Source organism: Mytilus californianus, unplaced genomic scaffold (genome assembly GCF_021869535.1).
Source record: "Mytilus californianus isolate M0D057914Y unplaced genomic scaffold, xbMytCali1.0.p SCAF_2, whole genome shotgun sequence".
Classification (NCBI taxonomy): Eukaryota; Metazoa; Mollusca; class Bivalvia; order Mytilida; family Mytilidae; genus Mytilus; species Mytilus californianus.
This window is the reverse complement of record NW_026262668.1, coordinates 35,850,893-35,995,071: the sequence shown is the minus strand read 5'-3', so window position 1 is coordinate 35,995,071 and position 144,179 is coordinate 35,850,893. Positions and strand designations below refer to the sequence as shown.

At 32.2% G+C, this 144,179-nt stretch overlaps 2 protein-coding genes and 1 long non-coding RNA gene across 4 annotated transcripts; all 3 read left to right on the top strand.

The window, feature by feature from the left end:
- Positions 1-63,913: 63,913 nt before the first annotated feature.
- LOC127729796 (uncharacterized) lies at positions 63,914-66,376 on the top strand. 2 transcript variants are annotated; one of them, XR_007994834.1, is made up of 3 exons: positions 63,914-64,158; positions 65,400-65,519; positions 66,309-66,376. It is a non-coding gene; the product is annotated as an uncharacterized LOC127729796 (long non-coding RNA). The 2 variants fall into 2 exon arrangements; XR_007994835.1 differs by having other exon boundaries at positions 65,400-65,552.
- Positions 66,377-76,126: 9,750 nt separating this feature from the next.
- Positions 76,127-111,024, top strand: LOC127729787 (glutamic acid-rich protein-like). The gene is made up of 7 exons (XM_052237685.1): positions 76,127-76,356; positions 85,176-85,296; positions 86,565-86,714; positions 88,229-88,306; positions 89,311-89,478; positions 90,640-90,774; positions 109,788-111,024. The coding sequence occupies exons 1-7, from the start codon at positions 76,163-76,165 to the stop codon at positions 109,845-109,847; spliced, it is 906 nt and encodes a 301-aa protein (XP_052093645.1). The 5' UTR covers positions 76,127-76,162; the 3' UTR covers positions 109,848-111,024.
- Positions 111,025-123,557: 12,533 nt separating this feature from the next.
- On the top strand, positions 123,558-138,833 carry LOC127729790 (uncharacterized). Its single transcript, XM_052237688.1, has 4 exons — positions 123,558-123,742; positions 131,774-131,898; positions 134,479-134,553; positions 137,407-138,833. Exons 1-4 carry the CDS (start codon positions 123,652-123,654, stop codon positions 137,533-137,535), a joined length of 420 nt encoding a protein of 139 aa, XP_052093648.1. The 5' UTR covers positions 123,558-123,651; the 3' UTR covers positions 137,536-138,833.
- Positions 138,834-144,179: the final 5,346 nt, after the last annotated feature.

The following is a 144,179-nucleotide window of genomic DNA, read 5'->3' as shown; positions in this document are numbered from 1 at the left end:
GTAATATGAAACTTAGATATACATGAGCAAAGTTAAAAAAAACTGCAGAAGCAGTAGAACGTAGCCATGGTAGCACATAAATTTGTCTCATTTCACCGAGAACAGATTGTATCGGTCATATTACCAGTATTTTACAGTCGTTTTGGCCATAATGCTAGTTCTTCATACTTTGTATAAAGATATATACTACATGTTGTATTAATGAAGCACCAGAGTCCAAGGGAAATGTTGTTAATTACATGTACTAATAATCTATCTCAAAACAAATATACATGCATATAAGAATAAGAAGATGTCGTACATGTACAAGACTTGAAGTATAATTGCCAACTCAACTATCCAGCAGACAACAAATGACAAAGTTTACAACTATAGGTCACCATCTGACCTTCAACAATGAGCGAAATCATACATCATAGTCAGCTTTACATGGCCCAGAAACGTGCGGGAAACTTAATTTTTAGATTAGATTGTTATTTGTGTTAAACAATGAAAAAATAAAAAAAAAAATATGAAAAAGTGCAGTCTAAATGACCTTGTTGGATGGCCAAACAGGTAAATTGGCAGAAACATCTCAAAATCGAGAAAATATGCCATGCATTCATTGAAATCTCAGCTATATTCATTTCTGTATTGGACTTTACAACAATAAGAATTATTTCATTGGATTTCAATCTTTAATCAAACGCAGTGAAATGGAGAAAGGGTATTTGTACAGTACTAGTGTACATTTAAATTATAGAAGTTATCATAGAAATATGTCTTTTTGGAGACTGCCCACCTACATTTTTTTTTGCATTTTAGGATCATCTCCCCCAGAGTGACGATCGAATCAAAGAGGGGTTGATATATGTCATTTTTGCATCTCCAGAAACATTGGTTGGTGATCCCTATTGGAGAACTTGTTTAAAGAAGTTTAACATTAAGTTGATTGTAATTGATGAGTTTCATACAATAGCAATTTGGTAAGTGGATACAATGTTTATTCCCCATGTTCATTTCTATTCGCACATTTACAGGACGTATTATGGTATACCGTTGTCTATATAAAAACGAATAGTGGTAGGATTGCCAATGAGACAACTCTCCACAAGAGACCAAATGACACAGAAATAAACAACTATAGGTCACCGTACGGCCTTCAATAATGAGCAAAGTCCATACCGCATAGTCAGCTATCAAAGGCCCCGAAATGACAATGTAAAACAATTCAAACCAGAAAACAAACGGCCTAATTTATGCACAAAAAATGAACGAAAAACAAATATGTCATGTATGTAACACATAAACAAATGACAACTACTGAATTACAGGCTCCTGACTTGGGACAGGCACTATACAGAATGTGGCAGGGTTAAACATGTTAGAGGGATCCCAACCCTCCCCTAACCTGTGACTGTCTGTCAACATGTCAGAAAGTAACTCAAAAACTTTTCAACGAATTTGCATGAAACTTTGATGAATTGTTTCTATATATTGATGTGTACTCCCTTCTTATTTTTATGAATTTTAGATTTTCAAAAATATAGAAGTAAAAAATTAAGACCACTGGTACAGAACTGTACAGCTTTCAAGAACGAGATAACCTAATACTAAAAAGTAAGCTCTTTTAAGACCACTACTTGCAAAATGTTGAACCATTACAATGTAATTATAAGAATGTATGAAAAATAAAACCCTAACCAAATGTGCTAGACAGCAACCAACAACAACCACTGAATGATAGGCTGTTACATAACAATATGGACATGCACATACATGTATTTATTTTTGTTTCGCCGTAAGAATTAACAAATTAGGCAAGAGGTGCTGATATTTACCTTTTATAAAAGTTTTTATAGATGTACTTATTTCTATTTTTCTTTCAGGGGCCAAGAAGAAGGAGACAGAAAAGATCCCTCTTTCCTGATGCTACAGTATTGGCTTTAAGTGCAACTTGCACTGTAAGCTTTAGGAAAAAATTGCAGCTAGCGGAGGACACAACAGAAATTAATTTATCACCAAACAAGTCTAATATTAAACTAGTATCTTCCAAAAATAAAAATGAAATTGAAATGGGAATGACATGGTTAGTAGATGCATTAGAGGAAAAAAGACAGGACTTCCCACGTACACTTTTGTATTGTTCATTGATAAATGACACTTCCAAACTTTATAAATACATTGTAACAGAATTGCCACATTGTGCCAAGTATATTGAGATGTTCCATTCTGAAACTCCAGATGTTAACAAAAACATTATAATTAATGCATTGAAGGAGGAAAGTAGTGTTTTGAGACTTATTTTGTCAACCAGTGCCCTGGGAATGGGTTTAGATGTAAAAAAGTGTAGTGGAGTGGTATAATTGGACCTCCAAATAATCTGGTAGATTTGCTGCAAGAAATAGGGCGAGTGGGGAGGGATGGAAATCTATCAGTTGCCATTATCCTATACAATGGATACCACTTGCAGAAGTTGAAACCGGAAGTTAAGGCAATTCTTAAAGCTAAAGATTGTAGGAGAAAGGAAATGTGTGTATTTTCCTCAGAAATTCAGACTTGGATGATTTGATGAAGAAAGAAAGCAGGAAACATTCATGCTGTGACTTGTGTGCTAAGTCTTGTAATTGTGAATCCTGTGATATGTTACCTCTTGAGAAGTTATTTCTGTCAGAACAAGTTGTTGAGGAGCTCGAGGAGCAAGAAGATTCTGCTGTATCAGATAGCGATACTGAATACTACAATTTGTCTGCCTATGAATACTTCGAAGATCTTGATATGGCTTTATTAGAAATACAAGATGATTAAAACAGTTGATATTTATTTATTTAATTTTTCAATATCTGGTTTCTGTAACTTATTCAACTTTAGACTCTTTAAATTTTTTTACTTTTAACCCCCTTACAATTGCTGTATTGCCACTCTAGATCTGGGTTCATGTCATGCCTGCAGCTGTCAATGTGACTAAAAAGAGATGTAGCGTATAAAAACAAATGAGACAGTAACTGAATGACACACATTATAAGATATTTACTAGTTTTCATCTTAAAAATAAAGAGATGCGGTATGGTTGCCAATCAGACAACTGCCCTCCAGACTTTTCAATAACTTGATATAACCAATTGTAGTACAACGAGAAAAACCCATCCCTTTAGTCGGCTACAAAAGGCCCCGACCAGAAAAATATGAAAAAATTTAAAAGAGAAAACCATGTCTGTCATGTCTGTCAGATATGGTTGCAGATTTGCCTAATTTTGACCTCATTTCATGAAACAAGCATATATTCGGGGTCAAGTCTGCATCTAGATTACTATAAACATGATAAACAAACAGAAAAATATATTTGGTGTGGAATTATTGTAAGATGTACATGTTTTATAAAAAAGAAGATGTGGTATGATAGCCAATGATCATGATGAGACAACTCTCCACAAGAGACCAAATGACACAGAAATTAACAACTATAGGTCACTGTACGGCCTTCAACAATGAGCAAAGCCGATACCGCATAGTCAGCTATAAAAGGCCCTGAAATGACAAATGTAAAACAATTCAAACAAGAAAATTAAAGGCCTAATCTATGTACAAAAAATGAACGAAAAACAAATATGTAACACATAAACAAACGACAACCACTGAATTACAGGCTCCTGACTTAGGACAGGCACATACATACAGAATGTGGCGGGGTTAAACATTTTAGCCGGATCCTAACCTGGGACAGTGGTGTAACAGTACAACACAGGAACCAACTATAAAAAATCAGTCTGGTTGGTTTCTGACCTTGACTTTTCATGGTTTATTGATCAACAAGTCAACTATCTTTGGTGTATAGAATTATTGCTATTGATGTATGTCCTTTTGTGCTAAGTTTTGGCATGGTTCATATGACATGTATGACTTTGACCTTTTTGTTCATTGTTCTTGATGATGTTATATTTGTTCTATATAGCAAACTCATTGTATTTAACTTGGTGTAGCCAACAGTATACATAGAGGATGATTATTTTTGCTCAAAATAAACATTGACAGGTTGATTGATTATTGATTTCTTCACTTGGGTTTCAGTGGCAAATATTTCATGCATATTCAAGACAGTAACATGCAGTGGGACTATATCTTACTTACAACTTTGTTCAAGATCAATGTGTTCATCAAGAAAACAGTCAAATATAGACTTAATACCACATCTTTTTTATACGACCACAAAAAAATTTTGCGGTCGTATATTGGTATGACGTTGGCGTCGTCGTTGTCGTCCGAAGACACATTGGTTTTCGCACTCTAACTTTAGTTTAAGTGAATGGATCTCCATGAAATTTTACCATAAGGTTCAATACCACAAAAGGAAGGTGCGGATTTATTTTGGGGGTTGTGGTACCAACAGTTCAGGAATTAGGGGCCAAAAATAAGCATTTTTATAACTTCCAGACATTACTTGTGTGTTAGTGTATGGATCTCTCTGACATTGTACCAAAGGGTTCCATATCACAAAGGGAAGGCTGGGATTGATTTTGGGGGTAATTGCCTCAAAATTTTAGTAATTAGGGGCCAAAAAAGGGGCAAAAAACAAGCATTTTTCTAGTTTCATGACAATAACTTGTGTGTAAGTGTATGAATCTTTCTGAAATTGTACTACAAGGTTCCATATCACAAAGGGAAGGCTGGGATTGAGTTGGGGGTAATTACCCTAGGAATTTTGAACCTAAAAGGGGCTAAAAAACAAGCATTTTTCTAGTTTCCAGTCAATAACTTGTGTTCAAGTGTATGGATCTCTCTGACATTGTACAGCAAGGTACCATACCACAAAAGGAAGGCTGGGAATGAGTTTGGGGGTGATGAATCATAAGGGGGTTCAAAAATTTGGGTGGGGGGGATTTTTTTTTTCATTTTTTTTTCTTTAAAATTTTCCATTTTAAATTTGTTATTTCTGATTTATATATAAAAGCAAATAATAATGACATGGTTTGAATAGGTAAATCAAAAATTTACAAGTTCTTAGACCACATTCATTCTGTGTCAGAAACCTATGCTGTGTCAAATATTTAATCACAATCAAAATTCAGTGCTGTATCAAGCTTGAATGTTGTGTCCATACTTGCCCCAACTGTTCAGGGCTCGACCTCTGCGGTCGTATCAAGCTGGCCCAGCGGAGCATTTTATTATATTAAGTTACTGTGTTTAATTTGACTAAGATAGAAATTGAACCAAATAATGTGCACTAATAACTTCATCACTCAGGAAAGCACATTTAACCAACACCACCTTGTATAAGTTTTATCAACAGCTCTTTACATGTACATATAGGGTAAATATCTGCATGCTGGTCGCCTTGTGAACAAATCTGTAAAAGTTTGGTTTTTATCTCATTGTTGTTTTCTACAAACGTGCTTGATGTTTTCATAAAGTCATCAGTTGGTCCCTTTTGAATATTTCTCATTAGAAATCATGCCACATTTTTATAAACATGTTTTTGTAGGTAGTTTTGCTGCCTTATCAAATTGACCATGATATTCTGAAACTAAACTAAAGTATTTCATTACTTTGTTGTTGGGTTGATGTCTCATTGACTTATGACACACATTTTTTTTAATATCAGCAACAAAATACTAAAAAAAGTACCAGCTAATTAAGGTTATGACTTAAGAGAAAATTAAACCTGCACACTTTATTCACAATAATTTAATTCCAAGCAAATATGTGGGTTTCGAAGGCGATGGAAGGGGACTGTTGGTTGATGTCGATGAATCAATGTACGAAGTCCTATAAATGCACTGTAAAATGGGTTTTTGTCTTTTTTTTTAGCTCCTTGCACTTAATTATTCTTGAAGTTTTATATGTTAGTACATTTTCTTGTAGTAGGTCTTTTGCAGTTTTCTGAACATCAGCTTGGTATGACGGTATATGGCGGAACCCCTTCTTTCCTGTTAAATTGGTAATGTTATCAAAATGGCTTGCAAAATTAACTAGTTGAGGATACTCTTTAGAGTGTTGAAGGATACTTTCCTTTGTCTGATGTCCTGAACATGTTACTTTTGTATCCTTGTTCAACATCTCTAAGTATTCATCTAAGTTTATATTATTGTTTGTTCCACCTTGCAGATTTACAAATCTATTAGCAATTAATCTTTCTGATTGGTCAGGTGGTAAGACACCCGAAGTTAGTCACTTAGTTCTTCTTGCATTTTTAATGCATCTTTCTTCAATTTGATTGACTGTTGGATTTTCTAAAACATTTAATACAGACGCCATTGTCCTTGGCTACTTCGGCGTTTACTTCAAAACCAGTAACAACACTAGAAATTATTGCGATTCTCTCCGAGTTCTGCTGAAGTTTCAGTTTGAACAGGTTTTTTTTCAACACGTTCTCCCGTTGAGGAGATTTCTATCTGGAAGAAAGAATAACCGCATAAAACACAAATGTTTGTTCTTACTGATATTTTCCTTGGGGTGCATACTTCACTTGATGCCATTTTAACCTCGGAAGGCAATAATACAAACTATTATTACAGTTGTATGTTACGAAACGTTTTTCGCATGGGGCTGCCATTTTTGTTTATATACATTCGGAAGACCTCTAGACGCTACTAAGACTCCTATGCCAGTCCAATACCCTAACAGTTTGTAGCACCTTCGCTGATTGGCTACAGCAAATTTGACCCTAGACATGACCCTCAAGCGGCTGTTGTTAGATCTCCCACGCGCGACATATAAACAACGAGGAGCAAGTGCGGAGATTTAATTTTAATTAGATTGGTAGATTTGTTTGTGTTTGTTGCAGAATTATATAATGAATTTCAACAGCAGCTGCAAAATGATATCACTTCAACATTTTTAAAGCGTTGGAATTTTTTCCTAAATGTGCCAGTTAACATTTGTCATGTTACAAACAAACACGTTTGGCACATTTGCGTAAGCAGTTTTTTTAACTGATCGAACAATTCGAATTGCACGGTTTAATTTGTGGATTCTATAGTTGAGAGCACCCCCGGTTTTTTGTCGGGTTCGTGTTGCTCAGTCTTTAGTTTTCTATGTTGTGTTTTATATACTGTTTTTTGTCTGTTTGTCTTTTTCTTTTCTAGCCATGACGTTGTCAGTTTATTTTCGACTTATGAGTTTAAATGTCCCTTTGGTATCTTTCGCCTCTCTTTTTTAAATTTAGCTGAAAAAAGGCCACCGAGGCTTCTCCATTTGGACATTTATAGTTGACCTTCGCTGTAAAACATAATCCCATCTCAATAATATTAGAAAATGTATATGCACTTAACAGTGTATACACACTAAAACATAATATAAAATGGATTTTTTAAAACCATACAAGTATTGAAATATTTTTTAACAATTATTTTCAGTTTTATTATAACTTGTTTAGTTATGAATAGATTTTAACATAAACGTATTTCTTTCTTGATTTTTTAAAATATCTTATGTTGGTTACTGTGGCAACATCAACAGGAACTCATGATTTACTTTGATTTATTTTCATTCGATTGAACCTAATGGCGGAACTTTATCTGACATTGGCTCACAAACATCCAAATAATCAATGAATGTGATTCAATTATGTGCTACTTCTGTTTGTTTTAAAACGATGTCAACGTTGAAACAAGGGTTTCTCCGTTTTGTACTTTTCAGACAATATGATATAATTGCTAGTGTAATCAATCAGTGCGAGTCTGCAATCGCCATATACTATTTAATATCTTAAATTAAGTGTAGAACATTGAATGTTTTGAGAATATAAAATTAATGTTTTTCAAGTAGGTGTGAAGGAATTCTGGCGAAAGTTAAAATTCAAGTAATATGTTCCATACAAACTCCGAAAACCAAATAGGAACGGAAAAAGCAGAGAGGTTGAAAAGTATTTACACAAACATTAAACACTTGTGGTATAGGTTTCACGGCACCAATTCACTCATTCAGATTAAGGACATATGAAAAAGAGTCCTATTCTTACAAAAAATAGTGTTATGTTTACTTAAACTAAGAAACGAATTTAGTTGAATTTACTCGATTGAAACTTTTGCTAACTGCAAAATATATTTTAACCATTTTGAACCCAAATTAAATTGTGCATAAATTTGCATAACTATTAAGGTTTTTGTTAACTTTAACAAGCAAATCAATTTATATGAATTAAACTTTTGTTGAATGAGAAATATATTTTTACTATTTCGAACCAAAAGGAACAGGCATGATTGGGGCACTTTTTTTGCACATAGTGTTCATAAAACAAAAAGACTGTTGAATATCAGATGTTTTTCTTGAATTTTTTCTTGCATATTGGCATTAGGACTTCAAAGGGGCATTCGACGTCAAATACATTTTCACCGATTTGACTCAAATTCTCAAATTTGATTAATAACGTATATCCAAATTTTAAAAAAATCCAACAGAAACAATTCACAATGCATGGACTCGGATAATGAATCATGTGTATCTTAGAAAAGACGCCATCTATTTAACCATCAAGATGACCTCTGAAGAATGCCGATTGTCATACGACTCGATAGAGTATAATGGCAATTTTTTTTTAGGTCTGATTGAATTCAGGTCATTGCTTTAAAAATTATGTAAGTCATCGTTTTACCTGAATAAGAACGATTTTTTGTGTGCAGAATCAGTCAACGAAATTAATCTTCCCCGATGGCTCCCTCGTTTCACAAGTTGACATTCTTTTTTTTTTTTTCAATAATTGAACATACTTTACACATGCGAAATTCATCTCCATCTAAGGGTTAAATTGAAGGTCGGTTGAGGACGTATTCAAATGAGTTGAACTATTGACGTGCAAGTCAATAAAACATTATTGATGTTTTTTTTATCTTATTTTGACAAAATTGGACCAAACTGACTGATAATAGCGAAATATCACGTCACAATTCCCCTCTTATAAAAGTTTGAAGCAAAACAAAAATCGTATCTATTTTTTTTGTCAAAATCGTAGCTAATGCCACTTTAAACTTCTTATATTTGATTTGTAACAGCCAAAACAGCTAATTTAGTCTCATTTTGAGATCTTGTCATTTAAACTTAGACATGAGCAACAACTTTACTCAAATAGGTATTTTGTTGCAAAATGTTAATATGTGTAAAATATCTTTTCGAGTAAAGGTGTTGTTCAAATAAATATTTACTAAAACAAATTGCGTATAATTGCTATTGTAGGTCTAATACGTAAATGTCGACATGTGCATGATGTCATAGTGACATCACAAGCGACTATAAAATTGAGATTGAAAACAGGGAATGTGTCAAAGAGACAACAACCCGACCAAAGAGCAGAAAACAGCCCAAGGCCACCAATGGATGTTCAACACAGCGAAAAAATCCCGCAACCGGAGGCGGACTTTAGCTGGCCCCTAAATAAAAATGTGTAGCGAAAATGGAAGTCACACTAAACTCAGAAACATATAAATGAACCAAAAATAAAAAACATACAAGACTAACAAAGGCCAGGGGTTCCTGACTTGGGACACGCGCAAAACTGCGGCGGGTTTTAACATGTTTTGTGAGATTTCTATACTTTAGTGTCAATATTATATCAAACTAGTCATTTATCAATAAAATTAACATGATTTTGAAAGGATTGAATAAGTTTACTATTTTTGCAATTTAAGGGACCACATAATAATGGCTCTTATCTTACCTCCTGATTGAATATATAGGGATTTTGAACTGGTGGTGTGACACATATTCAAACTATTATCCAAATTGGCTGTGATTTTAGTAAAGTATAAGCTGATTTGCATGGAATACACATTAACAAGTGTTCTTATATTTTTTTAATCAATGACTTGTGAAAATGATCCATCAATTCGTAATGGAATCGTAAAAAAATTGGTCAATCATATCAGTTTAGTCTACATATTCCAAAAGACCAGTTTATGCTCCATTAATTGTTTCTTCTGATTGAATATATAGGGATTTTGAACTGGTAGTGTGACACATATTCAAACTATTATCCAAATTGGCTGTGATTTTAGTAAAGTATAACCTGATTTGCATGGAATACACATTGCCAAGTGTTCTTATATTTTTTTAATCAATGACTTGTGAAAATGATCCATCATTTCGTAATGGAATCGTAAAAATTTTGATCAATCATATCAGTTTAGTCTACATATTCCAAAAGACCAGTTTATGCTCCATTAATTGTTTCTCTCTCATGTTTTCTGGTGTGTACATAACCCCTTTAGAAATGAATCAAGTATTATAAGTGTATTTTGCTTCTTAGAGTCCAAATCATGAGGCATAACGAACTATCTTCCCTATCCGTTCTTCAAAGCGGGAAGTATTTATACTGTTGGGTCATCAACGCATAACGGCTTAGTTTCAAACCTAGATCTTTGGACATGAAAGTATCTGACCAACAGCAACTCTTGCTGTTGGGCGAAGTCAAGCGGACTGTAGGGTGTAATTGATAAACAACTTCAAACTATTGCACACTGTAAATCACCAATAAAAATATAAAAAGTCTGACACTTCTTAATTAGAAAAACAAACTGTTTCGGGTGCAAGGAATAGTTTTCTTTTTTATCTATGGGTCAATGCCACTGCTGATGGACGTTTTGAACCCAAGGATAACACTACGTCAGTAGTCGGCCACGGCGGAGGAAAGGGGAGGGGTAGTGTCTCTTCCTAAAGAAAGGTATACACAGATGTGCCGCAGGTATGGTATTTATTTTTGGAATGTAAAATATATCAATGGGGTGCTATTTCACGGAGGTAATATTACCAATGGGTAGATATTTTTCTGTCAATGGGTCCTAAATGTTCATCTTCTTTTAAGATGTCTGTCAAAACTGTTCTGATCTATTTATCTAATGATATAAATAATACCATGTGGTTAACGTCTAATTAAAATGTCATGATAGCTTTGAAATATATTATTCGGTCGTGATTTTCCTCAGAAATATACGAATGGATAGGGATTTTCGCATTAATCAATATATGAATAAGGGGTGTACCAAACTTTGTATGTTAATAAATTCCCACATGCCCTTCCCACCCACCACCCATATAGTCCGCACTTCTGTAACGACAAGAGGTATAATGGACACTGTACTGTTTACCAAAAAAATGTTTGCAACACTCTGGATGTTATATCTCAATGCATAAATGTCCTAAGCCGTATTTGTCATTTTTTTTTAAGAATTATTGGTTTTCAATACTCTTTAAGTTCCCATTCGATTTTCGCCTTCGATGTATCTTTGATTCAAGCTCCACTGATGAGTTCAGTGTAGACGAAAGTGCATCTGGGGGTACATATTAATAAGCTTGGTATCTTGGATGGTGAGTTTTCATAAAAAAAAAATATAGCGATGACGACACAATTTGAAATTGAACTTGTTGGTATATCTGGTCAAACAATCTGTCATCAACTAACGTAACAAGGTAAATATAATGATTGAATTCTAATGGATATGTTATCAAAAGCGGCATAACTCAATAATCATTGTTTACAAAATGATATACATAACGCTTACGACAATTATTTGTGTAATTATAAAATAATGAAAAGAACATTTCGTAGTATCAAATTTGATAACAATTTTTATCAAAATAAAGAGATGTAGTACGATTGCTAATGAGGCAACTGTTCACCAGTGACCAAAGGACGATGATGTAAACAATTATATGGCACTGTATTGTGTCAGTCAAGAGCAAAACGTGTAATAAGCGATAAAATGGCCATGCGTTTCAGAATTTTCAACAATTCAAAGAAACAAACAACGGCCTGATTTATTTTAAAAAACAAAAAAAAAACAAATAAGACAGACAGTAACCAACGGCAACCTTTGTATTACAGACTCATGACTTTGGGTAGGCTGATAAAGAATGTGGAGGGCTTTAACATTTGAATGATCGTTCTAATCTCTTTTTAAACATCGCTTTAATAGAACAACATAGGAATACACATACAAATCAAATACTAAAGTCATTACTCTTCATCTAGCCTTTTAGCACAGAAAACCAAAAGCACGAGGTATCGATAAAGGAGTACTTACGGTTAACGAAAGCCAGTTCCCAATTTGAACTATTAAATAAACCATGTTTTTCCAGACTAAAATAATGAAATGAAATATTTTTGGAAGGTCTTTGGTTGATTTAAATTAATAACGTGGCTTAGATGGTTTTTCACAGATGACTTTTTGACTCTCTACACTGCACTACAATGCCACACAATCTAATCAAACAGAAGTATATTCTTTTATCAATGGCGATTTGAAAAATTTAATTGCAAATTCACTACTCATATAAAACTTTCTCCTGTAATGAAAAAAATAAATATGCTGGAAACTGTGATGAGATAATTTAAGCTGTTAATTTTTCTCCTTAACAACATAGTTTTTCGCTTCGGCAATACAGTTTATTTATAGGTTGTATGTATTCCCAATGGCAAAAAGTGTTCCTCGATAATACTACACTTGTCTCTCCTTTGTAATGAATCACAGTGTATGGCAAAACTCATTAACGTCTTAATTACATTTGATAGAAAAATCCAATACAATTACTGTTATATTGAAAATATTTTGCTTCAAATACTCAACATTTCTTTGATTCTGAGGAAATTTACCAAAAAGGAACTGACTTGACATACCACTTGCATATATTTAACAAATAAATGTCCATTTCTAGATATGGATATTTTAGTTTCACACGGGATACTACATTATTTTTTTCGTTCCCTATTGTTGATTTTCCTTTTTGCTCGGTTGTGTTCCTTTGACCCCTTCTGACGCTGTGTATATTTCCAAACTCGTTCATTTTGTCTGTGCATGTATTGAAGTTCTAGATTGCAATGCCCGTGGACTTTGTATAACTGGTCAATATTGAGTCAAGGATTTCCTTACCACCTATTATTTGAAACCTTTATTAAATGCTTTCATAAATACTAATACGTGGTTTTGAAGTTAAGCTGCACTTTTAGAAATCTAATTACAAACGGGATATCACATCTTGATGTGTACAGTGATTTTGTGTATAGAGCCCATAATTTGATATACGATCAATGTAAGTTTATTAATCCTTAGAATAAACTTATTCTTATCGGTTATAAACTAAATATCGTAGTAAGATTTTTAAATACTGTGTTCATCGCTTCTAGCATAGATCAAGCACAACTAAATATGTATGCAAAAATTTACGGACATTTTTTGGCTTACATCCTGTCGATACTTATATTTTAGCATTGCACAAAGTGATTTTCTCAAACCGTTCATGACTTCATCACACTAAAATCATTGGATGTGTTCTGGTGGGAATGTAAGTCACGAATACATGGTTAATTTATTAGTTGGAATTAGCGTTGAATGTCACGGTAACTGCGAGTACTCTTAGATCTGCACCTATGTTTTTTCCTTTTGTGAACTAAGTTCCGAACTGATGAGTGAAGGCTTTTTGAACTGATTTCAACATGGTAAATACCATCACATTCTTTATGTGCCTGTGCGTAGACAAATAAATTGAGAATGGAAATGCGGAATGTGTCAAAGAGACAACAGCCCGACCAAAGAGCAGAAAACAGCCCAAATGCCACCAATGGGTAAACCTGTATTTTAGTGCATCAAATACTCAACATTTCTTGTTGGTTGCTGTCAGCTGCCTTCTTTGGTATTTATGTTTGCTGTTTTAGCAGAAATCGAGCTGGTCTTTTTTTTTGTTGACTCATTACCGAATTTGTAGTTTCAATTAGCAACACGAAAGCATGCCACTAGTGTGGCAGGATAAGCTAACCGTTCTTGATCACCTGTGATAAACCACAGTTTTTGATGATGTTCGTGTAACTCATTTGTTAGTTTTCAATTTATTATTTCTTTAATTCATTTGTCTTTAAGATGTCTTTCGTTTTTTGCCATAGCGTTGTCAGTTTATCTCGAAGTACGAAATAGAATGTCCCCTTAGTATCTTCCGCCTCTTTTTGACTGGTATTGTCATTAAAATAAAATATGTGTACGTATTAAGCATAACATTTGGGTCGCTTTGTCATTCAGCACTTTTTATCTATCATACAAAGACTCTAAAAATATTGGAAAGTTCATTTAGCTACATTGCATCGTATTTAATATCCCCTTCCGACCGCAGGTGGTAGTGAACTGACACACACTGCCAAACGGGTTGCCCTCATTATGGGGTTTCAGTGCCAGATGGGAGAAATCCATAGGTCATACCGGAATAAACCCTTGGTGTTATTGACATGACAAATGGTGTTCATCAAGTCAAAAAAGTATCACTATCAATTACAAAATCAGTCATGCATAATATGTTGACCCATTGAAAGGTATTTTTGTAAAAATTTGAAAAATTAATGCTACCTTCCCTTATGTAACAGCCAAGAAATACTAAGGCGGAGTTTATAGAACGAATGATTAAATAATTGAGGGAGTGTGATAACTGTGTGTGAAAATAAATCCTATTTGTCGAACCGTTATGAAGGCGTGGAAAAGTTTCGTAACCATTGAAGAAAGTATAAAGGAAAGAGCGTATCATTCATTGAAACAATCAACTGCAAATCCTCAAAATGGATAAGGTAGGGACACCTATTTTTATATCATTATTGAAGTAGGTTTCATTTGTGTTAAATAATATTTTTACTTTATTCTTTTTTTATTATTATTATTCATTTAAAATCTGTTTTGATTTTAATTACTTTGCTTTTAATATTTTTTTAATGATCTAACATATAAAATGTTAACTTTTTTATCAAGCCTTAATACGCTATTAAGTTAAAGTTTGAAAAAAGTTGTATGTTTGCTATTTTATTCAAAGAATATATAAAAACATAATTGCAATGTTTTTTTATTACAGTGTCAAGAAAAAGAAATGTTGCTGAAAGCCGTAGCACAACGGAAGATTAAACTTGTAAAACTACTTGTTGATGGTGGAGTAGATGTAAATTTTCAAGGTTACGACGGTAAAACGCCGTTGGTAGTAGCTTGTAGTTTTGTTGATTCAGATTCCGATTCCCTTAATATTCTCATCAATCTACTCATAAAGAGTGGTGCTAATACCAATGTTCAAGATATGAAGGGTCGTACTCCACTGATGTATGCTGTAAGGCATTGCCTTTCGATTGATATAATCCAGTTGTTACTAGACAACGATGCAGATCCAACTTTACTTGATAATAATGGAAGAAGTGCGCTTAATTATTTAAAAAAGAATTGTTTGCCTCAATATAGATGTATTTTTAAAACGTATATGCAATTAGAACTCAACTCTCACTCTAATGACATTAAAAGAATATCCAGCCGTCATCTAAACCCGTTAAAGACAATTATATATAGTCCTTCATCAGTTGGCACTGAAGACAACATTTTTCGGCGAGTGTCTGATTCTACTAAAACATGTCGTCAAAATAAACAAAAACTGCTCTCAAAGCGAAAATGCAAATCTTATTCAAGTGAACCCTTTATAGTATGTAACTCAGTTCCTGAAGAAAATATAAGTCCAAAACAAACTCTACGAACCTGTGAAGAATTATCAATTGCCGAAGATGATAACCAACTGATTAAAGATGACCTTCATAGAAATCCTATGAATAATCATGAACTTAAGATGAATAGTGAATCAAAAACGTCCATCTACACCAACGCCACTTCCACGAAAACACACCGGTCCATTAAAATACCAGAGGAAAGAAGAAAAACAGCAATGGACAATTCGAATTGTAAACATTTTATTAAATCATGTTCTCAAACAAGAAGACAATTGTGGCAAGATGTTTCAGATATTGACAAAACAATGTTGCAAACGGAAATAGTAAGGATTCCTGTGAAGTTACCTCCAATTTGCTGATAATGTTCAATACATAGTACAGACATATTTAAGACGATCTTCGAAAATAGTATACAAACATGTTTTAATGTAATTGTAGAAAAATACTTATTAGAATATTAAAATAAATATATAGATCAAATTAATGTATTCTTTAAGAATTTGAGTTCATTCCTGGTTTTAAACACATATGTTTTCACAATAACTAAATCAAATCAAAGTAGTCAAACTTCATAGTTGTGACCGACTAGACAAGTATAATTTTATCTCGTCATCAGTTTTGTCATTTATTTATCAAATCAACAAACAGATCAGATTACAAACTTGAATTCAGTCGTCCTGCGATAACAAAATGGTTCTCACATTATTGAATTTATCGTAAAACATATATCAAACTAATAAATAAAACGATGATGTTTTACACACAACCATTTCTTAGATTTACTGTTTTTAAGATCAAATGCCTGTTCGGAATTGTTTCTTTAATTTTTTTTAGCTGAGAATAGCTACTTTGATGTGATAAGAACGACGTGTCAAAGCTTCACATACTGAGTCTTAACATAGGGTGTTGCTAATCTTTTTTTTCGGAAATAAATATTTAAAAGAATGTCCGTTCTGTTTACGACAAAACTTATTCGGTTGCCTTAAATGTAACATTTATTTCTCAGTACAAATAAATGGTCATTATGTTGGTAGCTGGACTTTATTTGTTTATGTATTTTGCTTTTACGACATATGGTATAAATAAGCAAAAGGAAAAGTGTGTGTTAAAATTAAATTGGTTTAACCCAATTACATTTAGTGCCTGTACAAATACAGATTATGTAGAGAATGTGTTGTTCCTTGTGTCTATTTTTTTTCGGTGGAGCTAGAGGTTGCTTTTTGTGTTTGATGTGATCTTTTGTAATGTCTAATTTTTTGGTAATTTTTGATATTCTTTGCATGTATTATTGCACAGTTTTGTTTTAAACGAAGAAGTGCATCTTAAATGTTGACAATGATATCGGTTTTCGAAATAATATTTAAAATTTTCTACAATGATTTGTTTTAATTATCTATCTAAAATAGAAAGTAAAAATGACAACTAACATTTACTAACTCTTTTCTTGCATAAACACATATTAATTATAACGGTGATGTTGTTCATCAAGCCCCTAAATTTAGATACGATCAGGGTAAACTTATCGATACTTTAAATAAACTTATTTGAAAGGTTATCAATTGAACACTGTAATTACATCTTGGAATATTGTTTTAATCGGTATATATATATATATAGATTTTGTTATGAATAAATAAAAACCCAACTAAATATTATTGCTGTACACTACACCTATGAACATTTAAGGTCCTACATTCTGTCGATATTTATATTTTGGCATTGATAAATATCTTATTTTTCTGACTCTTATTGACGTCATTACACTAAAATCCATTGGATGTTGGATGTGAACTGGTTGATATTTTAATTTTAGATACATCATTTTTTAATTAGTTGTTATTAGCTTTGAACTAGCTTTCAGTAACTGCGACTACTCTCAGAACTGTAATTTGTGTCTTTAGTGTTTTTCTTAGTTGCTTTTGTGCTTTGTATCGATCTGATAAATTAAGCCCTTTTCCACTGATTTATATAGTTTATTCTTATGCTGTGCTGGTACAACACTGTTGAGTTCCCGCAAACTTGATCAACCCCGCACATTTTTATTTTTCGTTTTATGTTTTGTACATAAATCAGGCCGTTAGTTTTCTCGTTTGAATTGTTTTACATTTGTCATTTCGGGACCTTTTGTAGCTTGCTTTGCGGTATGGGTATTGCTCATTCTTAAAGGCCGTACGGGGAATTATATTTGTTTACTTCTACATTTGGTCTTAGGTGGATAGTTGTCTCATTAGCAATCATACCATATTTTTAATTAAAAGTAGCTTATGCTTGTTTTTTTGTAGGAAAACATTATACCACAATATAGACTGTATTTGCTTTACTTTACTCATAGTTTTGAAAAAAAACCCACAGAAGTTCCATTCTTTTAATGAAAATAATTCATATTAAATTTCGTGCGTCCGACGCACTTATCTGGATTAACCGTCACCAGAATGGATATAAAAAGAATAGCCATATTCATACATTTTGTAATTTCTCCATCTATCAATGGAGAACTTTTTAAAGTTTGTTAAATATCATGTAAGTACAGAAGCACTGATGATACCCTCGGGGACTAACTGTGCATCAGTAATTGTCTCGACTTAGTGCTATAAAATGAAAATAACACTTTATAAATGTCTTGTTTCTGAAGCGCTTCTGTGAATTTACCTTCTCACACTCAAACCTAAACATTTGAAATCAAGGGATGAATAAATACGTAGAAACGCTAGGAACTTTATAACAAAAAGGGACGCAAAACGAAAAGCCAAATTTATTAAAGGTCATCTTTTCAGGAAAATTAGAATCTTCTTTTTTAAAAAAAACTTAATTTCTCAACAGGGAGTTTTTCAAAAATGTAAAAATCATCTCAATATTGAAGCGCCGACTGCTGAGCTGATGATATTCTCGTAGTCCACCAGCACTGGTATCGACCCAGTGCTAGAAAATGTAAATAATACTTTATAAATTCCGTGCGTTCGAAAAACTTGTTGGATTGATCTTCATCCGGAATGCTTAATCAAGTTAATGTAGCCCTCCACAATAAGGTCAGTAGTTTTGCATTTTTACCCCGGTGCATTTTAAAATATGATAGATAGTTGAAGATTAGCGTAGTTTATATGGATATCAGAATAGTGATATGCATGTTGTGAGAGCTGATTTTTGTCCACTTTTCATATCCATACCAGACATAGGTTCAGAAATTATTGTAATGTTTATTTCCACCTTTTTGTCACAAGAATTTGTGATGCAAAATGCAAACAACAATTAGGTGAAAGGCTCAAATTCTTATTAGATCATTTGATAGATAATTGTCAGTGGTTTTAGAAAAGGGTATTATTAAAAGTGATTGAAATTCTACTTTCAACTAAACTTTGAGGGAACATATGACATTTGGATGTCCCTTTTTGAAATTATATTTCACAATTTCAACTGTTGAAAGTTCAAACTCTATTAACGATACTTATCACTTACATATGCACATGTATGACACAAACAGTTAGCTTAATTTATAAGAAAGCAAGGAAAAGAGGATGATTAAACATTTTTTAGGTTCATTTTAATTTTATTTTCTAAATATGGAGTGCTCCCTAAACGTTATCATTAAAAAAATAGGAATGTATAGATACAAAGAAACTTTAGGAGATATATAACCAAGCGAGACATTAAAAGAAACTTTACTCAGGGAGTTGGAACCATCGATAACATACTAAAGCGTTGACATAGCTATTTCATAGATATTAGTAAACTAAAATAATTCAAAACGTTCACTTTGGGAATTTGAAGTGGAAAATTCGTGTTATCACAATTTCGATTTGAATGCACTTACAAACTGTCAAAATCTAATTTTTCACCCACAGATACAGGATATTATTAAATGACTTTTATTTATAAAATTTACACCTCAACAGTGTAGACTAAAACATGTTTGGAAAATTCAAAATTATGTTAATTGATATATTTAGAGATATTCTTGGATTTTTGTTTTTGTTTACATAAAAAAAACTGTTAAAGTGTGAATAATATTTACAGTTGACTTTATTTTTGTTTCAACAAAATTCTGATTGATAAATATATAATAAAATATTTTTTCCAAGCAAGACTAAATTCTAGTATTCAAAACCAATTGAAACTAACTTTAAATTTGGAAAAATTGAAAGGTTAATAAACAGATAGAAATATTAAAATGTTTATTCACATTTGTTTCGTGAATTCAATGATATCTACTTGTATATGCTTGTTAAGTTATGTTCTGAATCACCAATCCTGGTGTATATACAATTTCAGAGAAACTTATTGTCCTTATGGATCTTTGATGTTGTTTCTTTTTTTTTTTTTTTTTGTATAATAGTAAAATTTGATTCTTGTGCAGACCGTATGAAATAAGGAGATAGATGTTTGCCAATGTGAAAACTATCAACTGAATTCTAAATGATGTGGATTTAAGCAATGAGCCTTGTAGTCCTCTATAAAAGTCCAAGACATGACAAAATGTTACATTCGTTGGCAAGACAATGTAATTGTTTCTTTATGGATTGTACAGCTGCCTTTAAATTTCAAAAACTAATTTTTCATTGTTTACGCTAAAAATTGAAATAAAATATTACGATCAATATGAAACTCAAATTAAAATTAGCATATGACTATTATTGAATATGATTTTTGAAATCTTTAAATTTTTTTCAAATTAGGAGACGAGGTATAGTTGCAAATGAAACAACAATGAAACAAAGATCATAGCAAGGTGATACAAATACGTACAAGGAAGGAATTTTCTAGACGGAATGAATGTATGAAAATTGACATGGTGTGTGACACTATCGCCTGAAAAATATCGGTCAAAGCATCAACGAAAGGTCATCAAAAATATAGTCTGGGGATTTTTATATGTCATAAAAGTATACTAAAACTTTATTATCTGTTTCCAACCTAACAATGGTAAAATATAAATATAAAACTGAATTGTTCTAATGTTAAGATGGTATTGAAGAATATTGAGAAATAAAATTCTAAAGACGAATTTAGGTAGACTGCGCACATGTACCGGTACTACTTTTGTTTTGGGCTGCTTAAGGTGTAAGGTTACTTTCTCTAGAATTAAGTGCTTTTCATGATCCTGTGCAGCTGCAGGTGGACTGTTATCTCAAATTATTATGGAAACGTATTTATTGCAAGAAAATACGTCAGATTTCGCTTGTTCGTGTCTGTCGTCTGTAGAACTTATATTTCAATCTTAATATATTACAGGCAAATTTCAAGTAATCATTTGATTACATTCAAAACTCAAAACTCAAAACTCCAGGTATAAAATCAAACACATATGTATTGCATTTTATCATTTTTACGTTGTGTTTCAATATTTTCAATTTTGTACGTATGGTCAATTTTTGATTTTTAGAAAAGGTGAATTATATAAATAAAATGATGTGGTATGATTGCCAAATACATCTGAAAATCCATAAAATAAAAATGTATCCAGGATCGTAATAGGTCAGACAAATTATAAAACATCAAATACTATCTTTTTCCCTATACCTTAATTTTTTTTCAATAATCTTATTAAACACTACTCTGGTTTACGGTTTAAGGTTTGGCTAGCCATAAAACCAGGTTCAACCCACAATTTTTCATAAAAAATTCCTGTACCAAGTCAGGAATATGGCAGCTGTTATCAAATAGTCAGTTTCTATGTATGTTGGCGTTTGTTTTTGTTGCAGTTTAGTGTTTCTGTTGTTCCATTGTTTTCAGCTAATAATGGATGTGTTTCCCTCTGTTTTAGTTTGTTACCCGGATTTGTTTTCGCTTAATCGATTTATGACTATTGAACAGCGGTATACTAATGTTGCATTTATTTACGTCTATCCGTTCTATCGTTCCATAAATAAACTCATCAAAGATACCAGGATTAAAATTTTCTACGCCAGGCGCTCAAATAAGATTTGCGTTGCGATTTTGTTTAGGAACTACAGATCAGAGCTTCCGGAAATTTAGCATCAAACTTCATGTGCTAATTTTTAGCTTCATCGCTCATACACTTCTTGTTTCCCGATTATTTTCATATTCTTACACATATAATAGAGATTATCAAAATTTTATACTTTCAATAATCTGGTTTAATTCAATCAAATATTTGTGTGGGTGTGTGGGTGTTGCAGCCTTTATCTCATTGCCATATTTGGCATGGCCATAGATGGCGCTCTCAGGTGGAATCTGAATTTTGGAATTCCCGTATCGGGCACTTGTTAATTTGCTGTCGACAACAAAGCAGGTGCTGCAGAAATTAGTTAAATTATTTATTTAAACGAAAAGATGCCAAACAAAAGAAATGCCAGGGGACCGCCATCAAGGGCCATAGGAAAGAAGAGAAGGACGACAAGCAGGGAAGAAGGACAGGGAGTGCGGAACGAAGAAATCACTCAAAAGAAGGACGGAGTTGGACGAAAAAAAATGGTCAGGAAAACACAGGAGGTGGGACACGTGGAGACACAAGGACCAGAAGAAAATGCTGAAATATCATCAGGTAATGAGTCGGAGGAGGATGCACGGGCATTCCCCTCTTTTAGGCACGACCCGTCACACAAAAATTTTGAAATGGCAAATAATTCCATTGATTTCACTCCGACACAAGAGTCTAGCATTCATGACACAGTAGGGGAACACGTGCCTTTTTAAAATTAAGGAAAAGATTTGGGAGGGAAAGTTTATAGAGCTTCATTATCTTTTGAGAACGCAAAAAGAAATGGAGGAGGTTGACGAGGTCGATTTGAAATTCCAAAGGGGGAAAATTTGCATTGAAAAAAGATCGTCGAGTGTTTATTTGTCATAAATGAATGGACTTCAGCATTCATGGTTTTTATGAGTGTCTACATTGAGAAATACAGGACACGGGCACAGGAATTGTTAAAATATATGCGCGATATAAGATTAGCGGCAACGAGGTTAGAAAACTGGTCCACCTATGACGAGCAATTTAGGCTAAAAATAGAAAAGAATCAAAATTTATCTTGGGGAAACATACACGGTGAATATTGGCTATTACACATCACATCTCCTACAGCACAAAACAATGTGTCAGTGCAATCACAGGGTTATAGAACAAATACACAAAATCAAGGTCATTATAACTCAAATGCAGCTACACTTTCAAACACTAACTCGAGAACACATCAACAATCACAGGTAACTAGTGGAAGTGTAAATATGTCATGTAAATACTATAATAATGGTAATGACTGTCCCTACTTCCCTCGTTGTAGGTTTAAAGATGTATGTGAAATATGCAGTGGCAAACACAGAAAGGCCCAATGTAATAACCGGGCCCAAGGAAGAAGTAACAAAAAATATTAATTTTTATTCATTAGGAAATACTCCTGTGAAAGTATCGGTCTTGGCAAATTATTTAGAATTTTACCCACATAACAATGTAGCACATGAAATTATATCTGGTTTCAAATATGGTTTTTCATTAAAATATTTTGGCTCTAGGGAACCAAGGGAGAGTTCCAATTTAAAAAGTGCATTACAGCTACCCAACATTTAAAAAAAAAAATTAATGAAGGAAGTTAAACTTGGTCGCATTGCTGGTCCTTTCAGATACCCGCCTTTTCCCACACTTCAGGTATTTCCAATGGGGCTAGTGCCAAAAAAGGATGGAGATTTTAGACTTATTCAACATTTATCCTATCTTGAGAATAATTCAATAAATGATTTTATTGATAAAGATCATTGTTCAGTGCAGTACAGTTCAGTAGACGAAGCAGCATGTTTGATTAATAGACACAAAACATTTGCCCGTTTAAGTCAGTGTGATGTAAAAGCGGCTTTTCGCTTGTTACCAATTGCCCCGCAGGATTTTGACTTGTTGTGGGTAAAATTTCAGGGTGAATATTATCTTAATAAAATGATGCCAATGGGGGCCTAAATAAGTTGTGCCCTGTGGAAGAAAGGAGTAGGCCCGGGAAGACCCGTTTTTGGCCCCAAAATATAGCATCTTTACAAATTTGTTGAAATTTAAACTTTTAGCTATTTATTGGAAAGTAGGATACTTATGATCCATAAATATGGGCTGTTTTTGAGAATACAATGCACATGCATCAGGTATTACCATCCTAAATTCATGCAAAAGTACTGAAATCTTCACATTTTTAGCATGTGTGCTAATTTTAAGACTGTTTTTGTCTAAAATGGAAGTGGCCGCATTTGTGTTCAGTCTTTATATTTAAATATATGTTGTATTTGATGATTTTACATAACATATATAAAGGTTGAGACTGAACACGAATGCGGCCCCTTTCATTTTAGACAAAAACAATCTGAAAAGTGACGTTTTCTGCCATATTTGATAGATTTTTCATATTAAAGCTTGAATTTGAGCGTCTTAGATGACCATATCAGTCCAAATAATCTACAGAAACTAATTGAATCGACTGAAGTAGACACTTAAGCGTTTAAAAAATGTCCAAAATCTTTCATCAGATGTACTTCGAATTTTAGGCCAAAACTAGCCCTTACCGGACCTTCTTCTTTACAATAGCTTTGCATTGGATAATACAGCAAAAAAGCGGAAATGATAATATCCTCCATTTATAGATGATTTTCTTTTTGTCGACTGGAGCCAAACATCAAAAGTTGGCAATACTTTTAAGATATTCCAAGAGTTATGCGACAAAATAGGTATTCCTCTTGCTAGTGACAAGACTACTTTGCCTACTACATTACTCATTTTTTTGGGTATATAATTTGATACACAGAATTCAATCATGCGGCTTCCAAATGAAAAACTTGTCAAACTCTCAGAGATACCCTAGACAGTTCTAAAATAACTCTTAAAGATATGCAATCTCTTCTTGGGCTCCTGAATTTTGCTTGTAAGGTGGTTGCTCCAGGCCGCACCTTCTGTCGCAGACTCATAAATTCAACAATGGGGGTAAGAAAATCATATAACAAAATTCGAGTAAACAAGCAGATGAAAGCAGATTTAGAAGTTTGGTTAGACTTTTCAAACAATACAATGGTGTCACTGTAATAATCGACACTGTATGGCTTCAAACGAAAAATTAGAGTTGTTCACGGATAGTGCAGGGGGTCCAAAGGAGGGTATGGGATCTATTTTGCAGGTCAGTGGGCCCAAGGTATATGACCAAAACATTGGGTTGAAACTGGAATCACCAGTGATATGACATTGTTAGAGTTGTTTCCAGTTGTAGCAGCACTTATGTCCTGGGAATCATATTTTGTTAACAAAAAAGTTATTTTTCATGTTGATAATCAGGCGGTTGTTCAAATCATTAATATGAAAACTAGCAAATCAAGTAGAGTTATGACTTTAGTAAGACAAATGGTTTTAATGAACTTAAAAAACAATACGTCAGTTATAGCAATATATATCCCTTCAAAACAAAACCAAATTGCTGATTGTCTTTCTCGTTCTCAGTGGGAGAAGTTCAGAAGCCTAGCTCCAGAAGCAGACCAGTGTCCAACCAAAATTCCAACACAGATCTGGAACATTTAAGTCAGGTGGCGGATTATATTGTCAATCAAGGTGTGTCCAAAAATACACAAAAATCATACAACTTGGCTCTGTCAAAACTTTGTAATTTTAGATCATCTTACAAATTGAAACAGCATTGGCCAGTGCAAGTCAATGATTTGCTAAATTTTATAGTGTTAGTACAAGGTCTTTCTGGGGGTACCATATCATCTTATATATCAGGAGTTTCATACCATCATAAAATACTAGGCATACAGGATATTACAAAATTCTTTATAATTGGCAAGGCATTAGAAGGAATAAAAAGAATTCAAGGAAGAAAACGTAATGACATTAGAGCACCAATTACAGGGCAATTGTTAGCAGATATGATAGGTTGTTTAGATAAAGTATGTAAGAATAAATATGAAGCTGCTTTATTTTCAGCAGTTTTTTCAGTTGCCTTCTTTGGTTTGCTATGGGTAGGGGAAATCACTACTTCAAAAACTAAGTCTGTTATAAATGGCTCCAACTTAACAATTTCTGATATTTAAGTTAAGAAAAAAGTCCTGGAGCTAAGAGTAAGGTGGTCAAAAACTGACCAAAAGGGAAAGTCCGTTACTTTATTGATACCTGAGAACAGAAAGAACTACTGTCCAATACGACTCATTAACGAATACTTAAATTTACGACCTACCTGCAACAAGATTTGTTTATTCATTATAATGGTATGCCTTTAACTAGATACCAATTCAGCAGTATACTGGAAAAGGCTTTACATTTTCTTCATATTAGTAAAGGTCATTTTAGGTCACATAGTTTTAGAATTGGGAAGCCACGGAACTAGCCAGGCAGGGGGTCTCAGAGGAGGTAATTATGAAATTAGGCAGATGGAAATCGCATGCTTATTCTCGCTATATTAGGTTGCAATTTTTCTAGTTTCAAAAGGCTAACAAGCTACAAGTTTTCACCGGTCCCAATATTTTATGGACTGTTGGAAGTTCCCTTGTTCATTGGGCCAATGTAGAGGCGAAGAAATATGGTAGGACCAACTTTGGAGTCCAAAAGTGTTACAACATACTGGATTGGGCAACCTGGTTTACAGATTAAAAATTTGGACTCCCTACTGGATGCAAAAAGAAAATGTTTACCTTCTCCTAATTTTATTATTATTTACTGTGGAGCTAATGATTTGACAGATTTAGAATTGGCAGGGAAGGGTTTAATTGAAAATGTAAAATGTTCTATCCTACGTTACCAGGCTTTATTTAAAAATGTTTTTATAATATGGTCTTCAATGCTACATCGCAGATACTGGCATTTTGCACCCTTGAATGCGGATGCAATAATCAAACAGAAGAGAAAAAGAGTGTATTCAGTGGTCAAAAACTATGTAATAAAAAATGGTGGGAAAGCTATTTTACATGAGAACATTAGGAGGAGTGAAGTGTCTTTATACAGAACAGATGGAACTCATTTATCACAAACTGGAAATCAGGTTTTCTTAAATAATATACAAGGGGGATTGAGTCTTTCCTAAGCACAACAATTTCAATTTTTACAATGCTTCAATAATGAAAATTTTGTGGAGGTGAGAACCCAAGTCAGATTTGGTAGCTGACTTGGGCTCTCATGTGGCGGTCCAGGGAGACTGGTAGTGATTGGGGGATTATTTCACTCGGCCCTTGCTCTGGGCCTGACAAGTTCTACAATTTGCAGGTTTGGAAAATGTGGTTAGTGGTAACGGTGGGGTCTACAGATGGGTAACTCTGGGACCTCCTCTACCTCATCTTATAGAGGGGAGGCCTACACCTGCCAACAGATGGGGCACTTATAACTGGAGCATTGGTAATACGAGTGTTTTCCCCGGTCACTCCCCATGGTAGGTGGTAGTGTAACCGTGTTTAACTACCAGGCGTTTTATGACACTATGTCAACATAGGTCAGCTGATAGCCATTGTGTATAGGTAATCGGTAGTCACCCTGGCGCCTCAACAAAATATTATAGAATACTCTGTAGCCAAAGTAATGCCACAAAGTAAAAATGTATATTCTAGTCATGAAAATGTAAATACAAGTTGGTGTAATAAAATGTATGTGTAATTATAATGATTGTTTTTGTATAAGTTGTAAAAGTTATAAATGAAAAACAGAGGATGGAACCTCTACACAAATGAGTATAATATACAGAAAGTCTGTAGTATTTTAATTTTGGTATTTGTGAATTACTATTAACAACAGACAAAGAGAGACAACTCTAGAACAATTTTTAAACACTTTGTGATTAAAGGAAGGACTTCAACATAGTTTAGAAAATACGTCAACAACTCTTGATTGTTGTTCTTCATCTCATTGTTATTCGTTCAGTATTTATATTAGGTCTTCTTCTATGAGTATTGCAATTAATAGAGATTATCAAAATTTTATATTTTCAATAATCTGGTTTAATTCAATCAAATATTTGTGTGGGTGTGTGGGTGTTGCAGCCTTTAGCTCGTTGCCATATTTGGCATGGCCATAGATGGCGCTCTCAGGTGGAATCTGAATTTTGGATTTCCCGTATACGGCACTTGTTAATTTGCTGTCGACAACAAAGCAGGTGCTGCAGAAATTAGTTAAATTATTTAAAACCCGCCCACCCTCCTAAATAAGAATAGTTGCTGCTGTTTTTTTGTTTTATATTTTCAGGCACTAGTTTGCTGTATTTGGTTGCAATATTATGGTTACCAGTATCCAAGCAGTTCCTCCATGATATTGGACCAATACAGGAAAATGTGGTTAGTGGTAACGGTTGGGTCTACAGATGGGTAACTCTGGGACCTCATCCACCTCACCTTATAGAGGGGAGGCCTACACCTGCCAACAGGTGGGGCACTAATAACTGGAGCATTGGTAATACGAATTTTGGAATTCCCGTATCGGGCACTTGTTAATTTTGGAATTCCCGTATCGGGCACTTGTTAAATTGCTGTCGACAACAAAGTATGTGCTGCAGAAATTAGTTAAATTATTTAAAACCCGCCCACCCTCCCAAATAAGAATAGTTGCTGCTGTTTTTTGTTTTATATTTTCAGGCACTAGTTAGCTGTATTTAATTGTAATATTATGGTTACCAGTATCCAAGCAGTTCCTCCATGATATTGGACCAATACAGGATAGTTTGGAGTAAACTTGCGTTTCTTTGATTTGGACATTTCCGTTATTAAGCACTTTATTTACATATGGACTATTGTGATTTAAGCAACCAGAATTAATTTAAGTTTATATTAATTACCAATTTTATTAATTGGGAAGAAAACAAGACATTTTAAAGAAATTAAATTTCTTCTACTATCCTTAGACGCAAAGTCAATTTTGAAAGGGGGAGGTCCAGGGAGACTGGTAGTGATTGGGGGATTATTTCACTCGGCCCTTGCTCTGGGCCTGTCAAGTTCTACAATTTGCAGATTTGGAAAATGTGGTTAGTGGTAACGGTGGGGTCTACAGATGGGTAACTCTGGGAACCTACTCTACTTCATCTTATAGAGGGGAGGCCTACACCTGCCAACAGGCTGGGCACTAATAACTGGAGCATTGGTAATACGAGTGTTTTCCCCGGTCACTCCCCATGGTAGGTGGTGGTGTAACCGTGTTTAACTACCAGGGGTTTTATGACACTATGTCAACATAGGTCAGCTGATAGCCATTGTGTATAGGTAATCGGTAGTCACCCTGGCGCCTCAACAAAATATTATAGAATACTCTGTAGCCAAAGTAATGCCACAAAGTAAAAATGTATATTCTAGTCATGAAAATGTAAATACAAGTTGGTGTAATAAAATGTATGTGTAATTATAATGATTGTTTTTGTATAAGTTGTAAAAGTTATAAATGAAAAACAGAGGATGGAACCTCTACACAAATGAGTATAATATACAGAAAGTCTGTAGTATTTTAATTTTGGTATTTGTGAATTACTATTAACAACAGAACAATTTTAAATCACTTTGTGATTAAAGGAAGGACTTCAACATAGTTTAGAAAATACGTCAACAACTCTTGATCGTTGTTCTTCATCTCATTGTTATTCGTTCAGTATTAATATAGGGTCTTCTTCTATGAGTATTGCAATTAATGGCCATGTACGAAATTTTCGTCGAATTTTTCTCAGAAACTGCAAAAATTTACAGATTTCTTGAATTTGGTATATTAATGTTTTTTTCTACATGTATGAGTAGTTATGTAAAACGTAAATCGTGCTGAACCCAGAGATCTTGTCTCATTATTGCTTCAACGAAATGCTCACCAAGTCGGCAAATATACCCGGTGAGCAAAGTATGTTCTATGACATATCTGGTTTCAAATATCGTGTAGGTTATCATTGCTTGTCAATTTCTGTTGATATATTTTTATCATTGCAACAACAGATAACTGAAATAGAAAAATATGAAAAATTTAAATATTTTAGATCCGAAATTATTTCAATCTCAGGGTTTATAGCCTCCGTAAGGGACATCATCTGATTTTTTTAAAGTCAAATTGAAAGCAAGTTATTTTATACTTATTAAATGATTGATTTTTTTATTTTTGACAAAAAGATCTTGTATGTGTTAAACTTCACTACTTTGAATTGGTAGTTGTGAGTACACTTTCTCTGAGGACATGACTTTTCTTCATGATATTTTTGCATTGCATACGATTATACATCATATTCTTTAGTTTACCATTTTGGTATTGTTATATAACCATTGTTTGTTATTCTGTATTGGTGTTAACTTTTCGATTTTTTGACAACATCATAGTGCGAAATTAGTGCCATCTATATATGTCGTGGTGCTTTTTCAAAAAGTGTGATTTAAATTTCAATAGCACCTGCAAAATAAGATAAACATCTAAAATCCTTTAACCGTAATCAATCTCTGTCACATGTTTTGGCCATTTTCTCTCAAGTGAAACGTGTTTGTTTGTTACCGAACTTGTCGAATGACATTTACGCAAACTATCATGGTCAGCTTTGAAAACATTTAACCCATATATTTTTACATTCATTACGTGTTTGAATTCCAAACAAATACAGTGGTAAAATTAACTTACAGATGTACCTCATTTTAATAGGTATATGTTAACGAATGATCGTTTGCTGAAGCGTAAAAATTGTTGTAAACGGGTAAAACTTAATTTTGCACCTTATATATTGAATGAAATTATTGAATGACTTAAACCTTTTAAATAATCACAGCTCAACAATTTTATCAATAGGCACTAATCATATACAAATTTGACATATCGAAGTGTTGTAAATTAAATCTGAAGTTGCCACCACTTTTCGAAATTTATTCCATATTTGCAAATTTCTCAACTATGTCTTGATATGCTATTCACATCACAATTGCCTTATAAATAATTTAAGATAGCTTAATATTCAACAATGTTTCCTCTGTTAAGGTTATTTAAAGATTTTAAACAGAAAAAGAAGGGGAAATTTTTTAAATTTACTAACATTAAGGCATAGGCGAGGTTTTACACTTTGAACAAGGTTTTTTTAAATAACTTTTTGTCGCGTTTCAATGTCAACTGTTAACCTTCCTAAACTATTCATTACTAAGCCAATTTTAAAAAAATAAGACATTCACAAAAAATATATTAAAAGTGGAAACAGTACAAAAAGGTGTCATATAAAGGAAGCAGTCCAAAATTATGCCTGTGGTTTTGCATTTCTGCCCCGGTGAATCTTTCAAATATGAAATTTATTGTGCAGTAAAATTGATTTTTAGACAGCTGAAGATGTAGTCTTCAAAATGGGTTTATATGAACATCAACATAATGAAGTGTATATTTTAAGGGCTGTTTTCTGTTTGAGAGTCCACATTTGTATATCGATCCATATCAGACATAGGTCCAAACATTATTATAATATGTATTTCCATCTTTTTTGACACGAACTTTGTGATGCAACTTTACTGAAACATGAGGCGAATTGCTCCCAATTTTTATTTGACCTTTGATATATGAATGTCTTTTGTTTCAGAAAAGAATAGTATCACTCAGTGGGATTGAAATTCTACTTTGAACACATTTTAGTGGTACATGTGCCATTTTCATGCCCCTTTTTAGCAATATCTTATGACAAATAAATGCAGAATGTTCCTATGGATACACAAAAAAGAAATCATATTTCACCATTTTAACTATTGAAAGTTAAAACTATTGAATTATACTGATAAAGTACATATTCACATGTAAAACACAAACAATTCGCTTAATTTATTGAAAAGCAAGGAAAAGAGGATGATTAAACATTTTTTTAGGTTCATTTTAATTTTGTTTCCTAACTGTGGAGTGCTACCTAAACCTAATCATTTGAAAGACAGGGATGTATAAATACCAAGAAACGTTAGGAGGTATATGACTAAAAGGGACATTAAAAGAAAAGACAAATTCATGTAAGGCGAACAATGCCGCAGGCAGTTGGAACCATCGTTAATATATTAAAGCGTTGACATTTTTATTTATAGATGTTATAAAACTAAATATTTCAATACGTCTATTTTGTTATTGTAAGTGGAATATTCGCGTCTTTTGGAATTTCGATTTGACTGAACTTACATAAATATATGAAAAATGATAGTTATACAAGGAATAATTTGCTGACATATAAATAAGGCGGACTTGACATCTTTAAACTGTCAAAATCTAATTTTCACTCACAGTATGTATTATTTAAATGGTTTTAATGTGTAAAATCTATTTACATCTCTTCAGTTTAAGGAAAAATGTGTCGATATTAAACGGTGTGTACGCTACAAACATTTTTAGTTATTTTTTTTTTAAATGTATGTTTATTAAGATATTCAGATATATTCTTGGATTTTTGTTTTTATTTAAAAAAAACTGTTTAGTGTGAAAAGAATTTACAGTTTTCATAATAATAATATTATTCTTGACTGTATTTTTACTGATTGATAAATATATGATAAAAATATTTTTCCAACTTTAGAAAGACTTTAGAAAAACTAAATGAAAATTTCATGTATTGAAATCCAATTGAAACTAACATTTAATTCAGAAAAATTCAAATGTTAATAAACGGATAAAAATATTTAAAATTTTTATTTTTGCTTGATGAATAGACTTTTTTCATATTACCTACTTTTGACTCCGGATTTTATAATTTTTTTTCGACAGGTTAGCTTTTCTGTAGTAGGACATCTTGGTACTCGGTCAAGTAAGAGCAACTTAAAGAAGTAAAATCAAGCTTACATTCGGTACAATTTGGGGGTAAAATTAATTGTTTTATTTTTTTATACACGACAAAATCATTAGAAATAAAGGCAACAGTAGTATACCGGTGTTCAAAAGTCATAAATCGATTGAAAGAAAACAAATCCGGGTTACAAACTAAAACCGAGGCAAACACATCAACTATAAGAGGAAAACAAAGGAACAACAGGAACACTGAAGTGCAACAAAAACAAACGCCAACATACATAGAAACGAACTATTTGATAAAAAAAAAACTGCCATATTCCTGACTTGGTACCGAAAACAGTTAACTTTCCCCCCAAATTGCACCGATTATATGTTTGATTTTATTTCATTTGGTTGCTCTTACTAATATAGAGTAGGTAACCCGTCGAAAAATTATATAATCGGGAGTCAACAGTTGGTAATATGAAAAAAGTCTATTGAATTATATCTACTTTTATATGTGTGTTCAGTTATGTTTTGAATCACCAATCCTGATATATATACAATTTCAAAGTAGCTTATTGTTCCTCTGAATAACTTTGAATCTTTCATGTTGTTTTTTTATTTGTGTGAAATGTGATTCTTGTATAGACTGTATAATATAAGGAGATGTGGTATGTTTGCCAATATACCTTATATAAAAGTAAGAAGATGTGGCATGACTGCCAATGAGACAACTCTCCACAAGAGACCAAATGACATAGAAATTAACAACTTTAGGTCACCGTACGGCCTTTAACAATGCGTTAAACCCATACCGCATAGTCAGTCATAAAAGGACTCCGAAATGACAAATGTAAAACAATTCAAACGAGAAAAACTAATGGCTTGATTTATGTACAAAATAATGAACGAAAAACAATTGTGATGTTACACTATTGTTTCAGAAAAAGGGTGAAGGTTTGGTACCATTAAAACGTTTAAACCCGCTGCATTTGTTTGCACCTGTCCTAAGTCAGGAATCTGATGTTCAGTAGTTGTCGTTTGTTGATGTGGTTCATAAGTGTTTCTCGTTTCTCGTTTTTATATAGATTAGACCGTTGGTTTTCTCGTTTGAATGGTTTTACACTAGTATCTTGGGAGCCCTTTATGGCTTACTGTTTGGTGTGAGCCATGGATCCGTGTTGAAGACCGTACTTTGACCAATAATGGTTTACTTTTATAAATTTTGACTTGGATGGAGAGTTGTCTCATTGGCACTCATACCACATCTTCTTATATCTATGATATACAGCAACAAATGACAATTTAAGAATCTGCGACTCTTGACCCGAGATTTTGAGACACTTGAACTATTGACGACAATCACTTTTCCTTTGTGGCGTCAAACATTTTCTCTTGTGACGTCAAACATTTACGGGAATGTTTGTGATGTCCAGCATTGGCGGACAAATAGCGATAAGGTGTATGACAAAACTATCAATCGAATTCCAAATGACGTGGATTGAAGCAATTAGCATAGTCCATACCTTATAGTCAGCTATAAAAGTACCCGAAATGACAAAATGTTACGTTTGGTGCAAGACAGTATCATTTTCTCTTTATGCATTGTACAGCTACCTTTAAATTCTAAGAACTCATGTTCCATTGTTTACGCGAAGAATTGAAATAACAATATATCGATCAATATGAAACTTAAATGAAAGTTAACTAGTCAGAATGACTACTCATATGATAATTTGAATTTTCGAAAGATTGGGCTCCCTTGTTTTTATTGGCAGCTATTGTCATAAACAAAAAAGCAGCTTTTGAGTCAAAACGTGCCTTGTCAATTTCACTTATTCCATGTAAATTTTTTTTTACAAACTAACACATCAGTACAGATTGTATGCAGAATCATAGCGTACAATACTGAACGATTGGATTTTTTTTTTGTATTTATCAAAACATGCACATTGTATGTATCCTCTTTATATACAGGAGAAGTTTTTTTCTAGAAAAAAAAACCAGGCAGAACAATATAGTATTAATGTTGTCATTCTTTTTTCAAGCATTTTTTTTATAAATAATTCTTTGTCGCATTTCAATGTCAACTGCTAACCTCCATAAAATATTCATTACTTAGCCAATTCATTAAAAAAAATATTCACAGAAAATACAAGTGGAAACAGGGGAAAAAGTGTCATATAAAGGTATGAAGTTATGGCCGTTGTTTTGCATTTCGGCCCAGGTAAATCTTTTAAATAAACTTTTAGGTAGCTGAAGACTTATTTAGTGTGGGTTTATATGAACATCAAGATTATGATATGTATGTTTTAGGGCTGTTTTCTGTTTTAAACTACGCATTTTCATATCCCTACCAGACATAGGTCCAAAAATGAGTGTAATGTTTATTTCCACCTTTTTCACAGGAACTTTCTGATTCAATTTTACTGAAAAATGAGGCGAATTGCTTCCAATATTTATTTGATCAAAAAATGGTATGACTCAATGGGATTTAAATTCTACTTTTAACAAAGATTTTAGTGGGAAATGTGACATTGTCATGCCCCTTTTTGCAATATCTTATGACAAATGAATGTAGAATGTTTCCATGGATACACAAAAAAGAAATTATATTTCAACTATCGAAAGTTTAATCTATTGAAGATACTGATAACGTACATTTGCAAATGTATGACGAAAACAACTAGCTTAATTTATTAGAAAGCAAGAGAAAGAAGATGATTAAACATTTTTGGTTGTTCATTTTAATTTTCATTTCCTAGCTGTGCTGCCTAAACATTTGAAAAAAACTGGCATTTATAAATACCTAGAAACGTTAGGAGGTATATGACACAAAGGGACATAAAAAGAAAGACAAATTAAGCTAAGGTCAACGTTGCCTCAGGGAGTGGAAACCAATGTTAATATATTAAAGCATTGGCATTGTTATTTTGATAGCTGTAACCAAACTAGATGATATTAATGCGTTTATCTGGTTTATGTTAATGGAATATTCGTGTTTTCGGAATTTCGATTTCAAATTTAAACAAGGAATCATATGCTGAAATGTAAATAAGGTGAACTTTACATCTTTAAACTGTCAAAATCGAATTTTTTACCCACAGGTATAGGATATTTTTTAAATGACTTTAATTTGTAAAATTTATTTACACTTCAACAGTTTCAAGAGAAAAAAAAATCGACATTAAACGTTGTTCACGCTAAAAACATGTTTATGTAAATTAAGATATTCAGATATCGTCTTGCATTTTTAAGGGGAAAAACTGTTAAAGTTTGAACAGATTTTACAGTTTTAATAATAATATAATTTCTGTTGAGGCCCAAATACGTTTTTGATAGTTTACTTTTTTTTTGTTTGAAAAAAAATTCTGATTGATAAATATATGATAAAAATATTTTAACAAACTTTAGGAAGACTAAATGAAGATTTGTTGTATATAAAACCAATTGAAACTAATATCTAATTCAGAAAATTTAAAGGTTAATAAAGAGATAAAATTATTAGGTGAATTCAATTATATCTACTTTTAAATGCTTGTTCAGTTTTGTTCTGAATGACCAATCCTGATGTATATACAATTTCAGAGTAGCGTATTAATTGATTTAGTCTTTCAACTATTTTAATTCAAGTGCCACTTACGAGTTTGTGTAGACAAAACACGTATCAGGCGTACACAATAAAAAGCTGTGTATCTTTAATGGTTTTTGTAATTGACCGTATAAAAGAAACAGATGTGGAATGATTGCCAATGAGACAACTATCCATCGAAGACCAAATGTTGTAAATTCAAGCAATAAGCTATGTCCATACCGTAAAGTCAGGTATAGAAGAGTCACATATCTCGTCTCAATATTGCCTTAAAGAAATGCTGACCAAGTCGGCAAATATACCAAGTGAGCAAATTGGGTTCTATGGAATGTCTGGTTTCAAATATCGATTAGGTTATCAATGCTTGTCAATTTCCGTTGCTTATGTTTATCGTTTCAACAACAAATACCCTAAAAGGAAAGATATGATAAAGTTAAACATAGATCCGAAATTATTTCTTTTTATGAAAAAGTCAAATTGAAAGCAGGTTATTTTTCATAGTTGACAAAAAGATCTTGTATGTGTGACAATCTACTACTTTGAATTGGCAGTTGTGAGTTCACTCGCTCGGCGGGCCTGACTTTATTCATAATTTTTTTTTTGCCTTGTGTACAACAATACACTATATTCTGTAGTTTACCATTATGGTATTGTTGTATAAGCATTGTATGATATTGTGTCTTGGTATTAACATTTCGAATCTTTGATTACATCATAGTGCGAAATTAGTGCCTTCTTTATATTTCTGTGTGCTTTTTGAAAAAAATGTGATTTGAATTTCAGTAGCAGCTGCAAAATAAGATAAACAAAACGTCAATAGTGTTTGTGTGTAACCGAAAGTGTCGAATGATCTTTACGCCAACTAGATATCATGGTCAGCTTTGAACACATTTAACCCATATGTTTTAACATTCAACTCGTGTACCAAACAAATACACTTGGTAATAACTTTGCTCACTGATGAACCTCACTTTAATAAGTATATTTGAATGAAGGTTCATTTGCTGAAGTGTAAAAATGGTTAAAAACTGTTAAAAAATAATTTTGCATCTCAACAGTTAAAATAAATTATTGAATGACTTAACATGTAAAACAGCTCAACAGTTTTAATAAACGAATAGATACTTAACAGTCTATACACGATAAAACATATAAAAATTTGACATATCTTGGGTTTGTTAAATGATATAAATATTGAGATATTTTATAACAGTTATAGGCGAAATACATAATTAATAATAGACCAAATAGCAACTAAAAAGAAAAAAAAATGAGTTTGATTAGTATTGAACTTAAAAACTCTAATCCAAATCGAGTGTGTCAGGTGCTCTAAGTTAAGAATATCCAGCTTTGCACTAAAAAAACATCGCATTGCCTACTGGTCAGCCTTAAAAGACTTAATTTCAAAATCGTGTAAAAGAGAAATGAAAAACTTATGGAAATATGTTTTTGTCAATTGACATGAGAAAACAATTAATCAATTCGAGTCGTATTGCCGACCTTAAAATTGTGACCTATCATATCAGCTTAGTGTACATACCTAAACAGAGCAGTTTATGTGACAGTGGTTCTCTCTCCTTTTTTTAGTGAACATAAGATTTTGTGAAGCGAATCAATTATTATCGTCCTTCCCTCCGCCTATATCACCCTGCTCAGTCGCTCCATAATTCTCGTATCACGGCTTTGAGATGTAAGCAGACATTATCAGCGATGTTACAATGTGTGAGGAGACGTTATCAAGTAAACTTTCGGCAAGCGTAAAACTGTATAAGGGAGGGGGAAAAGACCAGTAGAAGAACAATATCAGATTATTGGGTTTTCTAAGTATAGATATCGTAAAATTTCAGCCGCTCGACACAATGTGAAGTTTTTTCGCTACGCTCTCTCAAGGTCAATGTGTAGAAAATTCGATAATCTATACTTATACGCTGAACAGGTATATTTCTCATTAGAGTCCAATTAATGAGTACCAACTGTCCTCCCGTTTGTCAAAGCGGTATGCACAAATACCAAGTTGTCTCGTCAACTCAAAGCCTATTAACATTCCTTGTTCTCTGGACAAGTAGTATCTGAACATTAACTATTGATGGGCAAGTCCGTATCGCTCTGAAGGATGTGCAGTTATACAGTCATGTAAGTAATAAATAACTCACTAGCGTGCCGATTCCAACTTTTTTACATTGCAAGTCACTAATTAAAACATGCTTGTATGACCCTACCTTATTAAGGAAACCTTACAGTTACGTTTGCAAGGACTAGGTTTCTCTTTTATTCAGCAAATAAATCTACAAATTGTAATGCTGACTGACCACACCAGCTCGAAATTAAACTTATTAGTATCCCTGGACCAACAATGAAATACTAACCAAGTCGGTCCCGACCATCATATTGATGTGATCATAAAGAAATGAAAAGTTCAAATCGTTGTTTTAAATTTGATTATTTGATAACAGGTTTTATAAAAGTTAGAAGATGTAATATGATTTTAAATGAGACATCTATTCAGCAGAGACAAAAGAACGAAGATGAAAGCTACAATAGGGCATTGAATGACCTTCAACGAAAAGGAAACCCATAACGTGTAATAAGCTATAATTAAAAAAAAACAAACAAATACGACTTACAGCAACAAACGACTACATTACATGCTCTAAAGTGGGATTGGAACATAAAGAATGTAGCGGTATTAAACAAGATTACAAACACTCTACCTTCCCCTAATTAAAAATTATTAAAACCAGAAAAAAAACTTTACTCTTTAGCTCGACACTAAGCACACAAAAAGCTAACAAAAAGACGAAAATACATGGTACAGATTTAAGAGTACTCGCAGTTGCTGACAACTAATATAAAGCCCATTTTGACTGATGAATAAACCATTTTTTACCAGACTTAAATTTCAATCGGTGCATATCCAATGGATTTTGTGTAAAGACGTCATCTACAATCTGACAAAAGCATGACCTTGTGCAAAGCCATAATAAAAGTACCTACAGGATGTAGGACTTAAAAACGTCATAACTGTATAGCCATACATATCTAGTCAATTTATTAAAGACATTATGAGTTTACTTTCATATGGTGGTATTTTAATTTATTAAAGACATTATGAGTTTACTTAACTTACGAAAAAATGTATCGAAAAAGTGAAATTTAAACATCTTCATTTAATTTAAGTCATACGGCATATGAAAGGAATGTAATAAATATTTTTGGCGCGTAAAATTAAGACTCCCTATACTTCATATTGCTATCTCCAATCAGGCACTGAAACCAATGCTAAACATGGGAGTACGTTTGGTTTTAGTAGGGTATGTATCTATAAACACAGCAATGTCCGGTCAGATAGGAGAGTTCTTGTTTGTTGAACGTCCAGTAGCAAATATTTTTTACACATAGTCCATGTGCACACAGCCAGTCCGACTCCACTCTATAGCATGGGTTTCAGTGCTTGGTCAGAGAAATATTAATTATATTTTATAGTATATTTCTATACTCAAATGAACCCTTGGTGTTATTGACATGGTAAATCGTGTTAATGGCGTCAAGATAAAAATGAGAGATTAATAAAAATTAAATATACATTAATATTATTAATAATGTTTAAACCCATCTTAAGATTATTCGGTAAAACTGTGAAAAATGCTACCGTTCCTAATAGTACAGTGAAATATTATTAAGGAGGAGTTGACTGTACAATTAGATGAAATACTATAGGCGGTGCGTTAACTTGAGATGACAGTAACTTCTATTTGCTGAAACGTTTTGAAGGCGTGGAAACAAGATTTGGTGTATAAAGGATGGAATGTAGCATTCGTTGATAATATAATTTGAAAATTGTCATAATGGATAATGTAAGTAAAAGGCTTTTCATATCGTAACATTTAAGTTTCATTTAATTTTTTAACATTATTTTTGCTAGGGTTTTTTTTATTGATATACTATCTGTTTTGTTTTTTAATTACTTTACTTTTTTTGTTTTTTAATGATCTACCACCATATGAAGTACTTGTTTTTGATCATGTCTTCAATTAATAGATTAACAAATATTGACACCATATGCCCTGCATGACTTCGCAACTTTCCTGCGATTGAATATTTTACGCAACTAGTCCTATTTACAAAAAATACCAAAGTAAGTTCTTTCTTTGTATGTTTTTTTCGGTAAACACTATACATCTGAGAGAATACAATTTTAAACAGGCAACAATGTTAAAGTCTACAAAAACGTAGAATTCATTCTCTTTTATTCAAGGAATATATAAATTAAACATTCTTATGTATTTTAATTATAGCACCAGGAAAAAGAAATGTTGCTGAAAGCCGTAGCACAACGGAAGATTAAACTTGTAAAACTACTTATGGATGGTGGAGTGGACGTGAATTTTCAAGGTTACGATGGTAAAACGCCGTTGATAGTAGCTTGTAGTTTTGTAGCAGAAAAAAAAAATTCCGATTCCGAATCCCTCATGATTCTCATCAATCTACTTATAAAAGGTGGTGCTAATACCAATGCGTATGATATGAAGGGTCGTACTCCACTGATGTATGCTGTACGACATTTCCTTTCAACTGATATCATCGAGTTGTTATTAGTCAACGGTGCAGATCCAACTATACTTGATAATAATAGAAGAAATACGCTTCATTATATTAAAAGGAAATGTTTGCCTTACTATAGATGTATTTTCACAAGATATCTGCGCTCAGAATTCAACTCTCACTCTCATGACGTGCAAATATTAAACGGCCCTCCCTCAAACTCGTCAAATACAATTGTGTGTAGTCAATCGACTGTTGACATAGAAGACAATATTTTTCGGCGAGTGTCTGACTCTGCTACAACATATCGTCAAAATAAATGCACACTGCTTCCAAAGAGAAAATGTAAATCTTATCCAAGTAAATCCTTCGTAATTAATAATACAATACCTGAAGAAAATGAATGTGAAAAACATACTCTACGACCATGTGAAAGATTCTCTTCCGCTGAAGGTGATAAACAGCTGATCAAAGATAACATTCATACAATTCCTATGAATGAATATAAACTGAAGAAGAATAAAGAATCTGACACCTTATATAGCAACGCTGCTTCCGTTGAAATGGAAAACAAAAAAGGAAAAACAACATTTGACAATTTGACATGTAAACGTGTTTTAAAGTCAAGTTCCCGGAGTAGAGGAAATTTATGGCAAGGTATTTCAAAATTTGACAACAAGATGATGCAGACAAGCATACCAGATGTTCCTGTGAAGTTACCTCCAATTTTCTAACACTTTTAATCATATAATAGACATGTTTAAGACAGTCTTTGAATAAAATATTGAAACATGTTTTATTGTCATTGTAGAAATATAATAATTCGATCATTCCATTAAGCAAAATACATTGATACAATTTACAGTTAGGGTTCAAGTGCATGATCCTTATATAACTGGGTTTATGTCTGGTAGTGGTTTCTCTGGAAAGAATCACACAAATTTGTGTTAACAGTAAGCTAAAAAAAAAATCAAATTAACCATAAGTCACATTTATTAAACCCTCTTACGTGTTACAAACCAGCCTATCATTATTCTCTATTGTAATCACAGTATACATCTTAGATTACATCAATACATAAATCACAATACAAACTAGACTTTTTTCGTCCTCCGGATAATGAAATGGTTCTCACAATAGCGAGATAATTTTGACCAAAAAAAAACAACCAAACAAACAAACAAACAAACAAAAAACTGCCAAACTCGCATATCTGATTGAAAAAAAAAGACTTGATTATGTTTCGTTGTTTGATACTTTTCTATGCTTTCAAACAAAGCCACTTACAATTTCATAGATTGACTCTATTAGCACTGGGTCAATGCAGCTGTTGGTTGACTGTAAGTCCCCGATGGTAGCATCAGCTCAGTAGTCAGTGTTTCAGTACTGACATGATTTACCCGATGGTAGCATCAGCTCAGTAGTCAGTGTTTCAGTACTGACATAGTCCCCGATGGTAGCATCAGCTCAGTAGTCAGTGTTTCAGTACTGACAAAGTCCCCGATCGTAGCATCAGCTCAGTAGTCAGTGCTTCGGTACTGACATAGTCCCCGATGGTAGCATCAGCTCAGTAGTCAGTGTTTCGGTACTGACATAGTCCCCGATGGTAGCATCAGCTCAGTAGTCAGTGTTTCGGTACTGACATAGTCCCCGATGGTAGCATCAGCTCAGTACTCAGTGTTTCGGTACTGACATAGTCCCCGATGGTAGCATCAGCTCAGTAGTCAGTGTTTCAGTACTGACATAGTCCCCGATGGTAGCATCAGCTCAGTAGTCAGTGTTTCAGTACTGACACAGTCCCCGATGGTAGCATCAGCTCAGTATTCAGTGTTTCGGTACTGACATAGTCCCCGATGGTAGCGATGGTAGCATCAACTCAGTAGTCAGTGTTTCGGTACTTACATAGTACCCGATGGTAGCATCAGCTCAGTAGTCAGTGTTTCGGTACTGACATAGTCCCCGATGGTAGCATCAGCTCAGTAGTCAGTGTTTCGGTACTGACATAGTCCCCGATGGTAGCATCAGCTCAGTAGTCAGTGTTTCGGTACTGACATAGTCCCCGATGGTAGCATCAGCTCAGTAGTCAGTGTTTCGGTACTGACATAGTCCCCGATGGTAGCATCAGCTTAGTAGTCAGTGTTTCGGTACTGACATAGTCCCCGATGGTAGCATCAGCTCAGTAGTCAGTGTTTCGGTACTGACATAGTCCCCGATGGTAGCATCAGCTCAGTAGTCAGTGTTTCGGTACTGACATAGTCCCCGATGGTAGCATCAGCTCAGTACTCAGTGTTTCGGTACTGACATAGTCCCCGATGGTAGCATCAGCTCAGTAGTCAGTGTTTCAGTACTGACATAGTCCCCGATGGTAGCATCAGCTCAGTAGTCAGTGTTTCAGTACTGACACAGTCCCCGATGGTAGCATCAGCTCAGTATTCAGTGTTTCGGTACTGACATAGTCCCCGATGGTAGCGATGGTAGCATCAACTCAGTAGTCAGTGTTTCGGTACTTACATAGTACCCGATGGTAGCATCAGCTCAGTAGTCAGTGTTTCGGTACTGACATAGTCCCCGATGGTAGCATCAGCTCAGTAGTCAGTGTTTCGGTACTGACATAGTCCCCGATGGTAGCATCAGCTCAGTAGTCAGTGTTTCGGTACTGACATAGTCCCCGATGGTAGCATCAGCTCAGTAGTCAGTGTTTCGGTACTGACATAGTCCCCGATGGTAGCATCAGCTTAGTAGTCAGTGTTTCGGTACTGACATAGTCCCCGATGGTAGCATCAGCTCAGTAGTCAGTGTTTCGGTACTGACATAGTCCCCGATGGTAGCATCAGCTCAGTAGTCAGTGTTTCAGTACTGACATAGTCCCCGATGGTAGCATCTGCTCAGTAGTCAGTGTTTCGGTACTGACATAGTCTCCAATGGTAGCATCAGCTCAGTAGTTAGTGTTTCAGTACTGACATGATTTACAATATTTACTTATTTAGAATTGTATGTTTATAAATTTATGAATTATTAAGAAATTAACATTTAAACATCCTAAAGCAAATAAACTCATTATAGATATCAAGCTTAAATTTGTGTACGCCAGACGCGCGTTGAGTCTACAAAAGACTCATCAGTGACGCTCGAATCAAAAAATTTAAAAAGATCAAATAAAGAGCGAAGTTGAAGATGATGAAATTGGCTATTCTTTTAAAGTATATTTTGGTCATCATAGCTTTTACGTTGCAGCTTATTAACGCATTTCTGGCTTTCCAATGATTCTGTTTGACCGTTTCTGATTAAGGTTAATCAAAAAAGCACTTCGGACGCAAACCAAATGATTAATGTGTTTATTTCATTTTAGGTAGCACACTACACAGATATTTTTCAACCCCAATCAGACAACTTTTAACTGATGTAATTACTTTCATGCACCTCTTAAATTCTCAAATGAGGAACCGATAGAAAGAAAAAAAAATTAATCGATCAAATTGTTATACTATTATTATTATGTAACTATTTGCTAGATTGTGATGTCCAAATTAGCTTTTTTGTTACTGCGATTCATTGCGTCCAAAATGTATTGATAGATTTCTTGACACATTTTGACCTCCAAAACCTTGTCGCAGATTTTTCCTATTGAATTTTATTCTTTCATAAATCTTCAATAAGTTGCAACCTTAATACATAAAAATCACTAAATTTAATAAGGTAATTTGTTGTAATCTATTGATATTATCAATTGTATTTACTTATTTATCGTCTTCGTCCGATTTACTTGTATGTTATGTTTGTTTGGTTTTTTAAAGTCAGTTGTCTCCCTTTGTAAACGCGAATCTTCCAGACCAAATTCTCTTAAGGAAGTTAAACTAAGTTTGAAATTTATTGTTGATATGCTTTGAAGTGTCACAAAAGCAATCAAAATATTAAGAAAACATCATTCAGGATAAAGTATAGTTTAAATACAGATAATGACAGCTGGTTTTTTTTCACAACATGTTTGTTATGTTTGGGAACGTGTTTTACAACACACAATTGGCATTCTGATGAAAACAACTGTGCTCCTCTTCTTGCTGACTTTTTCCTCCATTTTTGTGATCTTCATATAGGAGATTTTTTGGCATTAACATTTAACTTCATCTTCCGCTAAATGAGTTATATCTTTTTATCATATACTTGTATAAAATATTACTTAAATTTTACAGTTCAATAACATTTAAAAATATTAAAAGGCTATGAAAGGATTATTATGTTTATTGACCAGTTCCTAAGAATTTCCTCGGCGGGCTGATAAACGAACCTTTATTGACTGCTTCCGGAATGCTATCACATGCCTTTCCGTTAATGTCCGTGACGTTTATCACATGCAACTTCGTGCATTTCCGGAAATTTGTTTGAAAACGACAACACAGCGCGGAAAACCGCAAATGATTTAAGACTTTTCACAAAATGGTTGAGGAGGAAAAATGAATTAAGATTAAACATGTTTTGAAAGACATAAATGAGATGCCAGAAATTGTCCATGACAATTTAAAGGAAAAACTATGCACATGTTTTCGGGGGCAACCATCACAGGAAAGGGGCAATACTTTTTTTCAAACTAAGAACATGATAGTTGTGACAAGATAAATAAAATGCTTTTAATGTCAATTAAAACAATTAAAGTTAGGAAATTTGTATTTGGTTGTCTGTAAATTATTATCTAAAAGTTCAAAGAAAGACACAATTTTAATAGTTTTCGTCTGTATTTCTTCTGCTGCCTGCGGCTCTTGGGCTGATATTACGACCTAGGGCCGATAAAGGGTCTGATATGAAAAAATGCCATGTAATAATCTATACTTATTGCAAGGCTCGCATTTCCTTTCATGAGTTCTTTAATAGAGGGATACTGCAAAAAAAACAGAAGCTAATAGACTTCTGGTTCCAAGTCGTAAAGTTGAAGTTATCCCTTCACAGGCCTTTCGTACGCTATTACTATTTGGTTGACGTAATTGAATATTTGTCTCAGATGAACAAGAATGTTCCACTTGTCGTTGTAACAATCCGTCCTCTTGTCCAGTAATGTGAAATCACCTAATGGATGTTCACACTGAAATTCTACATGAAACGAGTAACACTACGGGTACCAGAAAGACACAACGCATAACACAAGTGGAACAGCAACTACCGACCTTTCCTAATCACTCTCGACTTTTTTCTATTTTTTTTTTCTTGTGGTGTTTATAGTATTGTCTATTTTTTAATAATTGTTTTAAGTTTTTTGGAGTGAGAAAAGGGGCATTTTCCCTTGCCAGAACCATTTTCAGCCGGGTTTCAACACAGTGTTTAGTAAAAGTTGACAAATGGTTACTTACTTTAGGGTTTTTTTATTTCTTCAACCAAAATTAAAAACGAATAATATGATTTCCATGAGCACACCACGTGTTTTGAAATAACCTTCATCCTTAATCATAAACAAAAACTGCTACCAAAGAAAAATGTCAAACATTGTACCTTGTGCACTCTTTTTAACATTTTTGCACCTACTTAATTAGCATCTACATACTTGACACATAATACATTGTGTGCAATATCAAATATAACAAGTGGTGCCCGATTAACAAGTTCATTTACGTCAAATGGCTTCACAGCTCTTAATTTGCTAAAGTAAATAATGATTTCAACAAGTTGAGCAAACTGATAGTCAAGTGATAAAACAACTTTGATTTTGACCGAATATATATTTCTTATGACTTATAAATGCTGTTGATAAACATGTCTCAAGGTATTTTAATAACGGATGATTAATTGCCTACATACTTAAATATAATATACATTTAGTAATTAACACTGTTCATATATATTTGTTTGAGTGTGCTCATAAGTAGCATACATTTTCCATTATAGTTATATTATTTTGAATACAGCTGTTGATATATGACTGAGTGTGGATTCGCATGGTGGGTGATGCATGCTTAGCAGGAGACGCTTACTCTGTCGACGCACCCAGTCTCTCTCATTTTAGAGTTCACATGTTTTTGTCAATTTTAGTCTGTTATCCTGATTTGTCTCTTTCGAATCGATTTACGACCATTGAACATCGGTAAAAAGTAAAATAACAAAAATACCGAGTTACAAGGAAAATTCAAAACGGAAAGTCCCTTATCAAATGGCAAAATCAAAAGCTCAAACACATCAAACGATTGGAAAACAACTGTCATATTCTTGACTTGGTACAGCCATTTCTTTATGTAGAAAATTTGTGTTATTTTTTATATTTTGCCATTAAATTGGATTTTTTTTTTGTTATTTAAACTATAATTGGCTATTTCACGTATTTCAAAATAAAATGATCATATTCAATTTGTCCGATTTTTTTTTTTAATGTATATTAGTTAATTTAATCTGTTGAAATATATTTCTTTACAAATGAATATTCGCAAATTACTAAGAGTGTTAATCGTGATGTGGCTCAAATATGTTTCTTCCTACAAATTCAATAGGAAATAAGGAGAATAGGGAAACACTTAAAGCATAGTTTTGAATATGAACGATTTGTGATTTACGGATAATATTCAAATTCATTTTCATTCAATGGAAATTCTGCACAATTTTCTGAAAAATAGAAATTTAACAAAGACTAATAGGGGAATAAAATGGTGGTATTATCCCTATTTAGAGAATATGCACATGCATTTTGACCCTGTATACACTTGTTGATTGGGTCTCAAAAACACATTGGAGGGACTATTGACTTGTAAATAGGGCTCTAGCAGGGATAATTGTCATATAAGTAGGCAGAGCAATCCATTTTCGGTGTTTTTGGGAGTTTTTCTCATTCTTTCTCCCTATTTCCTATATTGCATTGTAAAAGAAAACTTGTTATAAAGTAAATCTTTAAAAAAATATATAATTATAAGTAAATGTAAATATTTTTTAAGGCACTAACAACAAAAAGGGAACCATTATGTGTCTGTCTCTGTAACTTGACGTAAACTTAAGTGGTAACCTGCATGTAGTCAGTTAACTTTTATAGGGATGGTTCACTCAGCCTGAACACTTCAATAACTCACGTATTTTCACATTTCTTACATATATATGTGAAAGTTGCCCCCAACTTGAGATTTATTACCATAAAATTTAAAATTTTGAGGGAAGAAGAGGTATGATTGGACCAAATAGGACCTTATAATGAAGACAAAGAGATGCATTAGAGATGTTTATCATCTTAAAGTCATCTTTTGAATCATATTCAAATACTTTTACGCAGATGAGATGAATATTTGATCATTTATTGATTAACATTGATATTATATCCTAATGTGGCGTGATTTGGATTTTTCGGAGAAACACTACACACATCTCTGTATGAAGTCGTCTTACATTATACAAATTGTCACTAAAACCATTAAACTGGTTATGACAAAACTGGACAGTAATGTTTGAAATAACCAGTATTTCAAAGGAAAACAATCACATTCAGTTTATTAAACATTAATTTCTTCTTTGTGTGTAATTCATAGTACGTCACATCCGGTTTCATGTTAAAAAGGGTAAAAAGAAATTTCCTTTGAATTTGACAGTTGTAGTAAATTAACCCTGCAGTTCGTTATAGAAAACTTTTTCTGAGTCATAAACATATACGTGTGTCAAGTGTTTCAAAGCTCCATTTTTTTTTATTTGGTGTTAAATATTTTGGAAACTTGGGGTGACATGGTTACTAAAGCTTGTAAAGAAGAACCTCTTAAGCACAGCCAGAACCAGACAAGGAATCAGAACTTTTCACAAGGGTGATATATTTCTTGATTTAAACTGATTTAGAAAACTTTATAACAGTAAATTTCAGTCAAATAATATCCGTATTTTCGTGCTAGTACCTCGGGGACTAACAGTCCACCAGCCGAGGTATCGACACAATGGTAGTAACAAAATTAACGGTACCAATTTATACTTCTATAATTAATGTTGTTTCCTGTGCACCATTCTAGATGATAGGTGGATTATTGACCTCGCTAATAATAGGGTGTAATTAATTAAAGAATTATAATTTTGAAAAGAGGTCACAACTATTAGCAGTTTAAATAAAACATGTAAAAGACACATTGGACAAGCGTCGGGTCGTCAAAAGAAACTTTTTTGCCCTCAGGGCTCATGGTATTTTTTTATCGAAACAACGTGTATCCATTTTATCTCCTTTATGTCAAATAGCTCCTCTTATACATTTTTGCCTTTCAAACGTTTTGGTTTAGTGTTCGTTATGACGCTTAATTCAGAAAAGCGCTTCGGTTGCATGAAATTATAAAATGTAATTTTCATTTACAAGCACTGGGTCGATACCACAGCTGGTGGACTGCAGTTCCCAGAGTGTAGCATGAACTCATCCGTCAGTGCTTCGGTACATAACTTTCTTAAATTCTCCATTCATGAATTTAGAAATTGTTTAGAAACTAAGGTCCCAACTCCCTCAGGCAAAGTTGACCTTAGATAAATATGGCTTTCCTTTTTATGTCCCTTTTGGTCATATCGCTCCCTAAGTATTTAGGTATTTGTACACCCTAGCCTTTTAAAAAATTCGAAATTGCTGTACTTTTGTAGATTTGATCTCCATCCATCAGATGCAACATGAAAGATTTTATGCCAGCTACTTACGTTCTTAATATAGATGTATTCGGTCAACTGATACCCAGGGCTCACACATAATTATGTCATCCAGATAAAAGTCTGCATATAAAAATACAGTGAATATTTGTAAATTTTGCGATAGGAAAAATAAACATATATTTTCAAATAGAAGCCTATTTGTGGTCATTTGTTTATAAACTTACATGTATATGTTACAGGCATTTTCTAAATTTAGGCATTTTCTAAAATGCCTGTACAATTCAGGCATTTTATAAATTGACTATTTTTTTCAGGCAATCTATAAAATGCCTGAAAAAATTGTAATTCATTTTACTAAATGCCTGAAAGTATAAAACAGAATGAATTGTACACAAAAATAGAATGACTGGAAATATCAAACAGACCAGTTTATTTTACTATTGAATAGCATGCAATTTTTAACAGTTAAAGCTACTTAAATTGAATTACTTACAGTTAACACAAGCACTGAAGTTGACAATTATTTACAGTTAACACAAGCACTGAAGTTGACAATTATTTACAGTTAACACAAGCACTGAAGTTGACAATTATTTACAGTTAACACAAGCACTGAAGTTGACAATTATTTACAGTTAACACAAGCACTGAAGTTGACAATTATTTACAGTTAACACAAGCACTGAAGTTGACAATTATTTACAGTTAACACAAGCACTGTAGTTGACAATTATTTGTTACTACATGCAATGTTTGGATGACAATGACTGTTACACATTTGTCCAGATTTTCCAGATTAAGGGACTTAAAAATAATAATCAGAAGAAAAAACCGGAGCAAAAACAATAAATCTCAATGCATCGTCGATTGATTTTTGCACAGTAACGTCCAGTGGCAGGTATTGAATGCATATTCAGTACGGTCTTTGCATGGACATAATAATAAGAGATTCGTTATACAAGATCTTAGAGAAGTCGTCAACTAACTCATTATATGTGATATTGTTCTTATTTGACTTGACCTTTTATAAAAAATATTCCTTGAGTGCATCAGATTTTTGTTTTGCATATTTTTCCAGGTGAACGATTCAGGCTCCTAGGAGCCTCTATTTTTTTATTTACTAATATTTGTTATGAAATTTGTAAAACAACATTATAGCTTGACAGCATAAATGCACATACCTTTACATATATGTCAATAATCCAAAGGCTGTTCTATTAATCCAATCTTGATTTTGTTCAAAATAGTTTCATATTTTTCTCTGTTCCATATTACACATTTCTGATTAGAATCAACATTTTCAATTAATTGGTTTTTAAATCTTTGTTTTGTTGTAAGAACAATGTGCCCTTCTGTCATTGTAAATCGAAGGTCATTAAATGACCCTCTGGAATACAGAGCAAGGTAGTTTTTCGATACGGAGTTCTAGTTATAGACATTAAAACTATCAAACCTCAAAATTTACCTGCAGGCTACATTTTTTTAAAGAATAATCTTTATTTTACTCAACATTTCTTTGCTTTACAAGAGATTTTTATCCTCCATTTCTTGTATTTCATATTTATACAATTTGCCTGAAACTGAACAGGCAGTTTGTTGAATTTTCATTAGAAATTTCAGGCATTTTAGAAAATGGCTAGGTATTTTTAGGCATTTTAGAAAATGCCTAAAAATTCAGTCATTTTACAAAATGCTTAAATTTAGAAAATGCCTGTAACATATATACAATATGTGTGCATTGTCAGATATTATCAAAGATGTAGGACCAATTTGTCCTTATTTTCTTCATATTGCGCCTGGTTTTTTTTTAAAATATTTTATTCTATGGAAGAAAGTATTAACAAAAATACCGAACGCTAAGCTAAATTAAAAAAGGGGAAGTCCATAAAACATCATAAAATTAAACGCTCGACTATATCAATTAACGGAACGAATGGAAAATAAATGTCATTTTCCTGACTTGGTACAGGTATTTTCAGAAGAAAACGGTGGGTTAAACCTGTTTTGTAGTTATCTATACCTCCAACTTGTATGATAATTGTTCATAGTTCAGTTATATTGACAAAATTGGATGAGCAACCCAAACAGACGTAATAGGATATTGTGACTATAATAGGGATTCAGCAGCCAAAACTATGTAAACATATATCACAGACATAAACACAATAATTATTACCCTAAAAATTCATCAAAAATTCAAATAAATCTGACAATGACACCAACAAAAAATGTTTTTGTAGTTGATAGTACATATAACATAATAAATAATGACATATAAATTTTCCTGGAAATGTACAAATTAAGTTAGATATACATGATATAAATACAAGGGTAAACAAAATGAAAACAACATTATTAAAACCTAATGCGTACGAATCGCATTTCTGGACCCACCCGCATCAAGAACGCACAAAGCCACAAACTCGAAAACTGGGTGCACAAACACTGAGTCAATTCAAATGGCATACGATCAAAGGAACATTATAGTACAAAGACAAATAACGGAAAACTGTAAGTAATATATACTCAATACGCGAGGGAACTTAGAATATTGCTGCTAAGGTGAGGTAAATCTATAATTTCAAAATTGAAATCGCCTCGTTTGTCTTTGATTCTGGTACTGAGGTCCCAACTGTAGTCAAATTCGAGATGTCTGTCTAAAAATGAGGCGGCGGAAACAGTACCTGTGGTTTCTTTAATCTCTAGTTCAGGAGGATATATTAATGGGAACCAATCAGCAAAGTTCGGATTTTTAATGGAAAGAACATTATCAATATACCTGTATGTGAAATTAAACTATCTAGTTTCTTTGATCTTCTTGTTTTACAAGTGTCAAAATAACTCCGACTCATATAAAAATAAGAAAATGTCGTCAAGGAGCTCGAGGGAAACAGAGTTGGTTCCAATAGGAATAGAGACAACCTGCTGCTGGATAATTCTACCATCAAATTCAACAAATATGTTCTCAATGAGAAAACCAGCGTACTGATCACATGTTCTTCGGTGTAGCATGTTTTTCCTCGGGTTTTTTGTAACAAAATGCATACTGATTACATGTTCTTCGGTGTAGCATGTTTTTCCTCGGGTTCACTTGTAACAAAATATGCCGAATTGTATCCCGAAACAATAAATTTGTGGCATGTGGTACCCTTTTAATGGGGAAAAGCATTGTTAATTATTACATTTAGACGGGTTTTCAATTTTTTACGTGGTATGATTGTGTAAAGGGAAGAAAAGTCGAAGGTTTTGATAGAATTTATTTCAGGGAAAATCCGAGTTTTAAAATGTTCCAGAAGTTCTTTTGAGTTCATAAGAATGAATCGACATCATTTTTTATGGTTAATGCCATTACATGTGTTAACAGTATCACAGTCCTTCTTTCACTGCGGACAAAATTTTGGTCAATCTTATATAAAGCAAAAGATTGTAGGTGACGAATACTTATTGAATTGCTGTAGCTTGATAACTTAGTTGTAGACTATTTTAGATGTTTGACGAGGGTCTTCCTGGTTTTGTTGCATCATTTTGTGTTAATGTTTTTGTTTTATGTGCAACTGATTCATGGCTTGTGCTTCTGGTAATGAATTGCTTTATTACGGGTTGCTGCTTACATGGAAGCTATTTAATATCAAGGGTTTCCTTATGGTATTTAAATAAATAATTTTGAAAGTTTACCGGACATCATCAGGATTCGGTTGACCGTTTAAGAATATTCATGTCACAGTTGACCATGGATATATTCCACTAGTCGAAGGCATGACCCCCTTACTCCATTCTTCGTTCACTACATCACCAAATGTGATATTCGTCCTTTTTTGCCATGGTGTTATCTGTCTTTCTTCGACTTCTGTTTTTTTATTGTCCCATTGCTATCTTCTTACTTTATTTATTGAGTTACCTTTCAACATGCCAATACTTTGGCTGCAGTGCAGATTTTACCTACATGATACCGATCCAGTTGCAATCATGCAGATTTTACCTACGTGATGCCGATCCAGTTGCAATCATGCAGATTTTACCTACGTGATGCCGATCCAGTTGCAATCATGCAGATTTTACCTACGTGATGCCGATCCAGTTGCAATCATGACCTAGTTTTAAAAGTGAATTATGTGATAATGTTTGAATGGAAAAACTAGTGCAATAAAATTATCGCTCTCTTTAATGTTTATCACTTTTTCAGCAAGGTTACGACAAGGTGTAAAATTGTTTAAAAACATTGTTAACAAACATTGATAACTTCTACGTCATTTGGTCTCTGGTGGAGAGTTGTCTCATTGGTAATCATACAACATCTTCTTATTTTTATATTAATAACGGATCCAGTTGTTGAAATATTATAGAATTGGATGCTGGTTTTTTTTAATATATATAAAATGTAAGCAAGTGACCTTCACATTTCGCATGAAGCGCGGGCGAGATTCTTGCTAAAATTGTGATCGTCGCCTGCTTCATTTCGTAGGAGTTGTTAAAGTTAACACGACATTTCGTGATAAGGGTAAGTTGGAATACGATTTAAAATTATCACTTTATTCAATGGCTATCATTTTTACATCAAGGATAGCGTGTGAAAATGATATAACATATTGTTTGACAAAAATATTCACGTTAATATGTTTTTGGCTTTCCAAACTTTTCAACAGAAGCGCAACTGGTACATTAACTGCGCTTTCTATCGTCGTTTCTTTTTTATTTTTGGTTGCTGCTTACATGTTAGCTAATGGATCCATGGTCACTAATTAATATCATCGAAAGTTAAAATAATATCTTCGAAAGTTATAATGATACCATCGTAAGTTATAATAATATCATCGGAAGTTATAATAATATCGTCGGAAGTTATAATAATATAATTTAATTTTGGATGTAACACGTCTTCTGATTGGCTGAAAGTGTTTTGTCTATCAGCTCGTACACATAATTTTGTCATGTGACTGTGACGTCACCAACGTTTTTTTTTCAAAATTTACTCCTTAAAAATGGAATTTAGAATTAAATTATAAGGAATGACTGTAATATTTTTTCTGTCTATTCGAAATAACCTTTAAAATGTGGTGCACACTTTTAAATAACACGCTACGCGGGTTATTCAGTGTGCACCACATTTTTGATGTTATTTCTTCATAGATAGAAAAAAATATTACAGTCATTCCTTAAATCATCGAAATTATATCTTTAAGAAAATGAGTACGCAACGGTTAGGAGTAAAAGCAAAGACTGAAACTGGTCAACTCGGAGTCAGAATAATATGTCTGAGTAGGTTGATATGTCTTCCTTGGCACTGTCTTTTAAACTAGTACTGTGAAAATATCATAAGGACCTGACTTTAGAAGAACGTTTTTAATATTTTTTAAAGATAGAAACTCCATTTCCAGTTTTAGAAATTTGATTTAAAAATACCTGTTAGTCCTGCTCCAAGAGGAACAACTAAACGGGGTTATGCCTGACTATTATTACTATGTATATTAATTGATATGATATATCATTCAAAATACAGTGAATGTCTTAATGTAACAGAAAGGAAAGGATATGGGGTATTCATCCTTGACATAAAATTAGTACATGCAAAGCAAAAAAACACAAAAAGCAAAGGAACAGAGCTTTCATTGCTGTTTTTTCATCTCAAAGTCACAGTGATGGATTCAACACGTAGCAAAGACTCTCACCTCACTGCAAGTTTAAGAAGGCCCCATGACCATGACTCTAGCTAATCCAAAAATGGATTTCCACACTGATCTGTGTTAACACTTGTAGTGTTTGATATAAAAAAGGGGTACAAAAATGTCTTAATTATTCAGAAAATCAAAGTTGTGTGCCTGTCCCAAGTCAGGAGTCTGTAATTCAGTGGTTGTCGTTTGTTGCTGTATATTATATTTGTATTTCGTTCATTATTTTTTACATAAATCAGGCCGTTAGTTTACTCGTTTGAATTGTTTTACATTTGTCATTTCGGGGTCTTTTATAGCTGACTATGTGGTATGGGTTTTGCTGATTGTTGAAGGCCGTACGGTGACCTATAGTTGTTAATTTCTATGTCATTTGGTCTCTGGTTGAGAGTTGTCTCATTGGCAATTATACCACATCTTTTTTATTTTCATATCAGCAGCTTGAAGCTTAAAATTGTGTCGGGAAAATAACAAATTATAGCTGTAAATGGAGTAATATTACAATCTTATCAAAATTAATATATGTGTTTACTCACTTACTCTTCGAAATGTTTTAAGCATATCGAAATTACAGATGTTATTTTAATTAAATTGGCTTAATTGAAAAAGTACTCCTTAACAAGTAGTTCGTTCATAGTTATTCAATTTTAATACAAGTAAGTGTAATAAGATTCGTGTTGGACAACATGATCTCTGATCTTGTAATTTTATCCGACATGATGTAATTCTGTAAATCATTACACAAACATACATATACGGGTAGTATTTTTTTCAAAGTTGACACACAAATAGCTAGGTAAGTTTTCATTTTCTCCGTTTTTAAGAACTCGTAGCATAAAGTAAAAAAATTCCATACCGACCGGAATCTTATATTCTTTGTTTTCATTAATTTTAAGATGTATATGAATATATCAGAGATACGTTCTGTAGAGGGAAAAACGTTTAATCGGGGTTTTTTTCAGTCATAAAATATTCAAAATGATATTATTATTGTTTCCTCAGTTGAAAACCATCTAAGAGAAATCGAAATTAAACAGCAAGAGGATTTTCACGATCTGACAACGGAAATCAATAAAAATGTTTTAACCGTATAATCTAAATTGTCGTATAATAAAACAACTAATGACTTTTAATTCGATGGAAACAATTTTATCGATCAAAGAAAAACGTTGGACCGGCCTGCCACGAACAAAAAACAACGAATCGTTGAACTCAAAAGTTAATCATCAGTTAAACAGTGTTTCTGTTGATGTATCATTTACACTCACCATATATGAATTCTACGGAAGCCGGTACGTGTCATGGGAATTTTTTTTTTTTAAATTCTAATTCGTTATAACTAAGAGTTAGCTAAGTACATGTAGTAATAAAGAGCTAAAATTAAAAAAAGAAAACAATTCCCCATGACACGTACCGGCTTCCGTAGAATTCTTTTCTGAAGTAGGTTAAATTTTATCTAGAAAAAAAACGTAAAAATACAAAATTGCAGGCATAATTATTCCATTGGTTCGATTCTTAATTCAATGGTTTTTGGGAAACATATCGATTAATTGTTGTAATGACGGAAGCCCTTTTAGGACCCTACAAACATATAATGAGAATTCGAAATCCCGAATTTATAAAAATCGGGATCACAGATTTCAACTGTAATCACGAATTTTATGATTCGTTGTCACGTTTTAAATTCGTGATAACAAATATGAGGAATTAGTTATCACAGATTTTTGTAATTCTTGATCACAAATTTAATTCGTCATCACATATTGTTAAAATATTAATTTTTCGTGTTCTGCCAATTATCTCGAAAACTATAAGATTGGTAAAAAGAAGAAAATGTAAACAGCACAAATGATCAGCCCTACTAGATAAAAAAAATGCAAATATGACCAAATCATCTGACGACTCGTTAAGGAGTTATTGTCCTTAAATGATGACTTGTATCGGGTACTTTTAGCGTTTTGGTCAAAATATATAGTAGATAGAAAGAAACTGTAAACAACAAAAATAATCAGTAATACAAGATCAACAAATAAAATAGTTTGATCATGAATAATATGCTAGTTTATTATGTTGGAGAATGGCCATTGTTGAAGATCCACATAAATACAGGTGAGCGACAAAGACTCTTGTGTTAAAGCTTCTCCTTTTTTGTCCATGGTGTTATCTGTTTTCCTCCGACTTATTTTCGTTTATTATCCCATTGCTATCTTCTTTTGTGTTGTTCCCATATCAGCCTGTAAGTTAGTATAATCCTTCAATCCGTTTCGGGACTTTTGGGCTAAAAAACTCGGTCTCGGGCTGATACTAGGGCCGATATGGAAAATGCCATGTAATAATCTATAAATATTAACATCTGCTGGCTGTATAATGCACTCTTAAGTATCATATATTTACCATGCTAGACTACAGTAGACAATTTCGAGAGAAAAAAATAGCAACAAAATTGAATGATATTTAGTTAAGTATAACTTTTGAATTTATGTCAGTCATTATTGCAAATTCAAGCGAACCTTATTCGGAAATGAACATGATATGTATGTAACTAAATCGATAAGACACCACATACAATAATCAAGACGACCTGAATTTATAATTATTCAAATATAGTAAAATCTTTTTTAAAGAATGATGTTTTATATGAGTGTAACATGCTTCTAATGTAGTTTCTCGATAAATTCGATTAAGACAATATGCACGTGCATGTACATTTCAGATATCATAGTTTGACACATAATTTTAAACAAAACTGTGTAATTGTTGCTTACTAAAAAACATTAATCAGTGTGATTTACGAAGATAACAAACTCTTGACCTTCTAACCTAGATAGATTAAAGAGTAAGATTTTTTTGTTTGCGACTCGCCAATTTTTCCAGTAATGTAGTACCTCTAGTAGTACTGCCTTTCCAGTGTTCGCACTTTGATTTAAACATACTGTTAGTCCTACTCCAACGTGGAGCAACTGTATGGGAGTATATCTCTCGAAAATTGCTACTTATTTCGTGCCAACTTATACAGTGAAAGTCCTCATGTAACCATGATTAAAACATAAAAACCTGTGTCCAAACTTGAAATAATTGAAAAAAGGGCAAGGCAAGAATTCCTAACTGTGCAGAAATAGAGTAAAACCTGTGCAGACTAAAGCGAAAAAGTTGTCATCAACATAGCAAATTATAGTTCCAATAGGATTCAGTGACATGAATAGCAAAATTACTATCAGATTATAATTCATATTTTTTTTTTATCGCAGTTATTTAGGCATAGCAAAATCACAGATCTTTTTTTTACGTTATTAGATTGGCAAAATTACAAAGTATGGTACCTAGTTATTTTGTCAGGTGTAAGATTATTGCTAAGAATCAAATTGTCCGTTTGGCTTTATCGAATTTGTAAATACGCACGCGTAAAGTCTGCTTATTTGAGATGCTAAATCCAAAAGTGTTTCGACTTTTGCACGTTACAAAACCCGACCGATGACAAGTTGTGGCTTATATAAATTTATAGCAAATCTTATTTAGTAAATTTTATTATTCTACCAGGACACCCCGAAATCAGGAAAATATTAAAGGTTCTCCCTAAAAAGTAGTACTTTCATAGTTCTTCTGTTTTAATATGTTTAACGAGATTCCTATAGAACAACATGATCAATGAATGATTTTCTAATATTATTATATAATATTATATTATTATGCATGATGGTATTCTATATACAATATTAACCAAACATGTACAGGAAGTAATTTTTGGAAGATGTACACAAAACATAGCTATAGGTAAGTTGGTCTTTTTTTATTCAATTTTTAAGAATTCGTAGCATATAAATAACCAAAAAAATAAACTTCGTACATTTCGTTTATTCGAAACAAATTTTAATTTTGAACCCTATTTAAACCTGCTAAACTTTAAACAAAGGCAGGCATTAACAAAACTCAGAATTGGGGACCATCAGCTTTAAATTGAAACAGGGAGACACAAAAACATCCCAGCTCCTGAGCGTAGTTGTAAACTTTGTGAGGAGGAGGTGGAAGATGAGATCCACTTTCTCCTTCAATGCAAAATATTAGAAACTTATAGAAAAACATTTATAAAAGAGCTTTGTATTTCTTATCCTAATCTAAAGAAATGTAGCACCGAAAATATGTTTATATGGCTAATGGGTTGTGAGAATCTAGAAGTTCTAAAACGCCTATGTAATTTAATAATCAGTCTCTGGACTGAGAGGGATAATATTATGTTAAAAAAAGTAAATGATGCCGGTTAACTGACCCAGTGAAGCATTCATAGGCCAAAGTTGAATTTTATGGCACTAATGATATCCATAAACAGTTGAATATATGCCTCAACATTTCTATATGTTAAATATATATACATATCTGGGGTTTTGCTTTTTTTTTTGTGTTTATTTTTTCTCTATTCTATATTTTGTCATTATATATCATTAAGAATTAATAATAATCATTGTAATAAATTATTTGTAATTATACTGCTCTCTAAGGGCGTCCTTGATTGACAATAAAAATATTGTATTGTATTATATTGTATAAAAGCAAAATGTTTACTTACTGACATGAATCTTATATTGATTGTTCTCATTTGTTTTTGAATATGTATTAATATCTAAAAGATAAATCGCTTTTGGAATATGGATTTAAAAAAATAGAAACAAATGCATCTACAAGCTACAGAAATAGTAACAGGGCTATAACAAAATTTTCAAATTTAAAATCCATATACTAGTGTTTCGAAACAGGCTGTGAAACCTTAGCAGAGTATACAATCTAATTAAAATATAGAACTCTGATTTCGAAGTATAACGAAATCAGAGTTTTACATTTTAATTAGATTGAGCGGTATAGACAATGATATCAATTTTCTGCCAATGCATTTACAGATCTTGTATACAATATGTAATTGACTGTCTATTCCGTGTTGTCATCTAATGTAGACTCAGTAAAATTGAAAAGTAGTTCACACCATCTACCACCAGAGGATGGAATAATTAAATATCATCTGTTAAAAATTGTAAAACGATTTCACAATTTAAACGGAAAACAGAGGGCGAATCATTCAGAACTCCTAATATTATAACGAAAGGTCCAGAACATTTTACATTTTGCATACAAGGCTTCAAGGAACCAGTGCCGTTCTCTAAATTCTGACCTACAAAAAATACATGTAATGAACAATCTAATTGCTAATCTGATTTCTAATATACGTTGTGATAGCTAGTGTCGAGTCTTATTAGACTATTAACCGGATTTGTAATAACATAAGCAACACGACGGGTGCCACATGTGGAGCAGGATCTGCTTACCCTTCCGAAGCACCTGAGATCACCCCAGTTTTTGGTGGGATTCGTGTTGCTTAGTCTTTACTTTTTCTATGTTGTGTCTTGTGTACTATTATTTGTATGTTTGTCTTTTTTATTTTTTAGCCATGGCTTTGTCGGTTTGTTTTCGATCTATGAGTTTGACTGTCCCTCTGGTATCTTTTGCCCCTCTTTTATTGCCTAATTATTGCAATGAAATGTTATAAAACTTAACTGATTCCACAGATTGTTGCAAATTGTAAAATACGTTATTACGATTTTAATCGAGATCAAAAATTTTCAGACTCGTGATCTCAAATTCGAATATTTTTTATTTTTTTTTGGAGGGGGTCTTAAATCAGCTTCCGTAACACGATAATGATGTAATTGACCAATTCAGAATTTAAACATTATTTCTCGTATAAACGTTACACTGTTTAGATGGCAATGCAAATGCAATTTCAAGTTTATATTTCATGATGTACAACATAACTAAAACAAATTATAGCATTTCTTAAGTTTTCACACATTTTAGGAATCTTTTTACCCTTACCTGAACACATTATTCTGACTCCAAGCCGACCAGTCTATGCTCTTTGTCCTTAATGCTGCCTGCTTAGCAGAGAAGCAGCAAATGCCAATTTTAAAGTCTTTGGTTTGACCCGGCCGGGGTTCGAACCCACGACCTCCCGCATTCAAGGCGAACACGCTACCAAGAGACCACCGAGGCGGTCCTTGAATACGAAAATCAACAAAGTAATATAGATCTAACAATAAAATAAGACATACATACGTATATCAGACTCCAGTATTCATATCTTTTACTACTACTGGAAGTGTTTAACGACCTTGACTGGCTGTTCAGCCCTCGCACGGTCGGCTCGGTGTCCGAAGGCGTTTTGGTGAGCGTTTAGATATTTTCTGCAGTCGGTCAGGAACAGGTGGAATGCGCCATATTGGTAGGCGGCCATCTTGGTTTTGGTGAGTTGTTTTGGTTTGGTTTGTTGACTATTTTGATGTTTTCTTGCAGTCTGTACTTCACAACGGCTGCTTTCAGGGCCAGGTTGGTCAGCTTGGCAGCCCGCTAACCACGATGATGGAGTACTGGTCGATGAGTCTCGGACATAGTAATAACGATGACAGGAAGCATTATCAGGACCAAAATCGTGAGACATTGAAGTGGCGGTCCATTATCTAAAACCTAGGATACAGCCCTAGGACGTCAGTTGGGTTTTGGAGTGTATGCTGATGCGGGAATTCGTCCTACGTGGATTATAGCCTATCGTAGTCTGTACAGCGTTGGATTGGTTTCTGTCATCGAAAGTAGTAAATCGTTGATCCATCTATCAGTAAACCCTCATCGTAGATAGCGGGTAAAGGAGAGCTGACCCAGCACACCTCCGTTCAGCTGTTATGACTGAGACGTGACTGGATTGATGTTCATATTTTTGAATTCTGTCTTACATATTTATATTAGGGCTGCAATCCTGAGGTATTTTCTTCAAAACGGCAAAAAAGTGTCATGCTAGCCTCATTTTGAGATATAGTAAATAATATTTAGATATGAGCCATGGCTGTACCCAAAAAGAAATTTTCCTACAAGATGTTTTACAAAGATTTTATATGTGTGTTAAATTGGTCCTTGGGTCATATCTGATCTGTCCAAAAAACTATGTGAAAAATGGCCGCTTACCTCTACTTTTCTTTTCATTATTATACATAGTTTAAAAAGCCATTTTTGAAAATCTTAAAAATCCTTGTTATCTTTTTTCTCACAGTTTTTGAAAGAAAAAAGGTGCCAATGATAAATGCATGAAAAATCTAGAGAGAATCATTTCCCGCCAAATTTTCAATTGATTATATCTCAAAAATAAGGACACAAAACTTTCATTTTTTCTTCTTTTTAAAGTTCCGTTATTCATATACTATCAATTTATAACAGGCTTTTAAAATTTTTGTTATTTTGAAACAGAGGAGCGAACATCCTTAAGGTCAAGTATGTCAATTTTGACATGTTTATGACAATGACATCATAGTGGTTATTTGTTAAAATTTCTGAACGGATGAAATAACTTCCTGGTGTCTTCCTCCTATTCCAACTTTTTAAAAATCACTATTCCTTGTATTCCCACATACAAATAACAATAGATGTTTTGATAAATAATTTGTTTTTATAACAATCAAGGTTAATTAAAAATTCACCTATGATTTACCTGTATTTAAAAAAAACATATTTCTTACTCTGTTTAAGTATATAATTTAAAAAAAAAATAAAGATTAATACAGTGCATTTGTAAAATGTTTTTTCTTCTTCAAAGAATTACCTTGAAATAAAGAATAAGTCAGATAAATAGTAAGATTAAAAAAATCTTCAGTACCACTATCTTCCTGGACTATGAAGTCGTCATCCGAGACGTTTTTCTTACATCAACGCAAACCACTGTATTTTTCCACTGCACCCAATGCATCTGGAGAAAAGCACAAGGAATAGGGATTCAGGTTCGGATCCATACAAGAAAGAGAACAACGTTCATCAACAAGTACGCCGTGCCGCTGTCCTTCTACTTATACCTACTGCTGAGGTCGAAGATGTGTGGTTAAATGCCCTAACCGACAAAGATCAGATTGATACTAACATCAACTAAACGCCCTTTACAGACTATGCAACAAACTACTGATGGGACCATTACACATTACAGGGACTGCGGACTACACATTATCTAAAGGCACGACAATGCAAGCGGAAGAAACATGTCCATCACCCTCATTCAAACATCTTTAAACCAGAGACATATAATAAACTCATAAAACTACTGAAACATACGGAAGCTACGCCCTGACCATGATCAAGAATGCAGCCGTTGGGAAGAGAGTGGCCCAAAAACGAAAGTATGTCGAAATCAACAACAGATTAGAAGAGCCTATGGATAGACATCGCAACCATGAAGTCACAACAGTACAGTTTGGTGATGCAGCCTCCCACCTTATTCACGTTGAATAGATTAATAAACTCTGATAGACTAATACACAGTGAATTTATAATGTGTGTGCTACAATGTATTTTTTGTTTTAGTGCTGTTAACTTGTATTGGTTGTTTCATATTATAATGCTTGCTTGAATCTACTGTTGAATTTGTGTTATAAAAGAAATAAGATAATTTACTATATTTGTTTCCATTTCTTTCATATTTATTTATAATTAAAATCACAGAATTCATACACATACAAAAATAACCTATTACCTATCCAAAAAAATCACTTGTCAATTAAAAGTTAGTTAAGCAATGTTTATACAGTATAATCCTTTGATTGCACAAGTTTTCCTACTATTTCCACATGAAATTTTTACTTTTCTTACCAGATTTATAAAAAGTGGCAATAGGAGGAATGAACCAATGAAGACAACATATTATAATAAATCGGCAAATTGTAATAAGCTTTGAATAATGAATTCGTTATATTATTTTCGTTGTTTGTCATATATGTATATTTGTAAACCATTGGCCCATATGTGCGTAAAGCACTTTTTTTTTAAAAAAAGAATCAAAATTTATATATTTGTTATTTGGCAAAATGTCTTCCTTCAATTATGTAGTCAATAGACTATTTTCATATTACCGACTTTTGATTCCGGGGAAAATAATTAAATATTTAATGCAACAAAATCATCGGAAAACAGTTGTTTCCCCGAATTATTGATTTTACTTCTTTTGGCTGCTCTTACTTGACCGAGTACAAAGAGTAAGTAACCTGTCAAAAAATTATATACTGCGGAGTCAAAAGTCGGTAATATGAAAATGGCCTATTCGGTAGGGATACCTTCCTTATAAAAACGACATATTTAATAAAGCGGCTTACTGTTATAAGATCGAATAACGAATCAATTAAATATATTATATGACAAAATGTCTGAATGCCTGAAACATTTCCTTCAATTATGTAGGGATAAATTCCTTTTGGGTCCATTTTTTTTTCCATTTAGATAACTTTTTAAAATTTTAGTATGAAATATTTTTTCTCTCTCTAAAGGTATAGACGAGTAACTATGTCTGCTGCATTGAGTATGTTACTCTTTCTCGTGACCTTTTTTCAACATGGTGCAGCCCAATATAAATCGCAATGGCAGCAAAATGGCAGAATGATAATTGATAATAGAATGCAACAATTGCCATTAATGTACATTCCAGCAGATCACACCTCTTTTGTACAAAGTGTATTTTCAAGAAATAACAACGAACGTGGAAAACAAGGTTTTACGGATGAGTTAACAAAACAACCTCGTAATATTGGTACTACAAATGGCAAAGATATATCCTGGAAGGATCGTAATATTGGTACTACAAATGGCAAAGATATATCCTGGAAGGATCGTAATATTGGTACTACAAATGGCAAAGATATATCCTGGAAGGATCGTAATATTCCAGATATATCCTGGAAGGATTACAGTAATTAGCCATTATTTTTTCTTTTATAAAATTATCTAGTATGTAACTATTTTAGATGATTGTGGGATCGTATGAGCAATATTCAGTGGTTGTCGTATGTTGCTGTATATCATATTTGTTTTTCGTTTATTGTTTTGTACATAAATCAGGCCGTTTGTTTTCTCTTTTATATTGTTTACATATGTTTTTTCGCGGCCTTTTATGGCTTTTTATGCGGTGTAGGCTTTGCTCATTGTTGAAGGCCGTACGGTGATATTTAGTTGCAAGCTTCTACGCCATTTGGTCTCTGGTGGAGGATTATCTCATTGGCAATCATACCACTTCTTCTTATTTATATAATATTAGACCCGAAATAGATTTTTAGAAACTTTTCAAGGTACTTTTAATATTATCTTGTCAGAAGACAGTACCACGAAACACGTGATTACCTTAATCAAGGGCATACGATACATTTTGATCCCACGGATGATTTTTTTGACAAAAATTTGCATACAGGCTATTTATCACCTAGAAAATTCAAATTTGCAATAAAAGATATACCTTCATTTGCTACTTTTAGAGATAAATGGGGTCAAAGTTTGAGACATTTACTCAAAATTTCTGTTTGCTGGACATTTCGATCCTTTGTACTAACACCTTACTTTTATTGTTTTAAAAGATAAAACATTTGGAATTTCTTTTTTTACATAAGTATGCTCTGAATTTGTGTAACAATTCTGCGGAAATAATTCAATATTCTTTAATTTTCTTGATTTAAAAAAACGGCAATTTTTGCTGAATATTTATCTAATTTAAAAAAAAACAAAATCATCGATGACTTGTTCATGAAAATTGGTACAAACATTCTTCATACATAATCAAGCCAAATGTCATTTTAAAAAAGAGGTGTCCATGTACTCGTTTTCAAGTAAAAGGTTTAAATCAGTCGATAGATTTATGTCAGAGTTTGACGTCGCTAAAAATAATCTTTAACATTAGCAACGTCATTATCTCTACTGTAACTGTAGCGTATGCCCCTAGGCTTAGCGTAACGTCGTTCATGCCCTAGCGGCCGGCTGAATACCGATGTGGACGAAGAACCGGGCACTTACTTCGGGTCAATTCTTTTCTTATAATAAATATAGAAGATTACACATGAGATCAAATGAGAACGTATTAGGAATACACTTGTTAATCATAAATATGAGAATATTCTCTGAAAATAATAATAGTTAATGTTATTTTATTTCTTCAAATTGCAGTGCAAAAGGCCGCGAATCTAAGATTTTGTGATAACTATGTAGCAAGCTTGGGGATAGCAACAAGAATAGTATCGAATTCAGTTTTACGTTTCTGGATAGCAGACGAGTTATGCGAAAAAAGTATGCCAGTACAGATAGTATGAAGATATGGAGGTGGAGAGTGTCTATAATTTCTATAATTTGTTCTGTATTCTTTATATTTTGGCACCCCATTATTCTCTATTCTTTATTTTTTTTGCCTATTTTCCTCTATTCTTTATTTTTTTGCCATTTATTCTGTACATTTTGTCAATTATTCTATATTCTGCAAACCCCATCCAGACCCTCATAGTATATATTACCGTTATGTCAATTATATATTGCTATTCAAACGTATTTAAACAATTTGGCAGAATTTTGTTGAAATTCATTGATTAATTTTAACTCAAGTACATCTTTATAGCAAATTTGGTTTTCCTGTACAGGCCCTTTTTTAATTCTTCCTTTGAAAAGCATTTTAGCAAATACGGTTTTCAATTTTAAACCAATATCAGACAATGGTATAGAATTTGACCGTATATGTGCACCCAACGTTTGACATCTGAGGTCTCTTTATTTTAGGTCCCGTTTAGTCATATAACTCCTCACGTGGTCAGGTATTTATACATCCCTGGCTTTCAAATTACTTGGGTTTGAGACCCACGAAATTTATAAATTGTCAATTTCATTTACATATTTCATATTTTTCATTTTAAATAAAAACTAAGTTAGAAATATAATTTCATTTACATATTTCATATTTTTCATTTTAAATAAAAACTAAGTTAGAAATATAATTTCATTTACATATTTCATATTTTTCATTTTAAATAAAAACTAAGTTAGAAATATAAAAACAAGTGTTATGTTCATGTTTTTATTTACTTCCAGTGATTTTTGATTATATCATGCCAATGATGACGAAAGGGATTTTTGGATTCGATTACGCGAAATGGTAAGTACTATAGAAACTGTAAAACTGAACGACGTGGGCATTTTGTTCTATAATCCATATCTTTATACGAATGTGAATAGTTTGTCAAAATGAAATATAAAAAGAAGTTGCGGTATGATCGCCAATGAGATAACTTTCCACAAAAGACCATAGGACAAGGGTCAAAGTATATATGTATCCGCAATTGATATTCTTCCACGAAATGTAGGCCGAACATGCTTATTGGCTTTTTTTTTACAATTGGAGTACTTTCTTTAATGAAACTTCGTCATAAAAGTACCCATTTAGGACTACAAGAAAGACAAAGCATGTAAATCAAGTCTTAAGGGAATTGTGCCTTTGATATGCTCGGGGCCAAAATATTTGAGAGTCTAAAAATTAATGAAAATTGAAGAGCAGATAAAACTAAAAAAGAACAAAACAAAATTGTCAAATCCGGGCAAGGAACCAGAGCTTTTTGCATAAGGGAAATATATTTGATTGTTTAATTTAAAATGATATCGAAAATTTTGTTACAGTAAATTTTGATAACCCAATATCTGGATTTTCATGCCAGTACTTACAGCCCACCAGAGAGGTATCGAACCAATAGTAGTTATACAAATGTAACATTAACAGTACCAACTGCGCATTTTCGACAATACATGTCTCTTTAGTGATGCTTGAGGTCAAAATATTTAAAAATCCAAAATTTATTAAAAATTGAAGAGCTGATGATAAAACCAAAACGGACAGAAAGTATAGACAAAGACGGGCAAGGAATCAGAGCAAATCCGTATTTTCATGCCAGTACCGAAGTACTGGCTCCTGGGCTGGTATCTGTACAACAATACATAGCTCTTCTTACAACTGAGTTTTGGTTTGGTTTAAGAATGTCGTTTTTATACATTTTCTGGAAAAGTACTAGAAATTTGTCAAAATTTGTCAAACTACCGGTTTTGACATTTATAATTATGTCATCTGTTTAGATATAAGCCATAAATTATGGTTAAAACCATGCTGCTGTGATGCTGTGGATTTTTGAATATACAAAGATAAGAAGATATGGAAGGATTGCTAATTAGACAATTATCCACGACAGACCAAACTGACGTAGAAGTTAGCAATTATAGGACACCACACGGCCTTCAACCATGAGTAAAACCCATACCGCAAAACAAGCTATATAAGCCCCGAAATAACAAATGTAAAACAAATCAAACGAGAAAACTGACGGCATCAATTATGTACAAAACAATAAACAAATATGATATCCAACAACAAACGACAACCACTGAATTACAGGCTTCCGGCTTGGGACAGGCACATACAGGATGTGGCGGGGGTAAACATGTTTGCGGGTACCTAATCCTCCCCTCACCTGAGACAGTGGTGTAACAGCACAACATAAGAACAAATAAAATAAGTTGAAAAGGGCTTTACTCATCATATTGATACAAAAACCAAAAACGTCTAATAAAACACTAAATACATAAATTATAGATCTAAGAGTACTCGCAGCTACTGAAAGGTAGTTTAAAGCCAATAACAACTAATAAAAAAATCATGTATCTTAGACTGAAATATGCATTTTAAGTTTATTCAGAATTTTGCTCCTTTCTCCTCCGAAATTTTTACCCTTTTCAGAACCAACCTTGTACCTCAAGGTAGTATTTTGGGTCCACTTTTATTCTTATAGTATGTATCTATTGGTATTAGTTTCGATTGTGAATTTTCATTATACGCTGATGATAAGAACTTTTTTTTTCTTATAGGGAACCGGAGGTAATATATGAAAAACTTGGAAAGGAACTTTAGTCTTGCAGTCAATGGTTAATTGATAATATATTATCCTTTCATTTTGGCAAAACTGAATGTATTGTGTTTGGTTCAAAAGGCAAACTTTCAAAAATTGGTAATTTTCGAGTCAGCTGCAATAGCCATATTATTCCAGCTAAAATTTGTGTAAAATACTTTGGCCTAAACGTATACAGATATTTGTCTGGGGAAATCATTGGCAGTAATATTTTTCAAAAAGTGAAAGTAAGACTAAAGTTCCTTTATAGATATGGTCGATGTGTATCAGAAAACTCTATTAAAAACTTTATATACTGATTTAGTGTAATGCCATTAAAGATAAGGAAAACAGAACTTCTGTAAATTTTAATGTCTTAAATAGTATTGCTGTTTTTGAATGTAGAAAATAGAGTCAACAACTTAGACTCAACCATGTATATAAAATATTTTATAACAAAAGCCCTTACTATATGCAAGGCAATTTCACTATGATCAAAGATTGTCATAATTGTTCAACATGATTTAGTGAATACAAATGTTTTATACCACCTATAAAAAGGCAACAGACTGACATTTTTTTATAATACTATTAAGGATTGGGACTTGTTGCCAAATGTTTTAAAGCCCCCAAAAAGTGTTTAATCTTTTAAATAGTATGTTAATGATCTTCTGTCAAAAAAATGAAAGCAAGGATTTTAATAGCAAATTTTTATTTTATTGAATGCTTGAATGTTCTATTTAACTATTATATTTTTAACATAATTAGTATAAAACCTGCTAATGTCACGACTTCTTATAATAACCATGATAAATATATTTTGACATGTTTAAGAATGTATCATAGATGGACCCCATTGGGAATACGACTTTCATTGAGGTCTGGAAGGGGGTCCTTCAATTCTGTATTCTTTAATTTTTTAGCCATATTTCTCTATTCTATGTATTTTTTTCCTGGTATTCTCTATTCTTTATTTTTTAGCACCCAAGTATTCTCTTTTCTTCTTCTTTTTTTTTTTGCTTATTTTTCTCAATTTTTATATTTTTTGCACTTTATTCTGCCCATTATTCTCTATTCTGTAAACCCCATCCAGACCCTCTTTCATTTGCAATCCAGATTAGGTATCAACAATTGTTTATATATTTATGATTTTAGTATGTTTACATGTCCGCTAATGTTTTATACATCTTTTGTATTGAATTATATTTTATGTTGATATTCGATCAAATAAACATGTCTATCTAGCTACCCTACATGGTTTATCGCATCTCCATAAACCTTTGTACTAAACTGTTATATCCTAATATGTAGATGTGCACGTGCGTAGGAGTTTCTAGTCCATTGAGTTTTTGTTAGTTATGCACGTTTTGACTTACAAATTTTGACAGAACCGACCTTGTCATCGCAACTCCTGCTGCATTTCGTCACAAAAAGAAACTTACTCATTGATAGATCCTAATATGCAGATGCGCATGTGTTTAGGATGTTTCGATTTATTGAGGAACGATAGATGTCTCCCACTAGTGTGAAGCTGTATGTCTCCCTTATTTATTTATATTCATTAATTATTGTAAATATATTGAGCTTTTTACCTTCTAACTAAGACAATGTGTTACAATCCTGTGTTTTACATTTCAGGATTACGTGAAATGATATTTTTTCAAACAACAGAAGATACGGGCCACAACAGATCAATATGTTCATTATTAAAATAGAACATGGTCGTACTTTGTTTGTTTTGATACGATGTAACAAGTTATACTATATTATTACCATATACTTAGAGTAAATAACTTATTATTTTTACAGTATGATAATACCATTAAATTTACGTGAATTCCTTTTTTTCCGAAAAGGTGCTTAGCAGGCTGATATGAAAAATTTATCAACTGCTTCCAACTATTATTGCATGCCTTTCCGTAACCTAATCGCATGGCATTCCGACGTTACTCGCGTATTCCGGAAACACCTCAATGCTTTTAGTGAAAAACATAACAAAGTAGGGTACGAAAAAAATATTAGGAACCAGGAAAATATATTATGTTAATTTCAAAACAAATGATACAATAAATCAATTTTTAAAGGGGCATTAGCTACGAGATATATATAAAAAAAAAAAATAAAATATGATTTTTTTTTTTTCAATCATTAACGAAAGTGAAATAGTGAAATGATAATTCGCTTTTAGCAGCCAGTTTAGTTCAATTTTGTCAAAATAAGCTAAGAAACATCGCTGATGAATTATTCACTTGCAAGTGAATAATTCGACCTCATTGAATCCGTATTCATGATATCTTCAATTTAATCCATTAGCTAGAGATTGGTTACGCATGCATTAGTCGTGTTCAGCCATTAAAAGGAAAAGAATGTCAACATTGAAAGTGAAACAAGGATGAACCATTTCGTTGACTGATTCGATCCTCAAAAAATCATTCATATACAGGTAAAAACGATGATTAACTTATTTGTTTAACTTATTTCATCAAATGAAACAGACCTAGAAAAGTCCAATTGCAAGGTCGCTATCTATTTATATTTATGTTTATGTTTATATCGGGTTATGTGACCGTCGGCAGTCTTCGGAGGTCATCTCGATGGTTAATTAGATGGCGTCTAGACTAAAATATACACGAAATGCTGATATGTACCGATTATCAGGTTGTGTGCATACTGATATCGTAAAATATCAGCTGCGAGTCACAATATGAAGCTTTTTGTCGAGTGAGCGCAGCGAACGAGTTCAAAAGGCTTCATATTGTGTCGAGCAGTTGATATTTTACAATATCAATATGCAGACAACCAGATAATCGATTTATCGGGTTGTATTTGCGTATTTTGCATGACAGAAACAAGTGTTTTCTTTGTTTCACCAGCAAACCGGAAGACGTCTTGATAAGTTCGGGTCAAACTTATTAACGTCGGTTCATACATTATGACGTCGTTGATATGTCCGAGTCAAAGTTATTAAGGCCGGGTCAACGTATTTGACGTCACAAAGCCGTGATATGCAATTAAATTAAGAGTTGAGCAGAGTGATATAGACAGTGGAACGACCGATAAATATATATATATTATCCGAGTCCGTGCATTGTTAATTGTTTATTTCAGACTTATTGTAATTTGGATATATGTTTTAGTATGTTATAAATCAAATATGAGAATTTAAGTCAAATTGGTGAACATGAATTTGACAGCTAATGCCCTTTTAAAGTTTCCGGCATAATTTAGCAAGTTACTTTACAAATGTTGACTTTTCCAAACAGTGTTCTGAATCATTATGTTTTATCGATTTTTTTTTATCGTCAATATAAAAAATATATTATACTGTTGTTTTTTTCCTCTGTTGAGGCATATGATAGAAAGATTTCATATCGGATGTATTACATTTGGCGTCCGTCGTCCGTAAACTTTTTATTTTTGAACTTCTACTTGAGAACCACTTAAAAGGATCAATATATTAAACTGTTCGCTATTTTTCTCCATTGTTGAAGTATATGATAAAAATATCATAACATGTCATTTTTCATATCAGATGTATTATCAGCCCTCGGTCAATGTCAGCCACCGAGCCTTCGGTTCTTATGCTGATATTGGACCATGGGCTGATAATACATCTGATATGAAAAATGTCATGTAATAATCTGATAGTATCAAATTTTTCATGTAGATTTCTTTGTAAAATAAAAATGCAATATTTTCCGATATTTTTATTGGTCTTCCTTTCCTATAAGTACATAAAAGTAGAACATTTCCGATGACTTTAAAGATATTGCATCTTTACTTATATGGTTCAGTCTGTTCTGTCTCCTTAAAGTTTGGCATACGATGTTATACGATGTTTGCACAGGAGCAGACGAGAGATAAACAAGTTGACGGACATTGACATTGCGTCCTTCACGGCATCAATGTTGCAAAAATATTTGGTACTTTATTTGAAAAAGGTTATTCCTTAACATAAGGGCAATAAATCTAAAGAATTTTTTTACCCGTATCCATGCGTATTGACTCTGTAATGACGATATAAAAGGGGGCGGGTTCTGCACCGATTTGTTATTGTGCGTGCTTTTCTTGTCTCTCTTTATTTCATGGATCGATAGAAAAACGGGGACGATTGAATATTTATTAGTAATTGGAAAACTTGCTTTAACCCCCGCCACATATTTATGGATCTGTCATAAGTTCGGAACCTCCTCGGTCCCCATTCGTGTTTTTTATTGTTTGTTTCTCTTTCTTCTTGTCCATGATGGAATTTGGTGCTGACTGAATATCCTTGAAAGTTCATTATTTATTCATTCACAGCGTGTAATGAATGACCTGGTCGGATTGAGCTTGACTTGAGTTGAATTCTAAATGTCTTTTTATTGTTTTAGTTTTGTTGTTGGGTTGTTGCATCATTGATATATATACATAACAACCCTTTCTGTTCACATGGTGACTTGCACGTTGACGGGGAGCAAGAAAAACACTGAAAAACCCACTAGTCGTAAACATAGAAACAAGAATCGTCAAATATCTAGTCTTATCTGACTGATCGTAAGGCACGTTGAAGTACAAACATTCAGTCACTGAGTATGAATAAAATTCCAACATTTGAAACAGTTTAGCCCGAAAGGGTAAAATTTTTAGCAAACCCAATGTTGAAAACAATCGAGCAAGGGTTCCAAACACAAGATAGTGTCTGATCGGACACACTATGGATTAAAAACAAATGAAAGACAAAGATCTACGACAAATTCTCTGTTATGTGCTACCAAAAAGTGAATCTGAAAATACAATTAACCTTATTTAAAAAAGAATTGATTTAAGACACACGTTAAGCTAACTAACTCGAATAAGCCACGAGTTTGTTGGCTAATTGAAATTTGTATAGGATACGAAAAAAAATTTCAAAGTACCGAAACTTTTTTTATGTAGCAAATGCACATTTCATCAAAAATTGTTATTTGGTAATGGTGCTCGAAATTAAATGTTATAGAGTCAAAACACCAAACGTTAAAGCAATAAAACTAAAATAGACAAAAAAAAAATGGTCGTCCTAAATCAAAAAGAATCATGCGTGCACGGAGATAACCATACGCCTGAAAATTTCTCAATTACCATATGTACAAAAGTACCTTCTTATGGACTTGTAACATCTTAGGGACTTGCAGACTAATTGACAATGGAATCAACACAGAGGTACAGCTGTTAAGTAATGCAAAAGTACAAGATTTCGAAATTCATTTGAGGTTCCATATACGCACCTCGAAAAGAGGTAGGGTCAATTTCCTCTGGGGTGTATTTCACTCACAGTTTAAAAATCGTAAAGTTATCGAAACTTACCGGAATTTGAATATTGCTTTGTCAAGTAATATCATTAATATATATATATATATATATATATCAAGAAATTTGTTTTGCATGCACACGTATAAAAATTGCGGTTTTTATCCAACGCAATCATAGGTTTGAACGTTGTTTTCAATTTAGACTTGTTTATATTTTTTCGTTTGGGCTTGTATTATATTTGCCTTAGGGTTTATATGATCCGTTCATCCTATTTTGACTCCTCAAAATTCAAGAGTCTATCCTAAATTGAGGTAAATTGTTGGGCTTTCCAAATACCGTTTCGATTCCTAACATCACTGAAGAGACATTATTTGTCGAAATCCGGATATGGTGTACAAAAACCTTTGCACCTTTTGTTTACGGTATATCATCTTTTCCGCAAGTTTATTTCTGTTTAGTATTAAATTTAAAATTAAGATCCATTTATCACATCGGTGATCCGTTTATTTGGCAATCGCCAATGGCAGTCAGCAGGGTTTAAGAACATTTGTTGTTCGACCTGTTAGTCAAATGCGTTTTTACTAGATAACATTTTTGTTCGCTATGGAGATTCCGTATATCGTCAGGTTATCGGAATTCCCATGGGGACTAATTGTGCACTACTTATTGAGGACCTGTTTCTGTATTGTTATGAGTTACAATTTATGACTAAAATTAGCAAAGACCCATCGAAACAATATCTGATTCAAAAATTTAATAACACTTTTAGATATTTAGATGATATATTGGCTCTCAATAATGACGACTTCAGTATGTACACTAAAGAGATTTATCCTGCCGAACTGACTTTAAATAAAGCTAATACCAACAATGAACACTGCCCTTTCCTGGATCTTGATATTTATATCTTTAACGGGAATCTTAATACCAAAATTTATAATAAAAGAGATGATTTTTCATTTCCTATTGTTAATTATTCATTTCTAGATGGTGACGTTCCCTTGTCACCATCTTATGGTGTTTATATATCTCAACTTGTTCGATTCGCTCGTGTATGTAACAACGTATTTGATTTCAACGAAAGAAATCTCTGTATTACTGAAAAATTATTACGTCAGGGTTTCCGATATCACAAACTAGTCAAAACATTTACTAAATTGTATCATCGGTACAAGGACGTCATTCGTAAATATAATTCAACATGCAGACATCTTATACGTTCAGGTAATTCACATCCAATATTTTATGGTAATATTCTTTACAAAGCACAAAAATGTCGGCATTCACCTCAAAAGCTAACCAAACCTTTAAACAGACTTATTCGGAAGGGATATAGTTACGATACTGTTGTCAGGTCATTAAGGATTGCATATTTTGGTATAATATTGATTCACTCATAGGGTCTTTGCATCGGAAATAAACACATTTATTCTAAAACCAGTTGTTGGCATGATACGGGTTATGTTTTTCTCATATATTTTATGATGGTATGATACTAAACCCCTAATGGGAGAGTTTGTACTTGATTTTCATATGATGAAGACATAATCTTTCAATCAGTTTAATTGAGGTCTGGAGCTGGCATGTCAGTAACTGCTAGTAGTCCTTTGTTAATTTATGTATCATTGTCGGTTTGCTTAGTTTCTTTTGTTACCTTTCTGACATCGGAACCGGACTTCTTTTTGACTGAGTTTTACTGTGCGTATTGCTATGTGTTTCTTTATTATACATTGGCTAGAGTTATTAGGGGGGGTGAGATCTCACAAAACATGTTTAACCCCGCTGCATTTTTTGCGCCTGTCCCAAGTCAGGAGCCTCTGGCCTTTGTTAGTCTTGTATGTTTTTGACTTTCAGTTCATTTATATGTTTTGGAGTTTAGTGTGACGTCAATTTTCACTGAACTAGTACACAATTGTATTTAGGGGCCGGCTGAGCACCACCTCCGTGTGCGGGAATTTCTCGCTGTGTTGAAGACCCATTGGTGGCCTTCGGTTGTTGTCTGCTCTTTGGTCGGGTTGTTGTCTCTTTGACATATTCCCCATTTCCATTCTCAATTTTATTTGATTGTACTCTTGGTATCTTCCTTCTGTGCAGGGGCCTCGGTGGCCCAGTGGTCTAAGTAGTCGAACAAATGTATCACTAACCAGTCAACACTGAGGTCGTGAGTTCGAAACCCGCACGGGGAAGGTGCACTCGACTTCAATCTTAATTGACTAGGATTGTCAGTTTTCCTACCGAAGGTCGGTGGTTCTCTCCGGGCACTCCGGCTTCCTCCACCAATAAAAACTGACTGCCACGAAATAGCAAAATAGTGTTGAAAGTGGCGTTAAAAACCAATCAATCAATCAATCAATCTGTTTACCTTTAAGTATTTTTCCTGAAATTAAAATTTTTACATACCTATCCCCATCCCCATCATTTTTGATCTAATGCGAATTCTATATAGATTCGCGTCTATTTTTAGAGATTTCCCCACGTTATACTTCAAAAATGAGATACCAGCATGAAAGTTGTAAATATCTGTATTATTGTTACTGTTTATTGGCCTCAATCTAAAGTTAAAGTCTTGGCTAATTTTCTCCTTTTTTACTACTGAAAGAAAAAGTATTGCATTTTACAATTGCAAAACGTTAAGGCGAAGAAGTGTTCCGGTATAATCGAAAATAAAATAAATCAAATCCAACGTTGACGTCAAGTGAATTCACCTTATTGTGACGTCAAATTTGTCAATGGAAACAACACTGAAAGATGAAGAAAAAGAAGAGGAGAAACAAAAAAGACGTACAGATAAAAAGACAGAAAAAGAAGAGGAGAATTAAAAAGACCGTAAAGATAAAAAGACAGAAAAAAAAACGTAGAAAAATAAATGTGAAAGATATACAAAAGAAATATAAAAGAAAAGAAGTCGTCTGTTTTACATGGAAAGAAAAGGCGGGATACCAGTAAGTATATCTATGAACAAAAGTAATAAATGTAAGAAACACACACAAACAATGTATACGTCAACGAGACACGTATGCAATAAGTCTGGATACAACAACAGGCGCTTTCGACATGGACCCCAATCCCACCTTTTATCATTTGATCTGTTAAAAATATTTTCAATTAAAATTCTTAATTCAACTGTTTTCCATATTTGCGTTCTAACTATTGATCATTATTACTGACACAGTCGCTTGTCGGGAGATAATTGTATGTGCCGCACCTCTGAAAAAGTAAAGGTGGGGCACATATGAATACGAATACGAATACTTTATTTCTCATAAAACTACAATTACATAGTTATAGAGAACATACATAAATATAACTATAAGGTACAATTACTACATGCATGTGCGAACAATACAATGCAATTAACTTGGAGGACTGACTTTCACATTTATAACTTTGATGAATTTACATAGTTTTTCTAATATTACAATATTTGATGAATTAAACAGTTGATCAAATTTATAGATATTAGGGTTTGACAAACAGTATTTGGGTAAAAATTTCTTTCTTTCCAACTTAAATGTTCCACAATTCATAATATAATGGTACTCGTCACCAATGTCGTTTGAGTCACAGAGACGGCAGATTCTGTCTTCTCTCGGTAAACCCTGCCACCTTCCAGACTCAATCGGCAAGTGGTGACTTCCACATCTATATTTGCAAAATGTATGAATAAATTTGTAAGGCAAAGAAGAAAAATATTTTTCAAATTGAAAATTCTGCAACAAAAGCAAAGCGATACTGCTGGAACTGGTCTTTGAGTTTTTGCTCAATACATTTTGTCACCCGTTTATCAACAAACTGTGCATTCCATATATTGGACATACTACAATTATCAAAAATATTTTTAATATATGATATCCACTTAGTTTCTATTCCGTTATCATTATAATATAAAAATACAAGTTTGTATAATATAACACAAATTTTACTTTCTTTTCCATTAAGAAGTCTACTCCAGAAATTAACCATTCGTAATTTTACAGACACGGTAATGGGGTATCTGCCAAGCTCTGCATACACAATGAAATTTGGAGTAGACTGTTTTAAATGTAAAATCATTTTACAAAATTATAAATGTACACGTTCAAGTATATCTATATTTTCAAAACCCCATATTTCTGATCCATATAACAGTATTGGTAAAACCATTTTGTCAAATAAATCAAGTTGACATTCTATTGACAAATTGTTTTGTCTACCTTTTTTTAAAACACTATACATAGCTTTTGTGGCTTGCTCTTTTAAATATTTTTTATTGGATAAAAAGGATCCACTTCTAGAAAATAAAATACCTAAATATTTGTATTCTTTTACAATTTCAATATCGTTGCAATTTACTGTGAACTTGAGATTTGCTGGCATTCTGCCACTCGAAAAGATCAAAACTTTAGTTTTATTTGTATTTATTTTTATTTTCTTTTCTCCACAATATTCGTAAAAGGTATTTAACATTTATTGTAAATCGATGCTATTTTCTGCTAATAAAACAGTATCATCTGCATATAAAAGTAGAAATAATTTCAAAAATACTGACAGCTCATTTTCGATATCTTGTGATATAGATTTTAAGCCAGTTATATTTTTCTGTTCAAAAAAAGTTTGAAGATCATTTAAAAATATAGAAAACAAAGCAGGTGAAAGGTTTTCCCCTTGCCGTAGCCCCATCTCACAAGGGAAGAAATCGGATTTTTTGCCATCATGTATAATACGAGATTTGGCAAAATCATACATATTCTGAATAACACGAAAAAATATCCCATTTACTTCATTCTGTAATAATTTGAACAGAAGTAAATTTCGCTGTAAAGATTCAAACGCTTTTTCAAAGTCGATAAAAGCACAATGTAACCTTTTCTTTCCCAATTTCAATAATTCAAATAAAATATGTATAGTAAAAATGTGTTCAGTCGTAGAATAATCCCTTCTGAAACCTGCTTGGTTTTCATTAAGTATACATAATTCATCAAGATAATTACATAATCTTGTGTTCAATATTGAGGTAAAAAGTTTACCCAGAGTAGATAATAACGTTATAGGCCTATAGTTTTGTGGATCATTTTCAGAGCCTTTGTTTTTAAACAATGGAATTACATTTCCTATTAACCATGCCTTTGGCAACAATCCTGTGTCAAAAATAAGATTAAATAGATATACATGGTGTCTTCCCGATTGTCCCACTTTTTGAAATTACAGGTAAAAAAGTAATGAAATTTTGTGGGACAATCGGGAATATGTTTGTGGGACAATTGGGAAGTTTAAATGTGGGACAATTGGGAATTGTTTTGATAGTGATTAATTTGTTTTTATAGTGTGTTGCAGTTAATTAAAGGTCACTAAACAATGTAACTTATAAAATATGAAAAAAACATGAACAAATAATAATATTTACATATTTCATTTTGCACATAGTAGGTACAATTATAGTATCATCAAACACGGAATATAATATGAAGTCATAAAATTTTAGTCTTAGATGCATATTTTTTTTAATTAGTTTTTATTGGCTTTGAACTAGCTGTCAGTAACTGCGAATACTCTCAGACCTGTTACAGTACTCAGTGTCTTTGTTGTGGTGATGCATAAGTAGCCGTCCACGTTCACTCTGTGTTTTTGTTAGATGTATTTCTGTTTGTACCCATCTGATGAGAAAAGCCTTTTTCAACTGATTTTTATAGTTTATTCTTATGTTGTTCTGTTTCAACACTGTTCCAGGTTATTGGGAGGGTTGGCGCCTTCAAATAAGTTTAACCCCACAAAATTCTGTATGTGCCTGTCCCAAGTCAGGAGCCTGGTATTCAGTGGTTGCCGTTTGTTGCTGTGTAACATATTTATTTTTCGTTCATTATTTTGTACATAAATTATGCCATTAGTTTTCTCGTTTGAATTGTTTTACATTTGCCATTTTGGGGTCTTTTATAGCTATGCGGTATGAGCTTTGCTAATTGTTGAAGGCCGTATGGTGACCTATAGTTGTTAATTTCTGTGTCATTTGGTCTCTTTGGGAGAGTTGTCTCATTGGCAATCATACCACATCTTCTCATTTTTTATGGAAGTCTGTTTCTACTTTATAGTTGGTGAAGAGTCCTGTTGACTGCAAAAGCAATGGGAATATTGGAAAAACAACCTTTAATAGTGATTCTTGGAAAGGCTGATCTGGCAAAATTATAGACATCAGCTTCGTAACAATAAAGACAGTTGTTGGGTTCAGGTGAATCTGACGTTGGGTGTAAGCAGTCTTCAATAGTGCAGAGAATGTTGTATTAATGTCCTCCGACTTCCCTAGTAAACAAGTTCATGTAGAGTGTAGAATGTAAATGAGTTTATACCTTTTTTTTGAAATTGCATGCATTATTTCTAAATTTATTCAAAAACTTTACAGAGAAAAAGGAATTAAAATTACGGTATTGACATTTGTTTTATGAATAACGTAACATTGTAGATATATTTCATAAATCAGAAATATTATATTTGTTTAATCAAAAGTGCATTAATCTAATTATTTAAAAAACATTTTTTTTAATACTTTTATAAAATTAATATTAAATGTGCAATAATTATTTCTTGTTTTTTTAGCAAAACAAACAACAGTTACCTTGTTTATCTAAGAACATTTTATTCATAAAATAATGTGGGACAATCAGAACTTTTCATGTGGGACAATCAGAACTCTAAAATTTTAAAAAGTGGGACAATCGGGAATAAACCATATACATAGACATCAATAACAAAAATTCAATAGACGAACATATATACTCATTTACAATAAGATCATCACCAGGTGTCTTATTATTTTTCAGGCTTTTTATGGCCTTCAATATTTCATCTTTAGTGATACATTTGAACAAGCATTAAGAAATACATTTGATGAATTTTCGTTAACATCATTTTCTAATTTGTATCGGTTTTCTGTTTCGTTATTTTTATTCAGATCCTTAAAAAGGAAAACAAATCTTTAATATTAATATCATTTTTTTTCCTTCGTCTACCTCGATTTATAATTTTCCAAAATTCTTTCGGGTTTTTTGTTCGTATCTTTTTCATTTTTGAACGTAAATTAACATTAAATGATCTAATATTTTTATCCATGGTTTTTTTATATAGAGTCTCACTACGTCCTTGAACATGCGTGAACCATATCGTTTATATAACCTTTTTGATTTTCTAAACGCCCTCCTTTCCCGACCTTTTTGATTTTCTAAACGCCCTCCTTTCCCGTCGGCATTCTGTGTTAAACCAATCGCGGTGATTTTGTTTCCCTCCCGTGAAATCATATCCATAAGTTTTCTGTACGAACTCCCCAAATGTATTTCTAGCAGAATTGAGTAAAACATCTCTTATTTCATTTACAATTTCATCAATAGTATTTTTATCAACACTTTGAACATTTTCATTTTTTTCATAATAAAAGATAACAATTTAGATATACTTTCTTTGTCAATATTGTCTTTATATTCATTAACTTGATCATGATTCCATTTCCCAATATATGTATTATTTTCACCAGATTCTACATTTATATATACATTTGATTGCTTAGTATTACTACAATTGAGTACTAATTCAAGTGGACAATGGATATCAGAATATAAATTGATAAAAGGTAGAACATCAAAATATTTAACTAAATAAAATACATCTGCTGTACTTATTGCATAATCTACGACACTTGTATTCTTGCTCGTAGGTTTACCTTCTTCATCATTTCCTATCCGACCATTCATTATATACATGTTGTTATTCTTACAAAATTGTATAAGTTTTCTACCGTATGTGTTTACACTTAAATCAACACTGTGTCGTTTCCTTTGAATACCCAATTTGTCTAAGATATTTACATTACTAAATTCATTAATATCAATTAAATTCTGTGCTAAGAAATCATCTGTGTCTACTAAATCATTAAAATCTTGTAAACTCGCTGTTCTACTATTAAAATCACCTAGAAGACAAATATGCTTATTTGTTCTTTGTAACTCAAAAAATTCTAATTCTATATCTGAAAGTGCATTTTCTGATGTATATATAGAGTTTTCAGGGGGTATGTAAATTACTCCAAATATAACACTACTTTTTAAGTCAAATATTTTTTCGTCAATACTAAACCATTGAACAAAAGGACTTATGAATTGTTTCTAATCCAAGCTTGTGATAGTAATGAAACACGGCAAATAAATGGACCACAAGCTAAAAAGAAGTAAGAGTTTATTTATATTGAAAATATCTATCAGACAGGAAATAATAAACGGAGATCTACGCCCACGTAGTCAGAGAATACAACATACATTTCCGATAAAAGACAATAATAGTGTATATACAAGTTTTGAATAAATTCAGCATAGATTATTCAAGATCTTTTATATTCTATCAAAGTTCTTGAAAGGAAAAAAACATTAAGATAAAACATATTTTGACAGGGTTCCTGATTTGGGACAAGAAAATAAACAATTGGCGAGGTTAGGCGATTTTTTTTAATATGGAATACCAAAATATTGCATCAGAATATAATTTTGAAGAAGCCTAAGAAACATGAAGAAATGTGGTTCCCGCATTTCTGTCTTCTTTCCATCCTATAATCATTGTTTTAGGACCGATTAATTAAACTAAAATTTCCGCGTTTGATTATGTACAATTTGTAATACAAAGGAGATATTTGATTATATTTTAAAAAATGACAAAATTTTCAACAAAAAAATACATACATGCCTTAAAAGTAACCATGGTATCCAATAGACTATTATCATATTACCGACTTGTGACTCCAGAGTATATAATGTTTTGACAGGTTACCTACTATGTGGTACGACATTCTGGGAATCGGTCAAGTAAGAGCAACTAAAAGTAGTAAAACCAACCTTACAATCGGTACAATTTGTGGGAAAATTATTAACTGTTTTCCGATGATTTTGTCGTGTATAGAAATCATAAACCAGTCATATAACTAATGTATCAAATAATGTAATTTTTCGGACTAAGCGTTGTTTAACAAATCTGCAAAACATAGTTCAAAAATTTTACAAATTTATTCCCCTCTTGTTTGAACAGATAATCAAGTGCACTTATCGTTTTATTGTATACTTAAAAGAAAATTATGATTCGATACTTTAAGCACTTGAAAGTAAATAATAAAGTAAACAAATGCGTAGTTGTATATCAGCCTTGCAAAAACATTAAATGATGGGCTAAGAGTACACACTGGTACGGGAGTTTGACTTTCCAGATAAATTGTTACTCCCCAAAATATCATTAATTGTATCTTGAATTGTATATTGTTTATCATTATGAGTTAAATAGACAACAGGATATATAGGATAAAAGATAAGACTCAAAAGAAACAGCATCGATGATCGAAATGGCACACTTGAACCAAAAAAGACTCTCTAAGCAAGCTATGTATTAAAAACAAACGTTTAAAAGTCTTATCAAGATGAATTTGAACATGATCTCATACAAGTGAGAGGTTTAGCTAGCTATAAAACCAGGTTCAATCCACCATTTTCTACATAAGAAAATGTCTGTACCAAGTCAGGAATATGACAGTTGTTATCCATTCGTTTGAGCTTTTGATTTTGCCTTATATCTAGAAATTGACTATGAGGGTCGTTTGAAAACAAAACTTTACGACAAAAGAGATGATTTCAGCTTCCCAATTGTGAATTTTCATTTTTAAACCAAGAGTTCCAAATGGTGAAGTTGAAATCATCACTTTGTAAATTTTACGGACGCCATCACGAGTTGGTTGACCGTTATGGAATATCCGTTTCACAGATGATATCGGATATGTTCCTTATGTCGTAACTACAATCCCGTTCCCTTTTCACGAATGTGACCTACCGAATTAGACTACTTACCCCTATTTTTTTACCTATTGTTTTTGTTTGTTTTGTTCACACATCGTTGTCAATATAATGGAATTTGATGCGACTGTCATACAAGTGAGAGGTTTAGCTAGCTTTAAAACCAGGTTCAATCCACCATTTTCTACATAAGAAAATGCCTGTACCAAGTCAGGAGTATGACAGTTATTATCCATTCGTTTGATGTGTTTGAACTTTTGATTTTGCCATTTGATTGGGGACTTTCATTTTTGAATTTTCCTCGGAGTTCAGTATTTTTGTGATTTTACTTTTTTCAACATAAAATACGTATTTGGAATCGCTGTATGTAATCAATACTTACGTCTTAAACGTGTAAAAACATGAACATGATGAAGAAGCAACGAAAGACAGTGTTCATAAATGCATTACATTTCACCTTTTGAGATTTCTGATGTTCTCAAACGTTTTACATTTTTGGCTTTTCAAAAATGTTTTCATATGTTCTACATTAATTTCGATCTCCAAATATGGATAAACTGTTATATATCATACAGTAAAGTTTATACCGATTTGAAGGTAAACAAACACCGTACAATTATTATTTTAGCTCAAAAGTAATAAACGTTAAATTAACATAAAACTTATGACGATGCATACTCTTGAAATTTAAAATAGAATCCGATAAGGGTTATCGACTATTTTGTTACACCCATAATCACCATTGTTTATAAAGTAATTGGTTTTTCGTCTATTCTCACTGCTCATGCATAATAAATACTGTATATATCCAAGATAATTCAAGTTCATGAATCTGGAAACTTGACGCTAGGTAATAGTTGCTTTGCGTGCAAAAAAGAAAACAAAATTAAATAAATGATGCTTCGGAAAGTCTTCAAAGGAATTAATAATGAAGAAATGTATGGAAGCACGGCGACTTTGTTTGTTTCTCAATCAAATATTGGAGATACTCGCGGGACACGTTTTTTGCGTCAGGAATCTATTCTAAGGAAAGAAAATAAAGCGATTGTTCATGAACTCTTAACTAATTTTAATATGGAAAATGCTAAACAGAAACACATGGAGGCCAAAGTTGTGGAATTTTCTTGGGATTCTAATGAATTTAGTTTCGATTCGTAAGTTTTTTAAATACAAAGGACTTTTTGAACCCTCCTAAGATATTAATGAGATATTTTTACATTTGATGTCATATAGCTCATTGCGACCAAAATATAAGACCAAAGTTGTGTTATACGGTACTTTGTTTTGCGTGCTGGTTGGTTTTTGATGGTCTGAGAAAATTGTGATTTACTAGGTATGATTTTCTGAGGGGAGGTTTGAATTAAATCATATATGTCCAAAACCATTATTTAGACAATGAAAACATTTTATTCATGTGTGTTTATAGATGTAATTATTGGACAAGATTGATGTTAATGTTAAAATGGCATGTGCATGTAGGTTATAGTAAGGGTTATTTAGATTTGTGTTTTTCGAACTGGCTGGTCGTTAATTAGGTTTTGAAAATAACCAAACGCAAAACTAATTAAAAAAGCAGACATTGTCTTAGTGGAAATACGTGAATTTTACAACTGAAATTTTGAATGATATATCAACAATCATGATAGTCCAGATTTACACTTCACAAATTCAACCTTGATTTGTCAAATAAACAGTTATCGAAATTCATACTAAATGTTCTCTCTGTTTTGAAAATTGTATTGCTCAGTGAACATTGAAATTTCCATTACTTCACTAATCAATGTTGAATTTCAGCATGTCAGAGGCGAAAAAAAAATTGGCTCTAGACGATAAATGTAGTTGTTCCTTAAAAATCGCCAACTAGTAGTCAACACGTATTATACGATTTTAAACTGATATATTACGGTCAAAGGTTTTATACATATATCAACATTATATCAGATTAACTCCATACTGCGATCATTTTTTTATAGTGCACTGTCCACTGCGAAAGTTCGTTCCAGACTTCAACACTTAATGGGAACAGATGTCATCAGAATAAATGACAAACACTATATAGATAAAATGTCACAAAAGCTCGAAATAGAACAAGAGGTAAGAGGTGAATGGTAAGGCGCCGTCTCTCTCTCTCTCTCTCTCTCTCTCTCTCTCTCTCTCTCACACATATCTTGAGGGCTCCGTGGTCAGTACATATTTGGTTCATCGATATCATACAATTCTAAATAATTTAATCCATGTAAATAAATAAAGCGACGAGGGACGTGCAATCAATAAATCAAGAGGTTTTAAAATAGCACGAATTAACTAATCGATATGAAGTTAATGAATTTTTTAAAATATTTAAATAAAAGTATTCCCAACTGAAATCATTCCGCATCAATAGCATCTAAAGTTCATAGGCAAACATTTCCCCCTTAAACATGGATCATTTAAAGTCTACACCGTAGCCTTTGGTTACTTCTCCATTTTCAAAATACAAAGGAATTTCTACTCTACTAATTTAGCTGTCATTAGTTTCTTTGTGTCTGTGCTATGTCTATTTGTCGCAACGTGTGTGTGTGTGTGGTTGGGGGGGGGGGGGGGGGGGGGGGGGTAAAGAGGTTCGTAGCTCATAATACATAATCCCATACTTATTACTGGGTCATTTCCTCATGTGGTGGTATGTTAGTCCACGGGGTCATAGGCCTAGTTACATAGAATTTCGGTACTGGCATGATCATAAGGATATTATTCTAAGGAATTATGCAGTGATAAAACATGAAAATTATATGAAATTAATAAGGAATGCATTTCCCTAATAGCTCTGATTCGTTTTCCTGGTGGGTTTGGCTATTATTTCGGTTATATCAGTTTCTACAACACTTACTCCGTATATGACCTCGAGCATCACTAAACAGACATTACTTGTCTAAAATGCAGATCTTGTGAAGTAAAATTTAAACCATTTAATGTTATTATGACTTTTCTCAATCTGAAAGTCATATTTGAGACCCTCAACACTGATCAAATGCGTACAACTCACTGCAAGTTTAAAATACTCTAAAACAAAATCTATGTGGCTAGTAGAAAACTGTTTTATATATGATTTTTTTAACGAAAATTTAACTTACAGCATAAAAATATTATTTCTGAAACACGTCAGATGTGCAACGAAATTGGTGCAATACATTTATATTTATATCACATCTCATCGAATTTAGCTGACAGTAAACTGAAAACCACTTATATATGAAATAGAAACTATAACTGCATTTTGTACAAACTAAAAACATACGTTTTTTTTTTATAGGATCGAATATTAATGTTTTTCGTGAGCAAATGCACTTTACAATTCTGCAAAATTTTTTTTACTTGAATTAAAGGTAGAAGTATGCAAAAAAGAGCAAGCTTTAGAGGATGCAGAGGATGAACGATTACGTAGTCTCCAGTTGAGTGGTGTACTCCCTAAACCCAAACAGGCATCGCTTCAAGTGAAGCCAAAACGAGAGCATATGAAACTATCGCAACAAAAGGTTTGAATTATTTCAAATAAAACAAGTATTACAGTGATGGGATTTTGACCTTGAAAATAAAAAAAAAATAATAAAAAAAGAGGCAGAAGATACCAAAGGGACCAAGATAAAGCTTGACTGATGTCATAATAATCTTATTTTGGATGTAACACGTCTTCTGATTGGCTGAAAGTTTGTTGTTTATCAGCTCATAAACGTAATTTTGTCATGTGACCGTGACGTCATCAACGTTTTTTTTTCATGATTTACTCCTTAAAAATGGAATTTAGAATAAAATTATAAGGAATAACTGTAATGTGTTTTCTGTCTATTCGAAATAACCTCAAAATGTGGTGCACACTTTTAAATAACCCACTATGCTGGTTATTCAGTGTGCACCACAATTTTTTATGTTTTTTCTTCATAGACAGAAAAAATATTACAGTCATTCCTTTAATAAAATCTTAACGGCAAACGTTGTAAAGGATCTTGATGAAACCATTTTCAGAAAACTTCATGGGACGTGACACATTATATTTTGTGACACTCTGATAATAACATGAAGTTTTCGGGAAACGATTTCATCAAGATCCTTTAATGTTTCATTGACTGCATATTTGCTATCTTTGGCGGTCCTAGTGATTAACAGACTGGTTGTATAACAATGGGAACAAACTGTGCTCCTTTTCTTGTCGAATTGTTTCTTTACTCGTATACAATTATAGGGGATTCTGTTTAACATCATATTATTCCACGTCTAACTTTATAGTTAATGTTCGTATGTAAACTGAATATTTGAATTATGATTAAATGGAGATTTAGGTTTGCGTAAATAAGACAGAATATCAAAGACAGACAAAATTCTAAGGAAGCCGCTATGGCCAAATGAATTAAACAGGAAAATAATAACAAAAGTTCACTTCTTCAGGCGGACTGTAACCTTCTGAGCTAGTACATTAAAATCAGTTCCGCGTTTTCTGTCTAATAGTAAGACGTGTTCATATTCATATTATATTTACATGATCTGATATGTATGATACATTGGAAACTAGATGTTAAACACCAATGCACCATCATGCTTTATGTTTAGTATGACGTCCATTTTCACTGAACTAGTACACATTTTTGTTTAAAGGGCCAGCTGAAGCCCGCATCCGGGTGCGGGATTTTCTCGGTGTGTTGAAGACCCATTGGTGGCCTTCGGCTGTTTTCTGCTCTTCGGACGGGTTGTTGTCTCTTTGACACATTCCCCATTTCCATTCTCAATTTTATTTATGGTAAACATGTGATTGAAGAATAGGTGGTTATTGAATGCAAGTTCTAAGAAGCTTACGTACTTCAAAATGCTGTGGCCTTAATGTTTGCATTTACAGGGAACTCAGCTTGGCCTACCTAGTATGTATGTCCTATTACCAAAAATTCTACAGATTTGAAACTAAGTCAATGTTTTCTTGTGAAGTGCTTAACAAAATAAAAGCTTTATGTCCGCACTGATTTACGCTCACAGCATTGAATAATATTATGTATAATTACAGAAAAGTAAAAATAAACTAGTTGAAGAAAAAAACGAAGAAAATGCAATTTTGATAGAGGAAGAAACCGCTGATCAAAGAGTAAGTATGCATACATATGCCACCCGTTAACAGTCCAATGTCTTAGAATATCAAATATGATACTGTTATCTGCAGCATAATATAAATAATGAGCGAAAATGTCTGTTTTTCATCTGCAGCATAATACAAATAATGATCGAAAGTGTCTGTTTTTTTCATATCAGAAAGTGACGATACTGTAGCAACTACTACTATAGCACCAACTATAATTCATACTATTGTTTGACATAATTAGAATGATAATATGAAAATAAGGATATGTGGTACGACTGCTAATGATACAACTATCACAATCAGAGACCAAAGGATGAGTATATAAACAACTGCAGGCACCGTATGGCCTTTAACAATGAGCAAACCCCATATTGTAAAATAAGCTATATACGACCCTAGCATGTCAAAATGTAAAACACAAGAGAAAACCAACTGCTTTATTAATGCTTAATAAAAAAATCAACGAATTTTTTAAAAGAATATTTCATTTTCTTACAAGAAGATATGTCTATATTTTTAACATGCTGCTGGTGGACTATCAGAGTCCCCGAGTGTATCATCACCTCAGTAGTCAGTACTTCGGTATTGGTATGATTTAGAACAAACCTTTTTTTAAATTTTCCGTTTATAAATTTATAAATTATTTAAAAGAAACTAAGGTTTCAACTCCCTCAGGCAAATTTGAGCTTAAATGAATTTGGATGTTATTTTTAAGTCCTTTTTGGTTATAAAACTCTACAAATGTTTTGGTCCCTATACATCCTTGGCTTTCAAAAATTCGGTTTTTGAGCGTTTCTGATGAAGGTAAATCCAGAAAAGCGCTTCGGACGCTTAAATTTATTAAGTCTTGTTTTCTATTTTTGAATGCACTACATAATTGTTTGGTTGCTCAGATTTTATTCTTCTGTGTTATTTCCACTGAAAAGGCCCCGTAACAGCTGTTTACATTGAAATGTAAAAAAAAAATGATCGTCTTAAAATATCTATGGAGTACCTTGTTACATATTTAGGATATGACAACTCAAGTTGAAGTAATAGAACAACCAAACAAAGACGATAGAATAAAATCAAAAGTTACCAAAAAGGGGCAGTGTTTAACCAAAGATCACAAAGGCGACTTGAAAAATACAGATCAATCCAGTCACACTAGTGAAACTATCAGTAGTAAAGAAACAGAGGTATCTGCTTCAGAAAATTGTTTTATATAACATTTTAGCAGATGATCGAGTTATTTTTACCACATTTTATTTTATTGACAATAATATGACCAGAAAATACGATTTGTATTCCCTAAAATTTATATTTTGATCATTATGCCCAATTATCTCGATTCAAATAAAGTAAACATGCTTACTAGTTTTTAATAAATCTGTTGCAATGTTAGTTTATCTAACTTTCGGCAAATAAGTCATTGATGCATTCTGTAAAAATGATAATATATACATGTGCATTCACTGACATTTCCGCAGATCCACAACGTTTGACCATAACTACGGAAATCCATTCAGGACCTCCATAAAATAATTTGAATTCGTGATCACGAATTTTAGAAAATTGTGTTCACAGATTTATCGATTTTGTAATTCGATATCACTGAATAAATTCGTGATAACGAACCAGAAGAATTATTTATCCCTTACTTAAATTCGTGATCATGGGTTGAATTCGTCATCATACATTGATCCGACTTGTATTTATAGAATAACTAATCGAAAAATTCAAATATAGAAAAAATATTCAACGAATGACCGAACAACACATTAATTCACGAATGCGCGTAGCGCATGAGTTAATATTATCAGTGTTGTTCGGTTACAAGTTGAATATTTTTCAATATTTAAATTCTTTTATTTTGGAAATGCAAGAAACTATATCTTTCACAATTTGTGTCGATGCAACGTCATCGATAACGTCTTGACAACACATATTGTTGTATGATGTCAGAAGAGTAAAATTATCGAGTTTATTTCACTTGTGAAATTATCGGTTTTTTATTTCACTGGGAAATCATGGTAATTCATTGCAACCAATGTAATAAAACTGATTGAATTCGTTTTCACGAATTTAAGAAAGCGTGATCACGGAATAAAATAGTTATCACCAATATCTTACAAGGAAAGACGGGAAAGTCTACCACTATTTACTAATTATAATTTACAATGTGATGTTTTGTTGCTGAATCATAAGCTGATATCATTCACCCCATATGTGCTTTCTTTCATATAATTATATATGAGTTCAAAACACTGGAACTGTCTAGTCACTTATTCAATGTACGACAATCCATTTAGTATATGTAAAGATTTATATAAACTAAATGATACTTTTTTAATATTCAGATAAAGAAAGAAGTGAAATACAACAATGGTACATATACGAAGCAAGAAAATAAAAAAAGAACTCCAGAGAGAACATCTACTGGAAAATTTGCTCAAAAAGAGACCCCTTTTGTCAAGGAGTTGCGTGAAACAGAGGTATTATATGACGAAGACATAATCTTTCAATCAGTTTAATTGAGGTCTGGAGCTGGCATGTCAGTAACTGCTAGTATTCCTTTGTTAATTCATGGTGATTATTGTCATTTTGCTTAGTTTCTTCTGTTCTATTCTAACATCGGACTCGGACTTCTTTTAAACTGAGTTTTACTGTGCGTATTGTCGTGTGTTTGTTTATTTAACATTGGCTAAAGGTATAGAGGAAAGTTGAGATCTCTCAAAACATGTTCAACCCCGCAGTATTTTGGCGCCTGTTCCAAGTCAGAAACCGTTAGCCTTTGCTAGACTAAGTCTTGTGTTTTTTTTTTATTATTTTGGTTCATATATATGTTTTGAAGTATAGGGTGGCGTCCATTTCGCTGAACTAGTCTAAATTAGTGTTGAAGGGCCAGCTGAAGTCCGCCTCCGAATGCGGTATTTTCTCGCTGCGTTTTGCTTGGATTGTTGTCTCTTTGACACATTTCTTTCCTGTTTTCTATATCAATTCTAGTAGTAATATTTAAAAAAAAAATGAAGAATGAGAATATACTTAGTGACTCTAATGTTATTAGGACTTAAAGCCAAGCAAAAATAAACATTCTTACACAATATTCCTTTATAAGGGAGGCACGAAAGTTCGTCGTGAAATAGCTTTATCGATTGTAAAAACTCATCAAAGATACTAGGCTTTTAATTATGTACAACAAACGCGCGTTTCATCTACATAAGATTCGTCAGTGGCGCTCGCATCAAACAATTGGAAATGAAGTCAAAATCAAGCATTAACTTGAAAAGAATTAAAAATAAGAAAATTCCGAAATACGGTTAAGGCAATTTATATACGTCTTCTCAGTTTATCTCGTAAATTTGTTTCATTTGAAAAACCGTCAAAAGCGTGACGTTTTTCAACTATTCAAAGTTAAAAACTTTATAACTGTAATATCAAGCTGTCTTGAATTAACACACTGATTTTCAGTGTACGGTATTATAATGTCATGTTTTAATTACCTAATAGTTATTGAAAAACTGGTCATTATCGTGATATATGGACTGCCCAAAGGACAGTGGTATTGACTCAGACAGCGATAATGACTGAGCCGTAGGCGAGGTCATTATCGCTGTCGCAGTCAATTCCACTGTCCTACGGGCAGTCCATGTATCACGATAATGAACAGTTCTTCAATAACTATCATGCATATTTCATTGAGGAACCATGTTTTTAAAAATTCTCATAAATTCAAGTTGTTCAAAGCAAACTCGAGTTATTGTACGATTTCTATAGGAAAGATAGTGATAACTATAAGTCACTGTCATTCATTTAAGTGCAATTTTTCAGTACATGAAAACAAAATAAAGTTTTCTATGATTTTATAATTAACGAAAACATTTGGTAAACAATTCAACAACTTGAATTTAAAATTGAAAACAGGAAACTGTTTTATTAAAGGGACATCTCTTTAAACAGAGAAACCACGCCCCACCGGTCATTAACATGTAAAAGTCTGTTGACGACCGGTTTTCTGGTTCGTTTTTTTCTGTTAAAGACCGATAGAAATTATTACTGAGAAATAAAGAATGTCATGGCCCCTTGTTATCCAATAAGAGAAGCTTATTCTTAACCGATATGAAATAAAGAGTGTTAAATGTCATATGTGACTGTGTTAATAGTTAATAGTACCAAAGGTACCAGGATTATTATTTAATACGCCAGACGCGCGTTTCGTCTACATAAGACTCATCAGTGACGCTCAGATCAAAATAGTTATAAAGCCAAACAAGTACAAAGTTGAAGAGCATTGAGGACCCAAAATTCCTAAAAGTTGTGCCAAATACGGCTAAGGAAATCTATTCCTGGGATAAGAAAATCCTTAGTTTTTCGAAAAATTGTAAGTTTTGTAACAGGAAATTTATAAAAATGCCCATATAATTGATATTCATGTCAACACCGAAGTGCTGACTACTGGGCTGTTGATACCCTCGGGGACTACATTGTTTCAAGTTTTATTCATTATGCAAACGTATAATCAAATTGACATTTCCATCCTTTATGCAAACGTTCCTCATTCTTGAATTGAAGACACATTGTAATAAATTTCCCTAATTTGTTTCGTTAAAAGCATTAGTTAATGTAAATACTCATGTTTTGTTTTAGGGAGAACAAATTATAGTTTGAAAAAAAAAACACAAAAAAAAAAACTCCTGGGAATACAAAAACCTTAGTGTTTCAAATAATTCAACATTTTAAAAACAGTAAATTTAACCTTTCTTCGACGTTAAACAACCAACAATCATTCATTTTAACCTTTCTTACATACAAAATAAGGTAATTAGGAAATGTAATCCTGTCTTAAAATCAAAAGTAGATAAATAGAATTTCTTTCGGTCTTCCCTTTTCTTAATGACATGAGTAAAACTACGAACTGGTTCGAAAGAGCCCATAGTCTGTGGATACCATATCTTCGAACTTGCCAATGGTAATTCTCGTAAAAATCAAGCACCTTGAAATTCTGGTTTCAGAGTTTAATTTGTTAGAATTGGTTTCCTAAAACAAGATATATGTATTGACGTTGGGTTATTCCTTTTTTATGATACGAATTAGGTGTAATTCTCACAATATGTCTTTTAGTTTGAATGAGGTAATATTTGCGTCTAAGCTGGACAAATGGAGGCGAGACATGATTTTTGAGAAAAAAATATATTTAGATTTTTCAAACTTTGCACTGCTTTTCCTCGTGCTCAATTAAACAATGATTTTTCCTATACAAATCAAAATCGTAGATACAAAATTTCTCAAGAACTTATCATTTGTGATTTAGCCATCCGCAGAAATACTCATATGCGAATGATTAGTCATTCAGTATTTCCGGCTCGATTAACAAATGAGAAGTTTTTTTCTCGATTTTCCTCAATACTGACAAAGATGGCGAGTTCAAACTGGAGTCTTTGACAAACGTGATGATTTCAACTTTCCAATTAACAACTTCCACTTTTCAGCAATAATGTACCCTCTGTCCCATCGTACCATGGCGTTTACAATTAAAAAGCAGTTCTGTTTAAAACATACGAAAAACATTTAAAGACGTTAACGCTAGTTTATCATTACCGAAACACGTTCTAGTGACAAAGATGACGTCATTTTTTAAATACCATACATCCTACAACAACTATCCTAATTAAAACTGTCAGAAAGACACTTATCATGCCTAACCTAACTTCCGTCAATTTTTTTCTTTAAACTTGTTAATACTTAGAACTATAAACTTTTCAAGTAAACGAATATATAAACAGAAAATATGCAAAAAAATATTGAAATGTTACTGTTTAGTGTTGAATAGAATAGGGATAAAATTGGTTTGTATAATAAATTTGTCTTTCAACCTACAGTTCGTTTATGTCGTTTAGAAATGGGGAAGGTAAACACTCAGATAATAATAAACGATGTTCCAATGTCTCCTCTACAACATATAAATTGGTCCAAAATTAACTTAAAGTGCCTCACCCCTAATCTGAGATTTTCGAACATTAACCATTCTGGAGTTTTTCCTAAACGTTGTCCAATGTCTCCTCTAACCATTCTCGAGTTTTTCCTAAAACCAATGTTTCCTCTACAACTCATATATAGTATGTTCGAAAATCTGAAATTGGCAAAATGAGATTAGACTGGGCGAGCATTTTAGGTTCATTTTGGACCAGTTTATAGAGATCGAGACAGACAAACAATGGTGCATCGTTTAGGATAAAAAAAATGAAAACAACACGCTATAAATTCCATGCGTCCGATAATTGTTTGATCTTTGAATATTGTTTTGATCGGTATAAATATTGATTTTTTTTATCAATGAATTAAAACCCAACTAAATATTGTTTTACATTTATGTACATTCACGATCCTACAATCTGTCGATACCTACATTTTTGTGCATTGCACAAGGTCATGTTTTTTCTCTGACTGTTAATAATCTTTACACTAACTCTGATTGATATTTTATTCTTGGATACTTGTACATGATTTTCTCATAAGTTGTTTTGGCTTTTAACTAGCTTTTCAGTTACTGCGAGTATTTTCAGATCTGTACTTTGTGTCATTTGTGTTTTTGTTAGTTGTTTTTTTTATTGTTGCTTTGTATCGATCTAATGAGTTAAGCCCTTTTCAACTGATTTTTATAGTTTGATTTTATGTTATATACGGTCCCTGGTTAGGGGGAGGGGGTGTTGCTGCACCGGCAAACATGTTTTTTAACCCCGCCACATTATGTATGTGAGGAATTCAGTGGTTGTCATTTGTTGTTGTTTTGTACATAAATCAGGCCGTTATTTTTCTCGTTTCAATTATTTTACATTTGTCATTTCGGGGCATTTTATACATGCTATTCGGTATGGGTATGGATTTTGTTCATTGTGAAAGGTCGTACGCTGACTTAAAGTTGCTAACCTTCTACGTCGTTTGGTGTCTGGTGGAGAGATGTCTCAATGGCAATCATACCACATCTCCTTATTTTAGCTCTTTCAAATATGACATATCTCCCAAATTTAACACTTTTGAACATGACATTATGATACCATACAATGAAAATCAGCGTGTTAATTCATGACAGCTTGATATTACAGTTATAAAGCAGAACTGTATTTAGCTTTGAAAACTGGCAGTTGGAAAAAGGTTATACTTTTACGGTTTTATACATGAACCAAATTTATGAGATGAACTGAAATAAAATCAAACATTAAGAATTTTTTCAAAATTTGAACTGCTTTTTCTCGTGCTCAATTGAACGATCAACAAAATCTCATAAAACAATGATTTATCTATCCAAATCAAATGCTTCTTCCTACACAAATCAAAATCATAGATACAAAATTTTTCAAAACTTTATCTTGTGTGATTTAGGGACCGGTCAAAATTTCTTGATGCATGGGACCGGTGCAAACTGTAATGGGACAAGCACTTTTTGCAGTGTTTACAGGAATGGGACTCAATGTTTTTTCATTATTGGCAAGCATGGGACATGAACTTTTTGAAACAATGTCTGTATATGAAAAAAAAATATTTGATAAATCTATAACAAACAAAAATAACATCATGAACATCTAGCAATGTGAATTTAACAGTTACAACATACCAAATTCATTTTCAAGATTTAGGGACCGGTCAATATTTATTGATCGAGGGGTTGGGACCGGTGCAAAACGCAGTAGGACACACATTTTTTTAACCTAATTTTTGATAGGACTTCTACTTTTTTAGTTTTCAGCACTGATAGGACAGCAATATTGTTATGGCATATGTATGAATGTAGAAAATAGTCTATACAAATTTAATTACAACAAAATAAACAAGATTAATTGAACAAACAAGTAACATATGGTGTAAATCAGCCATTCTAACTAAATTAAATATAGATCTATCAAAATTCCAGTTTTTTTGGTAGTTTGGTTCATTGCTGTGAAATTAAAGAATTAAATTAATAGGTAAACAAAATTTGATGAAATTCAGATACTAGTAGTCATCTTTAATTATTTTTATAACTTTTTCAAATCAACTTGGATTTTCATCAAACTATACAGCTATCTTGGTTATATATTGATCTTACCTAATCCCAGGTCGTTATGTAGTTTGGTGTATTGCTGTCAAATTTAAGGATTAAATTAATCTAGGTAAAAAAAGATAGAATTTGCATTTTGGACTAAATTCAGATAGTACACTTTAATGTTTTTTATAACTTTTTCAAATCAACTTAGATTTTCATCAAACTATACAGCTATCTCAGTTATATACTGATCTTACTGAATCCCAGGTCGTTATGTAGTTTGGGGTATTGCTGTCAAATTTAAGGATTAAATTAATCTATGTAAAAAAAATCTAGAATTTGCAGTTTGGACTCAATTCAGATAGTACACTTTAATTTCTTTTATAACTTTTTCAAATCAACTTGGATTTTCATCAAATTATACAGCCTTTTCAGTTATATACTGATCTTACTGAATCCCAGGTCGTTATGTAGTTTGGGGTATTGCTGTCAAATTTAAGGATTAAATTAATCTAGTTCAAAAAAGCTAGAATTTGCAGTTCAGACTAAATTTGGATACTTAACTTTGAATTATTTTATAACTATTTCAAAGCAACTTGAATTTTCATCACATCTACAGCTATCTTCATTATATTTTTATCTTACAAAAAAACAGGTTATTTGGTAATTTGGTTTATTGCTGTCAAATTTAAATATTTAAATTATAGGTTTCTATCTGAATTTTGTCAAAACTGAAAATTTTAGCCTTTTTTTACCTATTAACTAAGTCCTTAAATTTGACACAATACACCAAAACACAAAACAACCTGGTATTTTGTAAGATAAATATATAATAAAGATAGCTGAAAAGTTTGATGAAAATCCAAGCTGATTTGAAAAAGTTATAAAATTTTAAAAATGACACCTTTGTTTTGTTAAAACAAGAATTTAATATAATCATGATAATAGAACTTTCATAACAATCCTTGATAACCTTTTAAAAAAGGAAATGTGTTCCAAAGTTACAGTAAAAATTTATTTTAATCAAATTTAAATAAATTTTTGTCAGATTTAAAGACATGGCATACAAGAGGCACTTTAATAAGGTTTAATTACATCAGTACATGTGTGTTTTACAGGTAAAAAGAAAGCCCTACTTTTCTTAAACTCGTGTATTACTTATCGAATGTAGAACAGAAGTCACAGACAAAAAGTCACAGACAAAAAGCCACAGGACAAAAAGTCACAGACAAAAAGCCACAGGACAAAAAGTTACAATTCAATTTTGAGATTATTTTTCTTTAACAAGAAAACACTTATTTAAAAAAAAAACATTTTTGTACTTTTCTTGAACTTTAGTATATAAAGCAACTTTGTAAACAAAATTTATATAAAAAAAGTATTTATAATGATCAAATAATTGTTATGAAAACAAAATGTAAAAGTGGGTTGGTACTTAAACGGCTTCATGGTGCCAAGAAATATATCTTTTGCATGATTAAAATTTGATAAATCTTTATTTATCAAGTCTCATGAACAATTTCCTCAACTGTAAAATAAATATATGTAATAAAAAGTAAATATTTAAAGATCTTTCTCTAAAATATTCAAACAAGTGTATAAATATTATTTGTGACTTTTTGTCCTATCAAATTTGTGACTTTTTGTCCTATCAAATTTGTGACTTTTTGTCCTGTGACTTTCTGTCCGTTTACCTACTTATCTAGTGAATTCAAAAGGCCTTGCGATTTAAGTTTAACAGGATGTTGCAATTTTGAATGAATGTTATTTAGAATTTAATACTCTCTGGTAGGTGTGATCTTTTTGCCCCAAGCAGGAGGTATTGCTTTATACTTCACCACTTTAATCAGAAGGACAATTTTAATAATTTCTTTAATGTTTGATCCCTTTTTGATATATTCATATAATATATATCAACATGTCGAGACAATGTCGAGACTAGTCAAGTAAAATGTGAGCACAAAATCTGGTCTTTTCAGACTCTGAGCAGTTTGTAGTGTAGATAATGAACAAATCCAAAGTGATGAAGAAGATGACCTTGTAATAAGAGCCTATGACAGTTCTGACAGTGATAATGACAATGATGATAATAATACTAAATGATGAATACAGTAGTAATAGTAGTAGTAGTGGCAGTGAAAGTGAAAGTGAAATTGAAAAGGAATCTTATTTGCCTTCTTCAAGGAGGAGATCATTTAAAATTCCAGACAAATTCAAAGACTACTATATGTGATCTATGTTAATCTGATAAAAATGAAGTTAAATATAAAAAAGAAGATGTGGTATGATTGCCAATGAGACAACTCTCCACAAGAGACCAAATGACACAGAATTTATCAACTATAGTCTGTTTGATTTATTCATAGATTAGATAGGACATATACTTATTTAGTAGATATTTCATATAGGACAGAAACTTTTTTTGGTATATTAAGAGGGTAGGACATAGCTTTTTGTAAGGGAGAAATATGAATTGCACCGGTCCCAACCCCCCAATAAATATTGACCAGTCCCTTAAAGAACAGTGAAGGCAACAAAAAAAAATTTGGAACAGAATAAACATGAAAAAATACTTTGATATAAAATTAAAAAAATATGTAAAAATTTGATTAGATATTTTACATGTATAACTGTTTAACAAATGTAAAAAAAAAACGAATTCATGGATAGTGATTCTGCACAAAAAAGCATGACTGTCAAATATAATTCTGTCCTCCCATAAAGCCGAATTTACCTACCCACTATTAATTTAGAATAGTCAGATTCTAAATTAAGCTGCAATTTTTTTGGAAAAAATGTATTCTACCATACACTTCATACATGTTAATTGTTTAATATTGCATGTATCATTTATTATAGTCAATAACATATTGTCATCTGTTTGGGCTCCTGTGTTGGCAATAAAATATGCTTATGTATTGTTTTGTTTACTTTATAACAGCAATATAGATACAGTTCACTCATAGTAGCATTATTTTTCAGCTATCCAAATACATTGTAGCATGAAATGTAGCCACAACTTTGATCATGTTTTTTGTGCTTTAACATGGGACACACACTTTTTTACTAGGTAAAGTGCATGGGACAAGCATATTTTTATTCTGCCAGTAACCATGGGATCAAGAGAATTATTTCAGACAATTTTCTTTTTGCACCGGTCCCATGCATCAAGAAATTTTGACCGGTCCCTTAGCCATCTTCAGAAACACTCATATGCGTATAATCAGTCATCTTTCAGTATTTCCAGCTTGATTAACAAATGAGACTTTGGAACTAGAGTCTATGAATAACATGATGATTTAAATTTTTCATGTGTCAATTTCCCACTTTACAGCAATAGCATACCCTCTGCCTCATCGTACCATTGAGTTTACATATCTCACTCAATACGTAACGCTCGTGTGTATTCACACTATATCTGCTTCTTTATACAAAAACTGCTCCAACAGAGTTATGAAGAATAAAGACGGAAACCGACACTACAGAAATTTAACGGTCATCATCACAAATCGGTTGACGGACAAGATGTGTCTGTGTCCCAACTCACTAGCGACATATTTTCGCTGTTTTATATCTTTAGATACCAGAGTAGTTTTCTGATCTGTAATCTTATCGATTGTGTCCTATTACCGATTGTGATATTTTGACCGAGTACTCTATCTACGCACCGTTTACGCTTCCTTCGGGGCTTAGGGAATTTCCTTATTTTGTATTTGTTACCTTGATTTGTATCTTTTTACTCGATTTATGAAATTTAAATATCAGTTAAGTAGTGTTGCCTTGATTTAATATGAGACTCAAACAAAAATAAGGAAATGTTGTATCATTCTAAAACCTGATATCTGTATCTACAATAAAAATACTTTTAACGAAAAAATAACAGTATGCCTTTAAGTTCAGAAAGCTGAAACTTTGCTTAAAGGGTGGAAAGGTTGCTATTAGCATTTTCAAATATGATATGTCGCCCACAGTTATTGCTAAATATAACATTTCCATACCGTACACTGAAGTGAGCGATACTCAATCTTATAAACTCAGGTTAAATAGACCCGATAATGGAATAATTTATTTTGAAATAACTTATCTTTTGTTCGTATTGGGAAAGAGAACATTCCCTTGAACTTCTTTCACTTTATTGCATATAACCACATTGTTTCATTAAATCTATATTGTTCTTAGAATACTGTATGTTAAAACATTTGTGTAGCATATGAAAACGTGTTAATTAATGAAATTCTGTAGAGAAAGATATCTAGCCCTAGTAAAAAAGATATTGAGCTTTCGTATATCTTAAAAGCTGTATCACATTTTACTTATCAAAATTAATATTATTACTATTACTTGGCTCTCTTAATGTAAAACCTCAAAACACTAGACATTGGTATAAATTTCAAATATAACTTGTTTCTTTTCATCTAGTTGAATTAAGTCGGTATTCGACCTATATCCTAAAGTAGCAAGTCTTTACAATAAAGACGTACGGTCTATTTCACTTTCGTTTGTTTGAATCACGAGTGCAAACCCAGAAATAGTCGAATTCACAAATCTATATAAATATTGTTTGGTTTGTATTATTTCTAGAGGAAAACCATCATTCCCCACAGTCCAAGATTATAATCTTAAAAGTCCAATAAAACCTAGAAAATTAAAAAAAAATCTATCATAGACGAGTAGAATAATTGAGAAGTGACAATCACATTCTTGTGACTTATGGAATAGTTATTTTCCAGAGAAAAGGGTGTATTAGTAATTGAACCCCGATGTGTGGCAGAATACCCCTTTCAAATTTGATTTACAAGTTTTTAAGATACAAAACTGAATCATGATTTTTTTTCAATTTAAGTTACAATTATGTTATGTGTTTGATGCTTTGTAAAGTTGTTCGGTTTTTTGAAAAATGTGTTTGATGGCATTTTCTAGTGGTCGGTGGTGTTCGTGGTGTAAAAGACGCGAAAGATACCAAAGGGACATTCAAACTCATAAGTCGAAAATAAACTGACAACGCCATGACTAAAAAAGAAAAAGAAAAACAACCAGTGCACAAAACAAAACATAGAAAACTAAAGACTGAGCAACACGAACCCCACAAAAAACTGAGGGTGTCAGATGGTAAAAAGATGTGTCGAAGAGTTGTAGATGACTGTGGTGGAGCTTTTTCTATGGGTGCTTTTGGTGGAGGGATATTCCATGGTATTAAATAAAGGCAACAGTAGTATACCACTTTAAAGGAATGATAAATAATCAACTACTTAAATTCTTTGAAACACAATTTTGAATGCTTTTTTCTGGACAACTATAAAATAAGAGTTTAATAAAACTTACACTTCGCCACCCTTTGAAACGTCTATCAAACCATATAGAAATGGTAAATGACGAATATTCAGTAAAATAAGAGATGTAAAAAGTGAATATTTTATAATTATTTTCTTAAAAATTAATAATAATCCAACTTTGGATTCCAGAAAAATTCTTTGTAATAAGATTGTGGAGATGAAAATTATCCAATGCACCCTACAATCAAGAAACTGGCTGACCTTTGTTTGAACAGAAACATTCCCCATGCAAAAAAGCAGACGTTTCGGGAGACAAAGATATTGAAAAATAATCCTACAATCTATGTCATGTGAAAAAAAGCCTTTGAGCGTTCGTGATGAAGGTAATCCAGAAAAGCGCCCCGGACGCATGAAATTTATAACGTGTTGTTCATTTTTCTAAAGAACGTTTGGTTTGACTAATATTGTCCGTTTTGAACGGACAATCTTACTTTACATTATGTTGTTTAAAACAAATGCTGTGAAGGACTTGAAAATGATTAGATTCATTTTTATCGATAGAAAACGTATTGGCAAATGGCCGCGGTTTCACATTCATAACGAGACTAGTTTTTGTGTTAAGCCCTCGAAGTATCTAAATTTTACACCTTACATTGGATTATATTATAACACATGACAGTTTTAACGAAGAAATAACAATATGTCTTTAAGTTCAGAAAGCTGACACTTTGTATTCTGTTTAATGGGTGATATCAGCACCTTCAAATATGAATCAGTGTATATCTCCAGCACTTATTACTAAACGTAACATTTTGGTACTGTACTCTGAAGTGACACTAAATCCATTAATCTCAGGTGACCTAAAGACCCGATCATGGATTAATTTATTTTAGAAAAAACTATTAAATACTGTTAATGTGTTAGTATTGAATAAGAAGACAATCCCTTGAACTTTTATGACTTTAGTGCATATCGCCACATTTGCTGCTATATTATTCTTTGATTACTGTATGGTTAAATATTTGTGTAGCATATGAAACATGGTAATTCAATGAACTTCTGTAGAGGAAGATAGCTTGCGCTTGCATTTAAAATATAATACATTTTAGCATATCTAAAAAACTGTATCACCTTGTGCTTATCAAAATTAATCGAATTACCATTAATTGATTCATTTAATGTTTTAACACGATACATTGGTATATCAGGTCAAATAAAAGTTTTTCTTTTTTCATTTTGTTGAATTAAGTCGATAGTCTTCCTATTTCCTAAAGTAGCAAGTCTTTACCACGAAGAGGTACGAACAGTTTCGCTTTCATTTGTTTCGATCACGAGTTCAAAACCAGAAAAAGTCGAATCCAAATAAAAATGTTTGCACATGTCTTTATCAGTCTTGTGGATTTGAAGGGCAATTTAATAATTTAATATTAACCATACATTCTAATTAAAATTAAATCCTTTAATTGCTCTCGTTCTGATATGTCGCGCATCAATGATGATCACCTTGATTGCGCGACATATCAGAACGGGCGCAATTAAAGGATTTAATTTTAATCACATTGATTAACGGTACCTTTTTTTTCTGCACCAAATGAGCATTAGGACAACTAATGTCTCTTCAGTGATGATCGAGGCCAAAATATTTGAAAATCCAAACATTAAGTAAAAGATGAAGAGCTTATAAAACAAAAAGGACAAAATGTAAAGCTCTCAAAGTATCTGACCTTTACACCTTACATTTAAGTTTATTACAACACATGAAAGTTTTTGTTTGGTAAATTTCAAATGATCCTTATATAAGAGAACTTAATGAATTATTCTTGTATTGAATATGGCATCTCGTCCACATTTATTGCTAAAATTTTTTTAAAATATCCATTTCAATTTAAAATTACTAAAATTAGGAATAGTTTACTGTCAATAAATTATGTTCCAGCTGAAATCTTAATATTTTCAAATGTGTTAACTTTACGTGTTTCTTTCAGGTATAGATATATTTCTTTGGTAGATGAAAGATTTTCATGTTGACCCAGTTTGAGAATACTGAAATATGAAAAAAACGTTATGACCCTTGATTTTTTTCTTTTCACTTGATTTCAATTAATGTTTTTACACGATTGACTAGTAGAAAACTTATTTTTTAACGAGATAGCACATCCTAATTTTTACGGAGATGTTGTTTACCGAGCCCGGAAATTAAGATACGATCCTTGAAGTAAACTTATTCTAAAAGGTTACCAATTCAACACTATAATTAGATCTTCGAATATTGTTTTTATTGCTATTAATATTGATTTTGTTATCAGTAAATTAAAATCAAACTAAATATCATTTTTATATACATATGCAAATTCATGGCACTACAATCTGTCGATACCTGTATCTTGGCATTGCACCAGGTCATGTTTTTCTCTGACTGTTTATGACCTCTTTACACTAAATCCATTGGATGCTGGATGTGTACTGATTGATATTTTAGTCTTAGATGCATGATTGTTTTTATTAGTTGTTATTGGCTGTGAACTAGCTGTCAGTAACTGAGAGTACTCTCAGATCTATTCTTAGTGTCTTTTTGTTGTGGGGATGAATAGGTACCTAGCCACGTCCACTCTGTGTTTTTGTTAAATGTATTTCTGCTTTGTATCCATCTGATGAGTGAAGCCCTTTTCAACTGTTTTTTTTTGTAATTTGTTCTTATGTTGTACTGTTACATCACTGTCCCAAGATAGGGGAGCGCTGGCGCCTTCAAACTAGTTTAAACGAAAAAAATAAACAATATCCCTTTAGGTGTCAGACCACCAATTAAATATCCCTATCTGTTCAACCAAATTTTGCAATTTTCACAGCTTTCTAAATATTTCACCTTAAGTTTAACTTCATAGAAACCAGGTATATCCTGAATTGTACATGTATCAGCTTTCTGCATGCCAATTTTCAACATACATTTAAAGCCTTCTAAGAAAAAAACTGACCTTCAAAAAGAGGTACACCAAAAATAACCCCTGGTTTTCTGGAAATCTTAAATTAGTATACTATGGAGCGCATTAATCCCCAATTTTTAATGCAAACTCATAGACAAGTAAATTTTGACTCAAAATGGTCTAAATATATTTCTCTTTCACCAAAAGTTTCATTTCTGCAAATTTGTTGGTTAGTTTAAATAAACAAGGACATCAAAAGCACTATTTTGTGTAAGAGTAGGGCTACTTTTACATACGTTCTAAATTAGAGGGAGTAATTGGTGGTCTGACACCTAAAGAGACAAAAAAGTTGATAAGAAATCTTTTGTTTTGCTTTATTCTTAATTCTAAGTCAATTTGTAGTTAAAAACAGCCTATCTGAACATAATGCGACTTATATTACAAATTTCACAGCTCAATTTTAACTGACTGTAATGTATGACTTTGATAGAAAATACTTGAAAATTTCATTTTGGACTACAGGAACATAAACTTTCAATATCAAGATCAGTTTTTGTTGATTTTTCCTTGTTTGTTCTACTACTTTAAAGACTTTCCACAATTTTTACAACCAGTCTAGTAAAAAATCCAAGGTATTGAAGAGTCAAGGAATATTGACCCCCCTTTTTTCACCTGGTGTCAGTAATGGGACTATTAACTGATCAAAAATGCGGTCATGGTCATTTAACTGTTATTATTTACTGTCAGTCAATAAAATTTAAGGTATAAAACTTTCATTTGAGATTATAAATGGGATGATTTTTGTGAGTTTATGCAGTGTTTAATTCAGGCTATGTTATCTGCCAAATACATGGTATGACGCAATGATATAAGGGGTAAAAATCAAATAATTTCATTAAATCGTCATGACAACAATTTTTTGGCGTAGTAAACAACCTATGTTTTGATGTCTAACACCACAGAAACAACTTACTGTCCATGTATAACAATTCATGACATTTTTTTATATGAAAGCATATTGTCAGGATGGGAAAAGCTAAAAATAGCACAAATTCAGGTTAAAGGCTCTGAATTTGCAATATCTGACTTTTTGCCCCAAAAAAGATTGAAATGTGGCTACTATCATTTCAATTGATCAGTTAAGACAAAAACATCAATCGTTTTCTGATTTTGGGGTTTCACCGCATTTCACTTAAAGGTGTCAGACCACCAATTAAATATCCCTATCTGTTCAACCAAATTTTGCAATTTTCACAGCTTTCTAAATATTTTACCTTAAGTTTAACTTCATAGAAACCAAGTATATCCTGAATTGTACATGTATACGCTTTCTGCATGCCAATTTTCAACATACATTTAAAGCCTTCTAAGAAAAAAACTGACCTTCAAAAAGAGGTACACCAAAAATAACCCCTGGTTTTCTGGAAATCTTAAAGTAGTATACTATGGAACGCATTAATCCTCAATTTTTAATGCAAACTCATAGACAAGTAAATTTTGACTCAAACTGGTCTAAATATATTTCTCTTTCACCAAAAGTTTCATTTCTGCAAATTTGTTGGTTAGTTTAAGTAAACAAGGACATCAAAAGCACTATTTTGTGTCAGAGAAGGGCTACTTTTACATACGTTCTAAATTAGAGGGAGTAATTGGTGGTCTGACACCTAAAAGTTCAGAAAGCTGAAACTTTAATTAAAGGATAGAAAGGTCAATATAAACATTTTTAAATATGATATATCGCCCACATTTATTACTAAACATAACATTCAAATATCGTACACTGAAGTGACACTAAATCTATTAAAATCAGGCTACATAAAGACCCGATATTGAAAATATTTTATTTTGAAATAAAATATTTAATACTGTTATAATGCGTTCGTATTTGGAAATATGACATTGCCTTGGACTTCTATGACTTAATTGTATATCGTTCCATTTGCTGCTATGTCGTTCGTAAAATACAGCATGGTTAATCATTTGAGTAGCATATGAAAAAATGTTTATTAAATGAACTTCTGTGGATAAAGATAGCTTGCAGTTGCAGTTAAAAGATATTAAATTTTAGTATATTTAAAAACAAAATGTATCACCTTGTACCTATCAGAATTAATCGAACTACCATTAGTCGATTCACTCAGTGTTTTCACACAATAGATTGTTATAACAACTCAAATATACGTTTTTTGTCATTTTGTTGACTTAGGTCGGTATTCTACCTATTGTCATAAAGAAGCAAGTCTGTACCATAAAGTGGTGCGGTCAATTTCCCTTTCATTTTTTTTCAATCGAGAGTGCAAAACCAGAAAAAAATCGTATTCAAATGAAAATATTTTACACATATCTTTATCAGCCGTGTAGATATTAAAGGAGATTTGACAATTTTATAAAACACAAACGTCTAAAAACATACAAGACCTCAATCTTTTCTCAAAATCAAGCAAAATATATATCATATGTTATGATCTCTTATGACGGGAAGGTACCAAACTGCCATATACATCTATCTCTTGGGTCCACAGTGCAGTGTTTGGCTTGATCCTCACTTCCCTATGTGAAAAAACAACATTCTACACAGTAAGGTTATATATAATCTTAAGCATCGCATATAACTCAGAACATTCGATAAAATTTTACATAGACGAACAGAACAATTGAGAAGTGACGGTCATATTCTTGTGACTTAAGGAACAGGCATTTTACAGAGAAAAAGGCTATGCCTTTCAATTTTGATTTACATTTTTTTACGATACGAAACTTAGTCATGAATGATGATGATTTTTTGGGGTAAATTTATGTCTCTATTATGTAATGTGTTCGGTACTTTTGGAAAATGTGTTCGGTGCTTTGAAAAGTTGTTCGGTGCTTTTGGAAAATGTGTTCGGTGCTTTGAAAATATTTTGGGGTGGTTTTGAAAAATGTGTTCGGTGGTATTTTCCAGTGGTCGATGGTGTTCGGTGGTATTTTCTAGTGGTCGGATGGTTTGTGATGTAAGGTAGTATTCGATGACAAAAGTACGTGCCAAAGAATGAACATCCATTTTGATAAATAATCAACTACTGTAATTCTTTGAAAAAAGTTCTGAGTGCTTTTTTCTAGAAAACTATATTATAAAGATTTAATTAGAATTACACTATGCCACCCTTTGAAACGTCTACCTAACCATATAGAAATGGTTAATGGCGAATTTTCAGAAATGGCTAACCTATGTTTGAACAGATAAATGCCCCCAAAACAGACATTTAAGGAGACAAAGATATTTAAAAATAATCTAGGTTTATGTCCATTTATCTATTTGTCCCAGTTGAAAGTTGATACGTCCTAAAGAACTTTGGGTTTGACTACGATTGTCTGTTTTTATAGTTTTTTTAATGTTAACTTTGTTTTAAACAAATGCTTTATAGAATTTGAGTGATTAGGTTCACTTTTATCATGGTTTATCGATGGAAAACGTTTTGGAAAATGGCTGCTGTTTTATTTTTATAACGGAATTAGGTTTTGTTTTAAGCACTCAAAGTATCTCAATTTTACACCTTACATTGGATTGTATTATAACACATGAAGGTGTTGTTTGCCCTTAATAAACAAAATCCTGATATTTATCAAATATAAGAGACTTTAATGAATTATTTTGATATAGCATATGGCATCTCGCCCACGTTGTTAGTTCAATTGTTCTTAAATAACCCATTCACGAAAATCTGGGAATAGTATACTGTCAATATATTATGTTCCAGCTGCAATGTTAATGTCATTTTCATATGTGTTAACTTTATGAGTTTCTTTTGGATGTAGATAGCTTTCTTTGGTAGATGAAAGAAAGAATTTCATAGTTTAAGAATATAGAAAAATGTAAAAACGTTATGTCCCTTGAAAAACAATTTTCGCGCGATTTCAATTAATGTTTTTACAGAAATAACTTATATATCTGGTCAGATGTTTATCAGTTTTTCCTTCTTTTCGATGAATTTAGTCGTTAAATTAACTAATTACTATTACAAGGTGTGTCCGATTCCCGCCTTGGTATCCGTTTCAGACCTATGTCAAATAGTTGTTGAAAGTCTCTGAATTTGAATATAAGGAGTCTTATTATGGAGCCTTTTATAACTTACTATGCACTATAGTTTTGATCGTTGTTGAAGGGCAGACTGTGAACTATAGTTGCTTTCATCCTCGCGCCTCTGGGGGATAGTTGTCTCATTTGTAATCACCTTATTTTTATATGTGTATCCTTACAATTCTTTGAATGAAAGGAGAAGGTGTGATAAAGCCACGTTTTTGTACCCTCGAATTTGAAAATCTAAAATCTTATCATTCTTAAAAAATTTGTCTGTAAGATATCAATATTTCTATTATTTAATTTTATCTCAAATATTTCGCATATTTAGTTATGGATTCATGCTTCTTGCATTTTATGCGAAACTGCAAATACTGTAAATTGCTTCACTTCAAGATCTCCTCATTATTATTTCGATATGAGACAAGGCCTGACTCAGAAAGATATTTTGTTGCAAGATATTTGTTTCAAAGATGCATGGTTACATATTTTTAGGGAAATATTTAGTTCTTTCTTGAATAAGAAAATCGTTTTTATTTTGGGAAGGGGTTGTAAGACTATCCCATTCCTATTGTTGTCAACAGGATAATTCGTTCATTTCAATACCTGGTACTTTACAAATTATGTAAAGGTTCGATTAGATTTTAAAATATAATATAATAATTTTTGCTGTAGGAATAGCAATATCCTCTTACAGTTTGTGTGAAGGGTTGCGTTTATCAAAACCTTGACTGAGGCTGATAATCGGGAAAATCTTAAATAAGAAACTCTTTTTTGGGAAGAGTGTGGTAATAATATCCGTTAGAAATTCTTGTAGCCGGAATAGTTCGTTCAATTAAAAGTCAATATCCATCTAAAATTTAGATGTAGGTTTCCATTCAAACGTTTGAAGGATTCTATAATGGGAAATATTTGAAATCCGGGACTAATTATATAAATTCCTTGTAAAAATATCACACTATTAATTTCATGTGACTTTTCACACAATATCCCCCTTTAAAATCAAAACAGATAAGAATCATAAATTCAGGCATACAGAAAAAAGCAGGACAGTATTGGCTGCTCTCCTGTATGTAGGGCGTGACGATTTGGGCTTACCCATGCACTAAAGCTTTTTAGCAATTTATCAGAAGTGTATATTTACACAGTATTGGCGAACTTAATTTAGATATAACTCAAGTTTTTTTATCGTCAACAAAGACTGCAATTGTCTAAAACCATATATTACATTTTTCAGACTGTAGGCGAACTCTATGATATGGCAGAGAAACTTATGTCTCCACGAATTGAGAGGTAACTTATAGATGCTTCACCCATTCAACAGCTTGTAGATCAAGATGGAATGTTGAAAATGGAAAAAATATGTTATTAAAATCCAGTCCTGTATGAAAAAATTAATACTGTTTGCTTATACGTTTACTTATTGTATTGAGATAAATAGTTTGTTAGTATATACACCATGTATTAAGATATAAACCATTTTATAATCAATTGCATGTATTTGCAGTCTTTGATTGATTGTAGCCTCAGGAATAATGATAAAACCGTTGGGTTTTTTTTTTAAATATAGAAACAAAAATATATTACATGAAAGTTTTTTATTTGGAAAGCATATATTTTAATACATTGGTAGTATAATACATGCATTTGCTTAGAAAAAAATCTGTTTTTTTTTATTTTAGAATTTACCAGAGAGTTGTATATTTGTTGTACAATCGAATTTCTCATTTATATTAATTTTACAACATGCGATTCGGCAGTTGGAAAGCTGACCCCGTTTTATTCTATTACTAAAAGCAACGACGGGGTATCATGAACGGCATTTCTATACTTTTTTGGTACTTTGTTGAACCAAAGTCATATCTGTTTCTTTCCCATATCTATATTTGAATAAATAGATATGTATGGTTTACAACGATAAGCAGGAACCTAATGACATAAAGCCAAAATACATCTAGCGGTCTTTAACAAAAGGCATACACGTATTACAAGATCTTTTAAAATTCGTCCTGGTTCAAAAAAGATAATAAATTCTATCTCATACTCAAAGATATACGACTTTCGACTTCGTGTCGGGTAATATACTTCCTTTAATCTGATAAAATCCATAATAATCTGAACTAACGGGAGTATGTTTACAATAATCTACTAGCCCTATAAATGTCTTGTTACTAGATAAGCAAATAAATCTGCAAGTTTTTCTTTGTTATGAAAAGTTATACTAAGCAGTTTAAAAAAAAATTAAATTTCTTGTTTTTTGTTGTTTGATTTTTTTTTTTTTTTTTTATCTAAATACTGCATGTCCATATCTGTGTAGCAAACAAAAAAAGTATGAAAGGTTCTTATCTAAATGTGTATCAACTTGTCTGATCTGCAATATTATTCCTTGTGAAATATTTTAAAAAGCAGATTGTACAAAAATATTATATTTGCTCTTGTTTTGTTTCAGTATTAAACGGTATGCGTTTTGCTCATTGTTGGCCATGCGATGACCTATAATTGGATACGACTACGTCATTTGGTTTCTGGTAGAGAGTTGTCTCATTAGCAATCATTCCACATCTTATAATCATACTGTTTTTTTTTTAATAAGACTGCATGTCGTTATTTTTGTAACAAAAAAAAAACAAAGTGCAAAGGGTTAAGTATCTAAATGTTAATCAACTGTCAAAGCATCAAGTCATATGTTAACAAAGTAACAAATTGCGAAAGGTTAAGTATCTAAATGTGTATCAACTGTCAAACCATCAAGTCATATGTTAATGTTGTTTTTTTTATTTGCGCAATTTGGTTATATGACAGATCTTTGAACGTGGCGTTTGGTTACTGTCTCATTTTCTTCATATCTAACAAACAAAACATTTTGTCGTTCAGGAAGTTTAGTATTTCCAGTTTTCAGTAAGTATAGTTGTGTTGGGTATATTCAAATGTTTTGCACTTGTGGCATGGATTGGTTGGTTTTTTTTAGATACAGGAATTTTACTGTGACAGAATACAGGTAATGAGACTCCCAAATCCAATCATAAAAACAAGCAACTCACAAACAAAAACAGTAAAACCAAACAAAAACAGCAAAACTAATCTAAACACTGCTTATAAAGAATACAAATAGAATTTAACAAAATAAACAAATAGTCCTTGTCCCTCACACACAAATTAGGTTATGTCGTCAATACTTTAAAGATAGAGACACGGCTCAATTAAAAAAAATAAATGGCACATGGCCCGGACGGTCATCTGATATTATGCCATTACGTGGCGTCCACTATAGACATCTGTCTACTGTTGAAACCTGTATATGTTGACTTCTTGGTCTCATTGACATATTCCTAACAAGAAGCTTACTGAATTGTTCATGACTTACGATCAATCTTAGTCGTAAGTATTTTTGTGAAACCGACTCCAGATTTATTTCTGTATTAAACCCCAGTTGAATCCATTGGATCCTCAAAATGCCAGCACAATTTATCCAATATACCAGAAAGTATACTATGCGGTATTGGTTTTGCGTCATTTGGTCTCTTGTTAAAAGCTGTTTCATCGGCAATAAAAAAACATCTTCTTATTTTTATAAAGAATGCAAAGAATGCAAATACAAAATGCATTAAAATCTGATAAAAAATGAGCTTGTACAGAATCAATGTAAACGCTGTTTTAGCTTCCTTCTGATCCTTGTCCTTGAACGGTCTATAATTCAAACAGTTTGTGACCAGTCACTCATTTTTGTTATAATAACTTAATGTAATAAATGTGGATATTTTTGTGTGATTAGTGATTAGTGAAGGTAATCAACACATACTAGCCTGGGATCCTGGCTCACTGCTCGACAGAACACTAAGTCTACCTATCGACGAAGTATAAGTTTGGGTCAGGATGCCAGGCTATCAACACATACAAGTAAGCTTGGTATTCAAACAAAAAAGGTTTCCTTAGAAAAAAAATAAAGATATATTAGTTGCAAAAAATGTTAGATAAACTTTTCAATTTGTTTGTAATAATATTGAAGCCAGTTGAGAAATTTAAGAAATCTTCACGGGAAATTTTCCGTTCAGTTTATTTCATTTGAAAGGGTTAAAAATTATAGATCTAATTCATTGCAAAATGTGGCGTCCTTGGGGATCAAACCCCCGTTTTAACAGCGTTTGTCTCCTTTCGTCTATTGCCGAACATTCAAAACATAATGCAACTCGTCGTCAATTTCACCGGAATTACTTAAAGGACAAATACAATTTTCTCTGTCAATATTTTGCCATCTACCAATTTCAATAGGATTTTTCTGTTCAAAGTTCTAAATCTACAAAAGAAGCATTATTTTTGTTATCTTGAATATCAAAGTAGGCTTCGAAATTTAGACTGGTTTTGAATAGTCTATAATCTTTTTTTCCTAAATTTCTTGAAACTCGAGTCCTGATAGAGTTTAACATTATTCATAGACAGATTACGTATGCAAATTTTATTTAAAAAAATGTATTTTGCCATTAAAACTCATTCTTGTCCAATAATACATTTCTTGAATGAGTGAAATTCTGAAATAATTATTTTTTAAAGCTTTTATCTTTATTGCGTCAGCCTATTTGTGAAAAAAAATAAATAAATAAAATACAATATTCAGTATACACGAGACATATAATACAATAATGTATTATATTTTTCTGAGTACCCAATGTATTTATTTATTTAGTTGATGTTGGAAAGAGGGGAAATCACAAAGAAAACAAAACCGGACTTGTGATAAACAAATAGACAACTATAAAAAAATATTAATTGCTATTTTATTTAGTTATAAAATGCAGAACGTACAATTACAAAATTGATTTAGATGTCCTTATTACACATAAACTATTATAATGTATTGAATGGGAGTTTTTATTTTTTTCTCCTTAATCGTAAAAATTTTCTACGCATTAAGTAAATTTAATAACATGAAACATTCCAAAACAACTTAAAAACATCGTTTAACATATATAATTCAATTTTATTAAAAACACTGTTCTTATAACTTGATATTCATAAGCAATAAGGATAATCCAATCAATTTTGTTGATTGGATTATTCACAACTGAGTAGTTATGTAATCAGTGACACGTGCCCTAATTATTTTATAAATATAATAAATATCTATTTAAGTTTTTTCAAAATCTATCAAAATTTACCACAAGAATAAGTAGCGTGCAACGAATATATACATTCATCCTGTGTGCACATACGATGACTATAAAGAGTCCTCAGTGCACTTTGTAAGTCCTGGGTGCACTCAGAAGGTCCTGAGCAGTGTTTAGACGTACCCGCAAAAAATGCCGTTTTTATAAGCCCGTCAATTTTTGACGGGACGTATTATGGTATACAAATGTCCGGTGTCCCTCCGTCCATCCTACCGTCTGTCTGTCCGGCGTAAACATGTCGCACCGTAGCTTGAGAATGACTTATCCAAATTTCTTGAAACTTAACATAGTTGTTTCTTATGATGGTCAAACGATCTGTATACTTTTTGGTGAAAATAAGATTAAAACTTTTTGAGTTACGGGACTTAGTAACTAAAACAGGTGTGTGTTTTTTTTTTCACATGTTGCGCCGTATCTCAAAAACAATTTATGATTATTGCTTAAAACTTTACACACTTCTTAGCTATATTAATCTTAAGATCTGTATACTTTTTGGTGATGATTCAAAATTTTATTTTAGAGAAATTGAGTATTTTGTTAAAAAAAGGGGGAGGGGTTTTTCACATGTCGCGCCGTATCTCAAAAACGATTTATGATTATTGCTTAAAACTTTACACACTTCTTAGATATATTAACCTTAGGATCTGTATACTTTTTGGTGATGATTCAAAATTTATTTTTGAGTTATTGAGTATTTTGTAAAAAAGGGGGAGGGGTTTTTCACATGTCGCGCCGTATCTCAAAAACGATTTATGATTATTGCTTAAAATTTTACACACTTCTTAGTTATATTAATCTAAAGATCTGTATATTTTTTGGTTTTGATTCAAAATTTATTTTTGAGATATTGATTTTTTTTTTAAAGGGGGGTTTTCACATGTCGCGCCGTATCTCAAAAACGATTTATGATTATTGCTTAAAATTTTACACACTTCTTAGTTTTATTAATCTAAAGATCTGTATACTTTTGGTTTTGATTCAAAATTTTATTTTAGAGATATTGAGTTTTTTGTAAAAAAAAAAGGGGTTTTCGCATGTCACGCCGTATGTCAGAAACTATTTATGCTCATTGCATAAAAATTCACACACAAGACGACGGGCGTATCATGCGCTCATGGCGCAGCTGTTTATTTACTAAAATAATGAAATTTTAATATTATGAATTTTTTTCAAAGAATTGTTTCACAAATCAGGAGCATACTTTTCTAAAGAAGATATTCCACGAGGTTGTTGAGTAACATGTTTGTACACGTCCGTCAGTTTGTCACTCCGTCAGTTCGTCCGTCATTCCGTCATCACCAGGATTGCGCCTTTGCTTTTGTCTAATTCTTTTCAAATTTGGATGACGCTTTCCTTTCAGCAAAACCTCAGATTAGTTCGATAATTGGGGTATCATATCTGGATCTTGCAAAAATTTCAATATTAATATTTCTCGCCAAGAAAGCTCATACATTTTGATCAAATCCTCCAAAAATTATTTCAAGAGTTTATCTATGAAATTCTTGATGGATATCGGGGGGGGGGGGGGGGGGGGGAATCTTTAATAAGGAACCGGTTTTTTTTTAGGGGATTGTAAAACTATCCCATAGTTATTGTTGTCAATCTGTTTTTTTAATGTGGGATCAGAATAGTATATCATAAAAATGTAACTTTTTTGTAGAGCACACATTTTAGTAACATTAGCAGTAAAAGAAGAAAAACAAAGGATATGGGGTATCCATCCATGACACAGTTCATGCACAGCAAAATAAAAAAAAAAAAAAAAAAAAAAAAAAAAAAAAAAAAAAAAACCATGATGGGGCACACATATAAGAGAAGTTATCTCAAGAATAAATACACCATAACTTTAAAAATACAGAAGAGCATACATATCAAGCACGGGGAAACTTTCTACGGCCTCCACACAGCACGAGAAACAAACTCCGTTAATATAATAGAAAAACAAAGGATATGGGGTATCCATAGAAAATGAAAGGATATGGAGTAAATGTACATGGGACAAAATCACACACAATACATAGAAAACATAGAAAATCATCAATGAACAGGGCGTTTATTCCTGTTCTTCATCTTGACATCCATGATACAAAATCAGTTCATGCACAGCAAAAAAAAAAAAAAAAAAAAAACATGACATGCATGCCTTTGCTTAGGGAAGTTCATATGTTTTATGCTAAAGAATATACCAGAAAGTAGTAAATTTGGGTTTACAATTGAATCACTCATTCATATGGATTTTACAACAGCAATTCGGCACATAGAAAGCTGACATCGTTTACTCTATTTCCAAAAGCAATGAGGAGGTATTATGAACGGCATATCTATACTTTTTTGGTACACAGTTGAACCAAAGTCATATGAGTTTCTTTCTCGTAATTATAGTTTAATTATGGATATGCATGGTATATGAGCAGCAACCCAACGACATGAAACCAAAAGACATCTAGAGTCTAATATACGATCTTCAACAAAAGACATACAAATATACCAAGCTCTTTATTCGTCCAGGTTCAAAAAATTCTATCTCATCCTAAAAGATCGTTAGACTTCGTTTCGGGTCATGTTCACAATAATCTGCTTTGAATATAATTTCTATTACTAGATTAGCAACTAAATCTTTTTTATTATGAAATGTTCTAAAAGTAAATTATATAAATTTTTATTTTTAATTTATTCTTTTTTCATCTTGTTTTGTTATTTTACTTTTCATTTCAAAATATTTAAAAAATATACTATATAAGAATTTATTTATTGTTTGTGTGTTTTTTTTATAAGAATGCATGACAATATTTGTGTAGCAAACACAAAAGTGTGAAAGGTTAAGCATATAAATGTGTGTCAACTGTCGGTTACAAAACATCAAGTCCGTGGTAGTGTTACCTCATAGTTTAATGTTTATTTTTGTTATTTGGGCAGTTTGGTGTTTATGGCAAATATTTGAAAGTATATGTTCAGTTATAAAAAACTGTGTTAGAATCGTGTTTTTTTAGAGCTTGACATATAGTATAGATACCTTTCTATTGTTGAAGAAGAAGAGAGGCGAAACATAAAAAAGAGATATTCAAACTCATAAGTCGAAAACAAACTGACAATGCCATGGCAAAACATCATCAGAAAAACGAAGAAAAGACAAACAACAGTACACAAAACACAATATAGAAAACTGAATACTGAAGACTGAGCAACACGAACCCCACCAAAAAACGGGGATGTTCCCAGGTGCTCCGGAAGGGTAAGCAGATTCTGCTCCACATGTGGCACCCGTCGTATTGCTCATGTAAATACAACCCCGGTGATGAAGACTGTATGTTTATCTCTATGAATCTCATTTGTTTATTTGTGTCGTTGGGTTACTGTCTCATAAGCGCACATCTCACAGCTCATTTTTTTTTCAAATCTAGCAAACAAAACATTTTGTCGTTCATGAATTCCAGAGCTCCAATTTTCAGTTAGTAAAAGTTGTGTAGAGAATATTCAAATGTTTTGCTCTTGTAGCAAGGATGGGGTGTCTAGATATATTGCACATGAATTTTAATATAGGAGAATATAGGTGATGGCACGTCCCGTCCATGCATAAAAAGGCAAACAAAAAAATCCCCAGTAAAACCAAACAAAAACACTGCTTAAAAGCAAATACAAAACAAAATAATAAACAAACATTCCTTTCTCTCATTTTTTATCAAATGTTTGACTTATCTAGCCCATAGGGTCGTCTGATGATATCATGCCATGGAGTGGCGTCCGTTGTCGTCTGTTGTCCAAAACTTTCATATAATCATCCTCTTATCTGAAATCACTTATCCAAATGTGAACCAAACTTTGAAACAATGATGTCTATAAGGTCTTCGATGTAGAGAATTCGTTAAATCGAACTCAATCCTTTATAACAAATATAAAATTGATTATAACACAATAAACCTGTGATAACGGAACCTAAATTAAATTCGAGATAATGAATTCAATTATAGATCTTCTTAAGGTATATGCAAAATACGGCGACAAAACACCAGAATAAACAAGAAGTAAGGAGGTGGGTTATGAATTACTGCTTATGAAACATCAAACCGTCAAGCTCATTTCAAGAGAAAATCAAAGAACAATACATCATCAATCTTAAGGTACACTAAATATTCTATGCAATATGTAATAGTATGATTTTAAGACCATTTATAGTTCGTAACCGTAAATACTACAAAAAATGCTGACATGGATTTTATTAGAAATTCAAAAAAGAGAAACACATTCAAATCGGTCTACTTTGGTGTTGGTTGCAGATTAGGAGCATCTGATATCACCTCAAGTTTTGTTGGCGTTCCTATTGCCAAGTCTTTGGCTTTCTATCCCCAAATGAAGTGTTTAGTGAACATATTTAATTGCCATTTCGTTGTTTATCGTTAAACGAGAAAACTAACGGCCTAATTTATTTACAAAAAATGAACGAAAAACAAATATGTAACACATAAACAAACGACAACCACTGAATTACAGGCTCCTGACTTGGGACAGGCACATACATACAGAATGTGGCGGGGTTAAACATGTTAGCGGGGTCCCAATCCTCCCCCTAACCTGGGACAGTGGTGTAACAGTACAACATAAGAACGAACTATAAAAATCTGTTGAAAGAGGCTTAACTCATCAGATGGATAAAAATACAAATACTACAAATACAAGTGGACGCGGCCGGGTACTTTTACATCCAAACAACAAAAAGACACTAAGTACAGATCTGAGAGTACTCGCAGTTACTGACAGCTAGTTCAAAGCCACCAACAACTAATAAAAAAAATCATGCACCTAAGACTTAATCATCAATCCGTACACATCCACCATCCAATGGATTTAGTATAAAGACGTCATCAACAGTCAGAGAAAAACATGACCTTGTGCAATGCCAAGATACAGGTATCGACAGGTTGTAGATCCATGAATATGTATAATTTATGTATATAACAATAAAAGTTTGCTTTTAATTTACTGATAACAAAATCAATATTAGTACCAATAAAAACAATATTTAATGATCTAATTACAGTGTTGAATTGGTAACCTTTTAGAATAAGTTTATTTAAAGGATCGATAACTTTACCAGGATCGTTTCTAAATTTCCGGGCACGGTAAACAATATTGTCGTAAAAATGAGGATGTGCAATCCCGTTTGAAATAAGTTTTCTACAGGTACAACCAAACTTCAAACCCAAATCTTTATATCTGTGGAAGAATTTAGTAAAGGTTTTAAGTAATTTGTGGTAACGAAATCCCTGGCTTGATAATTTACCAGTAAAATATAGATTACATTCGTTAAAATCAAAAACGTCACAACAGACACGGGCATAGCGAACGAGTTGTGAAATATAAACACCATAAGATGGTGCCAAAGGAACATGCACATCCTCATTTTACGGCAATATTGTTTACCGTGCCCGGAAATTTAGAAACGATCCTGGTAAACTTATCGATTCTTTAAATAAACTTATTCTAAAAGGTTACCAATTCAACACTGTAATTAGATCATTAAATATTGTTTTTATTGGTACTAATATTGATTTTGTTATCAGTAAACTAAAAGCAAACTAAATATTATTGTTATATACATATACACATTCATGGGTCTACAATCTGTCGATACCTGTATCTTGGCATTGCACAAGGCCATGTTTTTCTCTGACTGTTTATGACATCTTTACACTAAATCCATTGGATGTTGGATGTGTACGGATTGATAATTTAGTCTTAGGTGCATGATTTTTTTTATTAGTTGTTAGTGGCTTTGAACTAGCTGTCAGTAACCTATAGTTGTTAATTTCTGTGTCATTTGGTCTGTTGTGGAGAGTTGTCTCATTGGCAATCATACCACATCTTCTTTTTTATATCACCATCCAAAAAAGGAAAATTAACAATAGATAACGAAAAATCGTCCCTATTGTCGTAAATTTTAATGTAGAGTTTCCCGTGTAAAACCGAAATATCTAAATCTAGGAAAGGACAGATGTTACCGTTTAAATTTGATTTATTTAAAATAAGTTCCTTTGAGTAAATTTCGGCAGTATATTGAGAAAATTCTTGATTATTTAACGAAATTTTGAAACAAACAACTAAACCTTAAAGTGCTGCTTTTCGTCCTGTTTCTAAATTTCGTACAAATACATTTTATGTTTTCCAACAATGTATATATATATATATATATTGTTTTCATGCTAAATATGTCCTACTGTTTTAACTTTCAGACTCTGAAGTATATGATCTGCTTTTCTAGTCAACTGACTTGATCATACCAACTATAATTAAAAACTTTGCCAGTCACAAGGTAACGTGGACAATGCAAGAGACAATGTGATTAAATGTAAAGGACTTCGATTCGCAGAGACAGCTTTGGATTTCCCAAAAGAGATGGCCAGGAGTAGTCTCCTCAGTGATTGCCAAAACCAAAACAGAACTCCTAAATAACCATGCAGTTTGTTTTTATTGGTATAAAGAGCTGCGCTAGCTTTGCGACTTTGGTAGGACTCGGTTAATCACAAATACTCCAAACCTCTCGTGTGTTAATAAGAAGGAGTGATGATCGAAATTGCTGCTAAATGTACCCGCACAAAGGCTACAGAATCTGATGAAAACAAACCTCAGTTGCTAAAACGAATATAATATAACTAATAGAATCATAAGCCATATTGTTAAAAGCATCAGCAGATCGAGGCAAGATCTCAAACGATTGAAAAGACACATTAAATAAACTTTTTTTTGCGAAATGAGATAGAAGTATGTACATTTTCAAACTATAATCAAATGCCACTAGAATCATTTTGAAGCAAGCCGATGGAACATATAATCCATATCCACATGATAAAACATTTGCAGATATACTTAATAAAATCCCTTACTGATCATGTTAAGCACAGAAAGACGACCTTGAAAACCCAACTACTTGTTACCATCATTGATGTCACGAAAACTATGAATCGTGCTGACGAACTAATAGAAGAAATCTACTGTATTAGAATTAAAATGGCGAGCACAGAGAGAGGCATCATTCACTCATTTTCTTCTAAGTTACACGATGGTCACTCGAGGAAATGATTAATGACTCACCGTGGCACGCCTGGGGGATGGGCACTTCGATCCTTTTGTGGTAGGGGTTAGCAACTGAGACATTAAATCCAGTACTCTACCTTTTTCATATATTTTGAGTATTAAAAAAATCATATCTATCAAATGATTTTTTTTAACAAATAAATAAACAAACAAACCTATAGCTATATCACGCTATTTCAGGGAGAGTAAAAATAGATTTGTCAAATATCTGATGCATATGTGACTGTGGTTTTAATTGTGTTGTGTCTGTAAAAAACTAAAACATTTAAGATACTTGAGATATAATCAGCAACCTTATCATATATTTAATCTCAATTTCTAAACAATTTCATATATTATGAAGCTTGAAATAGTGATCTATTTCAGCGGCTCATTCCTGCCACTCAATACATAGAAGTGCCCCCTTCCAAGGGCCTGATACTACTATAACACAGTGTTATAGTAGTCATAACACCGTGTTATAGTAGTCTCGGCAAGTGCTCATGGCCACTGGCCAACCTGCTATTCTATGTTTACATTTATTGACATCCTGAAGTACGCCGGTCGGTAAAATCAGTCAGATTCTGAACAACCAAAAGCAGACTCAAAAAACTTTAAGAATGATGAAGGTAACAGCTGTGACTATTACGGTGAAATTTAATAGTTATCTATTGATCCCAGGCGGAATTATATGAGGTGCCGGGGGAGGGCAGTGTTCCCCCTGATTAAGCTATATATATGGTTAATGTGTAGACTTTTTACAAGTCCCATTTCTAACCTTAACTTGTTGGTGGTCCCTTTTTTCCAAAATTCTGGATCCGCATTTGATAGATCCTGAGTATAATCAATTCAAATAACAATTTAACATCATCTATATATGTAGTTTGAATGAAAAAAAATAATAAATGTCTGCATAGTATGTAAGTAAGTAAATTGTATTTAAAGGGGCACTAGCTGTCAAATTCATGTTCACCGATTTGACTCAAATTCTCTTATTTGATTTATAACAATGTAAAACATTTATCCAAATTATAAAAAGTCTAAAATAAACAATATACCGGGCATGGGCTCGATAATATGTAGTTTCGTTCCGTGTGTATTTTAGTCTAGATATAAGCGATATAAACATAAATATAGATATAAATAGATATCAGACTCGTGCATTTGGATTTTTCTAGGTCTGTTTAATTTCATATTATAGATTAAAAATATATGTTAATCATCTTTTTTACCTGTATAAGAATGTTTTTTGTGGATCGAATCAGTCAATCAAATTGTTTACCTTTGTTTCACTTTCAATGTTGACATCTTTTTCATTTAAATAATTGAACACGTACAAAGCATGCGGTATCCATCTCTAGCTAAGGGGTTAAATTGAAGTTCACATGAATACGGATTCAATGAGGTCGAATTATTCACTTGCAAGTGAATAATTCATCATCAATGTTTCTTAGCTTATTTTGACAAAATTGAACCATACTGGCTGCTAAAAGCGATATATTATTTCACTATTTCACTTTCATTATTGATTGAACAAAAAAATCATATTTTATATTTTTCATTTATCTCGTAGCTAGTGCCCCTTTAAAGTTGGCATATAGTATGTACACAATAACAAAGAAACCGTGGTGAGCTCTGATGAGGTCTTTAACCTACTATCACTGTACAATTTGTGCAAAGACAAAAGGTTGATTTTTGATTTTTGATTTTTGGTGTTTTAACGCCACTTTTAAGCACCGCTTTTGGGGCTATTTCGTGGCGGCCAGTTTATTATTGGTAGAGGAAGCCGGAGTGCCCGGAGAAAACCACCGACCTTCGATAGGAAAATAGGAAAACTGACAATGCCTAGTCAATTAAGATTGGAGTCGAGTGCACCCGCACGAGCGGGGTTCGAACTCACAACCTCAGTGTTGACTGGCTAGTGATTACAGTAGTAACTACTTAGACCACTCGGCCACCGAGGCCTCCAAAGACAAAAGGGAATGCAAATGTGTTCAGAGGGGTAAAAAAAAATACTCAAAAAAAAAAGGCAGGATGAGCAACTTGGCAAAAAAAAAAAAGGCAGGATGACAATTTATGTAAAAAAAGTGAGGATAAACTAATTAAAAAAAGACAGGACCGAATAGAGTGAAAAATCAGTGTGAAAAATAAAAAGGCAGGACAGAGATTACAACTAAAAAAAAAGCAGGAAACAATTTATAATCCTAGCCCCCCCCCCCCCCCCCCATAAAATCAAATGGTAACTCCCAAACAATGTAAATGTGTGAAATCTTAAAATCTAAAATCATTTATCTATTATATCTATAATGGTCTATGTGAGGGGGGCTTCATTTCTTTATCCTTAAAACTTTTTAGACCATTTTACTCTATTCTTTTTATTTATTTTGACCCTTATTCTCTATATTTTTCATATTTCAGCACCCCATTTTCTCTATATTCTTTATTATTTTGACCTTTTTTCTCTATTCTGTATAAAACCACATCCAGATGAGGGGCCTGATGGGTTATTATCGTTCTTCGTGATCGGCGTATTTTCGTATCGTGATCCGTTTTTCTACAGATTTTTTTTTTTTTTTATATTTTGTGATCCGTGATCATGGAAATTTATTTTCTGTGAATCGTGATTGACAAAAAAATCAACTCGTGAATCGTGATGAGACCCCCCCCCCCCCCCCCCCCCCATCAGGCCCCTCCCAGATCCTCAACATCAAAATTTATTTTCCTGAATATGATCATTCCCGTCCCATCTTCAGTTCTACACTTCCGGTATCCATGCGCATGTGTGCTAAAAATGTCAGGAAATTTGAAAGATGAAAAAACAAATATTTATTGTCCTATCAGAAGTTCTGTTTGATATGATTTAATGATAATATGACACGACATAGTTCTGGTAGAAAATCGGTAGCACCACAGAGAAATGCTGGAAACCATTCACGAACTTCTCCAACATTAGCATCAAAAGGTTTTATTTAAAATTTAAGACAAAAAATTATATGAATTATATTCTAAAGTAAAGTAATCTTTATTTAAAGTTGGGTTGCATATATACATAATAACAAGGAACATGAGCTCTTAAGAGCTTTTTAACGACTGATATTAAATAACAAAACATACATGTAATAACATCAGATACATTTACATATACAACACAAACAACTTTTTCAACTTGCCAGAATATTCATCAAACTTGCCAGAATATTCATCAAACTTGCCAGAATATTCATCATGTTGAATGTGGGCAGTATATGGAAGAAGAAGAAGACACAGGGTAACACGAATCACCAAATAACACCGTTATTAGCCAAATAACACTTGTAATCACCGAATAACACTTGAAATTTTAATATTAGCACATATTGGTGACATTTAAACATTGATAATTAAATAATATTGTATTATAAGTGTATTTTATAACTTAAAAATTATTTATAGAAAGCAGGTAAGTTCATAAAGATTGCATAAAATATTAGTGTGTACATCCAACATGGCGACCAAGGAAAACACAATGGGAAGAATAAAAGAATGATTGCATACAATCCCTCAACGTGTTCATTTTAGACCACCAAAGTGGAGCCCTCACGCCATGTCAAGGCAATGAACAATGTGAGGATGGGCATATTAAAAAAATATGGAATATTTAACTGTTTACAATAATAATTTTTGTGTTTATAGTTATTAAAAAAATAATATTATATTTTTTAATTTAAAAATGGAGAGTAACCAAGCCCTTTTAAAACTAATAAGATATCCTGCACAAGGCACGGGCTTATCTGTTATAGTCCGCGAAAACAATTTATTTAGAATTTTATTGTGAAAAATTAAAACTACTAAGATATCCTGCACAAGGCACAGGCTTATCTGTCATAGTCCGCGAAAACAATTTATTTAGAATTTTATTGTGAAAAATTAAAACTACTAAGATATCCTGCACAAGGCACGGGCTTATCTGTCGTAGTCCGCGAAAACAACATTTTATTTAGAATTTATTTAGAATTTCATTGTAAAAATTTAAAACTACTAAGATATCCTGCACAAGGAACGGGCTTTTCTGTCATAGTCCGCGAAAACAATTTATTTAGAACTTATTGTTAAAAAATATTTTCTACAAGTTGTACCTGAAAACCTGCGCAACAATACTATACATGCATGCATTATTTATCCAGTCTATAAAACAGCAATGGGGAACAGTAAAAGAAAAATGCATTAAACACAATACAAATTAACTGCATAAACAATACAATATACTTACTTAAACATAAGGAGAAAGCAATTAAAATAGATTATTAACATACATTGGTTGGAACGTATACATGTACCTACCAGTAAAAAAAAAATATACACAATAAAAAAAAACAGCATGAACAATATAGAAAAGTATACACAATACAAACAAAAGCATGAACAATTTGAAAAAATATACACAATACAAATAAACAGCATGAACAATACATAATCATTATACAATATACTTACCAATGAAACAGAAGAAGAAAGCAGTTAAAAGTAAGTTATAAACATACAATGGTTAAAAAGTTCAACACAATTCAAATAAACAGTATCAACAATACAATATACTTACCAATAAAACAGAAGAAGTAAGCAACAAAGTAAGTGCAATAAAAATATTATACAATTTGAGACGTTTGTGTGAGAATAGGTGGAAACCCCATACCTGGGAGAACCCGTCTAATGCTCATGGGAAGGTCTCTGTTCAAATGCATGGTTATCCTGGTGCCACTTTCAAGAGATTGACTGAAGCAATTGAGGCTGGCTTGTTTGTGCATTATAATCCACAAGTGGTTATTTGCCAAATAGGTAGCAATGATTGTGACAGATATTCTTTTGATGAGTCTGCCTTCAAAACAGACATGAATACTTTCATTTATGCTTGTCTTTCGAGAGAGTATCAGTAGTATTCATGTCTGTTATGAAGCGGTCTGGGCCTTGGTATTGCACTCCCGATGAGCATACACTTCGCCGAGAGATAGTGAACAAAATGATGAAAAGCAGTGCTCTTGAAAATCATTTTGTACATTATTTCAAGCCAACTAATGTTTATCGGACGGAATACGAAGCTCGCGACGGGATACATTTCACTGAAGAAGGCTACCGTGCCTTCTTAGTAGCTTTGAGGAAGTCGGTCAGTTGGTTTATTAACAAAGTTAGCAAATGAACTGAAATATTTTCTCATTGACTCCACGTGAAATGTATTTTGTTCAAGAAGAAGAAAAATTTTTAACATCGAATGTCTTTTGAATTTTGCAAAAAAAAAGTATTTTATTAAACAGAAAAAAACTCATATCAAACTGATAAGTTTAAATAATTTTTTTTTAGTTTTATTTTCTGAAGAAAATTTTTTAACATCGAATGTCTTTTGAATTTTGCAAAAAAAAAGTATTTTATTAAACATATCAAATAAGTTTAGATAAATTTTTTTTTTATTTTTTTTTTCTGAAGAAAAATTTTATTATTTTAAATAATCCAAAATTCTTTGTGAAACAATAAAGCTTATTACACTTTTACAGAAGATATAGTTAGGAAGTACATATATTGTATATAGTTGTAAATATTTATTTGTGTTCTTTTTTCTTAATTATTATTATTGGTTTTGGTAATGCAGCCTTGGTATACTAAGACAGTCACAAGCCTGTTTAATGCAGAGTGTCCATACCGTAATATAATTTCATTATCATTTAATGATTAATTATGTAATGGGCACGTGTCAGTAAACAACAATCTAATTAACAATATGATAGAACTGTAAGGTAATAAATATTTTGATAATTGGGAACTTGGCATTATCACAATTAAATTATCTAATTGGCAAAAAATATTTCATTATTAAACTTAATTTAATTTATTAAAATGGATGAACATAGCAATAAAAAAATAATTAAACGTCAATACTAAGAATATTATTTTTTTTTCCTTTACTTTTATTTCAGAATTTTTAGTAAATTAAGTAAATTGAATATACAAATGTATATTGCCAAAAGAAAATGAAATAAGAAACAAGTTAAATATAATCGAATTAGTGAAATTAATGTCTTCATTAAAATTAAATATATATACAATTTCACATTTGTTCTTTATATATTTCATATACATTCTAATAAATATTATGTTGAAAATATACTTTATAAAATTACTTACCTTTCTAGGGACTTGGCCTTGGTCATATTGGTTTTGGTAATGCAGCCTTGGTATACTAAGACAGTCACAAGCCTGTTTAATGCAGAGTGTCCATACCGTAATATAATTTCATTATCATTTAATGATTAATTATGTAATGGGCACGTGTCAGTAAACAACAATCTAATTAACAATATGATAGAACTGTAAGGTAATAAATATTTTGATAATTGGGAACTTGGCATTATCACAATTAAATTATCTAATTGGCAAAAAATATTTCATTATTAAACTTAATTTAATTTATTAAAATGGATGAACATAGCAATAAAAAAATAATTAAACGTCAATACTAAGAATATTATTTTTTTTTCCTTTACTTTTATTTCAGAATTTTTAGTAAATTAAGTAAATTGAATATACAAATGTATATTGCCAAAAGAAAATGAAATAAGAAACAAGTTAAATATAATCGAATTAGTGAAATTAATGTCTTCATTAAAATTAAATATATATACAATTTCACATTTGTTCTTTATATATTTCATATACATTCTAATAAATATTATGTTGAAAATATACTTTATAAAATTACTTACCTTTCTAGGGACTTGGCCATGTCGTACTTGTTGTCTGTAAAGCAGCAGTCCTTACATAGGAACTTTAGAGACACATATCTGACCAGGCCGATAACATTGAATCATTCATTGGGACACAAGCACTGTGAACCCAACGATCACAACTACTGCACTGAATTGTGCAATCAACACATTCTTCATCACATTGAACACAAGGATATAAAGCCATTTTAAAAATGGAAGACAGCACATATGTCTTCACATGTTTTTATACCAAATTTTAGTTACTTGTAAAAACATTAATATTTGCCAATGAAAACCTTTAATTTCTTTTTGAGAAAATACACACATACGAATCATCCATTCAGCTGCTTTGTTTTTATTATAAAACAATCAAGTATAATTAATTTTTTGATTAAATTTAAATTAAATATGTGAAAATTCTTAATTACGTTTATTTTTTGATTAAATTTAAATTAAATATGTGAAAATTCTTAATTACGTTTCATTCAATATTGAGTAAATCGTTAAGAAAACTAATTGGTGATTGGAGTAATTGCATGGCTTTGATGTACTTGTTAACTTTTCGAAACCTTACTGAAAAACAATTATTGGACAATACTCTGTATATACAGTACATTATTTAATATTTTATTTTCATAGCTTTTCCCTTTGTATGCATATGCAATCATTCTTTTATTCTTCCCATTGTGTTTTCCTTGGTCGCCATGTTGGATGTACACACTAATATTTAATGCGATCTTTATGAACTTACCTGCTTTCTATAAATAATTTTTAAGTTATAAAATACACTTATAATACAATATTATTTAATAATCAATGATTAAATGTCACCAATATGTGCTAATATTAAAATTTCAAGTGTTTTTCGGTGTTTACAAGTGTTATTTGGTTAATAACGGTGTTATTCGGTGATTCGAGGTACCGACACAAACATACATATATTAATACATAGATAGCATATATGCAAAATAAAAGCTAAGCAAGATATATATATAATATGAGACAGGCATTACCTGTGAAAGGGGATGAAGTTCATATGTCATATTATGAATTATTTTTAACTTCAAAATCTGTTCAAAAAGAAACGGAAATACCGTAACGTTTCCGATTTTGGTCCTGTTGTTAGGGATTTTAGTTGTGACGTCATACACCTTATCGCTATTCCCGCTTGACCCGAGAATCTTTCCCGCTTGAACTTTTGACGTCATACAACAATCACTTTTCCATTGTGGTGTCAGATATTTTCTGTTATGACGTCAAAATTTTACGGGAACTTTTGTGATGTCCAGTAATGGCGGACAAAAAGCGATCAGGTGTATTTAAGTTATGACGTCATTTTCAATGTAAACAAAGAACTGCTATCATCAGGTAACGTTTTTTCATATCAAAGAAATATTAAAAATGAAATTGTTATTGTGCTCCTTCCTATTTTTTACTAGACTGATAAATATATGTTTTACTCAAAGTCTCATGACAAACGTGACTGGAAGGACAGTCAGGGGTACTACTTGTACAAGTAATTTTTATTTACTTGAAGAAGTAAATATTAATATACTTATATAAGTAAATTTGTAGGATACTTATACAAGTGTATTTTATTTACTTGTATAGGTAAAAAAAAAAAATTGGGCTTAGTAAAATATAATGTCCCTTAGACATTCAGATTTTTTTACTTATACAAGTAAAAAAGTCATCCTATCTTCTTTTCTTGAATTCTTAGGACTTCTTTGCTCTTATAGAATTTTTAATTGTCTGTCCTTTGCAGATGTCTTTACTAATCATTTAAGTGTAATTTCATGGACAATGAAAATCTCATTTGTCTGTTATTTTCAGAACACTGCTCATTTACAAGCCCCAAGGGGCAATTTTTGAAGGCCTTGCGCAAATACTTAAGATCTTTGCGCAATCAGTTTCTTTGTTGAATTAATGAAATGAAACATTGAACTCTAATAAAAAATTACGAGCTAACCTGAAAAAAATTGTTAAAGGCATGTTTTTACATCTCAAAACTTGAGAACTTTGTGGGATTGTAAAAAAAAATTACTTATACAAGTAAATTTTTGAGAAAATTAAGGGGAGATTATTCAAACATTATAATTAACTTATATAAGTATATTTTATTTACTTCTTCAAGTAAATAAAGATTACTTGTACAAGTAGTACCCCTGACTGAAGGAGGAAGGAGATTTCTGCACAAATGCGGTAAAATAAAAAAGTTAGAAAATAAAAAGTTAACAATTTTGAGTTCATTAGTAGATTGATTTTATTTTTTATTTTTTTTTATTGATTTTTCTACTGTAATTGGGGACTTCGTCCCCATATTAAAACAAATGTCAAATAACAGCACATTCTGACCTGATAATTTCTGTCAATAAAATAAAATCTTGTTCCTCATACATGTCATAATATGAGGCAGGTGATCCTGTGTATTAAGATAACTTCGCAATAATCAGTCAGGGGACTTACTTAAATGAGTGATTTTTAAATCACTGATTGAAGTAACATTTTGTCCACAAATGTTGAAAGTAAGAGTTCTTTCTTTAATAATCACCTAATTAAGTAGTACAAATAAATCACTAGACTAAGTGATTTAATTTGATTGTAGCTTTAATTTTTAAATATACAATACTAATGATCCAGGGGCTAATTATGTTGCTAAAATGATCAGAACCAACATTTGTGTTGATAGGATGACCTTGTACTGAAACTGGGATAATGACATGAAAATCACTTGTTTAAGTATCATACCTCTATTTTTCTTCCAAAAAATCACTTCTTTAAGTATTATTATTTTAATTACCCCCACTAATTTCAACACCCCTCCCTCATGAACAGTGAAATTTTGATCGCGAACAATAAAATTTTATTACATAATCTGTAAGATGAAGCCTTGAATTTACAGGAAAATTACTCCCACTGCTGGGAAAAATCTGTTAAGAAAGTATCAGTTCATTATGTAAAGCCTTCATTAAAGCATTTTTTCAACAAATATAGAATTTACAGCTAAATGATTGCAGCAAAGGCATAATAAACCTTGCTATTTAAAAGAAGAAAAAGGTTCATTTTTTCCAATTTTACTAATAATAAGATATAATCTAAACCTATATGTTTAAAATTTTGGTAAAACTAAAAAATCACAATTTGTGACAAAATTTCAAATTTGCTACTTAAATAAGTGATTTTAGAAATCACTTATTTTAGAAATTCCCCTGACTGATAATTATCCATTAAATTGATTATAAAATCAGGCCTGTAAAAGGGTAAGAAGTCAGCAAACCTTCTCTAAATAATGTTTTTAATGTCATTAACGACTTTCTAAAATGTTTAGAACACAGTAAATTAAGACACTTTGATGACGAAAGCATTATATACTGAGAAATTACATGGTAAGAAGACAGTTAAAAACAACAATCAGACCTTGACGTTACTGCCAAATGGGAGGCTGATTAACTTATGGCCTTCCATCCTGGCAAATGCACTATACTTACCATCACACAGAGAGAAAAAACCATTCAAGCACGATAACATACTCCATACCCATATTTTAGAACCTGTAACAATTGCAAATTATCTAGGTGTAACATTACAATTGAACCTAAAATGAAACAACCACTATGAAAATATTACATCTAGTGCAGTCAAGTCACTTGGCTTTCTTAAAAGAAGCATCTCAGTTTGTTGACCATTTCGAGACCCTGTCCACTGGTTCATGGTCCAGCAATGTCCGTCCGATTGTCTTTTTCTGAATTTTATGCTGACGGGCGAGACATATCTCTGTGTCAACAGTTTATCTATTAAAGCTTGTTAAAGCAATCCTTTTGGTGTCAGACACATGACCCCATTTTACCTCGGATTTCCATTAAACAATACAAATAAACAAGATGGACAAAGTCCAACCGTTATATTTCTTTCACCAAGTTCTTTTGCCAATCATGATTTTTAATTGCCACAATTATATTATTTTGCACGACTGCCAGTGGAAACCCTGAGTGCCGTACAGAACTCTTCAATGAAATGAAATTGGACTGAAAAAAACAATTTACAATAATATGTGTACCAACAAAAATTGAAAAAAGAAAATATGATGCACAACATACTGTAACTACGTATATATTCTGGTAAACAATTCCATCACACCAAATGAATAAAATTTATCCCCCGAAAGACAACAAATGGCAACAATTTGGCACAACTGAAAAAAAAGTTTTCAGAAAAATGATCTGGTTAAAACATTAATTTTTTTCATCTATTATTTTCAGTTAATTTAGATGGATCATTACGGAAAAAGAAAAGATTTAGAGCTGGAACTAGGGCATTAATGGAAATTAGACAGTACCAAAAGACAACCAATCTTCTTATAAGAAAACTACCTTTTTCAAGAGTGGTAATTAATTTTAATTTTTTGTGTAAGATTACAAAATTTGTAAACTTTGTGTACATGTATCTCAATTCTGCTTACATTTACTTACTTTTGAGTGAAATTGCACAAGTATTTTTTAATACCATTATCATCATATTACAGTACTTCCCAATATGTAAAACAGATACAATGTACAGTAACACTGTCACAATACTGTAATTTCATGCATACTGAATTTTGAAATTTATTTTCATTTCCTAAAAATATTTTATACATGTATGTACAGTACATCATGTACATGTATAGGTAAAAGGTCATTTTCAAAACATGTTTCTCACAAACATCTTATTTAGATTTTTTTTTCAAATAATAGATTTGATTTTTGAAGACTTTTACATTGTAATTTTGTAAAATACAGTCCAATTTCTAACATACATGTAGTACAGTCATGGGTACAAATCAATTTTATTTAGTAAATTACTGCTAAGGCTAACTTATTTTGGAAGCAGAATTATCTCCCTTAGATATCCAGATTTGTTTTTAGCTCACCTGGCCCGAAGGGCCAAGTGAGCTTTTCTCATCACTTGGCGTCCGTCGTCGTCTGTTAACTTTTACAAAAATCTTCTCCTCTGAAACCACCAGGCCAAATTTAACCAAACTTGGCCACAATCATCATTAGGGTATCTAGTTTAAAAAATGTGTCCGATGACCCCGCCAACCAACCAAGATGGCCGCCATGGCTAAAAATAGAACATAGGGGTAAAATGTAGATTTTGGCTTATATCTCTGAAACCAAAGCATTAAGAGTAAATCTGACATAGGATAAAACTGATTATCAGGTCAAGATCTATCTGCCCTGAAATTTTAAGACAAATCTGACAACATGTTGTTGGGTTGCTGCCCCTAAATTGGTAATTTTAAGGAAATTTTGCCGTATTTGGTTATTATCTTGAATATTATTATAGATAGAGATAAACTGGAAACAGCAATAATGTTCAGCAAAGTAAGATCTACAAATAAGTTGTCATGACCAAAATTGTCAGTCGACCCCTTTAGGAGTTATTGCCCTTTATAGTCAATTTTTAACAATTTTTCGTAAATTTTTGTAATCTTTTACAAAAATCTTCTTCTCTGAAACTACTGAGACAAATTTAACCATACTTGGCAATAATCATTACAAGGGTATCTAGTTTAAAAAATTTGTCCGATGACCCCGCCTTCCAACCATCATGGCCGACTTGGTTAAAAATAGAACATAGCATTAGGGGTAAAATGCAGTATTTTTGTTTATATCTCTGAAACTAAAGCATTTAGAGCAAATCTGACAGGTGGCAAAAATGTTCATCAGATTTAGATTTATTTGCCCTGAAATTTTCAGACGAATCCGACAACCCGTTGTTGGGTTGCTGCCCCTGAGTAAGTAATTTTACAGAAATTTTACAGTTTTTTGTTATTATCTTAGGTATTATTATAATATCTAATATCTAATACTATTAATTATGATTTTAACCTTATTTTACATGATTTCCAAAGCATCTGTAAATACAGGTGAGCGACACAGGCTCTTGAGAGCCTCTAGTTTAATATACAAGTAAGAAATCTCTATTATTCTCTTTTTGGATTTCTCTTGATTACATTGTAATGACATATGTGTTTACTTGTTTGTCTTTACTATTCATGAAAAACATGTTATTTTCAAAATACTGTCTATTTACAAGCTTCTAGGCAAAATTTGTAAGCCTTGCACATTCACTAAGCATCTATGCTTAAAACAGTTATTTATAAAGTTCTTGAAATAAAAGATTAAACTCTTATTAAAAATGTTACACCAGCAATGACAAAAGTATTTGAGGCATGTATTGTTTTCTGCTCTTTGGTCGGGTTGTCTCTTTGACACATTCTCCGTTTCCATTCTCAATTTTATTTGACTTTCCAAAACTTAATAATTCCAGGGGTTGTAAAAATAAATTACTTAAATAAATTTATTAAGCATGTTCTGTATTGTTCTGTATTGTGAAAAGGGATTATTGAAACATTAAACTCTTTTACATTTTCAAGTACAATGTATATGAAAATTACTCTTATAAGTTATACCCGGGAAGTAGTACAGTAGTATTGTTGCTATCACCACAGATTAAAACATCTTAAATTTAATGATATGGACTTTTTTTTATCAAGTTTATTACAGTGAGGGCTGTTTCATTAAAACATACAAGGAAGGCACTTTGGAGTTGAGGTACATGTAGTTACCATCTATAACGGTAGTTTTTGAATTTATCTTACGCTTTCACTGTACAAAAACATCCAACTAAAGATGAAATTTCAATGTGTGTTCTGCAGTTCCCGTGTATGTATATGGAACAGCCCTGACATTGGCTGACAACTATTAGTATATCTCTCTAATCAAACTATGCAAATTACCAATCATTATAAATTGTCAGATCTCTTTTGAAACACATGCCTGAAATCTAAGATTCCCTTCAGACTGTCAATGAAAATATAGTCCTGATAGTGAAAAAATGTTTATTATATCAGAAAAATATTTTGTTAAATGTTCTTAACTTTTGTATATGTTGAACCGTAATTAAATGTTGTTTTCTGCAGGTGAGAGAAATTGCCATGGCTATCAGTCATGAACCATTAAGATGGAATGCAATGGCAATTTGTGCTTTGCAAGAGGTTAGTATAAGTAGTTTATGCCATTTAAGCACTTTTAAAGAATTTCAAATACATGTAGATGCTTCAAGGAGCCTGAATATTGGGGTTTATTTGCCAAATACATGTATACTGAAATAAAATATGTATATATATATATAGTGTCTCCACCTAATAGGATAAACCACAGTAATATTGTTTGCCTCAAATTACATCCGAAATTCAGCTTTTTCCCCTAGAGAAAATTCCCAATTACTCAAAAAAATGGCTTAAAATTCCTCCCAATAAGTTTTACATTTTTCCCAAAAGTGATGGAGTTGGAATTAATGAATGTAAATTTCGTATTCATGTTATTATTTTGATATTATGAAAGTGCTTTTGAGATCCAGGTTTCTGATCAGAATCATCACGGTGTTTGTAACAGGTGGTTTTCAATGCATTAAGTACCATCATTGTTTCCGTCTCTTTCCCCTCCACAAAAAGTACCTTTCAGGTTTAAAATGTCTGACAATCAAAATATATGTGATGAAACTGTGCAAAAAAGACAGTAAAGTTTAGCAAAAAATCGGAGATGTGTTTAAAAAAAAATAAAACCAACTTCCCAATTTCAATAAAAATTATGCATTTTTCCCAAACAAAAACGGTAGAGGTAGTTTTGAAAAAAGACTACAATATCACTGAACCAATATATCAACCATTGTAATATTATTTCAAAACACCAAACCCTTTCCAATATGTTTAATGTAAATTTAAATAATTATTATATTTAATCACCACTTTTTTAAACCTAAATATAAATGCTTTCAGAAAAATGACAATTTGTCTGTGACATTATAAGGACTGTTGGTTGATTTGTGGGAGTCAGTTTTTATTGTTGGAGGAAGCTGGATAGCCATGGGAGAACCACCACCTTGGGCAGGAAAACTGACAATTCTTGTCAATTTATATTGGAGTAGAGCACACTATCCACGTGTGTGGTTCGAATTCATAACCTTAGTTTTGACAGGCTAGTGATACCAAGGTTGGGCGGTAAATACCACCCCCGGTATTTACCAGTGGTATTTACCGGTATTTACCGCCCTGGTCAATACTCCTCAAGTGGTCAATACTGGCAAATACTGGACAATTGAAATTTTCATGGTTCTTTTGACAGATTTTACTATCAATGTTAGTTAAATCTTAGTTGATAGGGGAAATTATTTTAACTTTATTCATATGGCATGATTAAGTTTATAAAAAGGATTGATATTGGTATGTTTTATCAATTATTAGCATGAATAATGACTTATTCAGTTCTTATGGGTAATGATATAACATAGTTTAGGTATGAATATAAAATTGCTATATCAGTTATTTCAACATGTATAAAATATGTATATTTTTTTCTTGAAAAGGTTTGATTTTAACAGGTAAATAGAATTACAGGTGACTAGATTATCAGGGCATTACCTATTAAATGGCAAGCAGGTGTCAAAAGTTTATTCAATATTACAACTGTCCCCTAATAAATGTTGACATAACAGGAAAAAAGTCATAAAAGTTATTTTTGAAGACTGTTTAAAACAATTATTTTATTCCTGACTATTCAACTGCATGATAAATATCTTCTAAAACTAAATCCTGTAAATACAGAAACTGGAAATTTTTGAAGGATCTATACTTTGGCTGCTGTTTTTCTTTTTCTTTAATTTTATTCTAATAATCATTGTCCATGATGTGTTCATGTATAATTTCAATTTATATAAGAAAAGATAACATTAAAAAAGTCTAATTTTGACTTGAAAACTTTCATATTTTCATGACTAACAGTTATTGAATGTAGGGCTAAATATCACAGGACTGAAAGTCACAATGCAATTTTGAAAGAACTATTTCTTTAATTAAGAAAAGACTAATTTTTAAGACATTGTTTTATTACATTTGCTGAAATTACTGTTAAGAAAACAAGCTGTCATAGTCTTTTTCTTGACTGGCTTCATGGTACCAAGAAATATCCTTTGTAGGATTAATATTTAATAAATCTTCATTTAACCATGTTCATTATCGATCTCATAAACATTACAATGAATTCATTTCAAGGATTTTCCCTTACATATTCAAACACTTGTAAACTAATTAATTGTGAGTTTTTGTCCTTTACAATGTAGTAAATAAGTGACTTTCTGTCCTGTGAATATATTTGTCCATTTACCCTGTAGTTGACCAGGTAGGGACTGTATTTAATAGTAATATCTTATCAAAATTTCAATTGACCAGTATTTGCCAGTATTGACCAGTATTTGCCAGTATTTCCCGGTAAATACCGGTATTTACCGCCGGCCTGGTCAATACTAGTATTGACCACTTTTTTGCCAACCTTGAGTGATACATGTTGAACTACTTAGACCACTCTGCAACAAAGGCCCTATGTAACATATGGGAGATTTGTCAGTTTTAAAGCAATGTTGTTCCAGTATTTGAAAAAGAGGTAGTTGGGCAGGTTATCACAGTACTTGTTACATTTTTTCCTTGTTATGATTTGTTGACATACCATGTATTTGTGTACTTCAATGTACAGATTTAGTGTTATGGACATCTAAGAATTCTGCCGAGAGAGTTGCTAGAGGCTATCCTGAACTTGCAATGAGCTTTGGGCAATTCTAACTGAAATTCCATGAGTTCATGATATGAATCAACTGGGGTACTGCTCCTTGGATATAAAAAATTACAACAAATTTTGCATTTTACCTACCAGTATGTTTTTTACCCAGAAAATAATTTCCTGACAAATATTGATAATAGAGATAAGTAAGCAATCCAACAAGAAAAATGTTTGAAATATTAGAAATTGTATTTTTACTTTAGAATAATGAGCCTTTTTGTTGTTGTTTTCTGTAGGCTGCTGAAGCTTTCATAGTTCATTTATTTGAGGATGCAAACATGTGTGCCATACATGCCAAAAGGGTGACAATTCAGGTCAAGGATATATGGTTGGCGAGAAGAATACGAGGAGACATGTATTTTTAAACCAGTGTTTAGTGTAGGGTACCAGTGGACAGACTGTGAAGTTTTATTTATTGCCATGAATGTCATACTTAGATGAAAATGGAAATGACTCTTTTTCTAGTATCCATCCAACATTTTGACCAAGAAAAGAAATCAGATTTCTAAAATGTGTACTACTTGTACTAAATGAGCGAAAATATTATTGTTTTTAATCATTGGAGCATATAATTGAACATTGACCTCAATGATTTGATTTCAATCAAGAAAATGTTCCTGATTCCAACATTTTTATACATTTTAGTCTCAAGGGTCTGATTTTATTTGAGGATGATATGTGATGAAAAATAAAAAAAAATCTGATTATATATTTCATTGGCAAAAATATACATGTATGATACAGCTCACAAAGTAATTCAGTAACTAATCACTGTTGGCTGTGAATTTTGACAGTAAATACTGGTAAATATGTGGGATTCACTCTCAAATATATATTCAAGATGTAATTTGGCAGGGTTGCAGGTGGAAGTAAGAAACTAGGTTTCATCCTGTTTTACTGTGATTCACCCAAATTTTGATTAGTGATTTTTAATAGAATTGTCTTGTGTATATAACAAATTGTAACTGTAAAATATTGTCAACCATGATGATACAGTATTGAGTGAATCACAAGGAAACAGGATGATTGCTGGTTTTTGAGTTATAAAACATTTTAGTTTACGACCCTGTCATACAATTTAATAGTAGGATCAACTGTTGGTTTGAAAGACTAGAAAATGTCCTGTTTAGAATATTCATAATTTCAATAACATGTTTGACAAGTAAATGAATTGTCTAAAATCATTAAAAAAGACATCAAAATTTTGTAATTGCCATAAGTATTTGATAAATGATGTCATTTGTACTCTTAAGAAATATCTACCTATGTTCAAAACATGGACTATGGGAGACAACTCTACAATGTCATGTTACACATTTAAGAATGAAATAATATTATCAAGTCAGATTGTGTCATTACATCTTTAGTCTAAGTTGTTCAGTTCAAAATAATTTTTCATGTTATGTTGATAAGACAAACTAATATGTAGTTGAATGAGAACTGTATTTTATTTAGATAATCCCTTTATTTTTAAAAAACCAACAGCAATAAATTTTATTTTTAACATTCATTTTAGTCAAAAGCATTCATGAATTTCTATGTTCAAATTATAATATGTCAGTGTTTCCATAATGTTTTTTCCTTCGACTGCATGGTCAGAATTTAATTTGGTCATGTTATTTTTGATAATATGGCAACATAAACATACTTTTATTCATTTTAACATGCTTTGATCTTTTATTGTTTATATTGTAGATATAAGATTCACACAATGTTTGTATAGCTGTCAAGATTGCATTTCACAAAAGGTGTATACTGTGGATTCATTATTATTCGTAGGGTACCAGTTTTTTTGTGGATTTCGTGGGTAAAGGTGAACCAGGAATTAAGATGTTCAAGGAAATACAAAATATTTCATATGCTTGCATGCAGACTTTGGTAAAACCACGAGATCAAATATTCACGAAAATTGGTACACACGAAAATAAATGAACCCACAGTAACTTAAGCTTTTTATAGATTCACATCTGTTTTAAAACACAGTTTAGGATTCACTTTGTGTACTGTGTATACTTTTATAGCTGACTATGCGGTATGGGCTTTACTCATTGTTGAAGGCCATACAGTGACATATAGTTGTTAATTTCTGTGTCATTTGGTTTTTTATGGAGAGTTGTCTCATTGACAACCATACCACATCTTCTTATTTTTATATTGTATACTTATTTAAACTATTAATCCTAAACTACATTTGTAAACTAAGGCTTTAGGTCTGTTTAGGGTAGTATAAATTGTAATTTATAAGAAATACATGTAACTGATATTGATAAATTCTGAAGTATTTGACTCTATTATAACTGATATATACTTTAGATTGACATTTATATATGTTTGATCTTGACTTTGTAATTCGTCTTTTTTATTATCTGTGGTCATTAAATTACTAATTACAGTTAAAAAAAAGTTGCATAATTTGCCAACATGTAATTCAATTTTTTAATCACTTTTTATGTTTTTTATGTTTTTATGATGTAGGAAAATACCCCAGGCAAAATAACAACCACACAAAAATTAATTGATAGACAGATTTCAGTCTGCATAACACATATAATAATTATCTTCAGCAGACCATCTTGAGACTTGAAGTCTGGACTTTGAATATTCAATAATGAAGGAAAAAACGTTATTCAAAAAAATACAAATATATATAAACAGTGTTCTCCCCAGGGCCTTTTAGCATCATGGTAATGTGATACTATATTGCTAGAATGTGATGTTATCTGAAATAATTTCTTATAGATAATGTTATGGATGTGATGATATAATTTCTCGAAACAAGATGGTATTTAATAATTTCCTGTTTACCAGGATGGTATAAGAAATTTCTGAGAAGAACACTGTATAAATAAAATGAAAAAGTCTGGAATATAAACAATAAAGAAGAAAAAAACAATATTAATAAAAAAAAAAATCTAAAAAAATTTGTTTAAATCAAAAACCCTCTACAGTTGTGTATAATATGCATCCCCTCTATACCAACTACATTTTTGGGATAAAAAGTGTGTATTATACACGACAAAATACAGTAGAACATTTGGGAAAATGAAAACCAAACACAAACAGGTCATCTGATTCATGTCAACATTGCCTGAGGGAAACCTTAGGTCTAGAACATGCATTTGTATTTCAAAATGTTTTAAATGTTTCGGTACCTATGTGCTAATGATATGACATACAAAAAGTGTTTGTCTGTAATATAGTCAATAAGTATTTTAATATGAATAATGGGTTTCCTTGTTAACAAAAATTGTTTTTAAAATTTTGAAATTAGATGGTTCCTTCCAACTCAATGAGATTTAATTTTTATATACTTATATTGATAGGACTTGAAAAAAACATTTTCTGGACATACCAGGATAAGGTCTAATTTGTTTCTCTTGAAACTTGATCAAGAAATACAGATGTAGTTTAGAATAGAACTGAGAATGGAAAGTGGGAATGTGTCAAAGAGACAACAACCCGACCAGAGAGCAGAAAGCAGCCCAAGGGCACCAATAGGTCTTCAACGCAGGGAGAAAATCCCGCACCTGGAGGCGGGCTTCAGCTATCCCCTAAACAATAATGTATACTAGTTCAGTGAAATGGACGCCACCCTTAACTCTAAAACATATTAATGAACTAAGATTAAAAGACATGAGACTAACAAAGGCTAGAGGTTCCTGACTTGGGACATGCGCATAAATACGGTGGGGTTAAACATGTTTTGTGGACAAACTTGTACAAAACAGAGACTTCTATAGCAAGATATACATGTCTCGTAGGGATAGACTTTTATAGACATTTTTAAGTCAACTTAAATTATTAGTGGTACAATTGATCAAATCATATTTGATTAAAGGAGCATCTATTTTATGATTTATATGTACCGGTATGTAATTTTGAAATGATCTGATATTTATATGGAAATTCATATATATATATATGAAATAAATTTTATCATTTTAAAATGACAATACAAGTTTTTCATCTTCAATCCTTTAAAGTATTGTATGCCTACTATAAAAGTTAATGCATGCGAGCAGAAAGACATAAGATTTTCTGTGGACAAAACATTAGGAAAACTGCAAAAATTTACGCCAAACACATGGACACTGCCTAAAACAACTTTTTGCAGCAAAAACAGATCAAAACGGAATATCACACAATTTTAAAATCTCGTCATCTCTCAATGCCTCTACAAAGAATGTATATTATTTTCAAAAGTTAAAACACTGTTTGTAAGTGATACAACATTTAACACGAAGAATGCTTCATGTGAGCAACATTGGAAAACTGCAAAAATTTATACCAAACAGATGGACACTGCTTAAAACATCACTTTTTGCAACAAAAACAGATCAAAATGGAATATCACACATTTATAAAAACTCGTCACCTCTCCATACCTCAACAAACAATGTATGCTTACAAAAGTTAAAACACTGTTTGTACATGATACAACATTTAACACGAAGAATGATTCAAGTGAGCAACATTGGAAAACTGCAAAAATTGACACCAAACACAGTGTTTTAAGTTTTGTAAGTTTCATTGTTTTTTGATGCATGGAGAGGTGGCAAGATTTTAAAATTGTGTGATATTCCATTTTTTTCTGTTTTTGTTGCAAAAAGTTATGTTTGTTAGACAAAGTGGCATATAAACTCGAGACTTAACTGTCTACTTTTTAGCTCACCGGGGCCATAGGGCCCCATGTGAGCTTATGCCATCACTTGGCGTCCGTTGTCGTCCGTCGTCTGTTGTCGTCGTAAACTATTTAAAAAATCTTCTCCTCTGAAACTACTGGGCCAAATACCTTCAAACTTTAACTAAATGTTCCTTAATGTATCTAGATTATAAATTGTATCCGAAGTTTTGATCCATCGACAAACATGGCCGCCATGGCTAAAAATAACATAAGGGTCAAATGCAGTTTTTGGCTTATATCTCAAAAACTAAATCTTTTAGAGCAAATTTGACTGGGGTAAAATTGTTTAATTGGTCAAGATCTATTGGCCCTGAAATTTTCAGAAGAATCGAACAACCCATTGTTGGGTTGCTACCACCGAATTGGTAATTTTAACAAAATTTTGCAGTTTTTTGTTATTATTTTGAATATTATTATAGATATATATAAACTGTAAGCAGCAATAATGTTCAGCAAAGTAAGATCTACAAAAAAGTTAATATGATCATAATTGTCAATTGACCCCTTAAGGAGTTATTGCCCTTTAAAGACAATTTTACACAATTTGTTCATCAAGTTTGCTAACATTTAAAAATCTTCTCCTCTGAAACTACTGGGCCAATTACCTTCAAACTTTAACTGAATGTTCCTTAGGGTATCTTATTTATAAATTGTATCTGAAGTTTGTATCCATCAACAAACATGGCCGCCATGGCTAAAAATAGAACATAAGGGTCAAATGCAGTTTTTGGCTTATATCTCAAAAACTAAATCTATTAGAGCAAATGTGACATGGGGTAAACTTGTTTAATTGGTCAAGATCTATCGGCCCTGAAATTATCAGACGAATCGAACAACCCATTGTTGGGTTGCTGCCACCGAATTGGTAGTTTTAACAAAATTTTGCATTTTTTTGTTATTATTTTGATTATTATTATAGATATATATAAACTGTAAGCAGCAATAATGTTCAGCAAAGTAAGATCTACAAAAAAGTTAATTTACCCCTGAAGGAGTTATTGCCCTTTAAAGACAATTTTACACAATTTGTTCATCAAGTTTGCTAACATTTAAAAATCTTCTCCTCTGAAATACAGGTGAGTGATTCAGGCTCTTGAGAGCCTCTTGTTTGGCTGGGTGTTGGTGGGAAAAGTGGGTACCTAATTTGTGTTATCAACTCCTACAGTTTTCAAACCCAGATCCCTAAAACTTCACAGGAAGATTGCACATATGTTGGAAGTTGTGCAACTGCTATTATGGAATTGTTTGAGGATTTTTTTCTCATTTTTCTAGACTGGAGAACTTGGTCCTTTTTCATCTAAATTTGTGAAAGAGTACAAGTTTTGTGTAACCAAATCCTTCTACAGTTTTCAACCCAGATCCCTGAAACTTCACAGGAAGATTTATAATATGTTGAAGTAATGCACCTGCTATTATGGAATTGTTTGAAGAATTTTCTCTCATTTTTCCAGACTTTGGATCTTTTTAATAGTCATTAATCAAATATTTAAATGTGTAGTTTAGAGTATTTTCCATTGTTTAAGAAACATTCTGTGCAACCCAGCCTTTTTAGTATTTGATCTATTTTTACTACTTAGGTTGTGCACTTAGTTATAGGTATCCTTTTAGTTCTGCTTGGGACCTGGGACTATTATACTATAGTATTATAGTATAATAGTCCCAGATGGGACTGTATTTGAAAATGTTAAAATATACAAGCATTTTATCGAAGAATAATAAAATGCTTCGCTGAGCGCATCTGGATACGACCACAGAGGTCCAACCCTGAACAGTTGGGGCTAAAATGGACACAATATTCGTGCTTGATACATGTCTGAATTTGGATTGTAATTAAATATTTGACACATAATAGGTTTCTGACACCGAATAACTGTAGCCAAATAACTTAGAATTGGTTATATGATTTGAATTTATATTCATTTTTTTGCTTTTGTGCAATACACTATGCTGTTGCTAATTGACCCCCCCCCCCCCAACAAAAAAAAGTTTGCCCCCTTTTTTTTTGCTTTTGTGAAATACACTAAGCTGTTGCATGTTGACCCCCCCCCCCAAAAAAAAAATTTTTTTTTACCCCCCCCCCCCCCCCTTTTTTTTTGAAGAAATTTCCTTTTTAATTTCTGAAATCTGAAATGAAATCTGAAATGAAAAAAAATTGCACCCCACAATTTCTTTCTTACCCCCCTCCCCCTCCCTTTTCAAAAAAAAAAATCTTTCCCTCAAGATATGGTCATAATCTCAATTCAAATTTCCAATGGTGTTTGCAACCATAATTACCAATTTAAGGGCATACGATACAGTTACAGGGGAGGTAATGACGTTGCTAAC

Bases quoted from the DNA above. Each gene is read 5' to 3' on its own strand.
- LOC127729787 (XM_052237685.1), top strand. From the start codon at position 76,163: ATGAAGAAAAAGAAGAGGAGAAACAAAAAAGACGTACAGATAAAAAGA. The intron at 76,357-85,175 runs GTAAGTATATCT...ATTTTTTTATAG, and splicing joins AAAGAAAAGGCGGGATACCA to TGCACTGTCCACTGCGAAAG. The intron at 85,297-86,564 runs GTAAGAGGTGAA...CTTGAATTAAAG, and splicing joins AGCTCGAAATAGAACAAGAG to GTAGAAGTATGCAAAAAAGA.
- LOC127729790 (XM_052237688.1), top strand. From the start codon at position 123,652: ATGACACGACATAGTTCTGGTAGAAAATCGGTAGCACCACAGAGAAAT. The intron at 123,743-131,773 runs GTTTTATTTAAA...TATTATTTTCAG, and splicing joins TCCAACATTAGCATCAAAAG to TTAATTTAGATGGATCATTA. The intron at 131,899-134,478 runs GTAATTAATTTT...TGTTTTCTGCAG, and splicing joins AACTACCTTTTTCAAGAGTG to GTGAGAGAAATTGCCATGGC.